Source organism: Esox lucius, chromosome 9 (genome assembly GCF_011004845.1).
Source record: "Esox lucius isolate fEsoLuc1 chromosome 9, fEsoLuc1.pri, whole genome shotgun sequence".
NCBI classification, from domain to species: domain Eukaryota; kingdom Metazoa; phylum Chordata; class Actinopteri; order Esociformes; family Esocidae; genus Esox; species Esox lucius.
Window position 1 is genome coordinate 21,290,979 of NC_047577.1, and position 138,339 is coordinate 21,429,317.

General features: G+C 40.0%; 3 protein-coding genes across 4 annotated transcripts; all 3 read right to left on the bottom strand.

Moving 5' to 3' along the window:
* Positions 1-20,210: 20,210 nt before the first annotated feature.
* LOC105012314 (inactive tyrosine-protein kinase 7) lies at positions 20,211-66,778 on the bottom strand. Its single transcript, XM_010873052.4, has 20 exons — positions 65,874-66,778; positions 45,049-45,345; positions 41,509-41,611; positions 38,831-39,015; positions 38,251-38,398; positions 37,635-37,765; positions 37,181-37,447; positions 36,011-36,147; positions 35,191-35,326; positions 32,835-32,954; positions 31,902-32,051; positions 31,169-31,313; positions 27,240-27,367; positions 26,427-26,627; positions 25,627-25,788; positions 24,967-25,223; positions 23,388-23,468; positions 22,934-23,085; positions 22,391-22,569; positions 20,211-20,713 (listed from the first exon to the last, which is right to left on the bottom strand). The coding sequence occupies exons 1-20, from the start codon at positions 66,034-66,036 to the stop codon at positions 20,553-20,555; spliced, it is 3,303 nt and encodes a 1,100-aa protein (XP_010871354.1). The 5' UTR covers positions 66,037-66,778; the 3' UTR covers positions 20,211-20,552.
* Positions 66,779-67,007: 229 nt separating this feature from the next.
* On the bottom strand, positions 67,008-84,406 carry soul4 (heme-binding protein soul4). Its single transcript, XM_010873051.5, has 6 exons — positions 84,291-84,406; positions 80,870-81,058; positions 76,203-76,294; positions 75,640-75,781; positions 75,210-75,393; positions 67,008-69,003 (listed from the first exon to the last, which is right to left on the bottom strand). The coding sequence occupies exons 2-6, from the start codon at positions 81,027-81,029 to the stop codon at positions 68,829-68,831; spliced, it is 753 nt and encodes a 250-aa protein (XP_010871353.1). The 5' UTR covers positions 81,030-81,058; positions 84,291-84,406; the 3' UTR covers positions 67,008-68,828.
* Positions 84,407-85,385: 979 nt separating this feature from the next.
* Positions 85,386-121,278, bottom strand: klc4 (kinesin light chain 4). 2 transcript variants are annotated; one of them, XM_010873046.4, is made up of 16 exons: positions 120,925-121,278; positions 114,535-114,818; positions 110,960-111,190; positions 109,439-109,517; positions 108,890-109,118; positions 107,113-107,200; positions 105,291-105,392; positions 104,857-105,030; positions 104,370-104,469; positions 100,607-100,656; positions 100,231-100,289; positions 100,001-100,109; positions 99,666-99,782; positions 88,931-89,055; positions 87,662-87,725; positions 85,386-87,452 (listed from the first exon to the last, which is right to left on the bottom strand). In XM_010873046.4, the coding sequence occupies exons 2-16, from the start codon at positions 114,781-114,783 to the stop codon at positions 87,369-87,371; spliced, it is 1,860 nt and encodes a 619-aa protein (XP_010871348.2). In that variant the 5' UTR covers positions 114,784-114,818; positions 120,925-121,278; the 3' UTR covers positions 85,386-87,368. The 2 variants fall into 2 exon arrangements, with proteins under 2 accessions (XP_010871348.2, XP_010871352.2); XM_010873050.3 differs by lacking the exons at positions 85,386-87,452; positions 87,662-87,725; positions 88,931-89,055 and adding an exon at positions 95,044-97,633 and having other exon boundaries at positions 120,925-121,274.
* Positions 121,279-138,339: the final 17,061 nt, after the last annotated feature.

The window sequence follows — 138,339 nt, forward strand, 5'->3', positions numbered from 1 at the left end:
CTGAGATGGGATGCCTGCGAAAATACTTACTACCTTGTTAGGACATGTAAACTTCTTATTAGTCACCCACCAAAATGACTACTGACAGGCTGTTGCAGTAAACATTACATTGACTTTGTTATCACAACATTTAAATGACTTGATATGGGGTGTAATTCAGTTCCTTTGTGTGTCTTTAATCTGAAATGATATATGTCTCGGGGAATAACTTTTTTCCCATGACCTGGCAATGTAATGCCTTTTAGATTGAATTTTCTCATGCAGAACACTATCGTATTACTACTATGCACAGTTTCCAACCAACGTGCCACGGTCCATATCCTCACACAGAGCAAAACGTTAACTTCCTATTGTTGATGGATGGGACCACAGTTTCTCTTATAGAAGTTTTTCTTCATGTATTTCAGACACGAAAGTGGGAATAAAAGATCAGTCAAATGTGAAATCTCAGCAAATTTCCATTTCCTAATTTTCTCTGCAAAGCTTGCCGCATTTCAAGAGCCACCACCCAGTTGTTGATAGCACTCCAAGTAAGAGGTCTGTGTGGAGTCTTGCAGAAAATAGGAACAAATAAGTGAATGTGGGGGGAAACTATCCAATTGGCTTGGACTTGTCCCGATCAGTGACAACATGAGGAGAGGGTCTCTCCCAGACCCAGATCTTGTTGACATGACGCCTCAGGGATTTACAAGGCATCGTCATCCCTCGGCTACTGTCAACATTTTCCAACCCCAGCTCTCCATTGAACTCTTATGAAATCCACAGTGTTGAGTTGCTGTGTAACAAAAAAGGTGTCATATATAAAAAAATATATGTGCGTTTGAATCTGCATAACTATGTAAATGAAAACAGATGAGAATTTGTTGGCTGGATAATTTGGCATGTATGCTTAGTTATTGTCCGTTTTCAGTGGTCCCGACTTATTTAGGAAAAATCATGTTTTCTCCCGTTTTCACTTGGTCCCGTTTTTTTATTGGTCCGACCTACTTGCCCATGCGAATGTGACAGGTTGTCATGATTTGCCACCACTGTCAGTCTTAGTTCCTTATTTTGACAGACTATGATCCAATCATATTTTAGTTCTCACAAGCTGCCAAGCCCAACCATCTGTGCGCTCGAAATCCCACCTCGCTGTAACAAGCATCCATGAAGGCAATGTTATTTGTTGAAGTAAGTTTTGCATAGAAGTGCACAGCTTCCAATGACAAACTCGTTAAAGACGAGCGGACTCTGAGAAAGTTTGGCTCATGCGAAAGGTAAAGGGATTACTGGCCCATAGTTCACCCTATTGAATCTGGTCACTCTACGTATAGTTATCTTTTTAAACAGGCATTGCCCCTTTTGATAAACCCGATGTAAGCTAACGAAAATGGAATGTGCGGGTAGGTGATTGTATTATGCTTATATGTACGCGTTTTACACCAACATGTATGTTAATGTATAAAAACGAATAAATGACCAAATGAAGTTGTTCTAAGACAGCGCATATCTGGGCTGCTTTGGTTATATTGGTTCTTTACAGATAAGGGGACTATTCCCTTCCTGTTTTTTCATTGCTGGCAGCCAGTCATAATGGGCGGGATTCATCTGGGTAATTCCGCCGGGGCAGCTAATAACTTGGCTAGCACTCCCGAGTCCAAAGAAAGAATGTGACCTCACAATACACATCTTTCAACGTGACCCGGCCTGGACTGTAATGTAATGTAGGCCTGCATCTCCCAGACTCTCTTTCCGTCACCATCAGAATTCTGTCCTGTGCTTCATTCTTAAGCCAACCTAGCCACTAGTCCACAAAGTTGTGGAACCTTAATAAGAATATACATGATTTGGAAATATGTCTGTCACATCCAATCATGAAATTTCTATCTGCAGTATTCCACAATGTTTCAGGGCCATTTACAGTCAGTTTTATGGACAAAAGTCAAGAAACAATTGTCTCTACCTTTTTCACTCCTGTTTTCCTTGTTTTCTTCCTGCTCTTTCACTTTTCGAGGCTAACCTCATAAACATGTATACATGAAACATGGGAATACCCGTCCAAGCAGAACTGAGCATAAAAGACATTTGACTCCAGCCCTGTGTTTTGAGTAACCTCAAACGTTGTTTAGATATAGCCAAATGTGAAATCTAGGCCTGCTAAGCAAAGCCTTTTTACAAATATTTCCTTCAAGCCTCTCACACAAAGCACATGAATGGCTACATTACTCATTAATATACATATGTGTTTGTCTTATAGACATATTCACTTGTGTTTTTATTAGAGTGCATTTGTGCTATGTAATCACCTGGCACAACTGAGATCTCCCATTATTCTGTCAAACAAACCTGTAGTTATGCTTAAATCCCAGGATTACACGCCACGACCAACTGAAACTGCCTCAAGGGAAAGTTGAATCCTCCTCATCTTACCACCCATTCCGGAACTTTCACAATCCACACAACGTTTGCTTTTGGGATATATCATCTCAAAATGGAGGACAATGTCTGCCTGGGCCTGTAATGATGGCTTTTAGTCTCCATGAGAAAAGGTTTTAACACAGTATATTAAAGGTCTATAAGTATTTTTATAGAATGCCTCTTGTAGCCATAATTGTTTACAACCACTGTAAAGACGAGACAATCAAAACTCAAATTAAAAGGCTCAAGCCATTTTGTTTGTGAACTCAACACAGGAGTGTAAAAAATGGAGGGGGAATTTGTTGAAGGGTGCACACAAGAAAAAGCATTGAAACCGCAAACGGCTGCTTCCAAGTGGGAGAAGTCCCAGCCAAGGGCAGACTTTGTTGGGGGAATAAGCTGTTAGCTCAGTGTCTTAAAATAAGGAATGAGGCAGCTCATTAAGTGAGAGAGGAAAACTATGTCATCCTTTATGTCAAAAAAATCACTAGGCCAGTTCAATACAAATCTGACAAACTAAGCCATATTGAACGACGGTTGACATGGCGTGATTTAAAAATAGGAGAGGTTCAAGGCTGAAATTTCCCCTTTGGCATTCTCTCTGCAACTAACCCAAAATAAGGACCCCTTGCGATGACAGCAAGGCCATTTACTGAGTTTCTCACTTCCTGGTGGCAACTGTGTTTTGAATAAACGCCCATGATTGTTTTGTCTGAAATTCAGAAGAATCATATGACGGTAGACTGAGACATTGCAAAGGAATTGTAATCTGGATGTTGCAACTAAAAACAACTACAGATGAAAGAGAGTTGTCTGTTGTGGACTTGTGAATCCCATTAAATGCTTAGGTCTGTATCTGTATGTGAAATTAACTTAACACATACCAAAGCAGCCTATAACTGTTTTTTTTTTATGCATTGTAAATCATTTAAATGAATAGATGTGAGGGGTTTACTTTGGGATTATATTATTGGTTCCATTTTGGCATGCTCAATCAAATGTTGTTTAAGGCATTTTTTGTAAACAAAACATTCAAGTGAAACCCAGGTTTGTAGTACTCTTTTTCTTTCAGTGTTCCTAGTTTCTATAAGAAGCGAATGCATGATATTATTTTATATAGCAATGGAACTTGCTGCAATGGAACCTAATGTGGGACAGACATTTTGAGTTGAAAGATGATTGCGTTATGGTTGGGCTAATTTAAAGCTTCTTGTCATTCATAGTGCCTGTTTCTTTCATGTCAGATGATATTATATACAATAAAATCTATGCCAGAATCCTGTTTGTGGACTTCAAAACCATAATTCCCCTTTGCTCCAAGACAAGCTCTCCCAACTGGGAATGACAGAGTCCACATGCAGGTGGATCACAACCTTCCTGTCCAGGAGGCACCAGTCTGACCCCCTGACCATCAGCACCGCCCCCCCCCCCCCCCCCATCACCCTGGGTGGCTCCCCAGTCAACTCTGTGGAGTCCTTTCGCTTTCTGGGCACCACCATCACCCAGGACCTCAAGTGGGAGCTGAACATCACCTCGTTCACAAAGAAAGCACAGCAGAGGATGTACTTCCTGCGGCTGCTGAAAAAGTTCAACCTGCCAACGACTATGATGGTGTATTTCTACACTGCCATAAGAGTTCATCCTGACCTCCTCCATCACCGTCTGGTACGCTGCAGCCACTGCCAAAGTCAAGGGGCAGGCTGCAACGCATCATCCACTCTGCAGAGATGGTGATTGGCTGCAATCTGCCGTCTCTACACGACCTACACACCTCCAGGATGTGGAGGCGAGAGGAAATGATTGGGGCTGATCCCTCTCACCTTGGAAATTGACTATTCAGAACTCTCCCCTCTGACAGAAGGCTGAGGTCTAACAGGACCAAAACCTCTCGCCACAAGAACAGCTTCTTTCCTACAGCAGTAGGCCTCTTGAACCTGCCCCCAAAATCAAATTGACTATAGCCCACTCCCCACATACACACACAACCCTCAACTGGACAAATCTTTAACCCCTCCCCACAAATACACACACAACCCTCAACTGGACTAATCTATAACCCCTCCCCACATACATTAAAAAAAAAATCTTGCACCTTACATATTTAGTCATTTATTAATGCTCAGTCTACTATATTTATGCTCCGTCCACTGTTCTTATTTGTTTTTATTTCCCTTATTCCTTTTGCATTAATTGTTGCACCAACGCCCAGAACGGCCAATTCCTTGTTTGTTGTGAAACTTACTTGCCAATAAAACTCTTTCTGATTCTGATACATTCCACATTTTCCAGAATCCAAGTTTGCATTGCTCCTAATGCTGAGATTTTGACATTTATGTAATTTAGCTGACATCCTTATCCAGAGCACCTTACAGTACTATGCGACCTGGCCCTCTGTGGGAATCAAACACACAACGTCTGGCATTGCAGGCACCATGCTTTACCAACAGAGATACATGGGATGCGTGCTAGTCTTCCCTGCTCAGTGCTCACGCCGCTGCCACTTGTACTCAAAAGACTGCCTTGTCTTGTTGCGTTCTAGCGACTCCTTGTGTTAGGTTAGCAAAATAATTGGGGTGGCAGAATAGCCTAGTGGGTGAAGCATCTGACTAGTTAATGAAAGGTTGCTGGAATCCCAAGGCCAAAATAAATGTGTAGTTCTGTCTCTACTCCAGACAGTTGCGCTGAGTGATAAATGCTCAGAGGTTATTGCTGATAAAAATAAGGGTTTAAAAAATGTTTTGCGTTTCATTCACACGGCGTGTGTATACCGGCAAACAATTCCTGGTTGAGAAAAGACAGGTTGATATTTCATTAGGGCAAAGAAAAAGAACGGTGTCATAATCAGCTGACACCGTAATAACGACAGATCAATTGATAGGCTGGTTTATTTCTGTGGGTTATCAGTTGCAATCAAAACGGTTTTAACACACAGGTACAGTATACAATTTCTCTCTCTGATTCAGCAAAGGGGAAGCCATTGTTCATGGAATTAAGACTAGGAGTTGTTGTAAGCGGTGGCCCTAGCTTTTATCTACAGGGATATTAGTGACATATTAGCATGTGGACTGTGTGTTATTCAAAAGGGATTTGAATTCAATTTCACTTGGGTGATGATGACAACCATGCAAGTCTAATGGGGATTAAAAGAGAGCCCTAACATACGTTGATAACAATAGCACACTGTTGGTATTTAATCCATTCTGTGAGTACCTTATGGGCCTCTTTAACGCTGTTTGGGCCTTGGGGGCCCCATTGAAATTGCAACCAATTAATTGTAACACTGGACTGAATAGGCTGAGCTCATTGGTGGAACAATGGCCGACAAATAGAGCAATGAGTACACCAGGCTGCAGCAGGCCTCTCGCCAGATTATCAACAGCTGCTGCTGTCATGGCACGGCCGTCCTTTTCAATGCCCGATCCCTTCTCACGAGGACCCTGGGTGGGGTTGGGGGAGGGCCCATAGGCATGAGAGCGTGATCAATCTCTATTGTCTCCACCCCTTCCTAAAGAAAACAGTCACTAAATTCTCATTTGTCTCCCCTTTGCCATGGTGGGTGGGGTTATGGGTGTGAGCCACGGCGAGGCAGTGTTTTTCTATAAGGGGATTATTAAGGCGTAATTGAGTGTAGTAAATGGTCGGTTGCCCAGTGGGGATCAATAGGTGGAGGCGGCAAAGGTGGCAGATGTGGTGGAAAATGATGAGGAGCCACTCGGCTTCTAAAGAATATAAATCAGGGCTCTATTCTGGACTCTATCTAAGACTTAATTATCCTATTCACGACGGGTGCAAGGGAGGGCCTGGAAGGCCCTGAAGCACACAGATGGTTTCCGTGCTAAAGAACTCTGGGGGAAGCATAACTATTTTCTGGGCACCTTTTCTTCAGGTTAAATTTACCATGGAGCGATGGGCTTTTTATTGGGTATTCATGATGCGCTGGGTCTTGTGAACTGGTCGTCAAGATTGAAGGGATCTGAAAAGAACAATGGAATAATGGAAGGCCATGAATCCGAATGAGAGGGTAAGGATGCAGCTTTGCCCCAGCCATTTTCTGAAGCGAAAACATTATGTTGAAAAAAGAAAACCTCCAATAAAAGGGAGGACGATGTGAATGGGCGTGTTCACCTGGGGGCCGCCTGCCTGGCACGTCGTCTGTTGTTCGCCATCTCAAGTCGATGGAACAATAATCTCCTTTATTGTCCTTCAAAAACTAGCCCTGGTCCCCCAAAACAACATGGCTTGAACAGGCCTGAGAACCCTGGAGGACAGTGCAGACAAAGGGGATGAGGAGCTCAGGAAGGTCATGAATATAGGAGGCCTGTGTTAAGGCTGCCATGTGTTCACTTCGCCGCTGGCTGATGTTGTCGTTTGAGGCATACGATTTTCAGACGACCGGACTCTGCCTCTACTTACTCAAGCCAAATGAATGGAACTTGTCATGTGGCTAATTATCCTTTTAGTGTATATGAGCAATGACTTTCAGTGACTTAAAAAACAAAAACAATGGCATAGAACATAATCAAAAAGCATAATATAAAGACATATTATTGCATTGAATCCTCCAAACTGTCTACATGTTTCGTCATTGGGGAAGACATTTAACCCTGATTGGTCCTGTATATTGCTCTGGATTAGAGCATCTGCTAAATGTAAACTATGTCATTTTCAGTGTAATGAATTTCAATGATGTGATACTAAAAGTAAAGTAATACTTTGACGTGGTTTTCCATGTTTCTCCACAGATATCAATTTCCTTTATCCAAGTCAAACCTGAAGAAATATCTCTTCAATATCTTTTGAATGCCACATTGTTTGTCTGATGCTCAACAAGTGTATTGGAAAGTTTTGCACAGCAACTACGTGCCTATAACTTGTACACAAAAATTCCTCAATGATTCCTATAAAATGTACCCTATTTCTCAATCTTCACCCTTGCTTTCTCCCACATTCACAAAATGTCCTTCCTGAAGTGTTTGTGGTCATAGAAGAGGACAATTAATATTGGATCTAATCACTGTTCAAGGTCCCTCATCCATGCTTGGCCTCGCCCCCGACCCGATGGTTGAAAAGCTGCAAGTATCAGCCAGGAAAGAACAATGGACAAAGCAAAGCACTTGAATCACAATGAAGGAGAAGGAGTTGCCCTGCCAACAACACAAACTCCAAGGACCCACCCAACCCAACACATTTGTTTGCCAATATGCCCAGCACTATGTCACAGGATTAGGGAAAGGAAACACAGAATATAACTCAAACATACATTTACTACAGGCGCATTTTTATCAAAATTCTGTCAGTAAAATAGTCATCAAAGAACACACAAACTATTTTTATCTTGATTGGATTGTCAAATTGTAGGACCCATAATACAACAGTAGTTTCCTGCATTAAAATAAATCATGAATAGGCTTTCAAAGAGCTAAAGCAAAGGAGTCTCTATTTTTGTACTATTTTTGCTTAAGATTAGAATTGTGACCCAGACAATACAAGCACTGCTTGCTATTTATGGAACTTCATTGTCTGAGGAATGTTTTTTTTTATTTCATTGTATCCAGTCTTTTTCTCACTTTCTCCCCTTAATCAGAAACTAAATGCCCAGATCTGCACTATGGGGCAATCAGGGAAAGGTTATGTAATGCTATTCGTTGCATTAGGAGACTGTGGGTACATTCTTGTGGTCATTTTTGTAAGCTTGCGGCAAAGCTGTTGCACTACATTCACCCTGTCCAGGTCAACTGGTGGGAATGGGCTGATGCCTTCTCTGTTTTTACTGTCCAGGTCAACTGGTGGGAATGGGCTGATGCCTTCTCTGTTTTTACTGTCCAGGTCAACTGGTGGGAATGGGCTGATGCCTTCTCTGTTTTTACTGTCCAGGTCAACTGGTGGGAATGGGCTGATGCCTTCTCTGTTTTTACTGTCCAGGTCAACTGGTGGGAATGGGCTGATGCCTTCTCTGTTTTTACTGTCCAGGTCAACTGGTGGGAATGGGCTGATGCCTTCTCTGTTTTTACTGTCCAGGTCAACTGGTGGGAATGGGCTGATGCCTTCTCTGTTTTTACTGTCCAGGTCAACTGGTGGGAATGGGCTGATGCCTTCTCTGTTTTTACTGTCCAGGTCAACTGGTGGGAATGGGCTGATGCCTACTCTGTTTTTACTGTCCAGGTCAACTGGTGGGAATGGGCTGATGCCTTCTCTGTTTTTACTGTCCAGGTCAACTGGTGGGAATGGGCTGATGCCTTCTCTGTTTTTACTGTCCAGGTCAACTGGTGGGAATGGGCTGATGCCTTCTCTGTTTTTACTGTCCAGGTCAACTGGTGGGAATGGGCTGATGCCTTCTCTGTTTTTACTGTTCATTGCTTTGAAAATGCATGTTCAAAGGTGTACCTAATTCTAAGGGTCCACTATTAGCCACAATAAATATCTTATCATTTGTTTTCATTGTGTAACATTTGTGTCATGTTAATAGTTACAGACATCAAAAGACTTTCCTAAGTGTGACTGAACATGACATTGAATGGCATCAACTGAAACAGCCACAACACAATGGATGAGAAATATCCTATATCCACACTTTCACAAAAAATACCCTCAGGTACCTCTACAGAAACCAACAAACAGAAAATGACATACCGGACTCTAACCTCCATGGTGAATCAGTGTAGTTGATGTCTACTCAGAAACAGCTTATTTTCCCCTGCCCCTGGTCTCTATCTATTGGCCCTTGTGTACATCTGAAATGACTGGATCAAAAAATATATCCTAAACTCCAAAATAATACAAAGATATGACAGAGACTATTGGAGGGAAAGATGGAGCTAACACCAAATTTCTTTATACCTCTGTCCAGTTCATTCAAATCTACATGAAACCCTAAGACAATAACGGGGGTTGTCCTGAAAGGTCTGGACATTTTATGGTAAAGGGTCATGGTTAGACAAGTTGGTCAAGATTTCATTTCAACTAAACTACTCCAGAATAGGAAGTCAAATTACAGTTCAATCTGTTTAGGCAAAAGATCACGGAATATGTTTAGCTACGGTTCAACATGTCCTGTTACTAATGTGGTGGAGCTGAGCAGATCCACACTGGAATGGAATGAGAATGTTCACCCTAATAGATTTGTACATCTGGGATGTTATGTTGGGAAAGCGCTCCCTCTAGATATCCTCACCATCAGAAATTGGATGTGGAACCACTGGTAGAAACTGGGTGGTTTTGTTTGTGAGACCCCATCTTTTATTTGGGGTCTCACAAAGGCCAATATATGGAAACCAATTCTAAATCCAGGAGGAATCTATCAGAAAATATATCCCCTGTTCAATGGGTGCTGGTAAGAAATGTGTGGGGAACCACCACTGACTACTCTTATACTTTCTATTTTCCCATAAATGTTTGTAATGTTATTTGATGTTACTTGAATTTTTGGAAGTTAAATTGTTGCAAATGGTTTGACCACCACCTGGTGGTGTTTTGTAGTAGTACTTTTTAGTTTATTTTCACACAGATCAACTGCTGACCTCGAAGCAGTTCAGAATCACATTTTGATGTGTGCCAGCAATGGCGTCAGGGTCAATGGAGCCCAGTATTTTCACTCTTTTCCAGGAGGGTCACATCGACCTGTCTGTAATATTGGGGGGGGGGGAGGTCATGACCGCCCCCCCCCTAATTCTACACCTGTGCCCGCCAGTGTACAAAGCCAGGATTCTGCTCTCCGTGCTTACATGCTCATTCCAAAACTGCTCAGTGTGTTTTTAGCTACAAACCCAATTCCAAAACACTGTACAAATTGTGAGTAAAAAAGGAATGGAATAATTTACAAATCTCAAAATTATATTTAATTAGAATTTAATTTAATAGAATATAGATAACATATCGAATATTGAAAGTGAGACATTTTGTAATGCCATGCCAAATATTGGCTCATTTTGGATTTCATGAGAGCTACACATTCCAAAAAAGTTGGGACAGGTAGCAATAAGAGGCCGGAAAAGTGAAATGTACAGATAAGGAACAGCTGGAGGACCAATTTGCAACTTATTATGTCAATTGGTAACATGATTGGGTATAAAAAGAGCCTCTCAGAGTGGCAGTGTCTCTTAGAAGTCAAGATGGGCAGAGGATCACCAATTCCCCCAATGCTGCGGCGAGAAATTGTGGAGCAATATCAGAAAAGAGTTTCTCAGAGAAAAATTGCAAAGAGTTTGAAGTTATCATCATCTACAGTGCATAATATCATCCAAAGAGTGGAAAACTGGGACGCAATGTCATCCGGACTAAAGAGGACAAGGACAACCCAAGTTGTTATCTGCGCTCAGTTCAGAAGCCTGCATCTCTGATGGTATGGGGTTGCATGAGTGCGTGTGGCACCTCCTCAGAGAAGTGTATATGCTCCATCATCTCCTCAGAGAGGTTTAAATGCTCCATCACCTCCTCAGAGACGTTTAGATGCTCCATCAACTCCCCAGATACGTTGATATGCTCCATTACCTCCTCAGAGAAGTTGATATGCTCCATCAACTCCTCAGAGAGTTTTATATGCTCCATCATCTCCTCAGAGAAGTTGATATGCTCCATCATCTCCTCAGAGAGGTTTATATGCTCCATCATCTCCTCAGGGAGGTTTAAATGCTCCATCATCTCCTCAGGGAGGTTTAAATGCTCCATCATCTCCTCAGAGAAGTTGATATGCTCCATCAACTCCTCAGAGAGTTTTATATGCTCCATCATCTCCTCAGAGAAGTTTATATGCTCCGCCTTATTATATAGGTACCCGGATTAGGCTTATATTAAACATGACAGAACATATTTTCTACAATGGACAAAGGGGTCTATCTCTATCTCTCTCAGTCCATGTGTTCAACTGTCCTCACCATCACTTCTAATCTGCAACGTGAACATTGTAGTTTATCTACTTGACTAAAACTGTACTACCTTATTGTCATTACACTTAGTTTCTTTTAACTCTGTTAACATCGTTATTTCACTTTGCGGTCTCTTTTTTACGCACATGCAGTTAAAAACGGGGACAGTCCAGGTCACCCTACTATGTTTGCGAATCAAATATGCGACAAATGGACTGCTGATCCAGCCTGAACTCAAATCGCGTACTTGCATACTATATAGTATGCCAGAATAGTATGCGGGAACATTAGTATCTCAAACCATAGAATGCTGAAAATAGTATGCCAAAAGCTCCCAAATGGTCTATTATTTCCACATTCTGCATGTATTCCAACAGCATGGCTCCATAGTAAAAGAGTCTGGGTGCTAAACTGGCCTGCCTGCAGGGCCAACCTGTCTCCAATTGAAAACATTTGTCACATTATGAAACAAACATTATGACAAAGGATACCCCAAACTGATGAGTAGCTGAAACCCCATTTATGATTAATCCACAGATAACTGGGGAAACCAATATAGTTTAGAGTAAACATATTTGAATAATTCATCTGATCATCTTTCAGTGACCCACGTGAGGTAGAATGTTTCTGTCAACCAATGAAACTGGGACTTGCAGCGAGTCGTGCATCTCAAATAAAACATCTAGGTTTACATGTAGGTCTATGCGATCCCTCACGCTTTTCCACCTGATAGTATCTGAAAATGATGGTTCCATGTCATCATGGTGACACAATGTTTTAAGCGTCTGTTTTAAACGACTTGATGTTGTAGAATGAGATGAGACTGCACGTCTCTCTCGCTCGGCTGTTGCAATAGAAGAACACATTTTGTTGTAATGTTGAATTTCGCGTACTGCGCAGCCCTCATCAGATTCCCTATTTGAATATCTAATTTCATTAAGTTGACTCTTAATGCAATGCTGTTTGGTAATCAGTGATAGGGTTTAAGCATGCCCATGCAGGCACAGCACTACGGATGTGGTAGTAAAAGCTATGAGCAGAGAAATAATCCCACAGTGGTACCCGCTCTGTCAACCAGGGTATAACTTCAATGTCAGAAGCCTTACAGATTAATTAGTGAACACACTGTAGATACGACCACCCTCAGTTAGGAGGGGCAATAGGGTACACCAATAGCATGTTGAAATCAAGATTGGCGAAATTGCAGGCTGACATGGGTAACCTGGAAACAGGTGCTACCATTGGTTCTGATGGGCATGGGTGGTAGAAAATATTTAGCGTCTACGAAGTGTGCCATGAAAACAAAAGTTCAGATTGTAGCCCACCCTCCCCTGAGTCAGAATATACCACTTTTGTTGTCATTTCTAAGGCTAAACCCCATACGGAAAAGAAATGTATTTTAAATATATTTTTGCAATGCAAAATGTATGTAGAATGTATGCTGAATATTTGTCAAATACATTTCAGGTATCAAAATGTATTTCACCTTTTATTCTGAAATGTATTTAAAAATGTATAAATACATTTAACTATATCTAAAATACATTTCAGCTATTATTCCGAAATGTATTTGAAAATGTATAAATACATTTTGTCCAAATGTATTTCACCATCAACAATGCTCTCATTACAAAATTTATTTTGAAGCCCATATTAAAATGCATATTCCAGGTCCTGTGTAAGTAAAATGATGAAATATAATTACCGACGTATCTTTTATATCACATTTAGGTGTTGATACACATTTTATAGATGTGTACATTTCCAAAATACATTTCATCTTAGTCATACATATAGTCTAACGTACTAAAGTAAACTTTGTAATAACACTACTTAACTCCCCTCACAACCCAATCCTGTTTGGTGTAGTGTTTAGCCCTCCTGACTTTGGAAAATAAGGTCGCCAGGTTCAAAACACCACCTTGCCGATTGTCCAATATGTTCTAAAAATGCATTAAATAAATGTTTTACAAATATATTTAAGCGGCCAATTTCAAACATTTTGACATATATATTTACCAAATATATTCAGGAATATATTTTCCAAATGTGTTCGGAAATAGTAAAAGGGTGGCTTGCCCACTTCAGGTTGGTGGAGAGTGCCGGCCTCAAGTGGAGGAGTTTAATTATCTATTCGCCTTATTTACCTACGGCACTTCCTTTATACCAAAACGAGGCTGTGGGGTACGGAAGTAACGTTGGCCCGCCCATCTGTAGACTTCTGTCATAACGTTACCTACAATGCCGCCGCATTGTTGTGTTCCCAAATGTACTTCTTCAAAGAGAAAGAAATCCTATATACAGGTCAAACCTTCCATCGTTTCCCCAAAGATCCTGTACTGTGCCGTGAATGGATTCATAAAATAAGAAGAGATCCCGGTAACCATTTCAAGGTAAGATATTAACATTAGTTTACAATGCTAACGTTAGCCATATTTATGTTAACTGTCATAGAGATAGCTAGCTAAACCTTCCGGCTAAATAGACATGACTTGATTAGCCACGCACATGTCCTTTTTAAGTTATAACAAGCCAAGGGCTGATTCGGGGGTAACGTTAAGCAAGTTGTTGCTCTTTTTACTAGCCTGGTCAGCTAACATCCTGCCGTGGGTAGCCGTGTCTTACAGCAAAATATAAACGACGTGATCTGTGCCTTATGATAATAACCATTGCTAATCTATACCATGTTAAGCACACAACTACATATAAACAGTAACATCCATTTTACTGGGTTTGTGCATCCCAGTAGACGACATTACTGATTCACTTAACATCTGTGTTACCTGTAAGATCTGAATAGTACCTTCCCCAACCCTACGTAACATCGCTGTGAACTGAGCAACCCACGCTTGTAAACACATTAACTTATACTTAATATTTAATCATTTTAATAACCAACAGTAGCACCCTGCCTTGCTTTGTAGTGACACTTTGGAAACAAGCTATTTTGACTGATGGTTCCAATACACTTTTAGCTAAAGATCACATCAACTGCACATAACATGTTATTTTTAGTCTAGCAGGGAAAGATGAACTGTTGATATGAACAATCAAGATGAACTGTTGATATGAACGATCAAGATGAACATTTGAACGTTTAGCAAGCATATTTGTTCTAGCAGTGGCACCACTCCTCAAACTGAGCAGTTTATCCACAGTCATGATACGTGAATGTTGTAAGGTGCCTTGTTTTTTCGCATTGAGCGAAAAGACTTAGCTCTCACACTGACTGTCTCGCTCCTCTTGACTGTCGGTAAAATCATTTATTGTTAACACTCAAAATAACAGTCAGTCTGGTGTGGTTAATATAGCTTAACAATGCTTAGCATCAGCTTGTAATGTTGTCACGTCCTGTTGTTTTATCTAGCTAACAAGCTAACTTTAAAAGTATAACGTTAACTAATGTTGATTTCAGAAAAAAAGCAGTGATCGTCCGTGCATTACCTTCCACGTCGTGCACATATCCCTCGATCCAGTTGCTGTATCCTTTCAGCAAAACAGCCCGGGGAATCATGCAGTCCTTATTGGCCCATTTCTCGACATAGTCCACTGTTATTTCGGGAACACAATGAAAGATTTGATGTCCACACAGGTATCGCCATGATGACAGACGCCCGCTGCTGCGCTCTGTCAATGAACTTCCAATTTAGAGTGTACCCCCTAGCCTCGTTTTGGATTTCAAGATGGAGGCGCGGTGAATAAGGTCAATGGGTCTTGTTCACAAATGAGGGAAGGATGGAACGGGAGATTGACAGACGGATCGGTGCAGCTTCTGCAGTAATGCGGTTGATGTATCGGTCTGTCGTGGTGAAGAAAGAGCTGAGCCGCAAGACGAAGCACTCGATTTACCGGTCAATCTACGTTCCTACTCTCACCTATGGTCATGAGCTTTGGGTCCCGGATACAGGCGGCCAAAATGAGCTTTCTCCGCAGGGTGGCTGGGCGATCCCTTTGAGATAGGGTGAGAAGCTCGGTCACCCAGGAGGAGCTCAGAGTAGAGCCGCTGCTCCTCCACTTCAAGAGGGATCAGCTGAGGTGGCTTGGTCATCTGTTCCGGATGCCTCCTGAACGCCTTCCCGGGAAGGTGTTCCGGGCCCGTCCCACCGGGAGGAGACCCCGGGGAAGACCTAGGACACGCTGGAGGGACTATGTTTCCCGGCTGGCCTGGGAACGCCTCCTGTGTCCCCCCGGAAGAGCTGGAGGAAGTGTCTGGGGAGAGGGAAGTCTGGGCATCCCTGCTTAGACTGCTGCCCCCGCGACCCGGCCCCGGATAAGCGGAAGATGGATGGATGTTCGGAAATATATTTTCCAAATGTATTCAAAAATATTTTTAAGTAATGTATTTTCCGTATGGGACTTGAAAAACTAAATGGCGTAGATTGTAGCCCATCCTCCCCCATGTCAGAATATAGCACGTGTGTTGTTATGGCACACTTTTTGTAGATGCTATTGCATTTTTAAGGTACTAATCACAATAAAAAATGATTATTTGAAAAAACAAACAAATCTACCAAATCTTTGCTTTATACATTGAAAAGTGTGGATTGTAGTCCATCTTCACCTGATCGAGAACCCATAGTTTTTGTAGTCCTGAATCAGTTGATTTTGTCGGGCGAATATGAATGTCCATTATAAAACCTACCTCGCTCATGCAGACAAGCTGTACAAGAAGCGCAGACCTGTGGTCATCAGGATGTTTAGGGAACCGGCAACAGCAGAGAGGAGGTCATTGACAACTTTGAGGAGCGCAGTTTCTGTGCTATTGATTGGCCTGGAAACCAGTCTGAAGAGGCTCATGTAGATTGTTTTTGAGGAGGTAGGTTGGGAGCTGTGAGGCAACAATTATTTTTTGTCTAGTTCAGGTTTCTTTAGGATGGGGGTGACAGGAGCAAGTTTGTAGCAGGACGGGACAATTCCGTTGGAGGTGGAGTGGCTGTAACCGGTGGAGCCGATTGCAACGGAGAGACGCAAGTGCGGAGGCCATGGTTACGCAAACCCACGAGACACTGCACTGCACTCGAATGGGTAAGAAGAAACTAGTACCAGAGGCAGAAGAGACTGCTCACACAGTCCCAGAACCTGTGGGACAGAATGTCTTTGAACTTTCAAAAGCAGATTTGAAATTCGGTATAATGACAAAAAAAAGGTTTCTAGTGTGGTCTGTATCAGCCAGCTGTAGTCCTGAAAGTGTCTCGTCTTTGAATAATTATTAGTCCATACCCACCATTTGTCCAGCTCAATCCTGTAGTTGCCTGTGTGTTGTTGATAAAATATCAGTAACTCTGGGGGAAAAAACTTCAACTCCTTATTAAGACATTTACCATACACACACGTCCTCATTCATTCCCTGGTACGTCAACCTGGTCCAAGAAAAAGGTGTGTAGGTATTCTCAAAAGGTTGTCCAGTGACAACTTCATGAGAGGGACAGAGAAACAACAACGGTTAAATATTGTCTACCACCCATGCACACCAGAACCAATGGTAACACCTGCATCCAGGTTATCCATGTCAGCCTGCAATTTCGTCTATCTTGTTTCCAACATGCTATTAGTGTACCTAGCCAATCAATAAAGGTGACGACAACTTACTTTTTCGTCCAGTGAAATGACGAGTGAACCCCCTCCTTTTATACTCAGCGCAAGGGGTTGTGGTCTATATTACCCCAAAAAGCATGCACAGACGCATACTTAGAAAATCCACCAGAAATAGTGGACACTCCGGGAACTTTTGGCATACTATTTTCAGCGAACTATGGGTTGAGACATATGAAACATGCACATTGAAGGCATCTAGTAAATGGTTTTAAGATAGATTGGCCCCATCTAGTGGCCAGAATGAATTCATGACAAATTGTTTCAGATCTCCCTGAAGGTTGGTTGCAATAAATCCTCGAAAAAAGCTGAATGCATTTATCAAACAACAAATGAAGAAGACGGTTCAGTGAGTCATATCATCAGATTCATTACTTAACAACAGCAACCCATTTCAATAAAACATATTTCCATGCTCTGTCTAGCAACCTTATCAGGTACCAAGCAAAGACAGTTGAGTCAGAGTAGTATTTATTTTGTTTCATAACACAAATGTTTGGGTAGAAGATTTCACACACTGGCTTCAGTAACAGTTTATGAAAGTGCAGGGGGTTTGGCTAGCAACACCTCCCTCGGAGGGAGATGTCAAGATAATGGCAATTTGATGCACTAGGTTCAAACTGAAAGGGAGTTTTTGTCAGTTTGCACACCAAATCCAACCGAGATTTGGCTTCCACATTTACCCAAATGAAGTGAAGAGTTGCCAGGACTTGCCACAGCGAGTACCTGAGATCCAACTAAGGTTACTTTATCTCAGGGACAAAACTGTATTTTACTTTGTCTGCCAGGGGTTTGATCTAGCTAACATTCAGTTACTTGTCAGATGCTATGACAGCTAGGCTCCATGCCACCTGAACAGCTAGCGTGATGGCTAAAATGACATGTTAAATATACAAATGCAGATGATGGGCGGATGTACAGACGATCCATTTGTATCCCTTGCTAGAAAACAATGCTGGTTTCTGACAAGAAACTACATGCCTCAATATTTCATGATGCCACCAGGAAATGAGTCTATAAGCTGTACATACAAATATGTCCCTGTTGATCTAGAAACAATGAGAATAGGTATATTTACAAAAAGAAATGTCTTTATTGGACCAGAGGCCTGTATATGCCATGGCTATTATATATGTTGTATAAACATACTTAAAATAGAACCAATAAACACATTCCTAAAGTACCAATGAGAGAGAGATGGATTTTGTACAGAAAAACAAAGGAAAAAAATGCAATGTATAAAAATGTTCAAGTAAAAATAATTGACTAAAACAATAGCAAAACAGAATATGTATGCTAAGTCCTTCATAAGCCAGGCACTTACACATTATCAACATTCCCAATTCCCCTCCCCTCTTAATGAATGACACCAATAAACCATTCCAGGCGAAATGCCTTGCACATTAAAAAAAAAAAAAAAGTATATGAAAAGAAACGTAGTACATTTTTTCAAAACGGGTCTTTGAACATGGGCTAACAGTTATCAGAAACAATCCTTTTAGAATTACAAAAGGCATATTTGTTGTCAGTGCATGTTTTAAACATGTATACAAAAAGTTATTAGATGACAAAGAAAGGTTTCTCCCACTCTGAACAACCTCAATTCGACAAAGATGATGAAATTATTGGATAATTGATAGTTAAATGGAGCAGTGAACATTTGTGTATCTTTGATAAGCATCCAAAATTTTACAAGACAGGGGGTTATAAAATAGCTAGTCTAATAATGCTACATTTACTGAACAGGTACCGTCATTTGAAAACAGCAAGTTAAAGCAAATTAATTGTCACTATACACTCACCTAAAGGATTATTAGGAACACCTGTTCAATTTCTCATTAATGCAATTATCTAATCAACCAATCACATGGCAGTTGCTTCAATGCATTTAGGGGTGTGGTCCTGGTCAAGACAATCTCCTGAACTCCAAACTGAATGTCAGAATGGGAAAGAAAGGTGATTTAAGCAATTTTGAGCGTGGCATGGTGGTTGGTGCCAGACGGGCCGGTCTGAGTATTTCACAATCTGCTCAGTTACTGGGATTTTCACGCACAACCATTTCTAGGGTTTCCAAAGAATGGTGTGAAAAGGGGAAAAACTTCCAGTATGCAGCAGTCCTGTGGGCGAAAATGCCTTGTTGATGCTAGAGGTCAGAGGAGAATGGGCCGACTGATTCAAGCTGATAGAAGAGCAACTTTGACTGAAATAACCACTCGTTACAACCGAGGTAAGCAGCAAAGCATTTGTGAAGCCACAACATGCACAACCTTGAGGCGGATGGGCTACAACAGCAGAAGACCCCACCAGGTACCACTCATCTCCACTACAAATAGGAAAAAGAGGCTACAATTTGCACGAGCTCACCAAAATTGGACAGTTGAAGACTGGAAGAATGTTGCCTGGTCTGATGAGTCTCGATTTCTGTTGAGACATTCAGATGGTAGAGTCAGAATTTGAATTTGTTTAAATGCCACGGCCTACCTGAGCATTGTTTCTGACCATGTCCATCCCTTTATGACCACCATGTACCCATCCTCTGATGGCTACTTCCAGCAGGATAATGCACCATGTCACAAAGCTCGAATCATTTCAAATTGGTTTCTTGAACATGACAATGAGTTCACTGTACTGAAATGGCCCCCACAGTCACCAGATCTCAACCCAATAGAGCATCTTTGGGATGTGGTGGAACGGGAGCTTCGTGCCCTGGATGTGCATCCCACAAATCTCCATCAACTGCAAGATCCTATCCTATCAATATGGGCCAACATTTCTAAAGAATGCTTTCAGCACCTTGTTGAATCAATGCCACATAGAATTAAGGCAGTTCTGAAGGCGAAAGGGGGTCAAACAGTATTAGTATGGTGTTCCTAATAATCCTTTAGGTGAGTGTAGTTTCCATTAACAAAACATTTAATATCAAAGCAACAAAAAAGAAATGGCAAGTGCCCTTGAGTGATCCATCTGTGTAACACTGACACCTGATAACAGTCAGCCCTCTGCCATTTTCACTGCTGCATGCTTGTGTTTCAACTGTTGATGCTGCCATTGCTGGTCCTTGTTCATGTTTTGAGAATTACTTCCACGATTAAAAACGTTTTTAACTCCTGGAAAAGGTAGTACCTTACTGTCCTGTTTGGCTCTGTGTAGAAAATGTCTCTCGTGTGTTATCCATTATCAAACTTGAGTAAACTTGGGTTCAATGTACCTATTTGGGGAGCCAATGTTAACGGTTATTTTCTACATAAAACATCATAGACGTCGTTTTAACCTACCAAGGCACAAAAACAAGTTCTTATTGTAAAGAAAGTCAGCAGATGTTGATCTTTTCTTGGCTGGGTCCTCAATCGGGAAGAAGTGAAAAAAAAAAAAGAGAAAAGTTCTCTCTCTCCGCTCCTGCTGAAGCTACCAACAAGGCCTTGTATGATGGTCCTTGAGTGTGAGACATACTCAAAAGGCCAATACATGCGCACATACACACGCACGCACAACAAAATGCATGTGTCCTTTACATGCACACTGATTGAATCGACTTAAATCACACAATATGCTCCTATAGCACGTTACAACCTTCCATACAGACACAAACAGATTTTCTGAAGAAAAAAACCACAACATTTGCACATTTGTTACATCTAACTATTCCTTAACCCATTCACACCCTTGCAAACACACAGACTGTCTACCATGGCAGTGGGTGGGCTACACCTTGCTCTCGGAGGGTAACTCGCTAAGGGCGGACACGATGTCACTGAAGCAGGAGCGGTCCTTGGGGCTGGAGGCCCAGCAGCGCGTCATCAGCTTGTATACCCGGGAGGGACAGCCCTGTGGCAGCGATAGCTTCCCTTTGCCCTCCATCAGCTCTGGAAGACAGGGAGGAGAGAGACAGACACACGGGAGATGAAGAGTCTGGGCATTAGTGAAACTTAGAAACGAGAGAACAATAAAACAGTAATAAAGTTGTGCTCAAAAGTTTGCATACCTTTACAAATGGTACGCATTATTACCAATTCTCTAAAGAAAACATGAATGAGCAGGCAAAACACGTCTTTTATTTCTAACGGGATTCACATTCGACTGTAGGTCATAACAGAATGGCACTATCATAAAACAAAACATGGCAACAAAGAAACAAATGAACTGACCCCTGTTCAAAAGTCTGCATACCCTTAGTTCTTAATACTGTGTAGTGCCCCCTTTAGCATCAATGACAGTGTGCAGTCTTTTGTAATAGTCGTGTATGAGGCACCAGGTGTTGTAGCTGCCCATTCGTTTGGCAAAATGCCTCCAGGTCATGCAGAATTTGGTTGTCTTGCATGAACTGCAAGTTTCAGATCTCCCCAGAGTGGCTCAATGATATTAATGTCAGGGGACAGCGATGGCCACACCAGAACCTAAACCTTTTTCTGCTGTAACCACTGGAGGGTCAACTTGGCCTTGTGCTTAGGGTCATTATCGTGCTGGAAAGTCCAAGAGCGTCCCATGCGCAGCTTTGGTGCAGAAGAATGCAAATTGTCTTTTCTGATAACATGCTGCATTCATCTTGCCATAAATTTTCACAAGATTCCCTGTGCATTTAGAGCTCACACACCCCCAAAACATCAGTGAGCCACCACCATGCTTCACAGTGGGGATGATATTCTGTTCACTAAAGGCCTTGTTGAGCCCTCTCCAAACATAGCGCTTATGTTTGAGACCATAAAGCTCTATTTTGGTCTCAACACTCCAAATTAGTGTGCCAGAAGCTGTGAGGCGTGTCAAGGTGTTATCAGGCATATTTTAACTGGGCTTTTTTTGTGGCATTTGCGCAGTAAAGGCATCCTTTTAGCTTTTACCTGTGGGTTTTCCTTGCATTTGCAACGCTTTGGATATCTTTTTATATCCTTTTCCATCTTTATTAAGTTCCTTTACATTGTTACACAGGTCTTTTGACAGTAATTTTCTGCTCCCCATGGCACATGCATCCACATGAGAGCTAAAGTCATTGACTATTTATACACAGACACTAATTACAATTTAAAAAGACAAGTGTGGGAAATAAACATTTAATTGCCATTTTCACCTGTGTGTGTCACCTTGTGTGTCTGTAACAAGGCCAAACATTCAAGGGTATGTAAACTTTTGATCAGGACCATTTGGGTGATTTCTGTTATAATTATATTTAAAAAGGAGCCAAACAACTGTGTGATAATAAATGGCTTCATATGATCACTATCCTTAAATAAAATAGTTTCCATGATCAGTCATTTTTAAAATCAATGCCAAAACTTCACAATTTATGCCTGGGTATGCAAACATATGAGCACAACTGTATATTTTAGAAGGCAAGTTGCACCACTTTTGTTACAAATGGTTGATTGAGATAAAAAAAATGCTTGATATTTTATTCTAATACACTTACATCAAAAAGCTATTATTAAAATGTAAATTCTGCTTTTCAACCCAACCACTCTGAAATTGAAGAGGAGCCAGGGGAGGAGCAGGGGGCTGCCAAAAAGTGACAAAGTAGTGTCCCAAACAGCAACACCATCTGGCCTTACCTTCGAGGACCTGGTCGTGGTCAAGCGAGGCGTGAGGCAGCTCGCCAAGGCTGAACACCTCCCACATGAGCACGCCAAAGGACCAAACGTCCGTTTTGGTGGAGTAGTCGTCCTCGAGCACTGCCTCGCTGGGCAGCCAGCGCAGGGGGATCCAGGCCTGCCGGTAGTGGTAGTACTCCCTGGAGGGGGAAAGAAGACGCCACCCGGACCGTAAGCCTAGTGTGTTGTTTCGTGGTCTGACCACTGGGTGGTGCCACAGTTCCTCTGGTGATAACAACATGGGTTTGTCCTTTCCACAGAGACAGTTTTGAAAGACAAATTTCATATAAAACCGTGGACCTCAAAGCCAGTTCTACTGCTTTATTCTCCTCAATCATCCATTCTATTCAGGGACTGAGTTAGACATGGGATGCCAAGTTGGTGAAGTGACCTCATAAGGTAAGCCTTGAAATACCCCTGATACATTCTGTTGTGACTGGGTTGATTAAATAGCTTAAAAAACATTCCTGGTTAAATCAATGTTTTATCAAAAGGAAAACATACTCGTTGTAGACGTCTTTGCTGAGCCCCAAGGCGGAGACCTTGACGTGTCTCTTGGCGCTGATCAGACAGTTGCGAGTGGCCAAGTCCTTGTGGACAAATCGCTGATTAGACAAATGCTCCATACCTCGGGCAACCTGAAGACACACCCCGACCTGATGGAGAACGAGGGAGGCATTAAGATTACCATGGGTCACAGGCGTGCATGGTTTAAACACGACTTCATGGAAATGTGTGTGCAATTCATTTTTTATCAATGCATTACATCTTGGGTTTAATATGTTTCTTCTCCCGACGGGTCAAACAAGCACAGTGCGAGACGACATGCAAAACGGCAGGAGAGACTTAATTTAAGCACCAGCTACCAAATCATGGCCTACTGCACCGAGGCCAAGACCTGTTTAAGATGCTAATGTGTTTATTTTAGCCATGTATAAATGTGTCTGTGCACACCCACCTTCTGCTTTGTGCTGAGGTGATGGGACTTGGGTTTCTCCTCCTTATTCTTGGACATCTTGAGATATTGTTTCAAGTCCTCCTAGGCACAGAGAAACAGACCTAGGTGTCAACTCGACACAAATAACGGCTGCATATTTTTAATACTGTCCTTTCACACGGCTTCTTGCCTTCTTCACCCATAAAGGACAGCACAAATTCAGGGCTGACGAGTAGAGAATTTGACCAATGTGCATTGAATACACAGGTAGCTTGTTTTACCACCTAATGTATTTAGATGCATCTTATCTTTACACATTCAACAATATTTTGTGTAATAAAGTAAATGTGTTGTTGTGTGCATTCTGTCAAGACTTAGAAACAGGCATGTTATCTTATCTAGAGCAACGGAGGCCTACATCAGTACAACAGCTTTATTTGGATAAACGACACTCGTATCAAGATTTGCGTTGGCTATACAATATTTATAACGTAAATGGGTTCAGGCGTGGGACACTTTCAGTACAGGTGACATGAGAGTGCTTCTTTTTGACCAAATTAGGAAACCCGCTAATTTCAGGGACCTCTACCTGACAAGCAGCTTGCTTCAGGAAGTAAAAAATACCGATCCCAAATTTTCCAATAGAAGACTGGCTGCCCGTCAGCATGTCTCACTTTTGAAGATTGTAGCCTGCTTTGTGGAAGGAGGTAACTGCCAATGAAGGCAGGCTGGTGTCATCAGTGACACAGGGGTCATTGTTAACCTTACTGACCACACGAATGGTTAAGAAAGCTTCAGAATGTTGGAAAACCCATTCACCTCCATGTGTTTTGCTTGAAACTAATATGCTATTTCAGGGTTTTAAAAAGTATTGAATCTATTTAACTCGTGGCAAAATCTAAAGCAGATTTTTTCGCATTACACTATTCATTTAATTTCAAATACGTTTATTTAGGCTTATCCCAAGCTCTGTGTTTTGATAACCTTGTACATATTGTTAGGACAAGGTTCTGTTTATTTCCATATTTTTTGCATGGATTCCCTTCATAAATAAATATAGACAAAATATAGGGGAAGAAAATGACTAGTCACCTTTTTATAGCTATTTACAGTTATCAAAATGCTAAGGTGGTTTAAGAAACGACAAAACATTTTAAAAGTACGCAACGGAAAAATGCAAAGAACCAGGTTTCACGTTTTGTTAGGTTTATGAGTATTGACTCATACTATTTCAATTACTAGTCACTTTTTGTTTTATTGAAATCAAACTTCAGTTCATGAAAATAAGTAAATAGACAAACTAAACAAGCTAGCTAGTCAACAGATATTTAGACAGGGAAGGTGATGCACTTGCACGTTGTCTGACTTAGCCAGTGCAACTTTTCCGTTGCAAGTGCAAATAGAATACTTTATTTACATATTATGTAAATACCATTTAAAGTGAAATGTAATCAACATGAACGTTGTTATAGGCCCATATACTAGATGGTAAACGAAACGTAGATCCTTTACTGATTTATCTGTTGACTGTTTTCATCAGCCCATTGAACAGGTGAACATGTTAAGTCTTGGCCGATGTGCTCTCAGGTAACCCACTTACCATTTCGGCGTACTCCAGTATGAGATAGTGGGGCTCCGCCTCTCTGCACATGCCCAATAGGCGCACTAGGTTGGGGTGGCTGAGCTTGCCAAACATTTCCGCCTCACGGCGGAACTCTAGCTGCAATGTCTCATCCCGAGTTTGCAGACTCTTCACCAGCACCAATGTCTCCTCCTCGTCCTCACTGCCACCTCTTCCGCCGGGCGACACCAAGCCCTTAGCTTTGGCCAGGAACACTTCACCAAACTCACCTCTCCCTGTGTAGCAGAGGAGAAGAAATCAGGGTGATCGAAGACAAATTAATCAAGGGACTTTTTGGAGCCTGTCGGCATTCGATAACATTAGGAAAAACATTGGGAGCAACTTCAAATCAGCTGAATCTGGGATGGCCACCAGGTGCATTGAGGCAGGTTGGGAGCAGGTTTTTTATTTCTGGTTGTCTTGTCAACACTCTGCTTGACGAATTTATTTAATCAAAAAGCATAGGCTGTATGAATGTATGAGGAAGAAATGGGAAGCTTTACATCTTCACTAGTAGGTTAGTCGAAAGAGCAGTCAAATCTCAGTAGACAAAAAAGTGTGTATGTTTGCCTCTGTTTTGCTCCGTGCAAACATAGGTAGGAGAAATGCAGTAAGTCAAGGCTGAGCGCGTGCCCTTACCCAGGGCAGTGATGGTGGTCAAGTTGGCACGGGGGTACAGCCCTCTGTCCAGGCTGCTGTTGCGCTTGCTGTGGGCACTGCTGGCCGTGGTGCCCATATTGGTGAGTGCCACCTCCTCCGGGATCTCAGCCGTGGCCTGTCCATTAGGCTGCGCCGTGCCCCCTGTGGTGACACAAGACACATTGTTATATCTGCCCAGACTCAGGTTTTAACCGCGCCCATTCTTCCACATCTAACAACTTCACAATTATCTCTTGGTTAACCAAATAATTCTTGATCCTTTATATTGAATTCATGTTTATTTGGATTTATTTTTAATACATAAGTGTTTAATGAGCAAATAATGCCATTTCTGGTAAAAGCCAGAATACTGCACTTTTGGGCATGGGTATTGAACCCCGGTCTACGGTGAGGTTCGGGCTAGACGGGACTGGGACTAACACCACAGGCTTGGTACTCCTAACATTACAGCACTCTTGCGCATGGCATTTTAATGAATGCTACTTTTCCCATCATCATCCCTTCAAGATGACTGTCAAGACCTGATGGTGCTAGTTTTGTAAAGAAGGTCAAACAAATACTTTCAGTACTTCGACTACTCAATTACTTGACATGCTGGTTAATGGAAGTTAGCGATTTGCAAGTTGTCCGCAACTTCAACATAAATCATAGTGGGGCAATACCTACAGTAGCAACAACAGCAAAATACAACACAGAACACTGTTTATAAGGCCAAATATGCATCAGTGTTCACGCTCAAAGTAAATGTCTCGATCTAATCATGTCAACAAAAAACTGACCGTTGAGGCGCTCAGTTTCGGCCTCCTCCCCCTCAGGTCCTTTGTTGAGTCTCTTGGCATTGCGTCTCTTCTTGCAGTAAAACATCAGGCCCAGGACGATGATGATATAGGCCACGGCGGCGCCCACGGACAGGCCAATGGTCTGGATCATCTTATAGGGTGCCTTTTCCTCCTCCTCCAATGGGTGATGAGCAGGTTTCTCTGTTAGCACAGACACAGATGAAGACACAGGCGTGAGCATACAAAAGCACACGGACACGTACCAGGGAGTCAAGTGAGGTGCTTGTATTGAATTGAATTCTTTCACTGACATCTTCCAACCACCTCCGCTGCACGCACTCTAATTGAGTCACAGCGGTCCGATGTGTTTCGTTAGCCATTGTGTTTTGACAGTGTTACTGTCGATACACATCCAAGCACCTAGGTATTATGACTAGTACTGCTTCATTCCCTTAACCTACGAGAACCATAAAACACAGCTGCAGAATCCACACATTTCTACAGAAGTTACTTTTTAAAGATTCCCATCGCATTTTACCTGGTCAGGGGTCATGTTTTCTTTAGGGATCACGGACCAGCGCTGACCTATCCATTACCACCTATATGTGTGCAGTTATACTGAATTAAGGAAAATGTCTTTACCCCTGGTGCACTTAGCAAAGCTAAATATATAGGTGTATATGTGATCAAAATAGGTTGGACAATAAAGCTCTGCTCTAAGGGCAGGTCTAGTTTAAGCTCTAACTATTGGTGGGGAAATCCAAGAGGGGTGTCGTGCTGTGAAACTCCGCCCAGTGTGGCCCCATGTCGTACCCACGACGTAGAGCTCCGCGGACGTGTGGCCAATGTTGCAGCTGTTGCCAGCGATACACGTGTAGCTTCCTGTGTCCTCCGTGCTCACGTCATGGATGATGAGGGAACCGTTGGGCATCTTCTGAAACCTGGGGGGGGGGGGGCAAAAGAGGGTTGAGGCTGTGGCTGCATTCCTTTTCCCTCGATGTAGCTCTTCACTTTCTAACCCACTCCTCTTGGCTAGAACCCATCTATGTACATACATCTGGCCAGGTATACAGTACGTACTGTAGTTCTTCCATCATGGGCATACTTTACACAACTGCGAACAATGTAGGGTTCAAGTAACTGTGGTCCTATGAAAAATATGACTATAATAGCACTCCTATTTTTCTATTTAATATTTAAAACAGAATATTAACTTTCAAAAGTGACATCTGTCACTAAATGCATTCATGGCCATAGAAGGATTCTTGTGCAGAGTTTAATCTCACTGTTTAATTTTCTTTCATTTTCTTTTCTTTCCCATCATCAAACAGAAAACCAGTAAATATAACAAAAGGGCCAACAAAGAAACACAGGAAGACTGTAAACAGGCTTGGCAGACTAGGACCATAAACACAGAACAGAAATGCTTCCACGAGAACTGAAAGGAACACACTGACTTATAAAGGGTAGGACTGAATAAGAACAGGTGCAAACACTCAGGACCAATACAAACAGGTGGGACTAATAATGAACTAGACACCAGCTGTATTCAAGACACAAAATAGACAAAGGATGAGACAAAAGGCGGGACCTGGAACATGGAGGTGGTTAGGAGTGAACAAAAAACAAACCGGCAGGACTCAGAAAGGTCAGAAATCTAAAGGTGAAGACCTAGCTGGGAGATTCTGATAGGAAATGGCAATATGACAAAGGCTGAACAGTTTCTTATCAGGACGGGGGTTTTGCCAGCAGAATGCACCAAACATTGTTGAAAGAAGATTAACACTGTTACATATCATATTTTCTTTTACACTATATTTTAACGACAATAATGCAACATCTTTGGATATGTTTTATACATTAAAACCTATTTTCGTTTTACTCATTAAAACCTTTAAATTGGGAAGCAGTTTCATTTACTTTCACGACAGACCAAAACATAGTTCATGGGTTTCTTGTTTCCTGCAGAATATAATTTGAGCAATGTTTGGAACATCGAATCACATAGTTACATCGATTCATGTATTGAATCGAACTACATATACAATTGTGGGAATTGTGAATTGCAATACATAACACATGAGTTTACAAACCCAACTATAGTAACAAGCCCCAGCTGTAGTGTGTGTTGTAGGTAAACAGGACTCTATTCCTTATGGGGAGAGCTGAGTTTACAAAACCACCTGCAGTAACAAGCCCCAGCTGTAGTGTGTGAGCTTTCACCAAGTTGTCTAGGCAACTGACATTCTGTGATTTCCTGTCTCCTGCATCTATGTCTGTGTGCAACCTCACATTCTCTGGGTTACATCATGGTGGCATCTATTCCTTGTATGTGCATTTAGTAAGGACTAGTGGTGTCATCTATTCAGTTGGGAAGGAGTATAGGTTCCAAGCTTGGCGATGTAAAATCAGAACAACTGTCATGACCAGTATACCAGGGGTAACACATTACTAATTAATGTGTTACAGTAATGTAATTTCTTTATGTAGTAACAAGCAATGTAATGCGGTATTGTTCCAGAAAAGATATAATGTTACAGTTACTGATTAAAGTGGTTTGTTGTTACTGCATTACATATGTTATAGTCGCTTTCCTTGAAGTTTACAAAATTTAAACGTATACATCAGACTGGCACATCTGGGAACTTTGGCTCGTAACACATTCCTGCCCCTTTTTGGGGCACAACAAATGACACCCGCCATAGTGATTAATGAAAAATAACAGTACAAAAGAACACTAATAGAGAACCACCAGAATTAAACTAGTTTATAAATGACACCTTCATATATTCTAGAATCATTACACAAAGTGATACATACATTTCAAGCCTATTTTTCAATCTTGATGATTATGGCTTAAAGCTCATGGAAATAAAAAAAATCCAGTATCTCAAAATATTTGAATATAACATTTACAATACAGAAATGTCAACCCGAGAAGAGCTCTAATCAGCTAATTAACTTCCTGAGCCTTCAGTTCACAACCGCAATCACGGGGAAGACTGCTGACTTGACAGTTGTCCAGAAGACACTCATTGACACCCTCCATCAGGAGGGTAAGACACAGAAGGTCATTGTTGAAAGGGCTGGCTGTTCACAGAGTGCTGTATCAAAGCATATTCATGGAATGTTGACTGGAAGGGAAAAGTGTGGTAGGAAAAGTTGCACAAGCAACAGGGATGACCGCAGCCTTGAGAGGATTGTCAAGGAAACCCGATTCAAGAACTTGGGGGAGCTTCACAAGGAGTGGACTGATGTTGGAGTCAGTGCATCAAGAGCCACCACACACAGACGTGTCCAGGAAGTGTCACATTCCTAGTGTCAAGCCACTCCTGAACCAGAGACAACATCAGAAGCGTCTTACCTGGGCGAAGGAGAAAAAGAAGTGGACCATATCTCAGTGGTCCAAAGTCCTCTCTTCAGATGAAAGTCAATTTTGTATTTCATTTGGAAATCAAGGTTCCAGAGTCTGGGGGAAGAGTGGAGAGACACAGAATCCAAATTGCTTGAAGTCCAGTGTGAAGTTTCCACAGTCAGTGATGATTTGAGGTGCCATGTCATCTGCTGGTGTTGGTCCAACGTGTTTTATCAAGTCCAGAGTCAATGCAGCCGTCTAACCAGGGGATTTTAGAGAACTTCATGCTTCCATCTGCTGACAAGCTTTATGGAGATGCTGATTTCCTTTTCCAGCAGGACAAGGCACCTGCCCACAATGTCAAAACAACTGGTAACTGGTTTGCGGCCCATGGTATTACTGTGTATGATTGGCCAGCCAACTCGCCTGACCTAAACCCCATGTAGAATCTATGGGTATTGTCAAGAGGAAAGTGAGATGCACCAGACCCAACAACACAGATGAGTTGAAGGATGCTATCAAAGCAACCAGGGCTTCCATAACACCTCAGCAGTGCCACAGACTGATTGCCTCCATGCCACGCCACATTGATGCAGTAATTTGTGCAAAAGGAGCCCAGACCAAGTATTGAGTGCATAAATTAACATACTTAGGAAACCGTTAACATACTTAGGAAACCCACTGATACGTTGAGTGGGTGACACTGACAGCATAACAACAAAGGTAATAGGTGCAAAACGGAACGGCGAGAGGGAATCACCAATAACAACACTGTAACATATGCCTATGTGAAATAACTTGTGATAATCGGAATCATATAGGAATTTCAAAGCAGAAGCACTTGGCTCACAAAGCAGGAGGTGGAAATGTGGCTCTTGACTCACTGAGGTTTCTCCATCCTTAGTTGGACTTGTTCTGGTCCTTGCTTGATGCCAATGTTCAAAGAGAAAAGTAGCAATACGACTTTCCTGGTGCGCTTTATTAAAACAACATAAGATTCGACTGCTTGTGTTGGTGTAAGTTTGTAATTTTTTGGTGAGGTCACGCAACGTTTGAAGTGTAATGCAAAGTAGTCAAAGTAAATGAATTACTTTCCCCAGGGAGTAATAAGTATTTAGTCAAGATATTTTTGTGCATAATGACCCCAACACTGGTCATGACACTGCTCTGCGTCGGTCTGTGTACTTGTACTCTGTCATGATGCCTGTTCCCATATATGCAATAAAACCTGAAACAATCAACTGTTATGATGACAAGAGTTTCTACTTGATAAATTGCGAGCACTTCCACACAAGCATGCAGTTTAGGCACCTGCAAGAACACACCAGAAATCAGAAACCAAATAGTAGAACATCCTTTTGCACCCCAGAAATGTGCAGTTCTCTACCTGCTCTTGCGAGGCTCCAGGAACTTGTCTTTCTTCTTCCACTGGATAAAGGGCTCGGGGTCACCGGTGGCCTGGCAGTGTAGGATGGCGGTGTGGCCCTGGTACACGGTGGTGTGCTCCGGTTCCAGGTTAAAGGTTATATAAACTACAAGGAGGAGGTAGGACAGAAGGTTAAAAGAAAAAGAAGAGGTTTTTAAAAACTTATTTATAGACTGACATTAATCTACTGGCCATCATTTTCATTTTATTTTCCAGGTGTTTTTAAGAGTTACTGCTCAGGACGTTTGGGAAAGAAAGTGGCCCATTTTATTTTTGCTGAAATACCAGGATTTAAACCCATGATGTGGCTGTTCATGTGTACCAGAAGCAAATGAACTGCATCAGCACCATAGGCCACACCAAAAATGGTTTGAAGTGCATTTCGTCTTTGGCTGGTAGCACATAGCATCTTGGGGCGGTGTCACTGTCCATTGACCCTCGCTGGTGTACTGTGTCAAGTGCTTATATCTACTGCAGAGGTTCGAAAACGTCTTAGAGACACCCAGCCGTTCCCATGCATTCACACACTTCCAGTGTTAAAATACCTGGTTCAACTTGAAAACAAATCATCAGCAGAGTGGTTGTAAAACATCTGGTGGTCGGAGGGGAAATATCTGAGTGCCTTCGATGAGAACTGCTGATGTAGTGCAAGCTACGCCGGCATCTTTATCCACCGGTGGCATTGTTTGGATACCTGCTACGGTGAGCTGCACAGGGGCTGTGATTCGGCCCTGTAGGCTGTTGGAGGCCACACAGGTGTAGTTGCCAGCATCGTCCCTCGTCACCCTGGAGAAGTGGAGCAAACCTGCAGTCTGGTTTACATGCTCAGGGAGGTCGCCGCCATCTGCGTGAAGGGAATACTTGTCATTTGGTCATCTGGAAGGCGCTATTATCCAGGGAAACTTACAGGAGCAGACAGGGTTACACGCTCCGCCTGAGGGCACATCGATTGATTTGAACTAGTTATATTACAGGTACAGGCTCATTGTCTATTGTCTCATTGTCTATTGCTTGTATTGTCTGTTACAGATCTATTGTAAAAATAAATATATATAATAATAGTTAAAAAAATCTTAGCAGAGTTAACAGATCTACTCTACATCCAGGGAAAATAACAGTAACAATGCAAAGGGAGCCAGACACGGCATTCCATTTGTATGCGAGTCGTGTTGTGCCCCTGAGTGGATAGTACCACAAAGATGTGTGATAGATGTGGAAGAATTTTTATATTAAATTAGGCTTGAACTTGGAAAAGACTGAGTATTTCAATTTTATTTTTTAAACAAAAGTTGTACTGTGGAAGCTGCCTAACCCTGCCCAAGCTCAACACAATACAATTTCAGTCCCACATGGAATGGTTTTTGGTTTTGTTGCTACTTGGTAATTGTACATGCAATGATTAATTGAACTCTCGGTTTGTCTCCACCCCTAAAACTAGGCATTTGAAATTAAAAACTGAAAATCAGCCAATAAGCAAAGCAGAGTTACAATTTAGCTTGCATCAAATTCCATCTTTTGAGATCTAGATATGCATAGGTGTAAAGGGGTAAGGGCTAAGAGATGATTTTGGAATTAGATTGAGCAACATAACGCTCAGGTGTGCACGCACACATCCCCTAACACCTACCAGCTTTAGCCCACTGAATGTTGGGGGGCTCGCGGCCCTTGGCCGAGCACTGCACAGTACTCTCCTTGTCCAACTCCAGACACTGGGAGGGCTGGGGGGTTGGGGTGAACTTCAGCTTCTCTGGAAGAAGGAGAAAACCATGTTGGAAACGTTAAAACATCAAGAGGCAGAGGAAAGACACAGACACGCACTAGGGTGTGACGTTAACGGTATGGCATTACTTAAATATATTTGAAATCCGGAAAAGCCCCATATAATCTCTTGTAAGGGTGAACAAAAACAAAAAATACAATGAATAGGTGAACACTGCAGCACAATTATTTTATTACATCTATTTTATCTCCCTAGTTTTGTGATTTCCAGTTACTGGTTAGGACCATGCTTCATAGCAGAAACCCCCAGCAGACATCAGAGTGTCAAGACATGCAACTTCCAATTCACATGTGAATCCATTCTGGTTTTTATCACTGTGCCATCTCAACCAGGAAGTCTACACCAGATTCCTAATGCGCCAGAAGGAAGAACACTCCCTGGCCTTCTACCTTGATTCATAGGTGCCTGAGGTGCCACAATAAGTCTAAATAGCACGATGAAGCAATGTAACATTATTGGATTAGTAACTGCCCCAAACTCGGACATTGCTGGCTAATTGCACCCCCACCCACGGGTCCCCAGAGCTAATCCACAAGCACTGACCTAGGGTGTAGGGGCGCCAAAGACCTTAAATCGCTGCACCACCCCGGTAGCCCTAGACGTTATTCACTTCAAACATACACCCAGAGTGGGGAGTAAAGGATTACAAAAAAACTAACTGTAATCCGTTACATTACTAACAAAAATATTGTAATTGGATTACAGATACTTTTATGATATCTTTTGGATTACTTCAATTGAAAAAGATTAGGTACACAAAATAATTATGACACGTTGTATGTTCGAGTTTATTATTTAATGTTATAAAAGATTGTTATTTGAACCAAAATATGAATTGCACGCCTCAGTTGGACGCGCATAACCAGTTTAGAGACGGATGAAGCGCTAGTTTAATTTTCTCTGGTTTTGGATGGCTGGTAAAAACAGAGTATATCTTTGATAATATTAGCCGAGTCATGTAAAAGGTTATTTAGTTATCTACTCAACGCATAATTCTCAGAACAATGATAGTCAATAGGTCTACTTGGTGTTATATATTTCAAGGTTCAAGTTTCAAGGTTTATTTTTCAAATGCACCGAACAACCCGGCCAGGACGAATTGCACCGAATAACTTTTACTCTAATTGTTTAATAGATTAGGCAACTATTTGTAACATAGCTGTTACACAGCGCTGCATTCAAGATAAAACATTATATGGAATTTACGACGACATTTGAGGAGAAATGGTGTGTTGGGAAGCACTCTGCCAAAGGATGATTATTTGCATTTGACACAGCCACATCAACTCCATCCATACAGATAGGCCATGTGATTCTGCTTTGCATCTCTGAAAATTGTGTTTATTGGTTATCATTGGCTGCTGACGTCATTTATTTTAGACTAAGAGTGCAGGTTTATAATCCTAATTTCTTTCATTTGCGTTTTGAAAATCCATCACTGGTGGCCATAATAATCGCAGGTTGTGCGGGTAAATCGTATTTCTATAAAGGTGTTCACGATTGCAAACGTACAATCGTGTGCCAGGGGTTACCGCAACATTTTGACAATGTTGGTTGTGGAGCAAATCATCAGACTACTGCAGATTTAGTTTATGTGCGAAAAGCTACGGAGATCTTAATTTTTATATACAACAATGTCAATACCCTTTGAGTAATTGCCATTTATTTTGAAACAATGTTTTGAAAACATGAATATAACACAAATAACAAAACAGGCTTAAGCATCATTAGATTTTGGATTATGTCCAGATAAAAAGTCAGATTCTGCAAGATCAAGGTTTACTGGATTAATTGGAATGACTGAATATCTGACAGACCTTTAGAGTGTAATGTAGAGATGTAGCCCAATCATATTGAAGTAGAAAGCAATGGTTTAGAAACCCATTTCCAAAGGCACTGTAGCCTACACAACCCATAAGTTAAAATGCTAATTCCGTTTTTGGCCAGCTATGTAAACTCTAACATTGATCCCGCAAAAAGGTGTTCCGTTGGTTATAGGCTATTCCTATTTGTTTTCCAAAGCCTCTTAATATAAAAGTAATCTAAAAGTTATTCCAAGTAATCAGATTACGTTACTGAGTTCGAGTAATCAAAAAGTTACTTTACTGATTACAAATGTGGACAAGTAACTTGTAACTGTAACGGATTACATTTAAAAAGTGGCTGCTTACACCAACCAAGACAGATACTCAGACACACTCACCCAGTACGGACACCTTGGCGCGGGCTTCCACCCTTCCGGCCTGTGTCTGGCTATGACAACTGTAGAAGTGGCTATCATACACCTCCACATTGTTGATCCTCAGGGTCCCATTAGGGAACAGCTTGAAGCGGATGTCCTGCAGTAGGTTGTAACAATGGGTTCAAGTGTATTGCTATGCATATTGCAGATTCAGGCTAGCATTAGCCTGTTAGCATTGCAGCACAACTAATACAAAAATATATAAAAACTTAAAAGTGAATGTAAGTTAAAGTTATACACACCTAGGAAATGTATCTCATTACACAGATGATTGTTAGATTATTGCTAATGAATTTGGCTCTAGCGTTAACCCCAATGGCGATTACTGAGCTAGTAACGATTGTATTTTGTTTTTTTACTTTTCAGAACTATATGGCCACATAATATAGTATACAGTGGGTATAGAAAGTCACCACTCCCTTTCAAAATTTTCACCTTTTGTCGCTTTAAATCCTGAAATTAAAAAAACTAATATTTTTCTACCATCACTGAAACACAATATCACAATAACCCACAATATAAATGTTATTTAGTGAAAATAACATTTCAGAAGAACTCTGAAAATGATTTGAATTGAAAAAAGTTAAATACTCTATTTGATTTAATGAACAACGCCTTTACAATTGCAATTGCAAACTTGCTGAGTTATAACCAATATATCCAGGTTGGGTTAAATTCCATTTCACTTTTTGTTAATCCCTTTGAAAAGCATTGAAGAAAATGTGAAAGGGAATTGAGCCTGAAAAGTGTATTCAGACACAGGTTCAACGACAAAACTGACCTCAGCAGTGATGGGGATGGAGTTGCGGAACCAAGTAACTTCGGGCTGGGGTGTGGCATGGGTGTGGCAGTGGAGATAGCCAGGAAGGCCTTCTTCCAGGTAGCTGTCCTCTGGCTTTGTCACCCACTTTGGAGTGGCTAGAGGGGTACAATCACATTGAGAATCTGTTCAAAAGGAGTGCATGGGTTCACTCAATGCATTTCAGAGGAAGCAGTGGAAAATAAATGCAGCAATCTAGTGCCTCATTTCCACTGGTGTTTTACCCAGAAGGCCGTTTCATAAACGGAAAACCAAATCGCGTTGTAGTTTACTCCTCCCTCCCCACCTGAGCCCCTCCTTAAATCCTTGGTACCAAATGTACAGTTTGAACAGGAAAGTCTGGAGCCAACATTAGCATAAATTGCCGGTGTAGCCCTGGTACCACGGTAAAGCACCAGCGGAAATGCGGCTTAGGAGAAGCTATTTATTTATTTTTCATACTTCTGTTTAATTTCTGCCAAGCGGGTCTGAATCTCAATGCCAAGCCGATCTGGATCTCAATGCCAAGCCGGTCTGGATCTCAATGCCAAGCCGGTATGAATCACATGCGAAGCTGGTCTCAATCTTTTCCCACTTCTTGCTCAATGCTTTTGGCAAGTACACGTGACTGATGTAACACATTCCCAACTACACAACCACAATTGTGTTTGCAGACACCCCAACTTAACACAAGTGTTTGCATTTGCAAAAGAAAACACTTGGATAGTTGATCTTTATATGCTTCACAGACTATCAACAGAATTCAATGAACTACATACTAAACCTAACCCTGTCCTCTGACACTTATTCTAAGTCTAACCCTGTCCTCTGACACTTATTCTAAGTCTAACCCTGTCCTCTGACACTTATTCTAAGTCTAACCATGTCCTCTGACACTTATTCTAAACCTTACCCCATCCTTAAACTCAGCCACCATAAGATTTTATGATAGTTTGTCCATAGCGTGAATATCTGCACAGTATGTACAGATGGCGATCTTAATTATCCAAATAAAGTGAATAACACTTCATTTAGCAGATGGTGCCAACATATCTATATTGGTCCTCTGTGGGAATCAAACCCACAACTGTGGTATGGCAAGCGCCATGCACTGCCAACAGCCACCCAAGACATAATGAGGTTCATACTCACTGGCAACGGTGATGGTCAGGTCCTGTCTCCTTTTACCCGCCTTGTTCTGTGCCACACAGGTATAAAGTCCTGAGTCCTCCCCCTGGGTGGGCATAAATACTAGGTCCAGTTGGTCCTGGTATACCCTGCCCTCAGAGGGAAAGCGCTGTCCAGCCCGCTCCCACCACACCTCAGGCATAGGATGGCCACGAGGAGGGCTACAGGACACCCGCTCCAGGGAGTTAGCCGGGAACACCCGGGTCAGGCTGGGGCCCATCTCATCGATTTCTGCGGGGGGGGTTCAATTAATGATTTAATGGCGTTACAGGGTACAAGTGAGTTGCATTCGTACCATAGGTTTCAAACACTTGTCTCAGAGAGTCTGTGCTCTTCTTTAGGATTACCTGATAATAACCGCTTGGCAGTTGAAACTTTGGCTAGAAATAAATGATTTAGATGGACTTCACACTCCTACCTGCTAAGTACACTGTGGCTTCCAGAGTGACAGAGGATCCACGGAGCGATTTGCCCACACATTTATAGGTTCCAGTGTTTCTGGGCTTCACCTGGGTGATGAGCAGGGAGCCGTTGGCTAACAGAACAGTCCTGTAGAGGAAAAGAAGGGGCAGAGGGGGGAGGTTCCAGCAGAATAGAGACCCATTTCAGGCAGGTTGTCAATTTGGGAAAGATGGCTAAATCGATGTGTGTGTTTAAGAAATCTTTTGACAGGGTTGATTTTGTGTTTTCTATGTTGTATTTTTGACAATTACATGTTGGTAATTTCACAGAACAAGACAAGCTAGGGAAGGCATTTATCAGTAAAGTCAGCATTTTGATGCTAAAACATCTTATTCAAATGTTCGCGCATTTTGTTAGATTTTTAAGAGGACTCTTGGACGACGTCCTACTAAACAAAATACATTCGCTTGTTTACAGAATTCACCTCAAAATGGTTGACATGCAATCAAGATCCCTAATATACCCACAAGCACATACAGTCTTGAAAATGTATTTATATCTCAAACTACAATTCACATGTAAGAGACGGTGCTTAGTTGTCCTGCAGTTGGAAGACATCAGTCCAGTCTTACCGGGACTTGTTGGAGATGAGCTCCTCCTGGTGGTACCACTCCTGGGTGGGTTGGGGCTCGCCAGTGAACATGCAGTGTAGGAGGGCCTCCTCGTTCCTCATCACCACTAGGTCTTCTGGAACCACCAAGGGACGGGGATAGCTCTTATCTGTGTGTGTGTGTGTGTGGTTGGGGAGTAGATAAGAGTGAGGATACACAAATAGTTACTGTTGATTGTGTGGTGGTTGTAAACCCTTGACTAGTTTTCTAATGGATTGTCTCGTTGACAAGCTTCATTATTATGTTAGGAATGTTATAATGTAAAGGTAGAGCTGCACTTCAAATGTCTGCTTATTGTAAATGAGAGCTCAAGAGGGACAGTGAGAGAGACAAACAGCAAGACAACAGCAGAAAGAATGAAAAACGAGATGCACAAAAAGAAAGAGAGATGCAGGAATATGAAGAGTGAGTGAAAGATAGCAAAATCACTGTGTCTCTGGCCTCCATACAACTCTGGTGTCAATGGGACACGGGAGTTACTTTGTCCAACCTTGGCAATCTCTCCTCATCACCAAATGACTGAACCTCCTTCCATACGCACCTGTGATGTTAAGGGTGAAGTTCGCATTGCTGCACACGTGCCCGGCAGCGTTTTTGGCACAGCAGTAGTAGTTGCCATTGTTGTCGGGGCTGACACTGGGCAAGGTCAGAGTTCGTTCCTTGTTGTTGATCTGGTGGCTCTTTTCTGGCAGGCGCACCCCGTCTCTGTACCAGTGGCATGTTGGACTGGGGGGAAAGGACATGAGTTGAGCGAAGAGTGTAATGTGAAGAAGACTGGTTCTAGGGGGACCTTTTTATGTCTACCGATCATGTTGAATAAAGACATCAGTGGTGTATGTATTTGCTTAAGTATAAATGACAAATAGGAAGAATATTAATTTAGAAAATAATAATCATGGTTGTGGTATATCGACAATGCCTGGGGGTCCAGCATGGGTTGGCGGACATGACATTCTTGACTCCTTGTGGTAGGTGGGCAGCATGTGAGTTCAACATTGTTTGTTTGGATTGGGGTTGTTCTCCTCAGCACGTATGAACAACTAGAAATGTCCTTGTTGAGTGAGTGGTGTAATAAGGATTTTGGGAAGAAGTGCTTTGAATGAAATACATTTGCAACTTCAGCGGTCCTACAATATGCAGAGGCGTTGCAATGAGGCAAGGCTATAGCCTGAGGTGTATAGCATAGACAGGGTCCAACTAGGGCTTTCACAATATCACGTTTTCACTACACGATTATCAAAACGGAAATTAAGAGAACACTGCAAATTGAACCCTTCTGTTCCTCACTCAAAACTTTCCTTTTCAACTTTTTTGGAAAGGAAAGAAAAAGGTGCAGTGGTCTCTTAATTTTTTCCAGAGCTGTATGTACCATTTGTAAAGAAAACATGAGTGAGCAGGCAAAACACATCTTCTATTTCATATGGGATTCGCATTCAACTGTAGGACATAAAAGAATGGCACAATCGTAAAAACAAAAAATTAACTGACACCTGTTCAGTTTGCATGCCCTTAGTTCTTAATACAGTGTATCGCCCCCTTTTGCATCAATGACAGCGTGCAGTCTTTTGTAATAGTTGAATATGAGACCCCGGATTCTTGCAGGTTGTATAGCTGTCCATTCGTCTTGGCAAAATGCTCTAGGTCATGCAAAGTCTTTGGTCGTCTTGCATGAACCGCACATTTGAGATCTCCCCAGAGTGGCTCGATGATATTAATGTCAGGGGACTGTGATGGCCACTCCAGAACCTAAACCTATTTCTGCTGTAACCACTGGAGGGTCAACTTGGCCTTTCCACTGGAAAGTCAAAGAGCGTCCCATGCGCAGCTTTCGTGCAGATAAATGCAAGTTGTCTGCCAGTATTTTCTGATAACATGCTGCATTCATCTTACCATCAATTTTCACAAGATTCCCTGTGCCGTTTGAGCTCACACACCCCCAAAACATCAGTGAGCCACCACCATGCTTCACGGGATGGTTTTCTGTTCACTATAGGCCTTGTTGACCCCTCTCCAAACATAGTGCTTATGGTTGTGACCATAAAGCTCTATTTTGGTCTCGTCACTCCAAATAACAGTGTGCCAGAGGCTATGAGGCGTGTCAAGGTGTTGTTGGGCATATTGTAACTGGGCTTTTTTCTGGCAGCTCGACCATGCAGCTCATTTTTGTTCAAGTATCGTCGTTTGAAACAACCACTGTCTTTTTCCAGAGCAGCCTGTTTTTCTCCTGAGGTTACCTGTGGTTTTTCCTTGTATCCTGAACAATTCTGGCAGTTTTGGCTGAAATCTTTCTTGGTCTACCTGACCTTGGCTTGGTATCCACTTCTTAATAAGTGATTGACCAGTACTGACTGGCATTTGCAGGGCTTTGGATATCCTTTTATCTCTCACGTGGATGCACTGAGCAGGCTAGATACTGAGCCATGGGGAGCAGAAAAGAACTGTCAAAAGACTGGCGCAACATGGTAATGGAACCAAAAACATCCAGGGACGTTTCAGTCAGCCATGAGGAAGCAGGTGGATATTTCAGGACAAGAGGTGAGAAGACACTACTACTACTTCATGGCTAAAGAAGAGGCTAGTCAGTTAAAACTCAACTACTTATCCGTGTGCACCTACATAGTCTTTGTGTGACCCTATATTTTTTGTGAGCTCCTACATTTTGAAACTTAGGAGCAAATGTGCTCCTAGCAAAGAATTCCAGCTTAGAGCCCTGAGAAGGCAAACAATTAGTAGCCAAATGGGATGAGGGGAGCATCATTTGAACACTTGTTGAATTGCCAGCATGACTGGTTAAGTTATAGAACACCATCTTCTAGTTTTAGGTTTTCACAATGCAATTCCGTGAGGTTGTAATTTGTGTTCAAAAAGAGAAAAGGTGCAAAAAAAGAAGTGCAATTAGATGTTCATTTCCTAACAATAGATACAAATAGGCACATTCTGATTATGACAACCCATGATATGATAAAGTGTCATATTGAAAATGTTCTCTTCATGTACGAATGAGAGGTATATGGTTAAAACAAAAAAGATTGTGCCTGCTAAGGACTTCAGGAAGCAATGCTAGTCCAGTGAAGGCACACAAGGACCAGCGGAAGCTGAATTGGGTGAGGCAAACTAGGTAAAGTGAGGACCGGGAAAATGCAAGCACAAAAGGTAGCGGGTTAAGTGGCGATTAGGATCCACGGCAAGGTGGTTGTTGGTGTTGGTTCCGTTTCTCACCGTGGGTGTCCGTCGATGTTGCACCTGAGCGTCACCGGAGATGAGCTCTCAATGTTCTGCACTGATGCAGGAGCCTTCAGGGTCACCCCACCACTCTCCAGCCCTGTTACATGGAGACGGACAGAGGGGAAATACAAGTTACAAAAGTCATTAGTGCAGAAAGGAGGCTGGGTGTGTCAGGTTTGAAAAGCATCAAATCAAATGGATAGAAAGCAAGTGGGAGGCTTTTAAAGGAAAATGAGCAATGAACATGGTCAACCAACCTCCCTCCCCATGCTCATCAACAGAAAACAAACGGATCTATTCACACAGTCTGGATGGCTAACTTAGCGCCGGCTACCAAAACAACCTTGTCCCTTTTGAGCTGACCCTCCTCGTTCTGTGACACAGCCAGCCAGACGGGCCGGACTCGGCAGCATCACAGGGCAAAGCATCTTGGCAGAGCATACAAAGGGTAGCTTTGTCTGCCCTCTTCCCGGCCCACACTTAAAATAACTCCCTCTCACACAGGCGTGATTTAGTTTTTAGGTCCAGCGGAAATTAGAGTTAAAATAAATACAAAAGAAAGGCACTGATGGGCTACTGTCGCAGTCTTCTTATTTAACTTTGCTAATATCAATTTAGTAACAAAACAATTGCACCTCTATTTCCAGTATTTTCGTTGCAAACTAAATAAGCGCAAACACTTTATTAGGTACATCTGCTTTTTAACGAAAACTTTTGTAAGATTGTTACTGCCATGTGTGGTGGTTACAGTGTCTAAGAACCAGCTGACCTCCTGGACTTTTTACCCTCTACAGTCTTTAGAGTTTACAGACAAACATGCAACAAATTAGAAACATCTTAATCCAACAGAGCACCTTTCGAGATTAAGTGAAACGAGAGGTCCATTGCATGAATGTGTTAGGGTTAGGCTCAGTCAATGGAGTGGATGGCCGGTACAATACACTTTCAAAAGTAACACTCGTAGCTCTGGCCCAGGATATTTTATTAACCACCATTGACTGAGCAGCAGCTCTACCGAGCTAGTTAACATTTGCATTCTAATATGTACTAGCTAGCTACAACTACATTACCATTCAAATGTTTGGGGTCACTTAAAAATCTGATCAATCAGAAATACAGTGTAGTATGGAATCCCAGGAATGACAAATGTCAGCAGAAATATATTTAATGAGTAAATTATTTAAAAGGATAGTTAAATGTGTTCAATCATTTCCTAGTAAATTCAAACAATACATTTTACTCTTCCATTTATCATTTACTCAACCTTTATATTTTTCAACAACTCACTTTTCTCAGGCTTAGAACAGTTGAATAATTTATTTCCCACTATCCTCATGTCATATTGTAATTTAAAGGGTGTGTGTAAAGCCATGCAGGGGATAGATTGGTTGTATAACCCTCAGTGCGGAATACAGACTAGAGCAATCGAAACAAGTTATCTAGTCATATTCCAGTCTCCAGCCATTGCACAATGAACATTAGTCAGACTTGTCTTAGAAAGCCACGTCATAAAGTTAGCTATGTGTGTTCAAGTTAGCTACTGTACTTGTGCCCATGTTTTGACACATAGCACACAAAGTACCGGTTTCTTTGATAAACTATATTGATAACAGTTGTACTCAACCACGGTAGCAGAATTGTGCACAATGTTGTGTAGCCAGCCCAATGAAAGTGGAACGTTAAAGAATTCAAGCGCAAGATATATTTTACCTGAAAATCACAGCGTGTTAACTCAATATTGACCTTGTTTAATTCACATGCATGGGGTTTTTAAACGGTGGTATTAAACGTTTCAGTTTAAACAACAACTGCAGGTCTGCTTCAAGTAATGAGTTGCAGCACTGCAGAAGAAATTCTCGCACCGACTCAAGTGTTGTTGTCTTCGTTACCACAGTAACACCGTGCCCTGGAAGGAGCAGCTAACAATGTTCCGATCAGTGTTTTGGTATTGGCTTTAGATTCGCTCTATTTCCTTGCCTAAAACATGTATGTCTGTCACAATTTGAGTGTATGACCCCATTGTGGCTACCAAACAATCACAATAAGACAACGGTTAAGTCAAATTATACAGCTAGCCAGCTAATCTATAGCCAGATCTAAAAGTAATCTCACAGTAATCTGGCAGATTTTGGTAGTATTATGTAGTAGTCAAGTGTTATACACAATGATTAGCCAATGGTGTATCAGATACTGCCCAGGTAGTTTAGACACACCCTTTTAATTATAATATGACATGAGGAAAATGGGACATGTCACATGAGGAAAAATAAAGTGAAGTGTTGAAAAAAAGTAAAAAAAAAAAAATGTTACCTATACTTTACAATTTACTCATCAAATCACCTTTTACTGATTTTCTTTCCTGGGATTTCTTAGTGCAGACATTGTTAATGTTATAAATGTCTATTGTAGCTGAAAACGGCTGATATTCAATGGAGTATCTAAATAGACATAGAGGCTATTTATCAGCAGCCATCACCCCTGTGTTCCAATGGCAAGTTGTGCTTGCTAATCCAAGTGAATCACTTTAAAGGGCTAATTGATCATTTGAAAACCCTTGTGCTGATTAAAGAAGCAATAAAACTGGCCTTAAATCTTCTGAAACTCGTCAGTCTATTATTGTTTTGAGAACTGAAGGCTATTCCATGTGAGAAATGGCCAAGAAACCCAAGATCTCGTAGAACGATGTGTAGAACTCCCTTCACACAAGGCCAGCGTACCCCAGTCGCCTTTTCACTGCTGATGTTGAGACTGGTACTCTTTAATGAAGCTGCCAATTTAAGACTGCTTCTCAAACTAGACATTCATGTATTTGTCCCCCAGTTCAGTTGTGCATCGGGCCTCCCACACCATTTTCTGTTCTGGTTAGAGCCAGTTTGTGTTGTTCTGTGTAGGGAGTAGAACACAACGCTGAACAAGATCTTCAGATTCTTGAATGGAGTTGCCTTCATTTCCCAGAACAAGAGTAGACTGATAAGTTTCAGAGGAAAGTTATTTGTTTCTGGCCATTCTGAGCCTGTAATTGAAGCCACAATTGCTGATGCTTCAGATACTCAACTATTCTAAACAAGGTCAGTTTTATTGCTTCTTTTAACAAGCACAACAGATTTCAACTGTGCGAACATAATTACAAAAGGGTTTCCTAATGATCACATAGCCTTTTACAATATAAACCTGGATTAGCAAACTCAAAATGCAATCGGTTGCTGATCATAGGCCTCTGTACGCCTCTGATATTCTCTAAAAATATCCAGCTACAATAGTAATTTGAAACATTAACAATGTCTACACTGTATTTCTGATCAATTTAATGTGATTTTTATGGACAAAAAAATGCTTTTCTTTCGAAAACAAGGAAACTTCCATGTGACCCTAAACTTTGGAACGGTAGCCCAAACAATAGCGTTAAACAATGCTACCGTGCAAAGTGTGATGTCCCAACAATCAGCTGCTTGCTTTACACAAGCAAACAAAACGAAAAACAATACAACATTTTCACGAAGGCCTTCAACTGTGACAGACCTACAATAAACTCACATTTGATGTTGAAGGACGCTTCCGTGGAGCGCTCCACATGGCCGGCGGCATCGTCGGTAGCTAGGCACTGGAACGTCCCACTGTCGAGCATCCTGTCCACAGCTGTAAACTTCAGGTTCCCGCCCTCCCGAAAGCGCCGCTCGGTGTCATTCACCGTGGCGCCGTCCTGCAGCCAGCTGTAGCTCACACCCTCCGCCTCGCTGACCTCGCAGCGTAGCATGGCACTCCGGCCGTGCGAGGCGTCTTGGGACTTGGGCTCCTTGGTGAAGTGGAAGGAGGCGGCATGCACGGCCAAAACTGGAGGGATAGAGACAAACAGAGATAGGGTGAGTTCTTCAGCTCCTGTTACCCTGAAACAATAACAAAACCTGTTCAACACAGAGCTTCCCCCTTGATCCGTGTGTTCCATCAGAAATACATCTTACAGATAAACAAGCTAAAAAGGCTTTTCATCTTTTCGAACATTGTTTATACACTCACAGAAGTACACAGTAAGTTGACAGGTGACAACTAGGGCAGCACAAAAAAAATCATACTGATTTTATTATGACTTGATTTTAGAATCTGTTTGCCTCCTTCAAAATAATAATTAAAATGCTTGCGGAAGTCATTTTCCGGCACCAAATCATCCCTACTCTCATTCGCATTGACATCTGGGTTCACTTTCTTAATCGATCCTCTTCCTCTCCCTAACAGCAAGCCCTATTCTGCACTACTCTTTCACAGTACACACAGTACACTGGTTAGCATGTGTGGTTCAGAGTGCCGGCACAGCCAATCTAGAGTCTCCCCGACACACGTGTGTTATTTTATAGGGTTGTCGATCTTTCGTTAGCTACAAGGCAAGTGTGTGCAAGTGTTTTGCTCGAGGGCCACATTGAGTTTTTGAAACCATGTGAAGGGCTACATACTTATGTACTATAGTTTGTGAAAAAACTTGACGCCTTAGATTATTTTCCTGAAAATTGTTTATTCTATTGATGTCATTTCATTAAATAATGAACCGCACCCCAATTATTGGCAGAACACACATTTCTACATCAAACTCACAGCCACAAAAAGTACAAACGTTTGTAAAAAATCTGTACATGACTGGAGACCAAATAATATGCATATATGACATACTGTATATGACAACAGATGACTGATACAATGATTACAATCTGAAATAAATAGAAAGTGCATTTGATTAACTTGCTAGTTATGAGAGCATATTAAAACAGTTCTCATTTCACATCCATTGTGAGGCATATTTACAGTTCTTAAATCTTTAGTCTTAATGTGAGTAATGGGTCTGGTCACTTCTCTTGGCAAGTGCATCAAAGTCTGGAATTGTTTTTGATGTGGAGATCCTCAGAACAGCTAACAAGTGTTCATTAGATGAATTTGATCTGTGACGGGATTTGTTGTAGTTCATTAACCAGAACGTTTGATCACACACACGTGGACTCAAATAAAACTAGCATCCTTTGCGTATGCTTTTTCATGTTTGGAAACCAGCGAGCCATACAACATGTGGCTGGGCTGTTGTGTACTTTTCTTTCATAGCACATTGGATGTCGATTAGCTCCATTAGTGTGTCTGGTGGTGCTTTCTCGCTGTCGAAAGACAGGGGGCATGATACAAGCTCCAGCACAGTCTCAATCTTGCTAAAGTCTAAGAAACGGCGGGAGAACTCAGCATGCAAGACGATCAAAGTGCTGCTGTATGTCTCATTGCTACACTGCAAATGGGGCGCGTTCAGCGCTGCCAGTGTTGGGAAATGAACGTGACCGGCTGCTCATTTGTATGGAGAACAACATTAGATTGGCCTTAAATGCTTTCACGTTGGAATGCAGTTCATGTATGAAGACAACCTTTCCCTGCAGTTTCACATTTACATCATTCAGACGCCCCAGAATGTCCTCACCGAAGGCTAAGTCAGCCAGCCAGGCTGTGTCTTGTAACTCTGGGAAGTTGTCAGCATAACCAACAGTATCCAAAAACACCAATCTCTCCTCTCAGCTCCCATACACAGCAAAAAACGTTACCCGTGCGTACATTTGAGTGGTACACCATGTCCTGGTGTTTTGCCTCTGTGTCACTGAGCAGCCGAATACACGGACGATGATTAAGCCCCCTTGCCCGTATAAAGTTAACAAGTCTCACGACTACTTTGACAACATGTTCGAGCTTTAACACACTTTTACACAGGGCTTCCTGACTAATAATACAGTGAAGAAAAAAATATTTCCTCAGAGTTTAGGCTTTCTTCTTTTTAGTAGGCCAACGTTCTTACTGGTTAGATTTGGTGATCCATCTGTTATGGTAAATTTATTTTTTCCAAGCAGCCAGACACCCTGTTATACAAGTCCGAACCCCTGGAAGTTCCCATCATCGAGAAGTTCCCAAGACGTTCCTCTGTTGAGCGGTGTCCCTGATGTCAGCACTCTCGTCCAGTACAATAGAGAAAGGATTGAAGCCCTGTGCCTTTTTCTTTCCAACTCGGAGGTTAGCTCCTCTCTTATGACTTCCGCACACCTGGTGATGGTTCGACTGGATAAGCGTATATTCTAAAATTCACGTTTACTCTCAGGACATACTATGCCAGCAGTCTCCACCATACAATCTTTCACAAACTCAGCTTATGCAAAAGGCTTGCTTTGCAATTTTATGTGCCACTATGAGGCTTGCATTAGTCACAGATTTGTGAGTAGACCACGGTTTAGTAAAAGTATTGTTGAGCTTTTAAGTTAGTTTCATGTTTTGTGGCCTTGCTTGCCTTTTCCTGGGAGGACAGATTGCTAGGATAGTTAGCATGCCTGCTTGAAGAATGACGACAGACACGGTATTCCTTCAAAACTGCAATGATTTCTTGGTATGAGACATACTGCTTTCTGTCCAACCTTAGTGAAAAAGCATTTCGGTGTCCATAAATTTTTTCGTACTGGAGAGAATTTTAAATTAAAAAAAATTCGGTTGTCAGTTTAACTCAGTTTAAATAAATTGGGACGAGTGAGAGGTGTGATCAGAACAATAATACTGTTTGACTGACCGATTTGAGACATAAAGCCGGGCATTCAAATTGTAAAGATTTATTTTCTTAAAAAGAGCAAAACACGTGAAGACGTGTTGTAAGAGTGTGTAGACATGTTTTGACTGACACAATTGTGCCGTTTGCTCGCCAGGCTCCAACCGTTTTAATAATCATTTTAATTATTATTTTGAAGGAGGCAAACAGATTCTAAAATCAAGTCATAATAAAATGTACACAAATACGAATATGATTATAGCAAGGAGGGTACACTAAAAATAATTATTTTGATTTAGTGTAAAAACAAAAAAGCCAAAATCGCTGTGGTTTAGAAATCGCACGTTCTAATCCCGATTTATTATGATTTTGATTAATCGTGCAGCCCTGTCCTCAACACTCAAACCTCTATCAACACTCCCTCGAAGCCCGTAGCTCTTTCATCCACTGGCAGATGGAAGTAGAGACAAGACCGACACCCAGGTGCATTGCAATAAGGCCAACTATTGGCAGACAGACAGACACCCAGGTGTTCTGCAGACACACCACAGACCCTGGATTTTTTTGGACAAGGTTCATACTAATTGGAAAAACTCTTGGCCTCCAACCACTTGCTGAGTGACGTGCCAGGTATGCACTCTGTCATCCCAGAGTATATCCATGTCTCCTGCAAGACCATCAGTTTCCACTAGCATTGCTTGATGCTCCAAAAATGCTTGGGAGATTCTGAATGTTACAACCGGCCAATAGACAAAGTGATTTGATTGAGACACACATTGCCAGTCACTAAAACAATAGGGGACTGCAATTCAGTTCCAAAGAACTGATAAACATCTGGTAGCCATCCTCTCTGACCTGGGACACCAGGTGAGCGCAGTTAACTAGCATATAGAAAGGCCTGTGGCTTTCCAGGACTGGGGTCCCTCTGTATGTCCCTCCAGTTTGTTTAAAGGTGATTTAAAAGACATCAAGGACAAGCACATGACTTCATCAATTTGTATTTGGAATATAGTCAGTGTCTTTTGTTGGCTTTCTAATGAAAAGCATTAATTCTCTTTATCTTCCTGCATGACTGACCAAACGGCCGCACAAAATATATTTCCAGCAAAATGCAAAGGGCAAACAAATCGGAATTTCAAGCAAATTATTCATTGCCAATGGAGGACGTGAGCAGAAATTCGAATTAATCACGTGGATCTGAAGTTGTAGTGCAAGAATAATAAGTGTGTAGCATCAAATGAATAAACGCTAGTAACACTATGAATTTCAATTAAGGATTTGCTGTGTTCTTCCTATGTCCCAGGCATTGACTGGAGCGCCACTGATCCTCAGTGATTGGCAGGACTTGTCTGGAGCGCCAAGCAGCCCATTCATCCAGACAGACGGCTGCCTGTGCCTGAGACGGCAGTGTGTCTCGCTCCAGTGACTGGGGCCCGGACTGAGCCAAGGCCCATGCTGGGAGCGGAACAGTCTGCGCTGGAGAGAGTGGGAAATGAAGCCTCTGCTTTCCCATGGAGATGAAGGGGGAGAAAATGCCTACACTTTTAATGAGTGGGGAGGAAGAATCACTAGCAGCCTCCATCAACTGGGCCGATAGCAGTGTTTTTCCCTAATGTTGTGGTTAAAGGGGCGGGCACTGTGATGTTAATCCAGTGACACCCACCCCCCCCCAGCCCCAATCCATAGCATTTGTTGGAAATGTTTTACAAAAGAGTATGAGCAACAAATATATGAACTCAAGAGAATGGTGAAAAACTTTTCTTTTACATTTCCAAAATGTTAAAATTAAACCTGAACTGTTCAACCAAACCAGTGAAACTGTGCTCCATCTGTTTGCATCTGGTTCTGTGTCCAAGATGGTCTCTTTTTAATACACCCAAACACAATTTCAACACATTGCATGTCGAGTGTGCATACCAGCAAATGAGATGGAATGCAGAGTGGCCTCTGCACCTAGTGCATCTGCCAGGGTTTAATAGCATGAGGTATTCATTCATAACAGCCTTGGAAGAATAGAACTGCTAGGTAACACAGCAAATGCAAGCTAACTTCTGTTTAACCTCACTAACTACTCAAATCAAATCACATTTGTACACCTCACTACATCATTCTGGTGGGCAATCAAGTTGCCCTTATTTACATCAAATATCAAAAGCCTTGTGGTGTAGTACTTGACAAGCCTCAAAACATTTAACAATGAAAAATTGGAAGTACATAAAACTCTGCCCTTATTGCTTCAAAATTACAGGCTGCTGTTTGTTGAAGTCCGCAAGAAGGAGAGTAACCTTTAATTACAATGACACCTTAATTCAGCCCACCCCACACACACACACACACACACACACACACGGCTACATTCCAAACAGCTCAGCCAGCTGGACCGGCCATTATCTGTAGTGTTGCTGCTATGGAGACAAGGTCCTCTTGGGGATATCACGTGACTGAGAGGGTAGCCCATAACCAGAGGAATTAAATTAGGGAATCTTATGGGGAGTCATTGAGAGGGTAGCCCATACCCAGAGGAACTGAACTAGGGAATCTTATGGGGAGTCATTGAGAGGGTAGCCCATACCCAGAGGAACTGAACTAGGGAATCTTATGGGGAGTCATTGAGAGGGTAGCCCATACCCAGAGGAACTGAACTAGGGAATCTTATGGGGAGTCATTGAGAGGGTAGCCCATACCCAGAGGAACTGAACTAGAGAGTCTTATGGGGAGCCACTGCTGCAGTGTAGGCAGGACGTAGCTAATCTGGACACCCATACAAACTAAATTATTCCAAAGAAAGTACAAACCACTTTAGGGTAAACACAGCCAGTTGTCATTCAGGAGCCCTTGGAAACCGTAAAACATACCACATTGTACGCTATTCAATAATGTCTCAAGCCTAAATTCATCAGCCTCGGGAAGGGAAAATAAAAGTGAAAGATACAAGGTCATACCGGTTTTGACTATACATCATAAGCGGTGGTGAACAAAATGCCTTAGATCCAGCCAACATTTCCCAGCATGACCCCACCACAATGATGTCAACTGAACATAGTCTTATCTGTGAGACCAATCACAGATGAGAAAGAACAAAGTCAAACCATAAACATGGTCCATAAATAAATCTGGGCCATTTTCGCTTCCTCGTTTCCTTTCATGACAGTCCAGGGGACAGTTTCATTTGGAAGTTGTAACTGCACTTCCCCCTTCAGAAAAATAAGCTGTGTAAATGTTTTTCTGTCTTCTTGCATGCAGTGTCTGTCTTTACAGCGCCATTGCTGTCCCTTCTGGGTCAACTCTGGGAGCAACGTACTCGCCATACAAAATCAGATGAAATTTGTCATCTCCCCCATGTTCCATGCAATTCATTGTGCTGGGTGTGGCTAAACTAGATCATGAGGTGATTATGCCTAGAAGATTAAAACGAAAAAGAGACTTCAAATCCTGGCTACGACATTCCAACACATCCCAGAGGCTTCATTTCTTGGGGTGCAAATAAGTACCTACAAGCTAAATTGTGGTTGTTGGCTAAGGAATGTAGTCTGTACCAAGCAAAATATTTGACAAAATATTTTAGACTCTTCTAAACTCACCGAAAAGTTGATGTAAGGCAACAATCCCTGTTAAAATTAACAACATTACAAAACAACAACACTGGACCATTGGAGTCCAGTTTTGGTAAGGCCCAATCTTCTGCAGAAATACCTGGTCCTGAAAAGAAACCCAAAGCTCATTTCTTGTATTTCAGTGGAGAAATGTTGAGTTTAGAGTGACAAAGGTGGTATTCATGGTTGGCGAAGCAGTAGCTCTATATTGACACAGTGTAAGCAAACCTAATTGGCTGAAACGTGAACCACAAATGGGACCTGTTGCTGCATAAACCACTGCAAATTAACAGTCCAAATCAATCTTCATGTGAACCTTAGGGCGCAAATCTTGCACCAGTTATGCGTACGCTTGGTTCATATTACGAAGTAGAGAAACAGGAAGTGTTCTTTATGGTGTTTGGTTTAATTATTTGTAAACAAATCTAAATAACATTTTATTTCTAAATGGGGTCTTAAATAACAGAAAACAAACAATGACCAAACATACTTTTTGCTGTTTATTCCATTCTGAAGGAGGTCCTGTTTCTCCAAATCCTAATATAAATTAAACCAATGAACGAACGATACACGGACACAAATATCAGAAATAAGCAGGGATAGCAATCCTCAAACAGTGTGTTGAAATTGGAATTTTGATCAAGTTTTAAACTTGCCTATTCGGTATACTGTGGACTTTCTGCAGTAAACCTCAATTCAGCTCGGTGCCAAAAAGCTCCTGTAGTTTCTCCCTTAAACGCATACCCAGCTCTCTTACAAAGGAGGGCTTTGATGCTCAGCAGTCAGTGACTCTTTGGGGTAAAGATACTGACAATGCAACTTGTTTGGTCCTGGTTCTATTTGTGTTGTCTAAAACAAGGATGTAAGGACCACCTTCCAAGTGCCATATAAATATTAAAGAATGGTTTAATTCACAAGAAGCAAGTTCAGATACATTGTGTTACATGAAAACAGAGGGCAACAGCAAGTGTTCGCTTACTGTGGCTTTCCTCTGTTGAAACTTAAAACTGACCCACTTCATTGCTATACAGCATAATGGCAGGAGTACAGATGATTCCAAGGATGCAGAGGACAGAAGTTGATTCGGACCACCTGTCAACTGAAGGGGCCAAGCATTAAATTGCTCTGAGCCGTGGTTAAAACGAAATCCACCCTGTGAAATATGACAATAGTGGGTTGATTCACTGGACTCAGAGTTGGGGGGCAGGGGGTCCAGTCCTTAATTGACACACAACAGCCTGGTAGGGAAATTTGAGCTTCACACAAATTTTATTGAAGTATGTCTTACCAATACCCTGTGGTTCCAGGGCAAAAGAGCACCGTTTTACACATACACCTAACAGTAAAAACTAAATCCTCCATTGTCACCATCACCCAACCACACCACAGGAGCATGGGAAAAATCCAAACTAATTAAGTAATCCAGCTCTTTGGCAGGCAAAAGGCGAGAAGGTGACATATCACAGCATTTATCACTTTCAGCTGCTGATTTCCCCAGGGCAACCTAATAGTCCAGAATGGCCTAATAGTAAGCCCAGTTGGGTCTGCAGTATCACACTAGGACTGGACCCCTCAAAGAGCCTGCCATTTGGGTAGGGGTGGTGGCAGGCATTGGGGGTAGGCGGGGGTTCACAAGGCCGAGCGGAAAGGCCCAGGGAGAGCGGGAAGTTGGGTGTTTGTGCAGCTGCTCCCATGGCGAGGGACACCGTGTCAGGGCGGACATGGCTGAACAGGTGCCCCCTCTGAAATGCCTACAGACATGGAGGGCTAGTTTACGTTACGAGAGAGAATAAATTGCTAGATAGACTTATCTTAGTTTGCATGTTCGAAACAACCCATGCAGAATTTTGGCCGTCAATCGCTGGGGGTGCGATAGGTGCGCGCACTGAACTGGAACTTCATATAGCTCAGACAAAATTGTCCTCACAAATGCAAAACTCAGGATGGGCTCTAATGAAAAGTGTGGCACGTTACCTTGGATGGTGGCATCTCAAGCTATTGGTATCTGCATGTATATACAACAAAATAATGTAGAGAGTTACTGGTCTTCTTTGATACGTCTTGGAAAATGTAGCGTAATGTAAACAAGCCCTGAGATTAACCAGTGGAGGAACAGCAGTCCATTGGGACAGATCCCAGAGGAGGAGCAAAACATTGTTCATTAAAAACACAGTCCGGAAACACACAGACCGAAAACAGGCGAAAATGGACACCCAGAGGGGGCAAGAAGTAAATCCGCTACAATTAGGGGTTGACCATGATGCAGACGTGCCGACGCCAGCGATTTGGTTACAGGGAGTATAGTTGGTAACGCCGAATAGGACGCTGCTGGAGGGATTTAATATACATGGTTGGTGTTTACGGCTTTGGAAAATGTAAGTTTCCCATATTCAAATAAACATAGCCAAATGAGATTAAGTACATTTGGTAATGAGTAGTTAGTGTTGCCACAGTAACCAAAAGGTTACCGGTTCAAATTAGTGAGTCAACAAACATTTTGATGTATCTCTGAGTAAGGAAGTTTAACCAAATTTCTCTGGATAAGAGCATCTGCAAAATTACTAAAATGTAACCGCAAAACATTTCCAGGCTTGTTTTGAGTGCAGCAAACAACAGAAATTGACTTTTATTTGCTAAAGCGCATTCTGAGAATGTAACTTGGTGTAATGCCACTGCTAGTGTTCCACTGGATACAAGTGACTGCCTTTGACGGAAAGATGGAACTTTTGGTTAAGATTTCATTGCAACTGTTCTTCACTATCCGGTCACCACTGAAATCACAACACGAGATTGAAGCAGTGAACCGTTGATTTTAACCATCCATGCAGGGACACAGATGGGAGGGTGATACAAAATAAGAAGAACACCCTGCCCCTTCATTGTACATACAAAAGACAAAGCAGGATTGAGGGGGCCGGCAAAGAGATATGTGGGAGGGTTCTATGGCCATATATGGTTGTTTTATGACAGTGAACATGAAGGTAAACCTAAAAATGAACCTTGCCAAACGCCCCCCTCCCCCTAATTGCTCCTGGGTGAAACTTGCTGAGAGTGGTTGGTTTCCTCCCCCTTAGCATGGCTCCATCCATTCACAAGCAAAAATTGGTAAGACAAAGAATTTCAACATGGTTTAGCAATCAATAAAAAGTATGGTACCAGGTACCAATGTGTGCCTCAATGAGTGAGGGGGAGCATTTTGAGAGGTAACTACCGCTGGGGTCGAGTCCAGAGTCACATTTACAGGCCTGGCGGAGTAGACAAAGTGGTTACCTGATGACTCAAACTAAACTGTACCACTGCACTGCCTGCATCTCAATATATTATAGCCTCTGTCACCTTCTATAGCAGTTGTTTAGATTACTTCAAACAAGTCGTCAGCAATCGGTTATTGTCCACCCAATCTGAGTATCAAAGCTGATAAGTTTGTAAGGGCTCTGGCCAAACCCATCCAACTCTATCAGACAGAACCCTTTGATATTTGGGACCAATCAGATGGCTACGAGAATATTTACAAAACAATTGGCAAGAGTCGCATCAGCGATGTTTCTTTTTTAAATAACGTAAATGGGTGTAGATGGAAATTGATGACGATCACATTCCGAGGCAACGTGGGACACTTCCCACATATAACACCATCAGGCCACTGCAGGGTAACCACACGTGGAGAAGTGGGAGGTCGAAGGATGCTGCCGGCTGATTTAAATCACTTCAGAAATGTTTAGAACGGTACAGCCTAAAAAGCTGTACTCAACAAGGAAAAAAGTCTGTGCTTACTAGTAAAAACACATGTTAGCTAAACAAGCTAGTTATTTGGAAACTGCTTTGGCTTGATACCAGCCTGAAAACAATGACTGGAAACTGCAATGCACCGAAATGTGTTACATCAGTTACATGTTGTATGATTAAAATCTAACTTCAGTTCATGAATATAATGGAATAAATTATTAACTAAACAACCAAGCTAACTATTTTGTACTGCCTAACCCATCGCTAATAGTAGCATAAATCCGACTCCCAGTGGAGAAAAAAGTCTGTCTGTGTGATTAAGCATTATTCTGCAACTGCAGGCGGTTTTTGTAGGCAGGCAATAAAATGAGTCAGACATATCGTCAACCTGAGACGCCTGCAGACTCTGTAATTTCGGTAAATTGTTACAATTGAAAGCACAATTTGTTTAACCCGAACATTACACTAAGCTGTCTCACCCAGACGCAGGCCAAATATGCTTATTAGAGGGTGTCACTAAGATTACAATTGTCACAGGTCACATACTTTTATTCCTTATGCGATAATGTCAGTGACAAGTGCTACTTAGCTAAGTAAGTAATTTGTGACTAAAATCTGTGGTGTCACCACTCTCCTCACATGGTCAGCCATTGGCATGGTATTTGCTGTTGAAATATGGTATTGTAGCCTATTCACCAGTTGTGTCATCACAATACTGTTAAGAACAAAGCGCTCTGCATTTCAATGCATCCTTAATGGACACTGATATTGATGTCACCAGGTTGATTTTAAATGCAGTTTAATGTTAGCTAGCTAGCTAAGCAGACCACCAAATTAGATTTTTCTATGGTGAGCATTTTCAGCAGATTTTGCTTCACTTTGCTAGCACTGACATCTGCATGAAGTACATTTTATGACATGAGGATAATGGCAGTGTTCTACTGAATGTGCCTACTACAGCAATATCATGGTATTTCCAAGCCCCCATAGTGTCATTTAAGGACATTTATTTAAATTGTATTCCCTTTTTTTATTCAAATTCAGGCCATTCTATTCTCTCTAGGATGTTGATAAACAACAAAACTGTGTGATGGAGGTGCAATCCCTTAATTTAATAAAACAAATAACAATACAAAGTACAACTTGTTTCAGTATGAAACATATCAATCTGCTTAACAATATAAGTATATGGTAAATACTTATGAGTAAAATGGGAAATGTATTATTGACATTATCATATTATACATTCAAACTCATACAGTGTATATAGCTGCTGGACATCGGGACCCTCAAAATCAAGTATAACCTTATAAAATGTACAGACCTTTAAGTTGTTTTTCAGCTGAAGGGTATTTCACATTTTACTTTGTGAACAATGTTAACTGAACAAAAAAAAAAACTATTGTATTTAGTTATTTTCCATTACCTGTTTGGTGATATTTTACACTCTTAACAATTGAAAATGTTACATTTGTTGAATAACAAACGCAAAGCCCACCGTATTGCCCTATTGTAGCAGGACTGACATGAGGCCCCTTTGAAATCCATAGTCCCCTCCATGGCATGGTATCTTAAGCAGGCAGCCCAGACATTGAACTCCATCCAGGGCTTGTTTTTGTTGTGTGAGATTTGGAATGTGATGCAATTAGCTGTCCCCCATAGGGGGGATTTGCCCCCCTCTCCACACCCTCCCCATTACCCCCTCCATGCCTGCCTGTTGGCAGTGTCGAACTCATGCTGCGAGAAGTGCAAGAGACTGATGTTAACCGCAGACAGTGTGGAGCCCCTGACAAACAAACAAGACCCCTACGGCACACAGTGAGGGACAAAATTTAATAAATATTGAGGGAGGCCAAGTGCAGAGATAATTGAAAGTCCAGGAATTTTTGGGGAGTTGAGGCAACCAGCACCGGAAACTCTGCAGTTCCTCAGACCTCATATGTTGATAGTCTTGGCATATTAACCAAGTAACTTTTGATTCTTTAACTAAATTGGAAGGAAGGGGAAATGTGTAATACTGAAGTTCAGGCTAACCTTCACAGTAAATTCCACAAGCTTCTCTTTATATTACATCAGATCTAAGTAGCTTTTGGTGCTCAGAGAATGTTGTGGGATTTCTAAATTCAGCTCTGTGAAGAGGGAGAATTTAATCAATAGCATATGGACTTCAATTTAATTACACTCAAATTCTGATCTCATAACAAGAACCACTTGATCTCTGCAGGGCTCTCTGGAGTTTCACCATACAGCTTCACAAGGCAGACAAACTGACTTAAACTCTCCCTAAAACAACCCAGCAAATGGCAATTTGTTCTGTGAACGTTCCAAAAATAAAAAACGTTCCTCTTTGACATAACTGTCCAGTCAAGAGGGTGATCATACAATGTATATATTAGGATGCAAAATACATTCTCCTGATATTACAAGAATGCTCCAAGAACACATTTAGTCCCTTTCAAAGATTATCAGTACAGCAAGAACATTCACAAAACAGCATTTGAACAAAAATCAAAAGCATGATGAGAAATTATGGAAATGTGCTAATTACTGTAAATCACACTGGCTTAAGAGTCTAAGAGCTAATTACAAATACTTGTAAATGTATGGGGATATAAACAATATTGCACACTAAAATTGTCAATGCTAGCAGTTATGAGAATCATATTACTGTTCATTCAGATATTTGAACAGAATTCACCCCCACAAACACAATCCTTTTTGTTTTATACTTAATTCTTTGTAATGTCTCTACAATGTGTAAACCTCACTCCTCATGTTTAACACTTTTGTGTGCCTTATAAAAGTGTGTAACAAGAACATTGGCCGAAAACCTAAAGGATGTGTTACAATTGTAGACATTGCAACCACTTGGTGCTCGTTTTACCTCTGATCATTAGCTCACTTCATGTGTTTTGCTGACCATCTATGGCTAGTATCTAGTGCTTAGAGTTTCATTTTGTTAGAATACACCATTACCAAAATAGTCATTAGTAACAGCCATTAAGAATTTAAAAAAATAACACTAATATATCACAATATTAAATCTCAAAATTAGGTGAATCATAAGGCATGTTAAATTGAATTGTAATCTAAACTGCTTCCACGATTACAGCTTCAAAAAAAGGTGATTGAGTCCTTCTTGACTGTTTCTTACCGGCGGTCCATCGAAACAGCAGTACATCAGTGGTGGTAAGGGCTGTTTTTAGTGGTTTTTATAAGTATATTTATAGTTCACTTTAATACCTGGACAAATCCCTTAACTGTATGCAACAACGCACATAAGTGGCAGCCACAGAGTACGCAATAAGAAAAATGCCTATTGTGGGTTTCCCTTGTAGGTTTACAGCAGCATTGGGGTTCCCTAACAGTGTTCAATAAAGATATTGCCTAGTTGTGATTATCTCAGTCAGAAATGACGCTGTTCATTTTGGAGGGTTTGCTTCCTGTTTCTCATAACGTGAGTAAAATTAAGGGAGGGTACATAAAAACTGCAGACCACTAATATTTAGACCCTTTGCCAAGATACCCTAAATATACAGTGGGGAGAACAAGTATTTGATAACCTGCAAAATCAGCAGTGTTTCCCACTTACAAAGGATGTAGAAGTCTGTAATTTTTATCATAGCTACTCAACTGTGGGTGACGGAATCTAAAACAAAAATCCAAAAAATCTCATTGTATGATTTTTAAGTAATTAATTTGCATTTTATTGCATGACATAAGTATTTGATACATCAGAAAAGCAGAACTTTATATTTGGTACAGAAACCTTTGTTTGCAATTACAGAGATCATTCATTTCCCGTAGTTCTTGTCCAGGTTTGCACACACTGCAGCAGGGATTTTGTCCCACTCCTCCATACAGACCTTCTCCAGATCCTTCAGATTTCATGGCTGGCGCTGGGCAATACAGACTTTCAGCTCTCTCCAAAGATTTTCTATTGGGTTCAGGTCTGGAGACTGGCTAGGCCACACCAGGACCTTGAGATGCTTCTAACAGAGCCACTCCTTAGTTGCCCTGGCTGTGTGTTTCGGGTTGTTGTCATGCTGAAAGACCCAGCCACGACCCATCTTCAATGCTCTTACTGAGGGAAGGAGGTTGTTGGCCAAGATCTTGCGATAAACGGCCCCATCCATCCTCAATACGGTGCTGTCGTCCTGTCCCCTTTGCAGAAAAGCATCCCCAAAGAATGATGTTTCCACCTCCATGCTTCACGGTTGGGATGGTGTTCTTGGGGTTGTACTCATCCTTCTTCTTCCTCCAAACACGACGAGTGGAATTTAGGCCAAAAAGCTCTATTTTTGTCTCATCATGACCTTCACCCATTCCTCCTGTGGATCATCCAGATGGTCATTGGCAAACTTCAGACAGGCCTGGACAAGGGCTGGCTTGAGCAAGGGGACCTTGCGTGCACTGCAGGATTGAGTGTGCCATGACGGCGTAGTGTGTTACTAACAGTTTTCTTTGAGACTGTGGTCCCAGCTCTCTTCAGGTCATTGAACAGGTCCTGCCGTGTAGTTCTGGGCTGATCCCTCACCTTCCTCATGATCATTGATGCCCCACTAGGTGAGATCTTGCATGGAGCTCCAGACCGAGGGAGATTGACCGTCATCTTGAACCTCTTTCATTTTCTAATAATTGTGCCAACAGTTGTTGCCTTCTCATCAAGCTGCTTGCCTATTGTCCTGTAGCCCATCCCAGCCTTGTGCAGGGCTAAAATTGTATCCCTGATGTCCTTACACAGCTCTCAGGTCTTGGCCATTGTGGAGAGGTGGGAGTCTGTTAGATTGTGTGTGGACAGGTGTCTTTTATACAGGTAACGAGTTCAAACAGGTGCAGTTAATACAGGTAATGAGTGGAGAACAGGAGGGTTTCTTAAAGAAAAACTAACAGGTCTGTGAGAGACGGAATTCTTACTGGTTGGTAGGTGATCAAATACTTGCAATAAAATGCAAATTAATTATTTAAAAATCATACAACGTGATTTTCTGGATTTTATTGTTTTAGATTCCATCTCTCACAGCTGAAGTGTACCCATGATAAAAATTACAGACCCCTACATGCTTTGTAAGTAGGAAAACCTGCAAAATCGGCAGTGAATCAAATACTTGTTCTCCCTACTGTAGCTCAGGTGAATCCCATGTGCTTTGATCATCCTTGACATACATCTAGAACTCAGTGCTAGTTTACATTACACAACATTTTCCAAGACATACTGATGAAGGCAGGAAACATGCAGATTTCAATATCTTGAAATGGCACTTTCTAAGGTAGCGCGCTCCAAATTTCTGATCAGAGTTTTGTAAGTGCAAAAACAATTCGGTCAGAACTTTACCAAGTTTCTGTGCAGTGGTACATCAAGAACAAGGTGGTTTAAATTCAAATGCTATGGAAATTATTATTCAAACCAAGACTTACATTTTATTCTCTCGTACTGTAAACAAAACCGTAATTCAATTGATTGGACATGATTCGAAAAGGCACACTACTGTCTTTATAAGGACCCACATTTCACAGTGAATGTCAGAGATAGAGAAAAACAAGCTGTAAACTCTAAGAAACTGTCCATAGTCCTCTAAGACAGAATTGTGTTGAGGCACTGCTAAAGCATTGAAAGTTCCTAGGAGTAGAATTGGCTCCATCATTTTGAAAAGGAACAAGTATGGAACCACCAACTCTTCCTAGAGCTGGTTTTTCAGCCAAACCATGTCGGAAATGTCATGGTGCACCCCGTCAAACAAGTCCTGTTGCTGGTGATGGTACAATTTGTTCAGTGCCATTGGGAGATGTTTTAGTCGCTTCCCAAAACAATTAGATTTTCTGTTTCTGCACATGGAGCAGGACCAGGGTTCATAGGTCATTGCTTATTCCGCTGCAATACACGTTGAGCGAGAAATCATTTTTAAACCTCAGTAGTAGCAGGAACTAGCAGAAGGACAAAATATAATTTACAAATCATGTGATGGGAGATTTGAGATATTTAAAAGGAATATCACAATACATAACTATAAATTTTTCCACAAATAACACTAATGTATGGTCCATGACAGATATAGAGCCAGTGGGTCATCTTTTGCTGAAAGCATACCAGATTTAGCAGACGTGCTAAGAAGCATGACATTTTACCAATGCAACTCTTTTTTCATGTTTGTGATGACCTAATGCTCAAAAGACCATACAAAAGAAGTATGGACGTGAATGTCGCATTGTTATATTAACATCATCTTTGGGATTTAAGTCCAGACAAACAAGGAATTAAAATACTTATTGCAATCAGAGACAGGGCTGCTGCTTTCATTCAAACATTTATTGGCCACACGCATGGAAATTTGAGCCAGAAACAGAACCTCCAAAGAATTCCTCATTAAGCATACTTGAAGTTCAAGCAATAGCTTCTTCTCAACTCAGTTGTTTCTATCAAAGAGTGAAGAGATCCAAGAGGCCCAATTATGTCACAGTAACAGACCCACACATTGTAGTGTCCAAAATGCTAAGTGGGATGTTTCTGTAGAACATCAACACAAAGACGCATTTCCCACCATTGTGTACAGGCAATTGCAGGCTGACACACCATATCAGGTGACATTTTATGAGCAGAAACTTTTCCTCCTCGCCAAGGCCTTGAAATGTTTCTGCCCATGAGCCATCTCACATCAGGTGGCGAGGTATAAGCAGGCACACATCTTCAACATCTGCAAGGCTGTCACTTAGCTCATTAAGAGCTAGGAGATCAAACACCGGCTGTGTCAGCTGCTGGCTTTGTATTCCTGTACAGCATCGAGCACCAAATATGGAGGGTATTGTGAGCTCTTACGCTGAGCGCCTTGGTTACAACATGCTTTGGCATGACCCGGTCCGAGTTTACAGAGGGTAGAATTTATGAACAGGGCAAAAAGGTGGTATCAATCATTGTACATCTGGGCATATAGGAGCATCTACTATTTCAGAGGATCTAATGCTACATGTCCCTTATGCCATTTTGAAACTACGCACAGAATGCAGTTCTGGTTATTGTTTAACACACCTATTGCTCATCTTCAGAGTTACATTTAATTGATACATACTGCATCTGTGGGGGATGTTGTGTAATTATAGGTGCAGAGGTCTTATACACACACACACACACACACACACGTTGCGTCAACAAGAAGCACTCAAGTTCAAATTATAGTACCACAAATCTTTAATAACCAACTCCGTCTCAACTGAATGCGCTACATCATACCTGCCCATTGCTTATGTTCATGAGGGGACTATCTAGCCTGTATATATTTCTTCTTGTGTAATTCCAAGATTGTACAATTCAGCCGTACCAAAGGCGTGTGTGTTTGAACAAACTGCAGCTGCCAGAGCTGTGCCAAAAGAGAACCATAGTTGTTTCCACCAACAAACGCTCCCAAAGCCCTGTGAGACCTCAGAGGAGTTTGACCAGGTGGGAAAAACGTGCCGTATTTCCTAATCCAGAATGTGTTCCAAGACAAGATTCAAGCTGCTTCTCCTCCATTACATACACTCAATTTATTAGGTACACAAACTACCGTGAACCGAGAGGTGTATCTAATAAATTGACCACTGAGCGTATGCTCTATGCCAAAGGGGCTCTAACTGTCTACAAATAGTTGCCATTGTTTAAACAAACACAAAGCTGGGATGTAAAGGTTTTAAATACAACCAGACAATTTGCACAGGCTCTGAACATAGAGTATGTTGACTAAATTATGAAAATGCAAGAAATACAGGCTTACTATGGACAAAAATCTCTGTTTCAGCATGCAAAGCAGCTACATCACAGCAAATGATCATTTTTGAACAACCAAAGCTCAATCTATTTAGTATTTGGTGTCATAATGGTTCTGTCAATCCTATACATTCACCAGCACACACACCCATACAGACACCAACAAACAAACACACAACTACAGCTACCCCTCTCTTGTTCACTATTGCAGGACTGAAACACATTCCATCCATTCTAATACATGTGTAAATATTGTACTCACAATTTTAATTATGTTCAAATTATTGATTTGCAATCCAAGAGGACTATTCCGTTAATTAAAAAAAAAAAAAAAAAACACAAACCCACATTGTGGATGATTAGATCCCCAGGTGCACAAAATGCTCTCGAAATAAGAATGAGTAACATTTGGAATCAATGTGGACTATTTCTTTAACTGGAACACACACTGACACAGACCATATTCCAGTACTTCCAGGCATAACATGTTTCACATTAGGTCTTAATCACAAATCAGGACCACCTTGACAGGGGAAAAAGGCTCAATATGGTTTTGATTTTTTTTTTACTCCAAGACAAGACATTTTTATTTCCCTCTACGAAGCCCCAGAAAGTATTATTTCAAAGAATCCATGGAACGTTGCATGTAAAAGTCCTTTATTAGACATTTCAACTTAGTTATATTACCAAAACCACACCACATAATATGCTACGCAGTCATTTTAACTCACAATAAACTAATGTGAGCCAAATTCTGAGCAAAGGGATATTTCAAGCAAAATGAAAACCCTCTTTGAATTTACAGTGAACTCTTCTAAAGTATTTGCCAGACCAATCCCTGATTTCCATGACAATGGAAGGAGATGGTCCCCCTAGAGTTCTGAAGATCAAGCAGGCCCCTCAACTACCTGTGAAGTGTCTCTGACCAGGCTCCTTTTATCTCTTAGCTTCGATGCAAATGAAGTGCCGTTTCCTCCCGAGACCCTGAGGCCAACGGCAACCCCCTACTCTCACACACACATAACCAAACCCCCCACCTCAGACAAAATGTTTCGACATGTCTCCAAATCTATTCTGTGGCCGTTTCTAAAAAATATTATTTTCCGACCATGTATGTTTTTTTTTTATTTTATTTACTATGTAGCCAGAACGTCCAGAGCAGCTTACAATTAGTGCATTCAGCTTAAGATAGCTAGGCGGGATGACCAAGTCATACTAAGTAAACCTTACTCATTGAAGTACCTATGGGCAAAGACATTGTTACCATTTCTTCTAGCTTTGATTTAAGACCATTCTGCAACCCATGCTAAAGTACACTCAACATTTATAATTAAGATCTATATAAACATTCTTCTAAAAAACAAGCTCTAACAATAACCAACAAAGACTGTGCAGGTCCAATTGATTGGTTGAAAAAAGGTCAGAGATAGAAATGATCTGGACATAAGCCATTCACCTCCCCCACTCTCTTCAAGCTTAACAGTGGGGAATCTTCTAAAGTCGGGTCTTTGTAACATGAATATTACAGACAACCAACACAGATTCAACATTTTATTCGGTCATGTACAGATTGTAGATGATGGTGTGCTGCAAATTATTAGCGTTTATGCCCTTTAAGAATGCAGCCAATAAAAGTACTCCATCTACACAGGCGTACAATTACAATATGTACAAAAACAACCAAACGGATTCACTATGGAAAATAAACAAGGTAACACTATGGAAAATAAAAAAGAGGATCTAAAAGTGGCCAGTGTTCACAAAGAACGTTAGCATGGACTGCATGGACATTAGCATGGAGCGTTTGCTCATGTGTGAATGTGTATGTTGATGTGTCATTCCCCCATACAAAACTTTTTAGTCAAATGGTTTCTTGGACATTTTCTGACTAAATATTAAGCAACTAAAACGTTTTGTTTGGCAGATTTAAAACACCCTGGTTTGAGTGTCCCAAGGGTTTGAAATCAGTGGTTCACAAATCCAGGCCCTGGGTCCCAGACTGCTCCAGGTTTTCATTTTAGTCCTCCAATCAGGGGCTGTTATAGACCCAGGACATCAGGTGAATGCCATTAACGACCATAAAACCAACAGTATATCTGGATCCCCAGACAGGTAGAACATGTCCCCTCGAGTCTACCATGGTTGTAATAGAAATGGTTCTGCCTTGGTGGCTTGCTCAAAAGCTTTTCAGTCATGGATCTCTACTAAGATCAAATGGGATTTGAGCATACTATAAAACGCACATTGTTATGGAAATATTATGGAAATTGAAGCATTACTGTGCGGCATTGGAAGGCAAATGTCCGGCAATGCTGTCAATTCATAACCACGGCTCAAGGGAGCAGCATAATGGATCAAGAAAAAAATTTAAATCAACATGTATTACAATATTTGACACAACTGAGTGTGGTTAGGGTTAGTACCGTTATATGTTTCCATCTTCGTTTTGTAAAACACACGACCGTCGTAATGTTAAAGACAAGTGTACGTTCATTTTAAACTCTTTAAAACGAACGCACACTTGTCTATTCTTTTTTGTACCTACAAGACTACATTTAGAAATTCAACCACGTTGTTTCAACTTTGTCAGAGAGCACGGCTATACCAACTCACAGGCAACCAACGATGTGTTCCTCATTAAAGTAAGCAATAGGTTGCAGTAAAGAAACTACAGAAATATGTAGAGTAATAAGCACAGTAAGCGCAGACATTTCTAACAAGTGAGAGTGAAGATGGGTTTGTGGTTATTTTGTCTTACCCTTGGTGAAGATAAGCAACAGAGTGACGGTGATGTGTATTGTCGGCTTAACTCCTTGTCTACGCCTATTCCCTGAGTTCAGGTTACTCTCCGTGAAACATTTTTCTTTGGACGGTAACTCCATGATAGTACTCCAATAAAGTAAGCCACAACTTTTTCGCATGAGAAAACGAGACACCAAACCAAGGGCATTCAGCGCGAAAACCTAAACTTTAAGTTCTTCTCAATAATAAAACGTAGTCTATTCAGTCAGACAAGAGAAAAGACTGCTTTGTTTAGTGGTCGTCTGGTTACGATAAGACTGTTGCACGAGCAATTCGTGTACGTAAATTGTGCCCGATTCCAGTATTTCATATGACTTGAAAATGCAAAGAAAAAAGGTCTTTACATGCCATTCCTTCGATACTATTGTAACATACCACTGTACAACTGAACTATTGAATGAAAGTTGCGTTTCCCTCTTTCTCCCTCTCTCCTACGCTCCTACTTTGGATGAGAAGCTTCCGGTGTTTGGAGAAGAGAGGGAGGGGATAGGGGTGTGGGGGTGCATTAAAGGTAAAAAGAAAAGGCCCCTTTACTCACGTAGGTAAAACGTGCCAATTTTTCACTTTTAGTATGCAAACATTGCAAGTGCAGATTTTTCTGTAGGCCTAAGTACACACAACTTATTTGATAAGCCTGATTCGGTTTTAAGGCTAAAAAAAAATGTCTTCAGAAAATCTTTCAGATCATACACAATTATTTAAGGTTTCAAAAAGGTACATCAGAATCACAGTTTAAATCACTGTCATAGATACTGATACTTTTTGTGAGATGGTGCAACTAGACAAAAATGGATGTCGAGATACTACACTAATCAAACAACAGTGTCAGAAAATAACAGTTTAGTTATTTGAGTTAAGATATTTGGACTGGTGAGAGGCATTATACTGATAACAAATGTGACCAAAAGTACCCAGTCAATTCATTAAACATTTATCTAAAACAGTAAATGGAACCATCTTATTCAAACCAAACCACAAAACCTCTTTAATATTATCTTCAGATTTTACATAAAAATAGAAATGATACAAGTGCAAACATGATAAAAACTGTCCATTAAATTTTTCAAGTATTCCTTCATTTACATTTCCAAACATTTAAGTATTTTTTAATTGAAGCAACCCACTAAAATTCACACTGCCATTTTGAAATAAATGCTTTCAAACATTAGAAAAACAGTATAGAAATACAGAAACAACATTGAGGCCTAGGAGCAATTTCAAATATACGTAAAGTACACAGTACTAATTATTGACAAGCAAATACATCTAACTTATTCTAGGAAAATTGCAAATGTGGTATATAGAGGCAAGCAACAGTAGAGCACATCATTTGGCCATTCTGAACATAAGCCACTTTAGTTAAACTACAATCCATTCCCCCACCAACATCAACTGTAGTGATGAATCTTCAAAAAGCTTAGACCTTTATCTACATTGCCTGGTCCCAGCCTCAGAAAGCTCTATTCACAACTAACCTCATCAAAGAAAATCTATTCCTTGCTATTCACAAACAATATAGAAACACTGAAAAATAACTCACTGCTCATTTGCCACCCAGTGGATTTGTTATCTAGAGGAGTTATCTATCATTTTGAGTCTGGGTGAAGGGGCACTGTCATTTAAGATATCTGCCATTTACTTGTTTGCATAACTATACCTAAAATCCCCTCACCAGCCATATCGTAATGGAAAAATACTGTGGGCTAAATTCATAGGCAGGACAACTAAATGAGTGTGCAGATGACAACCAAATATAAAATACATTTTGAATGATGAATTTGTCACAATTATCTATATGTAACATTAGTTTAAACCTGCACTGCAAAAAATTTAGCCATTGGAACAAGATTATTTAACTATTTTAGACGGGATATTTGCTTGAAATAAAGTGAAATAATCTGCCAAGGGAACAAGACAAATTACATGATATTCAAGGCATATTTTCTATCTTGTTAAGAAAAATTGACCTTATTTTAAGGATGGTTAGTTTTTTAACCTGAAAACAAGTTAAGAATACTCGATAAGACAGATTTTTTTCCGTGTGGATGACTGCACTACTTAACTGTAACCACAACATTGTAGTAGTATGTTAAAGGATGCATTCATTTTAATCTTGGCACAAACATGTATGCACATTACTCTATGTTGTCATTTAATAGACTGCTCTGCACCTTGAATCAAGCTGAATCTTTCATAAATCAGTACTAGCAGCTGATTTGAGAGTCCCTCCTGGCTGCAGTGCACTACTAGTTTGTTTAATTAGAGGTACAATTCCTAACCTAGGACCAAAAATGTCAACAATTACAGCTTATTTCTGAGTATTCATAGAAACTGTTATGGGATATATTGTTTCTTCTGTGTCCAAAGATGGACAATCAAAAGTAATATTACCACTTTTCCCCCTATGTTTTTGTTGTGTAGCCCAGTGCCAACCCACTGCTGCATCATGGGTTAGATTCTGGCCTATTCCGTAGCACTCAGTAATCTGTCTTTAACTCTTTCTACTGTCAACAAATCCCTACAAAGAGCATACACATTAAATGCAAAGAGAGTCCTCACCTAAATAAAATATATTTGTATTTTAAATACCATATTTGGTTGAATATACAGTATGAATGCCACTGAAATTATTTAGATTTATGCTCCCCTAGTGTATAAACAACATACAGTCTTAGTGAATTATAAAGATTTTCCTTCCATACTCCTTCACCCTTTCAGGAATAATCTGGGTTGTGTTCATAAGGGCATGCAATGGCGAGAAAAAAAATGAGTCCAGGTAGTCCCTCCCTGTTTCAGTCCTGTTTATTCCATTCAGCACCTAATGAACGCGACCCTCATGCCAACGAAGTGGGGTGAAATGGGGGTGGTGTCGGGATGATTTGGGAAGGGGTAGATGTGTGTGCTATGAGCTTTATGGGTCACGTCGGATGAACCAAATCTCGTTTTTGCGGCAGGAAACCCCTGGGTTCTCATAGACAGCCACCATGTAAGAGTTGCGGTGCATCTCCTCACTGGGTCCAAGCATTTCCCAGAGAAGGTTGATCTGAGGCATGATTGTCTCCTCCGTGGTGGTGCCAAAGAACGTCCTAAGGAGACAGCATTTGGGTATTTAAATACTGTTTGTGGGTGTAGCACTTACTGAAGTTAGCATTGTTAACACTGATTTCTTACACACATTGTCTACATCTCCTGAATGACAATGCCTTTGATTATGTAAAGGCTGAACAAATGATGTCAGACCTGTTTTCACCTTTAATACAATTTTTTTACCAACATGAAAAAAAAAAAAAGGATAATTTCTTTCTTATCAATGAATAAATGCCTTTGTTGTAGAAGCGTGCACACCCTTTATATTCTTGGTTGAAACTGTTCAGATTTAAATTCCACATCCTGTACAAAGGTAATTTAATTTCACCTGACATCAGTTGAAGTGAGTCCAATGGGCATAAATTAGCCTCTTAAACCAGGCCTAGAATGTCACTAGGCCTGGGGAATACCTATAGGATTTTTGTTGCAAAGGGGTGGGAAAGATCCTTTTGTCAGTTACGTCTCAAAACACGTTAACCCAATCAAAGTAATTGCTTAGGCCAGGGTTTACGTTAGCCGGCAAATGCCAGCTTTTCGCCAGTATCAGGTGTAGAGTTGTCTAGCAAATTTAGATTCCAACGGCCAAAATATCCAGTGGAAAATATGCCAAATGAATAAGATTAATAGCATATTAAATAGGCTAATAATGTGTGACCTTTATGATCTGTTGCCAAGAAAACAGCGAGCCTCCACTCGCTCTTACAGTAAGACATTACTGAGTGTTTGGTCATGTGACTAAGCGTGAGGCGAGATTCAAAAGGCAGCAACTCCAGCATATGAAATGTCAAAGGCAAAGCAGATATCCCTGGGTCAGTTTAAAAAGAATGCAAGGAATTCAATTGTGCAACTGTGGCCAGCAAGACCACAGAAAGCGTATTATTTGAAATAGCCTTCCTTACATAGCAAAACGTGTTTCAACGTTTAATATGCAATGGGACAACATATATTTATGTCAATGCATTTTAATTCACATTATCTAATTAGGAAATATGGTAGGAAATGACAAAATTCAACTTAAAATATTTGCCAAAACATTGTACACATGCTTGAGTGTTTTTTCCTTTGTTTGATCTGAAACGCATTTGTCTATTAAATAATAATGCTGCAAAATTAGGCTACATTATGTTGCATTGCAAAACAATTCTAAACTAGATTTACACATACTGAAATTTAGAAGCAAAGGAGTTTTAGTAACCGACCTGAACTAATAACTTTCCACAGAGCTGTCACGCACTCCGACATCCTATAGAAACTGACATTATTTGCATGGTATTTGTTGAGACATTTCTAACATTAGCCTCAAAATCCCTTATCAAAGATTGGAAACATGATTTTGGAATCAAAATATTGTGCAAAAAGATCGTTGCCTATAAAAATAATCAAATTACACTGAACAAAATTATAAACGCAACACTTTTGTTTTTGCCCCCATTTATCATGAGCTGAACTCAAAGATCTAAGACTTTCTCTATGTACACAAAAGGCCTATTTCACAAATATGTCTAAATCTGTGTTAGTGAGCACTTCTCCTTTGCCAAGGTAATCCAACCACATCACAGGTGTGGCATATCAAGATGCTGATTAGACAGCATGATTATTGCACAGGTGTGCCTTAGGCTGGCCACAATAAAAGGCAGAAAAACAAAACAACTGTTCAATTGAATGATAAAACTGACCAAGTTGTTCACAAGTCTTTTTACTAAGGCAAAGGCAGTGGCTGCATGCTTGTTTTCATCTTTTTTCCATGGCATCAGTAATCAACTAACTATATTAATTATTATAGTCTGCGTTCAATTATCAGTTATAAATATGTCTTTATGATGTTCCTGCATTGATCTATTTTTCTCTGCGAATGCACATAGAAGTTGATTGGATAACTGAGCTGGAGGACTGGGTAGGGAGCAAGTGATCATGTTGTAGAAATCCCCTGTCAAACGTTCAAATGAACGATACAATTGAACGAGTCACTAGAAAAAAGTCCCACAGGTCACTAAAAGGATTTGTTCAAAATCAATGAATCAATTGCGAACTGCACATCACTGTGTTTGAGTAAAATGAAATTATAACATTACTCCCAAATTCCAAATAAAGATGTTGTCATTTAGAGTATTTTTTTGTAGAAAACAACAACTGGTCAAAATAACCAAAAAAATATGCATTGTTTTCAAATCTTAAATAATGCAAAGAAAACTAATTCATATTCATTTTGCAACAACAAAATATTAATGTTTTGACATAGGAAGAGTTCAGAAAGATGTGGAGGCAAAATGGCACCTCCAGGACATTGCAGAGATCAGGAAGTCCCTCAAATTAATTATAGGGCAAAAAGAAAACTCATCAGGGGGGCTACATTAGCCCCTCTGAAAAAGAGCCTAAAATGCAGCCATTTTGACATTGCCATGATTTATTTGGTGTCTTATATTTAGATATGAAAGATAAGCAAAAGGAAAACAATCTACTAAGCCAATACATGTCTTTCCTGAAACTGAGGTGGTCTATTTTACAATTGATTTAGTGTGAATGGTCCAGCATAGTACTGGTGGCTTTTTTACCGACTATGCTTTTTCATTCTTTGAATTTAGGCCCCACTCTCACTCAAATGGTCTGACCCATAAGGTTCTCACCAAAGCAGCCCAAAAGATGTTAGGTAGCTTACACAGTCAGCCTGAGCCTGCTACACAATACAAGAGATGGACTGAAAGGTTTTCCAAATACAAAATGCTCATATGTGAGTGGCTGCGGGTACTACTTGCGTCAAAACGTGAATAGCTTAGCGGCTAAAGCTATTTCTTACTGAATATGACTGTTTGACAGTCACATAAGAAATGCTATCTGACCTGGACCAGGTTAAGAAGACATTGATTCCATTCCATTATGTCGTTCTTCTAACATCACGCACATTGATTATAATGACGCAAATGTTGATTATGATGTACTACTGAACACAAATTAGCGATGTTGCCATCTTGGCTCCCCAAGAAAGCTCTGACGGTGTAGTGATACAGAATATAATGTCCGTTCCAGATATATGTGGCCCCCCTACTGACAGATAAGGAAAGGTACAGGATAGTTGTAGCTTATAAGGCAGTATGTACCCTTCAGATAATAAGTTTTAAACTAATTGAGTTACTCTACTGAAATGAGCAGCAATGCAAGTGTCTTTGGAAGTGGCAGTTCCATTCATCAATAAAGAAAGGAGGTATGTTCAAATTCTTGTCGGTATTGCTTTGATAAGGACAATAAGGTAAAAATATAGATGATGTTGGGGCCTCAACCAACACTGCAATATTACAAACTGTAAAACTATTTTAAGAAACAACATTTTTTTATAAGGGTTTGAGTGTTTCTCCAAATCAGCTCCTACTTCATTTAGCTAGGTGAAGTTCACTTGGTGAAAAGTGAGCAATTAAGCAAGAACTTTTTTCATAATCATAAAGTTTTGTGGATTATCTTACTACTACTTCAGAAGTAGTACTGTACAAGCCTTGATTTGAGAACTTAAAGCAACTTGAAAATAATCTGACACAAGATAGTCTGATCAATCAATCAATCAATGAAATGTATTTATAAAGCACTTTTTACAACAGCAGCTGTCACAAAGTGCTTCAACAAAAACACCCGGCTTTAAACCCAAGAAGCAAACAACAGTAGTGTTGAATTTCAGTGGCTAGGAAAAACTCCCTAAGAAGGCCGAAATTTAGGAAGAAACCTAGAGAGGACCCAGGCTCAGAGGGTGACCAGTCCTCTTCTGGCTGTGCCGGGTGAAATATTAAGAGTCCAATTGGAATTATTAATAAATGCATGTGGGCTAAATCCAGAGTCGATTTAAATTTAGACCAGGTCAGAAGCATGACCAGATGGACATGGACAGGGACAACAAGGGGGAGGGAGGAGGTGTCAGCACAGTGGCCCGGGGGAAATCAATCCATAATACTAGCTAATGTTATGTGCTGCCATCTAAGAGAGCCCAAACACTGTATAGCTTACTGACTTTTTAGCAAACTATGTAAAGGTCAGAACACACTGTAGTTCTTAACAATTCCTGACGTTATTTGGATGAAATTACATATCCATTTATTTTACCTTTTGTCTAGTAGGTAGCCACCGAATCATGGCGACATTGGGAAGAGCTACTCTCGGAGACAAAATACTGGTTAACTGATTGTCACTGACAAAAATTAGGAAGATATGCCCTCCTCCAAGCAGGCAGTGTGCACGCTAGCGAAGGCTCAGCAACAGCTCACCAGAGATCAGACAGTGTGCACGTAGCATTAGAGGGATGGTTTTAATCTTCAAATAAGCACTATGAAGATGGCAATGTAAAAGCAAATGAGATGGCAGTGTAAAATCTGTGGATTCAGAGCAACAAGGGGAGATTTTCTGCAGCTTTACAGACTACAGCACAGGACATTTGAGGTCGGAAATTCAGTACATTGTTTCGATTACGACTGTCCATGCTCTTTTAAAATACTTTTAAAATACTTTTCAACATATCATGTCCTCAACAAGTTAGCCCTGTCAGTTATGTTTACAGTTGTAAGTGGCCAGCTAACAGTTAGCCATAATCACAACACATACATTTTCCACTTTGAAGCTGTGCCTTGTGGTCTGACAAAGCTCTATAGCGAAACAAGCTAGTAAAATGCCATCAGAATCGATAGGCATGATGACCAAAACCACAAAGAAAAGCTGTACAAAAACAGAATGTTCCTGTAAGACCTTTCCTATAATTTGTTTACATTCCTAAATTAGAAAAGCATCAACAGTGATTGTTACATTCCTCTCCAGGAGGGCTCTTCTGTTGTGAGTACCAGGGAGGTTGTCCTTCAGTGTCTTAGGGAATACCTTGGAGAACATGGGGAACATCTCATCAAAGAATTCAACGTAGGTTAAGTTAATTTGCATCAACTTAATTGAAGGACCGTAATTCCTTGATGAGATGCTGTTAATTAGCTAGCTAGCTACTTAATGTAACTGCAAAATAGTGAGTGGCTGGAGTTACCGAGGAGAAATCTGTTTTGTATTCGAGATTCAACAGACATTCAAATTCATTCCCCCAGAAACTTTTAACTGGACGCATATTATTCTATAAATAGCTGGCCGACTTGTTTAACCTTTGTTTTGGTGAAAAAAGTATTTATTCATTTATTGATAATTTAAAAAAAACATTGAAATCTGTATATCTTCAATATATTTTTTCAATAACGGTCATAGAAACTTTGAACCTGATGCATATTATTCTACAAATAGCTGGCCTATTTGGTCAACCTCTGTTTTGGTCAAAAATGTATTTATTGATTATTAATAACCAATAGAACAATTAAGAGGTTTAATTCTATATACGGTACTTTCCATATATTTTGCAATAATGGTCAGAGAAACTTCAAAACTGATGTATATTATTCTAAAAATAGCTGACCTATTTGTTCAAGTATGTGTAATGTTATGAAAATGCTGTGACTATATCCACTGACTAGTACTGTTTGATTAAACAGACCAGCATTAAGCAGTATAGAAATATTATAACATTTATTTTATTTTAGGCCTGTAACAAATTAATTTAGCCAGCTATAGGCTCTGAATAAAACTGTAGTATTATTTTTGAAGGAAATTATTTTCGTAGGAAATAATGCTAAGTCTACCATATCATGAATGTATGATTTTTGTGACAGTTGTTTATAATTATCACATGCATAATGTGTACAGTTGCATCTACTCAATTCTTAACAGACAAACAAAATTGTAGGGATTTAATAGTGAAAAGTTTAATCACATATTCTCTTTTTTCATGTGTTCCACTCTGATTGTATATGTACTTATGGATTATTTTTTTTTTGATTAAGTAATTATGCAGCACACACATGAACAAAGCACATCACCATTTTGTATACATAGATGCATGCATGCATGTATACATACATACATACACATAGGGAAGAGTGGGGAAAGTGGAGAACCTTTTTTTACTTCAATTGTCCCATAGATGAGGGTAGAGGTTTCGTTAGGCCTGGGCTATAGCCCCGGATCTCAAATTATACATTTTAATATTGTTGGTTACCAGATCTTATTAAAGGTAAAAGAAAAAGAAAGTTTTTTATTTCAGCCTTTACATAAACAAATACTGCATTTTAAACGGGGTGGAATTGGCCTCAAATGTTGCATAGGGCTTGGTAATGGAGTCAGCCAAAGGTGGAAGTGTACTTACCGGGTAATGACGCGTAATGCCTCCCTTTGAAGTATGATGATGTCTGGGTCGGTTGGCTGCGGCGGGTTGACCTGGAACTCCGCAGGCAGGTAATATGCTGTCAGGATTTCCTTTTCGAAGCCACTGCCGTCCTCAAGCATTTTGATTATATTCATAATGGGTACAGTCATTCCCAAATAGCGTCCTTCAAGAAAGTAAGATTAAAATTACTTTTACATAATTGTTTTATATTTTACACTATCCTTACATACACCTTAGGTTAGGGCTATGGTCAGGTTTATAAGGCATTTGTTAAATACAACAGAGGCGCTATAGCCATATAGCCCCCTTATTGCTTACATACAATTGTAACAATAGGTGACTACAATAGTTGTTGCATTGCCCACTTAATATCATTAATTACATAGTAACAAGAAAACTAAGCCTTTACCTAAAGAGTTCTCCTTGCAGATGAATTTCATGAGTTTCATGAAGCCCAGTGAGATGCTCTGCTCGTACAGCTTTTCCGCTTTAGTGACACATGCCCACTTCCCTGCCGGATACATCCTCTCTTCAAACATCACTTCGCCCAGCTACAGAAATAGACACAGAAACACACCCACCAGCGGTTTATCATTATCTTTGTAATTATCCAGAGCGACTAAATGGAGAAATAAGGGTTAAATGTCTTACATGAGGAAAGACCTAAAGTTTTATGACTTTGGAATTCGATCCACTAACCTTACGCATTCTATTCAGATGTTCTTACCATTAGGCTACCAGCTACTCCATACTGGCAACATACGCAACACATTGCCCTTAGGCTTTTAAATAAACCTGTATAGGCAAGTGTGTGCCATACACTCAAGAAAATAGCTACCATATGTGGCCTCACACTACAGACCTTATCGTCCTGCGATTATATGATGGATAGGTGACCCACGAAACAGCAAGAAAATAGCCAAGATGCCATCCTGACCTTACATTGGTAAGAGGAATGGAGACATGCTGTACCTTCTCATGCCGGGAGATGGAGGTAAAAGGGACCGGTTCTCTCTCTTGGGTTTGATTCCGCCTAGTCATCTCTTGAATTGGTCCTGTCATGTCTATCCAAAAAAATACAGCAAATTACAGATGACAGTCAGCAGCCTGAGAGCAAACTGACCTGGAAAAACCAAGTGAAGTGGAGAACATTAGTCACTGGCATATGACTTATAAATACAACCAAGGGCTAATGTCAAGCAAATTAAGTCTCAAGGAAAATGGGCCTGGTTTAATATATAAAGTGGCTTTCAAAAGTATTCCACCCCTTGGACTTCTCTGCATTTCATTGTGTTACAACATTAAATCAAAATTGATTTCATTAGGAGTTTTAATCAATGAACAACACAAAAATGTCTGTAATGTCAATGTGAAAAATAAAATCTAAAAAAAATTATAAATGAATTACAAATACAAAACAAAATGATTGATTACATAGGTATTCACCCCTTTTATTCAATATTTGGTAAAGGCAACTTTGGCAGAAATTCAGTCATGGGTCTGTTTGAATAAGTCTCTACCAGCTTTGCAAATTTATTTTCCCCAAGATTCCATTTTGCCCTCATTTTCACAAGCCTTCCAGGCCCTGACACAGAGAAGAATCCCCATAGCATGATTCTGCCACCACTATGCTTCATGGTAGGCTCCTGCCAAACATAACACTGAGCATTGAGCTAAAAAGCTCTATTTTGTATCTTCTTCCACTTGCGTCTCAGTCTCCCACATGCATTTTTCCTATTCTCCCATAACAGCCACTATTGTGAAGCACCCGGCAATTGTTGCAGTATTTACAGTGTCTCCCAGCTCAGCCCAGCTGTTCTAGAAAGATTCACTGTTATGACATATTCCCTCAATTTTTAAATAATGGGCTTTACTGTGCTCCTGGGAATATTCAATGTGGGAAATGTTCTTATACTTTATGCCTGACTGGTGCTTTTGAAGAACCTTATCACAGATTTGCTTTGAATGTTCCATGATGCTGTTCTTGTTAGGAATTGTTCTAACCAACTGTGGGACCTCTCAGAGACAGGTGTATTGAACCTGGAATCATCTGAAACCCCTTGATGGCAAACAGGCAGACTCAACACAACTAATTACATTAATTTTAAAGACAATTACTTGGATAGGTAGGAAGTGGAGGTGCCAGAATCATTGAGAAGTGTGTCTAGTTAATCATAGGCAACATCATATTAAGTAATATTAATGTGTTTCCAATTCTTCACCCTTTTCCAAAACACTTGTATGGACCATTACGCCGAATGTACCATTTGCATGTTGTAACCTTTCAAAATTGAAATAAAAAACGATTAAGGAATGAACATTGGGTAACAGGAATGAGCAATGTGTAACAGGAATGAGTGCTTGTGTGTGTGTGACATTAACTGGATGTCATAACTTCCAATAAACAGGTAAATTATATTTGGCAAAAGACCTTAGTCTAAATAGCAACATAAAAGCTGTTACAATTTTGTGTCCATGCTTTTGCAAGAGAGTGTGTATGGAGTGTGTCCTTGTGTGACATCATCTTCCCTAAACAGTTCTTGCATAGTTTGCTTTGGGTCATTGTCCTGTTGTAGGAGGAAATTGTCTCCAATCCAGCACTGTCCACAGGGTATGGTATGGCGTTGCAAAATGGAGTGACTTTCTTCTACCAGATCCCTTTAAGCCTGTACAAAACTCACTTTACCACCACCAAAGCACAGCCAGACTATCACATTGCCTCCACCATGCTTGACATATGGCTTTGAGCGCTCCTCCAGCATCTTTTCATTTGGCTTGCATCTCATGAATGCTATTCCTTGTCACTTCTAATCAATATATTTCAATGGTGAAGTGTAGTGTTAGAGTGTGGGGGTGGGCGAAAATCTTTTTTTTCCTGTGTTCTAGGTAGTTTTTATAAATTTTTACTTGATGTATCATCAAATTGCAATTAGGACAAAGTGCAGGACAGATGTGAGTGGGACACAGGCTCAGCGCCACAAGGGGGCTTAAGTTGCATTTTCTGCCCCCCTAGTTTTAACTTTTCACGCATACGTTTCAAATATCACTTAACAGCCCCTTGAGCGTGAGCTTTTTTTGCGCTTGACTTCAGTACTCAGAGTTCCAGAATGTGCTTATGCATTCACAATACATTTCATCCACCGCTACCCAAAAACACAAGGCTGCTTACTAGTTATGCATCACATTTTTTATTTCAATAATATTAGCAAACTACTACCAGTAGTAATAGGGTACTGTTAAAAAGGTATACTGAATAATCATTGACCAACCGGGAAAAATGCTGTCCTTTTTCAAAAAATTGTGGCGCAAAAGATTCTGACACGCTTCACTTATATCAATAAAACATACGCTATCACGCAATAGATGGTGTGTGAATCATTTATTTATGTAATTATTCAGAAGCTCTCAATAGTTTATTACAAATTATGAATTCCGATTCTTGGATATTTAGCAATGGACAAATACGATCAGTGAAATATTTTATTTTTGAAGGTTACGTTGAGCTTTTTTCTAAAGAGCAATTCCTAAGGGGGACATGAAAACTAGTGCTGGCATACTATTTTAGTTTGCTGCATTGGTTTGCTCACTACTGCAGCTCTGCAAATTTAACTAGTGTGTGTGTGTGAACCGTACCAACATAAAATAAACTAGCTGGATTAGCTACGTTTACAATCAGCGTGCTATAATCAAGTGCTTTCATGACATGTTATAAATATTATTGAAATGACATACAAATGTCCAAATTGGGCCCAATTAGCCATTTTTTTCCCTCCCCGGTGTCATGTGACTCGTTAGTGTTACAAGGTCTCAGGTGTGAATGGGTAGCAGGTGTTTTAAATTTGGTGTTATCGCTCTCACACTCTGGAAATTCAACATTGCACCTCATGGCAAAGAACTCTAAGAGGATCTGGAAAAAATTATTGCAGAATTATAGACGTATGAGTGCTGCCAGCAATTGCTACAAAGGTTGTAGGGGTGGGGGGTCAGCCTGTCAGTGCTCAGACCATACGCCGCACACTGCATCAAATTGTTCTGCATGGCTGTTGTCCCAGAAGGAAGCCTAAATATGATGCACAAGAAAGCCCGCAAACAGTTTGCTGAAGACAAGCAGACTAAGGACATGGATTACTGGAACCATGTACGGGGCCTCCAGATCTGATCAACGGGGATCTGATCAATGGGTTGGAACGGCGTGTCGCACCGGGCCTCCAGAACCAAAGCCAAATCCCACTGCGGCAACGTCCGCCGAGTCACCGGCCTGAGACGGCGGGACCCGGCCAGAAAACGTTTCACCAAGAGATTACCAAAGACAGACACCCCATTTCATGGCAAAACAACATACTTTTTTTCTTTCATTCATGAATGACATTTATACAATAACTATCAATAAAGGCGACTATAACTTTTTCATCAAGTGAAAGACGAGATAATCATGGAATAAATGTTGTTGCTCTCAATAGATTCGAACTTAGGTCTTCCACATGAGAGGCACTGTCTTTAACCACCACGCCATAGAATTACATGTTTCAGCAGTCGTTTCTTATTAAGTTCACCTCCACTATTGCATCTATGAACTGTATTGCTTTTGCCACTTGCCGTTTTAACAGCTTATTAGCCAGCAATAGGCTTACTAGTATCTACTAACTTCCTAGGAATAATCATAAGAATTGAACAATTTCTAGCGAGACTGAAGATTTCCATACTAGAAGCAGTCGCGATATAACCTTAAAGTGTTTTATTTCAGGCTTACTATAATGTAGATACAAACAATTTTAATCAGCCAAGTTTTCGTCTAAACAGAATAATTAATAATGCGTATATCACTTTACCTGTGAGGAGAAACGAACTCGGGACCTATAGGTCACGAGTACGCTTCTCTAACCACTACGCTATTTAACCAGGGGTAGTCAGTCAGTCAGTGATTCAGTCACTCACTCACTCAGTAAGAGACATTCCCTCTTCTTAGTCCAGCAAAAAGCTGTAACACCCTATCTACTGTCTAGCCCTGCTGCCTACTGCACATCTGGGTAATTACCGGCTACTACTAGCTGTGATTGTTTTCTCTTCCCAAATGAGTTCAGTGGCTAGTTCAATCAATTCACTTCTGTTTGCAAACAACAGCCAATATATTTCTGTTAGCTTTGTCAATAATGTGTTCACAAATATTATGAAAATATAGTAACTATGTAGAGAAGAAAAGTTGGCTTAAAATGTAATTCCACCTTTGAGAGATTGTTTTTATATGTTCGCTAAATTGGGAGATTCTGAACCTAACTTCAAAGGTCAGGTACTCGGCCCCATTAGAGCAATTGGCTATCCTTCACACTTAAATATTACACCTACTTAAGCTTGGTCTGTAGCAGCTCCAAGTTGCTTGTTTTGGGCTTCTTTTAACAGTCCCGATGGCTTTTTTGTCTTGCGACATTTGGCAACACTGTTTTTTGGCTGTATGCAACTTCCCTTCAGAATAGCCTCCATCATCTCAGCCTTCAAACTATTTTTATTTTTTTATTTTTCTGCATCTCGTGTAGACCCAACTAATCAATAATGACATTCGTTGTCAACAACTTTGATTATCGACATTATACATTTTTAGCGATTAGTTGTTGCAGCCCTACTCCATTGCTCATCTTCCTTACCTCGGGGGACGGACACCTGGTGTGTGCTGGCCACAGCTTGCCAATGGGCATACAGTCTCTGCTGCTCGTCATCCTCCATTGGCTCAGGATTGTCAGAGATGTCATCGTCAAGCAGCTCGTTGTCTAATCCCTCAAGATCCTCGAGGGAAATAAGTGCCATTGTTGTCAACCAAACACCAAGCAGTGAATCTGTAAATTCAAGTGCAACACATATTTCTTTATGTGCCTTAAAATCAGAAGGTCAGATTAAGGGCAGTATTGGTTTAAGTGCAAATTACTTGGTGTTCAGGCCTACATTTAAAAAAAATATAATTTGGTATTTAGGCCGACTAAACAAATGGAAATTACTTGGTGTTTAAACCTATTAAAGAAATGGAAATTACTTTGTGTTTAGGCCTACTAAAAAATGACACTGAGTCTAGTGTTAACTCTGCAGCTTCCAGCACACAACCTCTATCTATCATTCCTCATAGTCAATGAAAGATAATTAACTATTGTCCCTTCTATGTTCAGTGAACCTGGTGATGTCCTACATCAAGCTGACAGATGATCTGGGTCTTTATGTCAAGTAGACAAGTATAGATACTGAGAAAGTGGCTCAGTGTTAAACATGACTTTTGTGTTAAAACACTCCCTAGCTACCAAATACTGAATAAAAATGACAAACTTATCATCAGAAAAGCCAGAACTCTCATCAGAACAAGACATATGACCATAGAATCAGATTACAATTATGTTTATGTCTGGATTAGAGTACCGGCTATTTCTGGAATCTTTAACAAGGGGGGCTATAATTCCGGAGGGCACTGTATATCTTAATGTACATTTGAAATCTACAAAAAGCATTACTATTTTGATTTCAGTAGGCTGGAGAATAGAACAGCCACAACCCAAACATATTTAGTTATGAAACGGAGACTGTCCTGATTAAAATGGTGCGCAACTTGAAATATATATATTTTTTTTCAGATAGGGTATGAATTACACAGGCAGGTCCGCACAACAAGACTTTTTCCCATTGGAGAACAATAGGGCAGCAAGTTAAGAAAAACGTATTAGTATTTCTGAAATGTCAAAGGCTAACTGTAGATGACAAGTGTAAATAGCAGTTCAGGAAAGATAAATACATATGACCTGTATGATTTCTTGTATGACTTCTTTTTCCTCCTTATACTAGTGGGACTGTATACAAAGCAGTAGTGGGCTTTTTGATTTAGAACACGTTCTGAAGACAAGTTGGTGCCACAGGGCTCAATACAATTGATAGGAAGACCCAGGGTAAAAAAAATGAAACACCTGAAATATGCCTGTTTTTCTCAAATCTCTCTAAAACTACAACCCTTAGCCTGGATATAAGGTCATATTAATATACAGGCCTGCATGATGAATACAATGAACTAAATGTTCAAACTATCCAGCCTAATTTCAGACTTTACAAAAGTCTTAAGTTGAACTTCATATTGTCCTATGTTTATCCTAAGATATGTACATTGGAGTTGGGAGAAAAAGAATAGTTCTTATAAAGAACTTACAATAATATATATCTATTAATATCATCGTCATTATTATTATTAATATACAATACTTAGCCATTATCACTGTATTACATTTTAGGAATTTCTGGCAGATGCAACTATGCCAATGATCATTTACAGTAAACTAAAACCCAGTGCTTCCTTTAACTTTCAATATAAATTGTAAGGCTCCGGTGCATGATGTCATATGTCATGAAGAAGGCTCTTACATGTGTGTAACAATTAGTAAAACATTGTATCTATCAGCTGTTAATGTTAGCTTGACAACTTTCCTTTCCTTGCCCTGTTTAACTTGTAGGTCTACCCTACACCATTCAGGTCCTGATGTGCCATCATGGGTACCATAGCATGAGAATGTGCAGTAGAGAAACTAATTGCAAACATGAATATAGGAAGTAGTTAAACTGGGATTTGGCAGGGCCCAACTTTAACCAAATGTTCAAGACATTGAGTTGTGGAAAACATATTAGATAGGAAGAAGCTCTCGTCATCCATCCAATAGACTAGTCACAGACCAAAAAAGGTGCGAGACCTTTTGACGTATCACAGTAAGCCCACAAAGAAAAAAGCTAGAAAAATGTTTTTATTAGATCTTCCAAAATTCCCTCACTGCACACCCCCCAAAACAAACTAAAGTTGCACAATCCATTCACAAATGATGAATCCATCCACATGCCTTCACCAGGAAGTATAAGTTAATGTGATAGTTCAACTCACAGTTTTAATTCATGAATTTAGACAATGCTAATAATGCTAATTATAAGCAGGGACAGAAGTGAATAATGGCTTGTAGCAAAAAATTATTCCATAAGCCTTCAAGAGCAGCTCAGGGTAAACAGAATTGCACCCAAATAAGATTGTAAGTTGAACTCTCTCTTTAAGCTTAAGTTAAAACTAAACTATAGCTATCAATGTAAAAGCCATTATACTTCCCATTTTCAGGTCAATTCGCAAATTTTTTATTTTTATTTTTGTAGTCCTGTGATTGTGATTCTGTATATTGTGGTGCTCTTTCAATCTGGTATTGCAACTCAATATTTCTGATTTCATTTTTCAAGAATGATGAATAATATCTGTTTATTTACTTATTTGATTTTCATCAGATATTTTAGCTTAATTTTAATCACCTAGGGTGCTGGGCCTCGGACCCACCTGGCTCGTGTTTATATCAAAGGTCGGGCCCCAGGCCAATTTAACCCCTGGCTACAGTAGGCCTAAATAAACACAATCTACCAGTCAGCGAATATAGACAAAACGCTAAAAATAATCTAAGCACGTCAGACATCATTAATACATTTACAATTAAATCCGATTAATCATTACTGGTGAGCTGGCAAGACAAATCACTGGGCATAAACTCAGTTTATGACAAAGTAGGTCAACCCTAGAGAACCAGAAGAACCAATAATACAGCAGGAATTTTAGGGGACCGAGGTTGCTAGAATTGGAGCTTAAGACAGCTGGGAACTCTGGGCAAATACTGAAAATGACAACTGTTTACGTCCGCGATTTCCTGGGTCGGAATGTCGAAGCTCTAGGTAAGATGATGTTTACCCATTCGGAGCTCGTTTTTCCTACCGAGTTCCCAGTGGTCATGAACGAACTTGTACGAAGTCGGACGTCATTAATTCTGTGTTGTTGTTTTGAAGCCGAAAATGAATACCATGCATTTGACACGATATCGATTAATAACCCAACGGTTATTTAAATAATGTATGAAATGGTTAACCTACAATCGGTTATAAATTGTGTACGTTAGGCCTAGGCTATGTGAACAATTCGGACATTGAGATATTAATGCTACGCTTCATAAACAGTATTTCAGAATGCACCATTTACAGTCTTCAATCGAATGTATCGTTTATTAATAAAGTCGATATTCTTACCTGGTCAACAAAGTACCTACTGTATCGAAGTAAAGCACTTCTTCTGACCCACTGCAAATACAGTGTGTTCAAGTGCAATGCCGCAGCACGATAGGAAGCGGGGGCGTCACGTGGTGCGCATGTCCTCGGGAAAAAAAGTTATTCCGATGACTGCTTTCTTATGGTAATTCTTACATACGTTTTATTTAAAAATAAATGTGTAATTGTGTCATTTTACACGGAATAACACCTTCCGTCACTGAGACATTGTATTATTAATTTTTAGTCCATAAAGGGCATAAACAAATACATTTCTAATGTTTAACATTGATCCTTTAGATTGAAATATATATGAAATGAAATAATACAGTTAGAAATAATTTATGGAAAAACTGTGGCAAATGATTGTGTTTTAGCGTTTCCAACGATATTAATTTGGATGCATATTGGTAATGTAATTACGGGAAAATTGTAAAACCCTATAAAAAACTAAGAAAAAACGTATATTGTATAAATGTCATAGTTCTCAGATGCACCATGGTTTTATAACTCAATTTTCTAGAATCAAGTTAAAACCGTAATTGTTGTGAGATTCACCCCGTAATATGAATCCCTCCTATTGAATAAAACATACTATTTAGATTTGCCAGCGTTATAGAGGCATAACATTGACTACTATTAATTCATAAAACTATACATAGTTTATCCTTAGTGCCCACTTCCTCCTCCTCTGAGTCTGTTTTGGTCTATTATATCTAAGCAAAAATGCACCATTAAATGTGGTATATGGCTAATATACCACTGCTAAGTGCTGTTCTTAGGCACAACACAAGTCATAGTGCCTGGATAAAGCCCCTAACCATGGTGTATTGGCTATTCAACTCCAATCCTGAGATATTTATTGCTATTATAATGTGTAATTAGGACTGTAAAAAGTATTTCTTACTTGTCATACCTGTACAGACTTATATACCACAGTTTTAAGCCAATCACCATTCAGCATTTCAATAACCAAGTTTATAAACATGGTAAAATCAATGAGTGAATACCATAGCAGACATTTTATTAAGAAATTACTGGAAATTACTGAATGAGATGAATTTCATAACCTGGGAGTCAATCATAAAAAAGTTTAATAACACAAGATATCCACAAATATAAAACTGGAATGAATAATGTATAAATTTCACAAACAGGATTATTTATATGTACAAAATATGTTTTTAAGACAAATTGCACTTGATTCCAGCTTAAATTCTCAGTGAAGTATGTTAATTACAGTTTTAAATGACTGTATGTCACATTAATTGCTGTGTGCTTATTGACATTTTTATTTACCTGTGCCTCCTTTAGCCCTAGAAATGCTCAGTCTGAACATGTGGGTTTTAGGAAACTTATTTGAGTATATTTACGGAAAGTATGCAGAGACATTAATTTTGTCATGTAATTATTTTAAAATTATTAAATTATGTTTTTTTACAATCAATCTACAAACTACTCCGCAATGGCAAATACCTATTTTTTTTACATTAGTTAATAACAAAAAACTTAAATGTTATGTGCACAAATTATTTCCTGGTATGACACCATAAATTGACCTTAGATTAATTCTGTGTACTTTTATCATCCGTGAGATGTCTCTAAAACCTGATTGGATTCCACCTGTGGCAAATTAAATTGAATAGACTGGATATAGAAAGGGCACACACATGTCTACATAAGATCTCACACTTCACAGTGCATGTAAGAGCAAAAACCAAGCCTTTGTAGACCTCCGAGATGGATGTTTGTCAAGGTGTCTGGGGAAGGTAATAAAAACAATAGCTACACATTGAAAGCTCCCAGGAGCAGGATGGGCTACATGTAAAATGGAAGTTGAAATGGAAGAAGTTTTGAAGTTTGAAACCACCAAGACTCTTCCTAGAGTAAAGGGCCTTGGTCAAAAAGGGCTTTGGTCAAGGAGCTTCTCAGTAGAGATGGGAGAAACTGCCAAAAGGAGAAACATCTCTGCAACATTTCATCAGTAGAACAGGACAATGACAAAAACAGACAGCCAAAAAACACAGCCAAGGAGTTCAGTGTAAAAAAGTGTAAAATCAGTGTAAAAAAGTATACAGAGAATGTCCTGATTTAAATCAGATTGAATATGCATTTCACTTGTTGAAAAGGAGACTGAAGTCAAAAACTCCCCAAAACAAGCAACACATCAAAATGGCTACAATTAAGGCTTGGCAAAGGATGATACCAAGAGTTTGGGGATGTCAATAGGTCGCAGAGTCTTCTGTTATTTCATGCAAGGGATTTGCAACTAAATACTACCTTTAATACTTTGCTTTGGGGGATGGAATTCTGAGTGCTATTATACTTTGTTGGTAAAACATATTTCTGTTGAAACAACCAGAAATAAAAGGTGACAATTTGTATTGTCGCTTGACATTGATCTTTTAATCGTAATTCAATATGCCTCAGCAATATTGATTTTACTGTTCCAATACTTATGGACGGCACTATATATTTCTTCAGCAGTAATCTAGGGGATGAAAGCTGTAGAGAAATGTAGTATCCACTTTTCAACATTGGCATATTAACTTTTGACATCCATACAAAGTATGGAAATAACTTCGCATTAACCCTGTGCTAGTCTGTTTGTGCTCCAAACATGAAAATAGTGCTTTTAGGCTAGACCTGAAATTGGGATTTATATGCAAATAGTTAAAACCGACGAAATACATTGTGTGATTTTGAAGTAAGATACAACATTGTAAAGTACAGCTCTGGGAAACATTAGCTCTCTGACCATGGGAGAAGTGTGTCAAACAACCTTAATCAGGTTCATAGGTATTTAACACAAACTAGAATGATAATTATATCATGACACTTGGCCTTTACTGTGTAAGTACTTAAATGTAGGTTCATTTCTGTAGCTTTCCACTAGTTTTCCACTGCAGCCCAATCAAATCAAGGCATAGTTAGGATGACTAATTGAAATATAATATAATGTAATTTATGAACATAAATGTGACTTCATTTAGGTTTGGAATGACAACAGTGAAAAATTAAACAAGATATAATTTGCAAAACTGCAGGAAATATGTGTGTTCAGTTTCCGGTATCACTGTAGAGCTCAACAGTACTGGAACTCAGAATCCTGCTCTGCCTTAGCCTCCTGCCACTTACTGGACTCTGTAAAGAGACAAATACAGAAGGTGGGAGACACAGATTATGTAAAAAAGTGCTTTATCACCTAACTTGTTCCAGAAAACAGAACAGACATGTTTCCTGGGTGGACTGAGGTAAACTCTGGCAAGCAGCCAGCTATTACAATGCTTGAAAGGCCATAATGCAAACTAAGCAGAAGTATAAATGGAATTTCCACTAGGGGGGGGTGTTACCTGAAAGGAGTCATCATCGTCACTGCTCTTGTTCAAGTAGTTCAGAGAGGCAGCCCGTTTCATACTGCAGAAAAGAAAAACAGCAATTACCGACTGGGTTAAAGGTAGACTGAGCAAAGTCATTGAGAGGCTTAGCTTAATGATTCAACGCTCTTAGTTTACAATTTACTTTTTGCATGGGTCACATTGCTGAGTGTGTAGTTGGGCAGTGTCATTGTTTGTGTTAGAGGCCACTTAAAATATACTGGACCTAAGAACAGACAAGTGTGTATCACGTTTTAATTTTGACATTATCATTCCTTTATTTTGTCAAGTACATACTTCTAAATATATGATTTAGTTACTCGACTACTAAAAAAAAGTTTACTGAAATATTAGTGGGCAGAAATCTATCATATGCTGCAGCACTCTTTGTGCACCAAATGCAGCAGCTTAGAATGCAGGACATCCCTATACCACAAGATGAAAAACAAGTTAAAGTTAAATCTTTTAAATTTACGTGGATACAAATGGCTGCGGATTGTACATTTCCCTAACCTTGATGGGTAGATTTTCTGAACAACTTGTAGAGAACAGGCTACTCTGGTGAATCCCACTCATTATATCAATCTGATATTTTTTGCAAGGATTCACAATTATATTTCTCTACATATTAGAACTGAATAGCATAGCATTACGTTACAGTATAGTAAAAACCTTTTCTATAATGTGGCAAAAACACAATAGGTTTGAGTTTGTCCATAATCAGTCAATCATATAACATTTAAACTACTGCATTAAGAGTATACTGCATTAAGGAGTTAAGTGTATATAAAAACAATATACAATAAAAACAACAATACAATAAATAAACAAAATAATTTTAATACATAATAACATTAATGGTAAAAACTATGCAACTTTTGCTGCTGTGTCAAATTGCAGAATGTAATCAAATCATCCAGGTCTCATATCCTTGGCTTTTCAAAAGCCAATTGAGTCTGAACTACAGTTTTCATAAGGATATAGATATTTGCTTTATTTATATTTTTTACCACAGGAAAAACCTATTTTGGTCCATATAATCAAACATTTTAATGGCTTTATCTGCAAAAAAGGAGTAGCAGTACTGAAATCTGAAAGCCAAATTAGCAGGTATTTGAATGATGTGGTTCAGTTCTTAATTTAATTAGATGGTATAAATTTCTACAACGGTTGCTTTACTCAAACTGAATCCTTACATTTAGGACAGCAAATTTTGATCACTGTGTGTTTGTTTCTCTCTCTTACTTGGGGTTGCGTGGCTCAGGGGGTCCGTTTCCCTGTAGTTTCTTCACTAGCAACTCACTGCTTCGACGTATGACGTCCCTGATTCTACCCATCGATCCTGCTCTCCTCAGAGCCCCACTGCCATCCTGAAACAATACCAGGGTCAGACAGTTCACTCAGTCTCCCAATCCATTCCTGAGAAAACCCTGCTCTGACAATACAGATTAGTTTTTTTGCTGGCATAAAAAACGACAGGCAATACTATGGTGTTTCAGGGGTGTATCCCACAAGCAATTAAAATGGCTAACTCAGGTGTCTCCTTTCCTTCATCTGTACAGATTGAAAAGTACTAGACGAGAAAAAGTTGATACCATTTTATACTGGTTACTATTTTTCACTGTCCACATTCAAATCGGTAGTGTCAAAATGGTGGTCTGGCAGCTATTTTAAGTGTACCCATTAACATGAGTAATTTGTTTAATCAAATCAGTCAATTTAAATAAATTCACTAGGCCATAATCTATATTTCACATGACTGAGATAACATATGCATCTGTTGGTTACAGGTACACAAAAATGGTAGAAGTGTGCATCAGAAAAACAGCCTGTATCTGGTGTGACCAACATTTGCCTCATGCCGCTCAACACATCTTCGCATAGAGTTGATCCGACAATTGATTGTGGCCTGTGGAAGATTGTTCCACTCTGCTTCAATTGCCGTGTGAAGTAGCTGGATTTGTATGATTGGTATGTATGATTTCTATGACACGTATGATTATTAGGTCATTAGTGGGTCACTCAAATTGCCACCAATGAAGTGAAAAGGTAGTGTTTGTTGTCCGTAGCTTATGCATGGCCATGTCATAACGCACCACGACCTTTGGGTACTCTGTTAACACCATTGACATCAGCAAACCACTCATACACAAACCTTTCCTGAGGTGGATTCTGATAGTTTGCACAGAAATTATTCCGGTTGCGTGAACGCAGTATCATCGCTGACCTGACTGATGGTCTCAGATGATCCTTTAGGTGAAGAATCCAAGTTTGGAAGTCCTGGGCTGGCATGGTCGGTGGATTTCAGGCCAGTTGGACAGACTGGCCTGAAATCTATAAACAACAACGAAGGCAACTTATGGTAAAATAGGTCACGCATCCTTGGAGGTCTGGAAACAATTGTATATAAAATAAGGTTGGAAATGTGGGGCTTCTAGCGCTGGTGTGGTTGGTTTGGTTCAAAACTGTTCTCCCTTTACGTTCTAAAATATATTCTAGAGAGTAGTTAGTTCCATATGCTAGTCTGCAACCTTGCCGTAAATAGAAGAAAACTTGGAGGAAATTGTTAATGTTATTCTGATCTGGGACTAACGTGCTGTATTTACCAAATTCAATAAATGTATTCATTGTCACTCCTCTGTTTAAACATGGTACTAAAGAAAATAGGTTTTGGCATTAATTTGACTATACAAAATAGTATCAGCATTTTGTCCAGTGAACCAGCGGCCCTCTGAAAATACTGACTCACAAAATGAAGTTACCTTTTGTAACTCTGTCCAATGGGTTTGAATGGGTTGATGGCGTAACTCATTTAAATTGGGTTTCACTTGTTTCATCCAAATTTGTTCAGGCCAGGCCTTGCATATTGCATAGCTAATGGTAGGGAAATTAACATTAAATTGGCTGCCAAGTGGTCTCGTGGACATGTACTCAGAATGCCAACTAAACATTCATTCAAAACTCTGTGGCATTGTGACAGTACTGTACATTTTAACTCTTCAGTGACATTTTATGTCCCTAGCAAAAGGTGTACCCATATACTTATTTTGCAGTTCAATCAGCAATGTTCAGTGATCTGTTTAGACAACACAGCACGCCAGTTTAGGCAGAGGGACTCAAGAAAACAGCAGTAGCCAAGCTGTGGAGTAAAAGGTGAGGGATGAAACAGCAACCAGGGTGCTACTGCCCTACTTCATACGGCTATACACCCAAGCCTATTCTATTCTTGCCGGACCACGTAAGTGGAGCCGGCTAGGAAGAGTGAAGGTCTCTTACTGAGGGAGTGACTGACTGCCTACCCCTTGTTAAATAGCGTAGTGGTTAGAGACGCGGACCGCCATGCATGGGGACCCGTGTTTGAGCCTCGTCATAGTCAAAACTGATTATGCGTTAGGATTTGTTCAGGACAGACAAAAACGTTGCTGGCTACAACCTTCAGCAGCTCCATTATAGAAAGCCAAAAATTAAACTGTTTATGGTTATATTGTGACTTTTTCTGGTGGATTTGCATGTATGTATCCGCCGTGCATGCTTTTAGGGGTAATGTCGGCAAGATCACAAGCCCTTGGTCAATAAAAAAGGAGGGGTTTCCACGAGTCTCTCGTTTTCACTTGACGAAAAAGTCAGTTATCGTCACCTACACTCACCTAAAGGATTATTAGGAACACCTGTTTAATTTCTCATTAATGCAATTATCTAATCAACCAATCACATGGCAGGTGCTTCAATGCATTTAGGGGTGTGGTCCTGGTCAAGACAATCTCCTGAACTCCAAACTGAATGTCAGAATGGGAAAGAAAGGTGATTTAAGCAATTTTGAGCGTGGCATGGTTGTTGGTGCCAGACGGGCCGGTCTGAGTATTTCACAATCTGCTCAGTTACTGGGATTTTCACGCACAACCATTTCTAGGGTTTCCAAAGAATGGTGTGAAAAGGGAAAAACATCCAGTATGCGGCAGTCCTGTGGGCGACAATGCCTTGTTGATGCTAGAGGTCAGAGAAGAATGGGCCGACTGATTCAAGCTGATAGAAGAATAACCACTCGTTACAACCGAGGAATGCACCAAAGCATTTGTGAAGCCACAACACGCACAACCTTGAGGCGGATGTGCTACAACAGCAGAAGACCCCACCGGGTACCACTCATCTCCACTACAAATAGGAAAAAGAGGCTACAATTTGCATGAGCTCTCCAAAATTGGACTATTGAAGACTGGAAGAATGTTGTCTGGTCTGATGAGTCTCGATTTCTGTTGAGACATTCAGATGGTAGAGTCAGAATTTGGCGTAACCATAATGAGAACATGGATCCATCATGCCTTGTTACCACTGTGCAGGCTGCTGGTGGTGGTGTAATGTTGTGGGGGATGTTTTCTTGGTACACTTTAGGCCCCTTAGTGCCAATTGGGCATTGTTTAAATGCCACAGCCTACCTGAGCATTGTTTCTGACCATGTCCATCCCTTTATGACCACCATGTACCCATCCTCTGATGGCTACTTCCAGCAGGATAATGCACCATGTCAAAAAGCTCAAATCATTTCAAATTGGTTTCTTGAACATGACAATGATTTCACTGTACTGAAATGGCCCCCACAGTCACCAGATCTCAACCCAATAGAGCATCTTTGGGATGTGGTGGAATGGGAACTTCGTGCCCTGGATGTGCATCCCACAAATCTCCATCAACTGCAAGATGCTATCCTATCAATATGGGCCAACATTTCTAAAGAATGCTTTCAGCACCTTGTTGAATCAATGCCACGTAGAATTAAGGCAGTTCTGAAGGCGAAAGGGGGTCAAACACAGTATTAGTATGGTGTTCCTAAAATGTATAGAGAGGTATTGTATCAACGTCCTTCACGAATGAAAGAAAAACAAGCTTTGTTGTGCAATGAAATAAAATAGCTCTGGCAGTGTAGAATTCCTCTTCAGTCTCGCCAGAAATTGCTAAATTCTTTTGACTATTCCAAGTAGTAAGTTAGTATATACTAGTAGGCCTATTACTAGCTTATAAGCTGTTAAAACAGCCAGTGGCAAAAGCCATACAGTTCATAGATGCCAATTGTGGTCTGAAACGTTAATCAGTTTAACACAATGCTTAATGATATCTAGTGAAATCTTCAAACTTGGCGTGATGTTAATGCATTACAAAATGATCTAATGTCGAGACGCTATAACCGACATTCAGCACGAGTACAGCTTTGTGGTGCAGTGGTTTAAGACAGCCTCTCACATGAGATCCGGATTTAAATCCTGATGAGGGCAACAACATTAATCTGATCGCGGGCTGGACAAATTAGCCTTGTCTGGTTCCTTTTCTCATTTTAGTATTTGTTTGTTGTGTGTTGGTGTGATTACTGTGGCTTATGTGAAACATGGATGAAGACACTGTCAATCTTTCCTTTATGTTGCTTGCTACCTTTAGGGTACTTATTTCAACAGCTACAGTGTAGTTGATATAGCATGGTCATGGTGCTTGCAATGCCACAGTTCTGGAATGCTTGTTATATGCATGTTTTTTACATTTAATCCAACGCCAGCATTCATCATAAAAAAAATTGGCTCATGGATTGGAGCTGTGAGGCATAGTCAGTGAGGGCATTATAAAGATTACAATAAAATGTACATTTCCAGTTGGAGACAGAAAAGATAACTGGAAATCACAATGTCACTAAAACATTTTACATTTTGTGGTTACAGTACAGGATATGCATTTCTGCAAACTGGAAAACATGTTTCTTTTTGGTAACTAAACAACAACAAAAACTACATAAAAACAAGAAATGGAAGCAGGCAAGCCTAGTTCAGCTGGCCCGCAATTAGAAGTGATGAATGTTGTTGCCCTCTATGCATTCAAACCAAGGTGTCCAATGTGAGAGGCTGTGTCTTTAACCACTACACCACTAAGCTATACGTGTCAAGTGTCGGTATAGCGTTTCATCATGTTGTCACGCATTAACCAACACACCTAGTTTATATTTCACAAGACACCATGAAGCATTGTGTTAAACTGACTAACATTTCTTATTAAGTTTACTTCCACCACAAATAGCATCTATGAACTGTATGGCTTCTGCCACCTTATTAGCCAGTAACAGTTTTACTAGTATCTACTAACTTACCGCTTGTAATAGTCATAAGAATTGAAAAATTGCTAGTGAGACTGAAGAACTTTACACTGCCAAATCCATTCACTTTCATGGCACAACATTGTTTGTTTTTCTTTCATTCATAAAGGACACTGATACAATAACTATCAATATAGGCGATGATTACTGACTTTTACATCAAGTGCAAAGATAAGAGAATCGTGGAAACCCCTCTTTTACTGCACAAAGGGTTGTGATCTACTGTATATTACCCCAAAAAGCATGCACTGATGTGTACTTGTCGCAATATAACCATAAACAATTTAATTTTAAGTTTACTATAACGTAGCTACTGAAGGTTGTAGTCAGCTAAGTTTTTGTTTATCCTGAAAAATGTCTAATGCTCGAACACCGGTCCCCTGCATGGCAGTCTGTGTCTAACCATTATGCATTTAATAAGGGTTGGTAGGTCGGTTGGTCACTCACTCAGTAAGAGACATTTGCTCTTCTTGGCCGGCTCCGCTTACACGATCTGGCAAAAATCCATTACAAATCCTCTAAAACATGTACGATTTGAATGGTTCCGAAATGGAAAGTAGATGCTGTACCACCAATGCAAAAACCCACTTCTTTGGGAAAAGATTACAGATTAAAATATGAAATGGCTCTTACCAAGCCATTGCTCAAACATACTCTCTGACCAGTTGTCTGTACCTAACCAAGTGTGCAGATACAAGCTCAGTTTTGTCTTAAATAATAATGAATATGATAATATAAACAAGGTGAAGATCAATTCCTAGATAAACATGTTCTAAGATGATTATGAATGTGCCCTGATCTCAAATTGATGCTTTAATCGAATTTTCATGTCTCCCCTTTTCTATGCAGAATGCACTCATTCACTTTCTTCAAGCTTGTAAAAACATTGGATTGGTGTAGGCCAGAGCTGGAGCAAGTGGAAATTTCCACCATAGTCTTTACATAAGTGTTCCATTTAGAGGGAAGTATGAATACAAGGTAGGATCAGTCCATGAAAGGGAGTGGGGGTTTGAGTGTAAAATTCAGGTAGGAGGTAAAATCTAATTGAATCTGATGCTTCTGAATATGGAAGTGTCTTTTAGTGTGGCAGTGAAGCCAACATGTTCCAGAGCTTCCGGGTAGAAAACTAGGTCAATCAGGAGGGGCATGTGTGGGTGAGGTAAAGCGCCTCTTGAATGTGTGGTATTCCCTGACGTTGCTATACACAAGCATCCAGCCAAAGAAAAGCGGGTGCTCAAAATGAGTCTTTATTTTCAGTCAGTGTCAAACAAGGTTAAGAGACACATCCATAACACTGGAACAAAGCGAAGTTGGTGTGCATACACAACACCGGGACAGGATTAGCACTAATGTGACACAGTTCAATCCTCCACTACGTAGGCCTAACTAGCTGGAAAACCCAGTGTGTCTCCGAATTGGCAAGCTCCACCATTACTGCTTTGGCTCTACTACTGCTGCTGCTGCTTTTCCAGAAGGTTAGCAACATTGGTGAAGCTTCTTTACAAGGACAGAAATGTCACATAGACATGGCAATTGCATTTTCACGTGGTTACAATACTGTGGTTACTTCTACCTATACAACAACTATACTTTAACTATTTCAAAGTATAATCTCAAGGTAGTGCATATGTTTTGATATCGCACATGCACTTTCTTTTAAACCAATATCTGCAAATGCACAATATGTAATCAAGTATATACCTGCACTGATTATAAAGGAGTTACACAAGGTCAAAGTGTCTTCAAGAGTCGAGGCATACGTTGAATACAGGTCATTTCCATTTGGTGGTGTTGGCTAATACTGAGAAGACTGACTAGCTAGAGGGTTTGTCACTACTAGATATGTTCACGCTAAAATACATTGCTCCCTTCTTCTGACTGAAATATGGGAAATCAGTGAGCACAGTTTAAACTAGTGTTGAAAACATTTAATACTCAGTTAACATAACGTTGTTCAGCATGGCCTCACAATATGATTGCATCTAAAATATAACCCTTATCGAAAGCTGGCAAAGTTATCCCTAAAATTTGGTGTCAATGTATAACATGTAGCTAATGAACAGCTAGGTTACAAGGTAGCTAGGTTGTTGGCTGACAAGATAGCTGACCTTTGTTTCATGTGCCATGGCTGTTAATAGAGGTGTCACAAACTGACATAAGTTTATTTCTGTTTTTCCTGGGAGAGTAAAGCAAGCTTTTAAGAGATAAGGATTTAAGAAAACTGGAACTACAAAGGGAGAGCTGTGGGAGGAACAACACACAGACCAATGACCTTTAAAGAAATAACAGACCTTTCACTCAGAAGCTTAAACAACACAATGTCAAATAAAAACAGTTTGTGCTGCAGAGTCCATTAACAGTTGCGTTTCTGGTGTGTGAACATTTTCAATGGGTAGTTCAATATATTAAATGGTTATCTTTTGTTTCCAGAGAAAATCCATTTAAATAAGCTGTAGCTTTTGAGAAGCAAGTTGCAAAATACCATTAAAATTCAAAATCCAAATATCTGACACCACAACTACCAAGTGGTTTCTCTTTAAAGTCAATGTGATAGGCACTGACACCACCATCATTCCTGAACCTGTGGCTACATGACTATCATAGTAGCTTAAAATATTCAACAACTTCTTACAGCCACATGGCCATGGAAAAAAACATTAGAAATATGACCTATATTTTTTTTTTACAAATGTAAACATAAAATGAGAGGAATAAAAAATACATAGATCTCCGTTGTCAATAAAACAAATCAGAAAATCAATAAGTAAACTCAGAAGGTGCTTGTAAGTAGTAACATGACCAAGAATCATTATAATAATGTCACAATATTTCTTTTCTTTTCTTACATTTCCTATTTAGGTTCCCATGTAACATAAAAGTATGCAAAGATATTTTACAAGGGTAATGGTCACGCTGAAAACATGTTGCAAGTTAACAAAATAATTGAAAATAAAAAAAGGCACCTAGGCAGTAAAATCCTGGTCAGATATCAGAAAAATAAAACACTGTTGTAGCTAGTTGCTCTGCACTGTTGAATACTTCTATAGCAGGATTACAATAAAATTCAAACAGGATACAAATTCAGCCTCATTTGCTAGCTGAATAATCATTAATGCCATTACAAATATCATATAATAGTTGCATACAAGCAAGAGAGAGGGAAAAGCAAATAGACAAATTCAAAGCTTTGATACTTGTTTCCATTGTTCCATAGACCAAATGACAAACTAATAAGAGTGGAATATGGATGTAGTGGTACATGCTTTTCTACCAGACCATGTCACTGGGTGGCTCAGTCTGCACTGTGACCATTTAAACATAAAAATATATATTCATTACAAATAAAAGTAGTTCCCTCCCATTTTGTTTTTGTTCGCATTTTTAAAGAAATGTTTTGCCAATGTTTTCACAGAGCAGACTGAACCGAGCTGTCCCCTTCTGAGGTTTGGTTAGAATATGTACCGTTAGATCCCTAAAATGTACCATAGAAGTGATTGAGAAAAAGAGGGGGAGGGATGGTGAAACAAAGGCAGATGATGCATCACGATGAGATATGAGGATGTGAGCGAGATATCTAGAGAGAGGGAGAAAGAAAATGCCAGATAAGAGCGGGGGAAGAAGCAGAGACAGAGAGACTGAGTACGGGTAAATTAGTTTTGAGATGGAATTGGAAGTGGGCAGGAAGGAGGTGTCCTGCATAAGAGATAAGAAGAGATTTCCATGGAGGAATCGACAAGGGGCATCCATTTTGAATCGACTGCAGTGACTTGATTGGTTGAGGAGAGTGGTGTCAAGAAGGTTATCCTGCTGATTTAGGCCTAATAAAGAAGAGAAAAGGAGTGAGAAGAGGGAAAGAGAACAATAAAAGATAGAGAGGAGAAGAGTAAAAAGAAGAGTGGGAAATGTGGGAAGAATAGAGAAATCAGAGGTTAACTCACCCTCCTAAAGAGAAAAAGTTCCAGATTAAAAAGTCAGAACTACACCGATCAGCCATAATATTATGACCACTGACAGGTGAATTGAATAACACTGATAATCTCGTTATTATGGCACCTGTCAGTGGACGGGATATATTAGGCAGCAAGTGAACATTCTGTCCTCAAAGTTGATGTGTTAGAAGCAGGGAAAATGGCCAAGCATAAGGATCTGAGTGACTTTGACAAGGGCCAAATTGTGATGGCTAGAAGACTGGGTCAGAGCATCTCCAAAATTGCAGAGCTTGTAGGGTTTTCCCAGTCTGCAGTGGTCAGTACCTATCAAAAGTGGTCCAAAGAAGGAAAAGCGGTGAACTGGCGACAGGGTCATGGGTTGGCCAAGGCTCATTGATGCACGTGGGGAGCGAAGGCTGGCCTGTGTGGTCCGATCCAACAGACGAGCTACTGTAGCTGAAATTGCTGAAAAAGTGAATGCTGGTACTGATAGAAAGGTGTCAGAACACACAGTGCATCGCAGTTTGTTGCGTGTGGGGCTGCATAGCCACAGACCAGTCAGGGTGCCCATGCTGACCCCTGTCCACTGCTGAAAGCGCCTACAATGGGCATGTGAGCATCAGAACTGGACCACAGAGCAATGGAAGAAGGTGGCCTGGTTTGATAAATCATTATTCCTTTTACATCACGTGGATGGCCGGGGGCATGTGCATCGCTTACCTGGAGAACACATGGCACCAGGATGCACTATGGGAAGGTGGCAAGCCAGCGGAGGCAGTGTGATGCTTTGGGCAATGTCCTGATGGAAATCCTTGGGTCCTGCCATTCAGGTGGATGTTACTTTGGCATGAACCACCTACCTACACATTGATGCAGACCATGTGCACCCTTTCATGGCAACGGTATTCCCCGATGGCATTGGTCTCTTTCAGCAGGATAATCGCCGCAAAAATGGTTCAGGAATGGTTTGAGGAACACAATGAGTTCAAGGTGTTGACCTGTAAAGTCCCCAGATCTCAATCCAATCGAGCATCTGTGGGATGTGCTGGCCAAAAGTCTGATCCATGGAGGCCCCACCTCGCAACTTACAGGACTTAAAGGATCTGCTGCTAACGTCTTGGTGCCAGATACCACAGCACACCTTCAAAGGTCTGGTGGAGTCCATGTCTTGACTGTCAGGGCTGTTTTGGCAGTAAAAGGGGAGCTACACAATATTAGGCAGGTGATCATAATGTCATGGCTGATCGGTGTATGTGTTGATTACAATATTATTTTTGCAATGAACAGAAATGAGTAAATCACACCAATATCCAACATGACTGTACATATACATTTCATATGTAATTACATGTAATAGATAACTTTTTAGAATCTGGTCATGCTATACTAAACTTAAGTTCCGCTACCATGACAGCAGCGATTCAATTGTGCTGTAATGCAGAACTTCAGTGATAGCGATTGAATGGAGTATAAGGTCACAAAAGATTGACAATTAGATCAAGGTAATTATTAGAAAAGGTTTAGAAAACACAGAACATATTTTCAGTATTCGCTACTCAGCAGTCTGCATTATTAGTGAGCCAGCTAATGACTACAGAATTACAGGGAGCCACAGTAAAGATCGAGGCCCATCAGGGCAGTCTAGCTCACCCCTAAACGCAGTGTGCAACCATCACATTTAGGGCCTAGGCCTTGAGAAATCGGCTTGAACCCTGCTTATAAACGCTTCCATATTAATCGAATTACACACTAAGATGGATACAGAATATAAGGTTTGTGGTTTAAAAAAGGCCTTTGGAATAACAAGTTGATGACAAAGAACCAAGTCTTTCTAAATAAAAAAACAAGAAGTTAAGGGGTGTGTGTCAACGTGAGTGTGTCAACGTGAGTGTGTCAACGTGAGTGTGTAGTGCCTACGTACCCCGTTCCAGTCCACACTGCCATCCTCCCCAGCCTCAGAGGCACTCTCATATTTGACACTGCTCAGACTCTCCCTGCTCCTTCTCCTGTCTCCATCCTTCTGGACCTCCACCACACCCTGAACACACGAACACACACTTCATTTAGGAGTTTGCACCGTCTTTTTTATTTAGGCATGTTTTTTCTAAATCAAAATAGTTGTTTCTAAAAGGTTCTGTACTGTTCTGTGTTTTGTTCAATAGATATTTCTTTTGTCATGGAATGTGGGTGTATAACTCAGGGATTCAGATCGTGGCTGCATAAGTGGAAGGTTTTAAGAGTGTGACAGAAACTGACCTGTTTTCGGGACCTTAACGCACACTCCTCCAGGGTCTCCGCGGCTTCAATTTTGCCTTGCCGACGGTACAGAGCTCCCAGATTACGCAGCGTGGTGTTGACAGTGGGGCTGAGCGACACACAAGCACCAAAGTCAATTCAAAAATCACCCAAAGTGCATAAAAAGATATGCAAATCAGCATCAATCCCTTGCTTTGGAAGCCATTTCCAGTCTGAGCGTAATTACTTACCTGTTCACCTTGCAGTTTTTATACCAGCCGCCATAATCTCCGTAGCCCTCTTTGCTTTGCTGAAATGGGAACAGAGAAGGATACATGTCACAACAGAATAAAAATCTAGGGGAAACCTTATGTTTAAATCAGCCCATTATTGACTATTCGCGATGCACACCTTGCCTTGAGGCTTCACACTGGGAAGAGCTTATAGTTGTAATGGCTCAATGTACATAATATGGTGTCATAGCACTGAGTCCGCCCATGACAAAGCACATGCTTAACAACCAGGACTGAGAATTATACAATTAACCACTTCTGATCTAAATGGGCACCACTGCCACCTGCCTGATCATGCCCTGCTATCCAACACCAAAACAAAGTTGACAGTCACCTTGCTTTCCTCACGCTCCTCGGCATGCATCCATATTGGCTTGTTCTCAGCTGCAGGGACACAGAGGAGAAAAAGAAAGATGTGCTGTGTGCCGGCAATAACATCCCCAATGAGTTACAGATGTTAAACCAATGGCAGGATACAGACCTAGACACCTGTAAAATGCAGACTTTGTTCCGGCTTTTGTGTAACAAGATCCCATTGAAAACTCTCAGTTTTAATGGTTTGAGATGTTGAAACAACGTTAAAACAGAGCCGAGGAGTGAATTCTACCAGCCAAACAAAACACGTAATTTATAAGAAGTTGTCAGAGTGTTTTATTTAAATTCAAATTCAGGCAGGTCCTTCAGTGGCTGTCATATAGAAATGGTATTTGTACAATTGTAACTTGGACTAAACTTTCATTCACACCCCTAACTTATTATTTCTCCTCCTACTTTATCTCTTCAAAATAATCTCCTCCCCTTCAATTAGTTGATGCCAATTTTTCTATTAAACTGTGCATTATATCAGCATGGAAAGAAGAGACAAGTTCAAAATTATGTCTCAAATTTATTCAGAATATGGAAAAGGAAATAAAGTAAGCATGGAAGGCACAGGGTGAACAAATTATAAACATGAAATGAAAAATGTATATAAAAGTTTACATTCTTGAGATGTATTATGAATAAAAATTACATACAATGAAGTGCATTTAATCAACTGATTCCATTAAAAAGATAAATCATTCAAATCAAAATCAACAGAGTATTGTGTAAAAAGCAAAACAGCAAAATCATAATGTAATTGCAAAAAGACAATGGAAAGACAGAAAAATAAAAGATACAATGTGGTAGTTTCCTTAAAAAATGATGGCATGGAAATAACACTGTTCATCAAGACGAACTACTTACTAAATAAAAGCTTTGTGGATGTAGAACCCCCAAACACTGGGCCAAAAGATCTGGAGTTTCATGAAGCTCCTGTGCATGAGCAAATCACCCTTCTATATGCACAACCTACACTTCACTTGTTGAGTTTCAGGCAACTCTAGTACGTGGTGCTGACCGAATAAAGTTAGATGAAATTTGAAGGAATGTCTGCAAGATCACAATGATTTAAGTTTTCTAGCCTATTTAATACTATGTTGTTGTATTCTGTAGTAAGACAAGAGCCAATTCTTCAGGTTTTACCAGTGTAACATCCATTCATTCGGTATAGTATTCATTATTTAATCTCAGTTTTACGTGGATATGTTTCTGATCTTCTTGAGTTATACAGTGTTGTTTTGAATGATTTACGGCTGATGAATGTTAGAGCTGAACTGGTTAAACTGAAGCACACCCATGTATTTTTCCCAATGGTTCAAGTCATTGAGATTTGGCCAAATAACAGAATAATCTAGTTGTGAACAATGATCCGCACATGCTCAGGTTAGGGAAGATCCGGATCTTTAGGCCCGGTGGACAAAAGATCCAGAAAAAGATCCTGGGGTCATATATCCTACGGGATTTCTTTGTCAGCATTACAAAAGCTCATGTCATGCATCTTCATGCAGGGATTACCAAAGAAAGGTAATGAAATAAGGTGGTTTCATAACAGGAGAAGAAACAGAAGAACCAAATTATAGAGTGAAACCTAAATGTACCAATATTACTATATAGTAACAATAAAACACAGAACAAAAAGTATGTATTATTACATAAGATTGTTGAACACAAAACTAACATTATATTTAGAAAAATCCCAGCCCTCATGCACAAACAAAACATAAATATCTTTGTTCACATTCTACACCGTATTTGGGAATTAGAAAATGATGGGAAATAAAATTAGCAGCACCTATGTAAATCAAGCAGCATTGTGTTTTGGTTTCAGATATTTGCATATTTTAATCTGGGGAATAAAACTACTAAAACCTGAATTGTTGTGTATCATATACACAAGCCCTTGAACTATCATACAACTTGACACTGCATTTACAGCCCATTGTCTGTGAGTTCATGGCACTTCAATCATTCACACCACCTCAAATTAAAACAATTCATTAGTCAGTAACAGCTTGCACAATGCTATCAAATAGAAAAATGGTAAAGTTCCTAATATGCTCAATATAGGAAGTTACGTTTTTACTGGTTTCAATTTGGGTTCCAACAAGGGAACCCAACGTAAGAGAAACAATGAGTTAGCTAGCTAACATTATACTGCTTTCAAATATAAATAGGGGGTTTGTTTCAATATTGTTTCTGACAATTTGGAAATGTTCACACAGAAATGTTTACTCTAATGTGGTAGACAGGAAATCTGAGAGGCATTTACCATTGTGCATTCAGTGACTTTGCCCAGCAGTTGAGGCCTGTGTTGAATAACAGTCAAAGAATGTATTACCATATGGGTTGGTCTTAACTATTGACTAGCTAGCCAGTATTACAAGAATGAGGAACACTGATCGGCTTTTTTCCTAGTTCATAAACTTTTAATGTTACGTTTAGAGCCTTGTAGCTTTTGGCGAATGTTCCACTGTACAGTGGCTAATAAAGCACTGGTTTTAATCACTTGTAAATATTCAACAAGTGGCTTATGGAGCACTGGCTTAACAAGTATAGTAATATTGTCTAGGCATGAATAAACATGTATTATTACAAACTGTTGTAGTTACGCTTTTTGAAAGTAAAAAATTAATATCTAATGTTATTGTCCCAGAAGTGTGTCAGTGCATTTTTATACTGTTTGGTATTAACCATCTAGCCAGCTATTCAAGAACGAGTAACAATGGCATTTGCATGAATGCTTTCAACTTGGAAGCAAGCACAAGCAACAATGAGTAATGCAGGAAAACAGCCTTTTCATACAGCTAATAAGGTCAACTGTTGATTTTCCCTGTCTAACAATGTCAACTAGTTAGACTAAGAAACTTTGATTGTTTCCCACAAGTGAGCGGCCATCGCCAGGACCTCAAAGTCAAAGCACATTGAACATAATGCGTATGAAAGGCTGCTACTACCTGCAGATTACTAGAACCATTCATACTAAGCAGGGGCTGACAGAATGTGGTAACGATCATTACGGCCACTGAAGAAAATAAGTCTGTCAGCTTTGTTTCTGCGATTCCCTGTGCTCAAATTTCATGCATAAAAAAGACTGCATTATATTTCACAGCATTGTCAAATTGTCTGTGTTCAGACTGTGCGTTAATGGGATTTTACAAATATCGAAAAACCTACAAGTTTACAAAACTTACAACTACAAGTTTAACGTCAATCAATAATTTCATTGTCACCAATACTACCAACGGCTTTCAAACATGTTAATGTATTTCTTGAACAGCTCTTGATTCAATCTGATGTAGCTTGCACTACTCTTTAACTGGCTGAACCAAATTCAACTAGAAATTAACCCTAAACTTCAGAATTGCCTTGCAAACTGTTGTCATTAATAACAATAATCAATGTCATAAGCTACATTGAAGTTTGACACATCATAGCTAGTTGGCCAGCAGACAAAAACAACGTAGTTGAACAACATCATTATCACAGATCTAATGAACTGCTATGGTCAGTACAGTCAAGTGTTCTATTACCTCTAGAAACTAAACACTCACAAACGGGTTTATGGTCCCCATTGATATTGACTGAGTTGTCTTTTGTTTTTTGAAAGCAACCTAACATGTATCTTGGAGTAGACTTGGGATACATTTAAAAAGATCTGCAAATAAGCATGGAGAGTTACATTTATCCCCAAGTGTTTGTTGTGGCTCTTTCGAGTTTTGGACTAGTTTGCTCACCATCCACGGATCCAAACTCCTTCTCATGAGCACGGGTGAGGATCTCTTTGTAAAGAATCTCTGCCTCCTTGTACTTCCCCTGCTTCAAGTAACACGAAGCCTGGGAGACAAAAAAAAGACATTTCACCTTTGAAATTCAAATAGACCTATGCAGAGAGCATATCATTGGAAGCAGGACAATCTACACAAAGCAGGCTCCATCACAGCAATTTATCTTAAAAAAAAAAACAAATCCATTCTCATCCTTGAGTCATCTTGCTTAGTCTATCACCAATACAAATAAAGACAGAACAACAGGATCAAAGAACTCTGGTTTATCTGCTGGTTTTAGTCCTTAATATGATTGTGCCATCTGATTTAAACCTGGAACACCAGTTGGTGTCACATGAATGAGAAAACCCACCAGACACAGTGGCTCATCCGGGAGTAGTCCAATTATTGCAGTTGTATGGTAAAAGCAGGAAGTCAGGTCAGACAGTCCCCTTACCAGGTTGTTTTTGGTCTTGGCCACGTTGGGGTCATCAGGGCCCAGCCTGCGCTCATAGATCTCCAGTGCACGGCAGTAGTAGTACTCTACTTCTTCGTACTTGCCCTGGTTCTGGCAAAGCAAGGCTAGGTTGTTCAGCTGCTTTGCCACATCAGGGTGGTCCTTGCCCAGCACCTATATGGGAGGTGAAGAGAGAGAAGCATCAACAAATATAAGTAAAGGTTCATCCAAAATAATCTTAAATGTGTACATTTTGTAGTAAATTATTTATGTAATTATCTAAAGTCACGCTTCTTTGAGAGAAAAAATCTTTCCCTTCGTTATTCAAACTCAAGCTCACTATATGGGTTCTCCTCTTAAAATAGTTTTTCACTCATCGTTATCAACAGTCTCAGAAGTGATGGACCTGATTGTATGTAATGCTCTGGGCCTACCTTTTCTCTTATCTCCAGAGCTCTCTTGCAAAGTGGCTCAGCTTCCTTATACTTCCCCCTCTTGCCAAACAACACTGCCAGATTGTTCAGTGTCGCAGCAACCTGAGGACAAAGAAGGATTAGTGAGCAAGTTTTATCATATTCTGTATCATTTCTGTGAGCACGGTGTGATGAGCGTAACAGTGCAAGCACTCCGAAAAACTGCATCAACAAAGTACATACTTAAATAATATATAACTGACAATTGATCTGGTAAAGAGGTAAATGGATCTGGACCAAAATAATAAGAATGCCAAGGAAACCAATTGATGAAAGATGCCATAGCGGAAATCTCTTCATTGCCCCAGAAAAAGTAGCCTAAATTTTGTCTATTGTTTAAATGTCCATGTCATATGGTTAAAATAGTTTTATTTTTCACAGATAAAGCCCAATAAGTTCATATTATCATCAACAATCAACTGCATAATAGCAAAAATGACTTCCTTCCACCACCCAATTTGTTTGCAAACTATGCTGCAGTAGCTATGCTAATTCACTTACATAAGCCTATTTTCCTGCCAAATATCTGATGGAACTAGGTTCTTATTGAAAGGTAATGGTATGGCCCTGCAATGTATTAATGGGCCAAATGCTTTTGGATTATACAGCCATGGAGGCTCTTATAGCAGTTCCAACTTGACCTGCTCCAATTTACAGTACCAGTCAAAAGCTACTACTCAATTTAGGATGTTTCTTACATTTTTACTATATTCCACATAGAATAATAGTGAAGACATCAAAACACATTTATATTTTAGATTATTCAAGTAGCCACCCCTTGCCTTGACTAAAGCTTTGCACACTTGGTATTCTCTCAACCAGCTTCATGCTGTAGTCACCTGGAATGCTTTTCCAACAGTCTTGAAGGAGTTCACAAATATATTGAGCCCTTGCTGGCTGCTTTGCCTTCACTCTTCTGTCCAACTCATCCCAAACCATCTCAACTGGTTTGAGGTCGGGTGATTGTGGAGACAATCATTCTCCTTGGTCAAATAGTCTTTACACAGCCAGTTTTTTAGTTGAAGCAAGTCTCTTCTTATTGGTATCCTTATGTTTGCATCAATTCAACCACTCCTCTGAGCAGTTGATGTTGAGATGTCAGTTTCTTGAAATCTGTGAAGCATTTATATGGGCTGCAATCTGATGTGTAGTTAATTTCTAAGGCTGGTAATTCTGACAAACACATCCCTTGCAGCAGAGGTTACTCGGGGACTTTTTCTCCTGTGGTGGTCCTCATGAGAGACCATTTCATCATAGTGCAGGATGGTTTTTGCTACTGCACTTTCTTGAAATTATTGAAATTATTCAGATTTAAGACAAATGTCAGTCAAAGTAATGATGGTCTGTCATTTCATTGTTTGAGCTGTTTATCCCCATAATATGAACTACTACAGTTCAGACAAAATAAAGGTCTTCGGTATAAAAACCCTACCTTAACACAACTGATTGGCTCAAACACATTAAGGAAAGAAACCTGTTAACTGAAATGCTTTCCAGGTGATTAACTCATGAAGACGGTGAGAGAATGCAAAGATGTAATTAAGGTAAAAGGTGGGTACTTTGAAGAATCTAAAATATGAAATGTATTTTTGATCGGTTTAACACTTTTTTGGTTACATGATTCCATACATTATTTCAAAAACTTAGAGTAGGTGTGTCCAAACTATTGACTGGTGCAGTATATCACTGCAAACCCCAAAATCTGAATAAAGATGAACTGACAAACAGAAAAGTAGTTATCTAATGATAGAAGAGAATGCTCCAACCCAGTAGACTAGCTCACCGCCGGGTGGTCTTTCCCAAGAGTTTTCTCACGGATAGACAATGCGTCATTGAGCAAATGAGCCGCCTCCTTGTATTTGTTCTGGTCCCTGAAGAAAAAAAGTTGAAAACATATATTAAAGTCTCAATGAACAAAACCTTCAATGAACTCAGTACAATTGAGAGAAACAATTTGTAAATACATTATTGGTGATGGCAATGGTTGTTACAGCATAATGATCAAAGCATAGCAACCATTTCTCTCTTTTAGGATTTCACCCCATCCTTCCTGAAGCACCTCCCACAAGTTGGATTGTCTTGATGGGCACTTCTTACATACCATACGGTCAAGCTGCTCCCACAACAGCACGATAGGGTTGAGATCTGGTGTCTGTGCTGGCACTCCATTATAGACAGAATACCAGCTGACTGCTTTTTCCCTAAACAGTACCTGGATATTTTGGAGCTATGCTTTGGGTCATTGTCCTGTTGTAGGAGGAAATTGGATCTAATAAAGCGCTGTCCACAGAGTATGGCAGGGCATTGCAAAATGGAGTGATAGCCTTCCTTCTTCAACATCCCTTTTGTTTACAAATCTCCCACTCTACCACCACCAAACCATGCTTGCCTTCACCATCCTTGACAGATGGGGTCAAGCACTCATCCAGCATCTTTTAATTTGGTCTGCGTCTCATTAATATTCTTCTTTGTGATCCGAACACCTCAAAAGTCTATCAATATCACTTTTTCCCCAATCTTCCTCAGGCCAGTGTGTTCTTTTGCCCATCTTCAGCTTTTCTTTTTATTGGCCAGTCTGACATATGGCTTTTTCTTTGCGACTCCGCCAGCATCCCGTAGTCGCCTCTTCACTGTTGATGTTGAGACTGGGGTTTTGTAGCGGGTACTTTTTAATAAGGCTGCCAGTTTAGGAACTGTGCGGCACCTTATTCTCAAACTAGACACACTAATGCATTTGTCCTCTTGCTCAGTGGTGCACTGGGACCGCTCACTCCTTTTTCCATTCTGATTAGAGACAGTTTGTGTTGTTCTGTGAAGGTAGTACACAAAGTGGTACGAGACCTTCAGTTTCTTGGCAATTTCTGGAATAGCCTTCCCTTCTCAGAATAAGAATAGACTGACGAGTTTCAGAAGACATTTCTTTGTTTCAGGTCATTTTGAGTCCGTAATCGAACACACAATTGCTGATGGTCCAGATACTCAACTAGTCTAAAGGAGGACAGTGTCATTGCTTCTTCAATTGACACAACAGTTTTCAGCTATGCTTACAAAATTGCAAAATGGTTTTCTAATAATTAATTAGCCTTTTAAAATGATAAACTTGTATAAACAAACAATGTGCCATTGGAACACAGGGGTAATGGTTGCTGATCATGGGCCTCTTTAAATCTTTGTAGATATTCCATAAAAATAGTCATTTACAACATGAAAATGACATAAAATTTATCAGAAATACAATGTGGACATTGTTAAAGGACAAAAAGTGGTTCTCTTAAAAAACAAGGACACGTCTGAGTGACCCCAAACCATTGAACAGAAGTGTATTTGGGGAATTTTATGTTTTTTTTGAAAGAGGAGACAGTGGGAACACGAGAGAAGAGGGAATGCTTAAATAGTTGCGGGCCAGATAACGACCAATGTTGTAGCAGTATATGTGGACCTGAGGCAGTGACTTAGGAAGCCAGACCACCCTAGGCCACATAGCAGTACATAAGTACAATACCATGGCTTCAGCAGGAGGAGTAATACAGTGGTTACAGCCCAAAGACAAAATCAAACACCTGTAGACCAGGGCCAGAATGTTGAGCATGGTGGCAACGTCAGGGTGGTCGTGTCCGGATGTCTTCTCCAGGTCCTCCAGAGCCTGCTTGCAGAGGGGAACTGCCACCTCGTACCTGCCCTGGGAAGCATACTGGATCACCAGGTTGTGGAGTGTCCTCAGGCGGGCTGGGATCTCGTAACCACCCTGCTGGGCTGCAGCCACTGCTGCACTGTTATGCTGGTGTGGCACTTAAAAAGGGGGACCGCAAAGAGACATGCTGGTTAATTCTCCTGACATTTTGGCAGAAGCTGATCAGAATGAGGATTTGGAATTCTTTCATGTCTGTAAACCCAGGGGAAGATTAACCGGTTGCTGTAGCAGGTGACTTGCTGGGCAAATTATGGGATGTGAGGACTCTGCTCAATATTTATTTTTAAATAAGATGACCCAGTCAGGTGATGTTACGACCCACATTACATTAACATAACAATTAGCAATGAACATTAAAATAATATACAATAATCAGATAACGAAGCAAGATCTGGTGGGACGTCGGCGGAAGCCTTACTTCCTTGACTGCTGTCCTCCTCCTCATTGGGAAAGAGGTCGTCCAGAGTGTCTTTAGGAGGTTCTCCATCTTTCTCCTCCTGTAAGAAAAACAAATGATTGGTTTCCCAGTCCACCTTGGGGATTAAACTTTTCTAATGTCCAGATAAATGTGCTGGTATTGTGCCTGTGGTAAAAGGAGCAAAAATCAAATTCTTACATTTTGTGCACTTCATTATGAGATAGCCAAGAGAGATTTCTATTGAACTGAGTGTCAATGACTGACAAGATAGCATGAGCAAGCCCATGCCCCAGGGCACTCCGACTCAATTTCTTCACCATTTTTGCATTTGTCCATCTGGCTTGAATATACAAATCTCAACACACCTATCATATTCACACCTCCTGTCTGGTCCAGACACATACAAGGTGAAGAACATTCAATAAATTACATAAATACTAGAGTGCAAAACTCCAGCCTGCACTACATTTCTTCTTCACTGCATTAATGTGTTTCATTCAAAAAGAATTACCGCAAGAACTGCACTATCAACAATAAAGGTTGAAGACGACTTTCCTCCGGCATGAACTTAAATCGGTTAAGAAATGTCAGGGCAAGCAAGGCCTTTTAAAGAAAGAGGAAGACCAAATCAATCATCTTGACAGCCTACATTGCTAATGAAAAGGAAAAATTAGCAAGGGTGGTTTAAAGACAATTGCAAGAGAAAAATGGCTCTTCTGAATGAAGAATGCAAATGGATCATTTGGGTCTAGGTAGAGGCTGCTTTTTTACTTGGAGGTACTCTCAGCATGCCTTTCATCTTGTTGGAAGAATTCCCTAGCCATCCAACCACTTTGAAAAAGCTACCCTGCACATTGCCTACGTGGAGAGATTCCAACCCGGGCAGAAAAAAAGAAAATGAAGACAATTGGAAGGAAACCGAGCTGAGCCTTATGCAATCCCTATTTACTTGTGTGAGACACAGGGTTGAGAAAATGCTATCCCACCCCCCTTGAGTTGGTTCACTCAGGGTATTTGTTTTTTATTCAAGGGTTGCCTGATTGATCAACCTGGATTATTAATCCAGGCCAAGTACAGGTTTTGAAATCTGTAATCTGTGTAATGAATGCTGATTATGGCCCATACAGTTTTGTTGGGAGGCAGGTCCTCTGGAGTGAATATTAAATAGCATTATGAGACAAATCAATTGTCACATAACTGCTAATGACCATGCTCACATGGTTCATATTACAAGCTGGTTAGAATTCCAGCAAGTCAGTATTAGCAATAGCCTACACATAAATACAGTGGCAGCGTTATCAAGTCACCAGTATATTATAGCCCAGATTTCTGTTGTTGTTATTACTATACAAATTATTATAAATGAATCAGACATCAGATATTTTGATCACCTAATAATTAGCGTCAGCCTTAAAAAAATATATCAGTTAAGTCGTTTATATTCTCATTAACTTGTTGAACTGATTGGCAAGCAGTGTGTGTGAGCGTTCATGCTGTGCCTACACGTGAATGACAACTCACAGCTGGAGACACATCCTCATCGTATTTCTTCAGCTGGTTCATAAACTCCAGGTGCTTCTTCTCCTCCTCCAGCTGGGCCACGCTCTGCTCGCTCTTCTGCAGTTTCTGCTGGGTGCCCGCCAGCTCATCCCGCAGCCACTGGTTCTCCTGGCAGAGACGGCGAACCTGAGCGCGCAGCTTCTGCTTCTCAGACTCCACCGTGTTCAGGTGGGCAGAAAGGGCCATCATCACCTGAAAGCAAGGTGAATACATACTGCCTAAAAAGGTCTGTATCAGAGAGTATCCATACAAGTTGAATCTCTATAAAGACAAAAAATAGAAACTGTTGATATAAACACACACTAACCAGTCATTAAAATTCAGCTCTGGCCTTTGCACAAACAAATGATCACTTTACCAAAACTTCTTCATTGTCCTCATTCTCATTTCAAGTTCCAGTAGTCTATAATGATGGATCTAAATGTAAAAGACTCATCACATCATTAACTAAATATACAATGTCAAAGTAAAATTAACAAATGAAAGTGCACTTCAAAGTGTTAATGGGGGCCATCGTGTGTTATCTTTAAATAAAATATACATGCATGCTGTGCATTCTGGGTAAGCACTGCAATTTCAAACCATCCAATTTAAGATATTACGGAACATGTTGCACTTGTGAGCTTAATACATTTTTGTACAATCAACATTTTAATAGTAATAGCTTATTTTCAAAGTAAATTCAACAAAGGTATTGGCGGTTTAACTGAAATTGTGATACAATAGTTCAGGATTTCATGTTGATTGTCAAGCTTATCATAAAAGAAACAACTAATTGGAGATTAAATGACATGCTTTCTGGGAAACAGTAATCTGGCTAAACATGACATTACCCATGAAAAACAGAGGAATCCAGGGTAATTAAAAACTATAATGTGTTACTTCTAAAACCAAACAAAGATGTATTGAAAACAAAGAAATCTAGTTACATAGCTACATAATGTGACACTACATCAATCTTTGAAGCTGTGCAGTTCAGTTAGCCAAGATAGCAAGCTAGATAACATTAAATTACATATTTACTCATACATTGTGGAAGTTGAATTACAGCAACAGTGCATTACAACTAACTCTTCCATCCACTGAGCAGGTTTTATTTTAAGTTTAGGTCCACCATCTGACAGCTGTATAAACTATTTTTTTTAAATAAAAAAGGAAATTACAAGTTACAATAAAACCTTAATTTATGTTTGAGTAAAAAAGCAGTAAATAATAAGTGAACGGTCTATAATTTTAATGAGGAGAGCCGGACAAGATCGTAGAAGGGCAACAACCCGCCAGCAAGACCAGAATCTGCTCCTTTGTGTGAGGAGGAACAGGAGGAGCACTGCCAGAGTCCTACAAAATGACCTCCAGCAGGCAACTGGTGTGCTTGTTTCTGACCAAACTGTCAGAAACAGACACCATGTGGGTGGCATGAGAGAGAGGCAAGACTTAAGTCTTTCCAGCATGACTGGTTTGGTGGTAAGTTAGTGATGGTCCAGAAACGCATATCCTCAGAGAGTCACACAGACCTCCACGTGCTAGCCAACAGGACCCTGACAGCTATTAGGTACCAGGATGAAAACCTCAGACACATCGTCAGACCTCACGCTGTTGCAGTGGGCCCTGGTTTCCTCCTGGTGCAGGACAATGCCAGGCTTCATGCGGCCAGAGTGGGTAGGCCGTTCCTGGATGATGAAGACAGTGATGCCATTGACTGGCCCTCACCTTCCCCAGACCTGAATCCAATTGAGAATGTCGGGGGTGTTATGTATCGGTGCATCTGACGCCGCCAAGTAGCGCCACAGACTGCCCAGGAGCTCACTGATGCCCTGATCCATAAGGAGATCCCCCAGGACACCATCCGCCATCTCATCAGGAGCATGCCCAGACGTTGTCGAGAGTGCATACAGGCACATGGGAGACATACACACCGAGTAACAGTATAATGAAATTCACACAAGTTGGAACAGCATGTGATTTCAATTGTTTACTTCGATTTTCAGTGAGTTTGAATCCAGCCCTCAATCGATTGATGATTCTGATTTCCATTGACCGTTATGTCATTTTGTTCTCAATGACTTACAATGTACAGTAAAGATTTTGATCTTTAATGCATTTTGTTCATCAAGACACGTGATTTAAGTGTTCCCGTAATTTTTTTGAGCAGTGTAGTACAATGACAACATCTCAAATGTTATTGTTTCTGGAAAAAACACATGCCCATTTAGAATTTGATGCCAGCAACATGTTTCAAAAAAGTTAGGACACGGGCATGTTTACCGCCATGCTGGGTGGTAATTGCTGTAATTTTGAACGTGAAATGTATTCCCCCTGTTGCTTGATATAGGATTTCAGCTGCTCAACAGTTTGAGGTTTCCTTGGTCATATTTTTCGTTTCATGTGGTTCGGCATAGTCTTGCTGAAATAAGCAAGGCCTTCCCTGAAAAATACATTGTCTGTATGGCAGCATATGTTGCTCCAAAACCTGTATTTATTGTTCAGCATTAATGGTCACAGATGTGCAAGTCACCCATACCATGTGCACTAATGTACCCCCATACCATCACGGATGCTGGCTTTTGAATTGTGCACTGATAAGAAGCTGGATGTACCCTCTCCTCTTTAGTCTGAAGGACACAGTGTCCATGATTCCCAAAAATAAATTTCACATTTTTATTGATCAGACCACAGGACAGTTTTCCACATCGCTTCAGTCCATGGAGGAAGAAAGTATATTAATTTGATGGCGCTGGGTGCAATTACAGGACATTTTGTCATGATGAATGCACAAGACAAAGGAAAGAAAAACACAACATAAATTGTCTCAGTAAGCATCAGCTTCAATACACAATATTCACAATTTCACCATTGGCCCAATTACAAGTTAAATCACAGGTTTTTAAAAACAAGAAACCAAGCAAGCCTAGTTCAGCCGGCCCTCAATAGAAAGTGTTGCCATAACGAGATTCGAACCCGGATCACCCTACCAGTATCTACTAACTTCCTAGGAATAATCATAAGAATTTAGCAATTGCTAGCGAGACTGAAGATGAACTTTTCCATGCCAGAAACAGTCGCAATATAACCGTATACAGTTTCAGTTAAAACTTACTATAATGTAACTACTGTATGATAAGCCAGCAATCCTGACCCAAAACACATGCACAGACTTTGAAAATCCACCAGAAACTGTCGCAACACAACCGTAAACTGTTTTATTTCAGGCTCACTATAACGTAGATACTAACGGTTTTAGCCAGCAAAGTTTTGGTCTATACGGAATAATTCATAATGCGTACATCGCTTTGCCTGCGAGGAGATATGAACTCAGGACCTATAGTTCACAAGTCCGCTTCTCTAACCACAACGCTATTTAACAAGGGGTAGTCAGTCAATCGCTTACTCAGTAAAATACATTCGCTGTTCTTAGCCAGCTCCGCTTATGCTGTCCGGCAAGAAAAGTGTTAAGTGAATGTACTAACAAAATGTGCTATGACATTTAACTGAGCACTTAGACTGTAAGGTGTCTATCTATATTTCCAAAGTCTAACCTGCGCCTCGCCCAATCCAAGCTCAATCATCTCCACCGATTTTCGCAGCAAACTGGATTTCTCATGCACCAGGTTGGCCTCTTCATCCTTCTTCAGGCAGCGGATGGTCTCCAACAGGCTATGCAGGATGGAGTTGTGCTCGCTTTTCAGCGCCTCCAGGCCTTGGATAACCAGCTTGGTGCTGGAGATGATCTCCTCCTGGGACAACTTCTCCAGACGGTCCTCCCTGGGATACACCATGGTGGACATTGCCTGGTGGACCTTTGACCAGATACGCTAAGAAGCTGATGGAAGAAAAAACTATTAGGTCACATGATTACTTAGTCTTTTACAGGTTCTTTTAGACACATCATAAGAAACACTTTTTTAACAAGCTGTTAAAACAGTCTTTGGCAACACAGGAAGGACCATAAAACTGTCTCTTTATGAGCCACACAGAAGTGGTAAATGGCAAGCATATCAATGCTCAATCAACCAAGGGTGAAGATTTTGTAAATATATATTTTTAAGGCAAACATTTTTTGCACAGGTGAAGTGGTATAATTAGTTGATCTATTGAATTCCTCCTACCAATAATCAAAGATGAAGATTCCCAACACAGCTGGATAGAGATCTATGCAGAAATACAAACCATGAAATCAAAAGTGACAGGGTAGGAGTTCAATCCAGCACAGAAACTCTAATCTCCATGAAATCAACAAAGCCAGAGGAAGAAAAGCAATTGTCTCTCTCTGACCTGACAAGACTGTCATTATTATGCTTGGCACAGGCATAGCCAGGAGAAAATAATGCCAACTCTTGAGTATTTAGCCTAGAGTTTACCCATTCAAGTGCTTGTTTAAAATAAGGAAGCTGACGTGGCAGGCATAGAGAGTACAAAGAGCAAATAAGAAAATTCTGAGAACTAGTCCTAGACTGGGTCTACATACAACTTCTACCGGATGCGCATTGCACTCTTACACGAACACACAACCCCACGCAAACACACAACCCCACGCAAACACAAACACACAACCCCATGCAACCCCCCAACCCCACCCACCCACACACACGCAAACACCCCTCCCACACAAACACACACTTACTATTGAAAGATGTTCACTGGATAGATGCACTAAGAAGACTACACTGAACACATGGTAGTTAAAAGAAGTGGCAGCATCTAACAGTGTCAATGTTTATTTAACCTACATACAGAACAGTCAGAAGTGTTGGGGCAATCAATTACACAAACAGTGGCAGATAGAATGTGACCAATGTAGATTGCAAGGCATGACAAACTACAGACATCCATTTTCAAACTATAATTAAGCTTTTAAAAGGAGTTAATGACAGGATCCTAACCCACTATTGCATTCCCCAATGAACAAAGTGGTAAATTACTGATAGAAATCAAACAGTTAACTGAGTGCTATGAAAAATTCTTAAAAACTATTCATGTATAGCCTCTATCCAACTTAAGTTATTGCAGACTTTTTTCTTAGAGAACATGATTTGACATTTTCTAAGTCTCAGCAGTGAAATTCTTTAAATTATTCACAGCGGTTAGTTAGCCGAGCTGTGAGATTTCTCTTAATAAATTCAGACAATATCAAAAGGATCAGAAAAATGACAACTAAGCCAGGGTTATATTATACTAGACTAGTGTACATGTCACTGCCCTTCAGTGAAGAAATGGGAATGTATTAAAAGGCTAATTAGCTTCCTGAAATGGTATTTTACCCAAAACCAGCTTCTAGCAAGTTAGACAGTAAGTGCAAAACCTGACTTTAAATTGTGACCAGTGGTAGACCACCTTATAAAAACAGAGAGGAAATAATGCATAGACCACTACCACGAGCCGTGACATTAAAATTGCATGAGAACACTGTACCTAATGCAGCTGTGGTCTCTCCAAGCCCTGTCTAGCCTCACACTGTCTCTTTAGTAGCATGAAGCCATTCGTCTGTAGTCGCATCACATCTAGAGGGAATTATAGGGTTTGTTGTTATCGGTTAGCTGCTGAGGGCTACAGGAGTGCTTTATCTTTCCATGCCCGTTACCAGGAGGGACAGCAAACTGATTAAGGGAGGTGTGGGAAGAAGGCACAGGTGGGTGTGTTTGTAGAGACTGGAAACCTACGGAGCATACAATTACTGTCCGAAAGTGCAATCAAATTTCATATTCAAGAAGTCATCTACATGTAGCCTATATTGAAATAATATGACTCAGATATACCATAAGCAGCTGTTTATGTATACATTTTATGACTGGGTTTGCAGAGAAATTAGATATTGTTGCAGCGTATTCTATTGCCCACAAACAAAAGGGATAACGGGAACTCAACTTAATGAACTTAATGAAAGGTTGATCAGTGAAGAAGCAGTAATGAAAATAATGACTTTCTCACAAGGAATGTAATTAGAGAAGCACTGAAATGATACCCATTGCCAATTTTGATACCTATTGCCAAATTTCATAACAAATAGGCCAATGTTGATGTTTTATCATTTCTGTAACTGTGTAACCTTTGCATAAATTAAAAATAGTTTCTGATGATCCTTCTAATTTCAACAAATTCATACTTCTGTATTTTAATAAGACTCACAAAAATTTAAAAGTCTGTTAACGAATGTAAATTTATATAAATCTTTTTGTATTCATTCAAAATAAAACACCAAATGTCTTTTTTCTACATAAAATGTTATTGCTGGAGCATATTGCATACCTATTCAAGGACAATCTGAAATAATTAGGCCAAAATATCACAGTATACATAAATATTGTTATTATGTTTTCTCACTTAACAGACCATAGTTCTTTACTACTATTAGGTTAGGCCTATAGTCATTTCAGCATTTGTTGCAACAAGAGACATCAATCAAGTGCATAACCATTTGAACATAAAAAATCAACATAAAGGCCTTTCCTAAGTTGACTGCAAGCATCAAATTAAGCAAAGCTTGGAAAACTGCACATCCTTTAACATAAGCTACCTAACCCAACAAGCTAACAAGCCTGGGTTGTGCAATCAGGCCAGAAATTCTTGCTCTCAAGAGTTCTTCCTCTGGATATTGGTTAAAGTTTGTCTAAATAATGGAATTAGGCTATCAATTATATGAATTTAGCTGGCCTATTTATATTAATAAAAAATAAAAAAAGAATGCATTGATGCTCACAGATCTTGTTAAGAAACATTGAGGGATTTTACACTATTAAACATGTATCCTGACCTATGATCCATGTACATAACTTTAAAATGAGTTGGAAAAGACTATGTATCCTTTTGGAATTAAAGACCAATACAAACACACACACAGACAGTCAGGGCCCTTACAGATTCATACAACCAATGGGCTTCAAAGACCAGAAAAGGAACCAGGCAAGCCTAGTTCAGCCGGCCCACACTTAAGTGATAAACGTTGTTGCCACCACTGGATTCGAACCCGGGCCACCCATGTGAGTGGCTGTCTTTCACCACTACACCGCAGTGATATACATATGCTCAGTATCAGTATAGCATCTCTACATTAGATCATTTTTTGGTGCATTCACATCACGCCAAGTTTGAATATTTCACTAGATACAATTGTGTTAAACTGACTAAGGTTTCTTACTATGTTTATCTCCACCACAATTAGCATCTATGAAGTGTATGGCTTTTAAAACTGGCCGTTTTACAAGCATATTAGCCAGTAATAGGCATACTAGTATCTTACTTACTACTTGAACTTAACACAACCAAAGCTATTTCACAGCGTTCATTTATCTTTCATTGGTGAATGACATTGATACAATATAGGTGACGATAGCTGACCTATTCATCAAGTGAAAAGATGAGAGAATCGTGGAAACCCCTACTCTTTTACTGCCCAAGCGTTTTTTATCTAGCCTATATAACCCCAAAAGGTATGCATGGATGCGTACTTTGAAAATCCACCAGAAATAATTGTGAACAATTTCCTTTTAGGCTTACTATAACGCAGCTACTGAAGGTTGTAGCCAGCAAAGTTTCTGAAACAAAGCCTAATGGTCAGTTAGTCAGTGACATACACTCTTTCTTGGCCGGCTCCACTTATGCGGTCCATCAAAAGTAAAGCTCTTTCAATGTATCAATGCTCAAAAACAATGGCATCCGGAACATCCTGGAAACAAGTTACAGTACCTAGATCGAGTCAAAATCCCTGCGTACAAACCTTTCCTCTGCCCATAGCCTAAAGCTAAATATACTTTTATAAACAGGCTTTTATAAACTCGCATAAACAGTTGGTCTGGTATAATGGCTCTTCAAGCTCAAATTTTCCAAACTATCTGAAAATGGTGAGTCATAATGTAGAAACTCTGAGGATGGTCAATATACCACAAGTAAGAGAATAAAGGAGTTGCTGAGAATATTAGGAAGAAATAAAAAAATAAAATAAATAAACTAACCCAAAAAGAAATAATCTAATATAATTCTCTCATGTTTTGGCATTTCTGGCAGCTCTTGTCTTGTTGGCACTCCAAATCTGCATGTGGCATTTCAAATTCAGAAACATCTGTTAATGTAAAGATGGAGTTTCACTGAAAGATAGAATGGATTTCTTGGATTAGTAGAATGTCAATGGAAATACCAGCATGTCTAGTTTGAGAGCATTAATCAGAAAGTGTTATCAGGAGGACAGCGGCAACAATTGTTTGAGTAGTATAATCCTTTGACTTTAGTGCAGCCATCAGTCACTTGAAAGTGAATCATACCATAATGGAACACATATTTCAGATCTTTTCCCCTTCTATAAGGTAAAATACAAATTTTACATGTTCAGAGATTATTGACCAATCGTAATCGAAAAATGACCACACATCATTTAATTTAATGAGTAAATATTTTAACATACAAATCCACTTGATTCACTATGATGTTAAATTATGTTTAGGTCCCAGCAGCTGTATGGAAAAGTAGACACTGTCTTAGTTCCTCAGGCTCTGGGATTGTTGTATGAAAAAGAGATAATGAGCTGATGGATACAAACGATGAGCTAACAACGCAGTTTTTTGTTTTGACTATTTCAATAATCAAGCATGTTATAAATAGAATAATCAATTATAAACATAACCAATATCAGCAGCTGAAAGTTACAGCATTCTTTCCGATACAATACACAAGCTAGCTATATTAACTTGACAAAATAGGTATAAGAACAACCAAATAACTCAACCCTGAGGCATATGATTCCCCATGTGTGGAGGGCCATACATGGGCTATGGGAAGTTTTATTACTGATACTCTGTATTTTAGTCATATTCATGTTCCTTTACAGAAATTGTTTCATATCTTTTCTGATATTTGTATGCTTTCTTGGACAGACAAGAGCGATACGATGGAGCAGTTTTTGCTGTAAGAGCAGTGGGCCCCATGCTGCAGCCACAGGAAAGAATATGAACATTGGATCACTAAGCAACCTCATGTTAATTTCTGACTGACATTAAAAAGTAACATCAACAAAGAAAATCTCTTTTTTTAAACACCATGAACAATAGAAACATCCAGAGATAAACATGTCATGGCAGCATTAACAAAACCTATTTCCATTTTCCAGAATTTTAAAACCTCTCAGTTGACTAACATTTTCCTTCAGTTTTCAGAATGTTTTGAAAGTGTTCAGGTTTACCAGTAAGGAAATGTCGACGTATGTCGTCATTCTCCCACAACTAATGTAAAACCTAAAACATACATGCACAACAACCCCAAAATCAAAGGTGCTGTACTGGGCATAGTCAGAGTAATTTCTACAGCATCACATTGACACTTACAGGCCTATTAGTGCTAAATGCGTCCTGCAGGTTTACAACCAGACCAAAACAGGTGTTTAATTACAAGACAAAACCAAGCAAATTCTAATCTCTTTTCAAAATACCATGAAAACAATAACAGAGGAAAAAAGCTTACATACAGCACACAGTCATCTGGGTGTGTGCATTTGAGCCACTGTCTGGAAAAAACAATAACTCCAAGACAGAAATCTCCCTTTCAGGACAAACATTAAACTCAGTTACTGACTACGGATGTTATGATATGCCTGCAGTCCAAAGGGCACTTCTTTAGACGTATTTGCACTGTCCACGTCTTCAGTTAATAAAACGCAAAGTGGACTGGACAAGCATCCCTGCCCAAAAGGTTTGGTAGTGTCTTCGGAAAAACTAGGCGGAGGTCCTTACAATATACAAAATACAGAACAAACACAAACCAATCAGTGCCTCTTTCAATATTTTTGAAAATAGGCTTTTACAAGGACTATTCTCGGTAATTTACTGGACAGTAGGTTGTGCAGTCAAATGTGCAATAAAACAACAGTCCGGTGTATTCTTTCTACCTGTTAATTATTTGAACCAAGAGAAAGCAACTGAATCTGGCGGCATATTGTTACCTACCTAAACAGGATAATTCCTCGTAAGACAGGCAGGAACTATAGCTTTCTCGATGTGCACACAAACAATGCTGGACAGCAATAGCAGAAAACCTATCCCAACAACAAAATTCTGATATACCTGCGACGATATGGTTTGAGATAAATACGTGGGATTATTAAAAGAACGATTCCATTTCATCGCGTACGAATGACAAACAAACCCTTTGCCGGTACATTATAATTACGTTTATATTAGGGCGACCGCAATGGAAAATGGTGATTCCAATATAGATTCTTATTCCAGCAAACACAGTGAACTCCTTTTGATATCCAAAATGTCTTCCATGGATGTTGTTCTCCCAGCATTCACAGCGAAAATTTGGAATTACGTCGTCATGTGGTTTATTTGGGCGTGTATTCGTTCAAGGAATTAGCCTTCTGGGGACACGCCTGCTGCCTAATTTAACTGAAAGAAGGAACGTTCCCTTTTCGAAGTAATATTTTCAGTTTTTGGCATCTTTTGATAAAGACTACCTGGAGGAAGTTGGATCTCTTTGAAATGAAAATGGATGGCCCTCCTTTCAATTTTTTTTCTTTTTCTTATGACCATGCCTCATCACCTACACAAAAACCAGTGACCCACCTCTATTCCCAGAATCCTAATGACCATTAGTGCTTAATTTGTTGATAATGGAAAAAACTGTAAAAGCAAAATGGGTGAACTGGGGGACAGAGGTATGCATCAAATTTGCTGGGTCATAGGTACAACTCGTTCATATCCAAGTCGGAAACAAACAATATTTGGATACGGAGGCACTGGCCACACATGCCTTGTCAGTAGGATGTAAACAAGCTTAATACTATTTAAACCTCCTGTTGTGTTTGTTTCCTGTTAATGAATTCTGTGTTCCCGGTCCAGAATCACAGCCCCATTACAGCTAATTATTAAATAATCAAGCATGTTATAAATAGAATAATAAATTATAAATATAACCAATAGCAGCAGCTGAAAGTTACAGCATTTCTACATATACAATACACAAGCTAGCTACATTACCTTGACAAAATAGGCATAAGAACAACCAAATAACCCAAATAACTCAACCAACCAAATTACTCAACAACCAAATAACTAATTATTAATCAATATTAATACATATACTATCACCTAATGTTGTGTTAGATCTTTTCATCAACTTAAATTCTTGTGAACATCACGTGCGTTTTAAGCTTCTATTTGCTATTTAAGGCCTCTAGGCCTCATAAACCTGACCTCATACAACACTTCTAGAGTAAAAAAAGCTATAATGTATGGATTATTTTGACTAACAAATACTCAGATAAAACATTTGGATTCAGGGCCAGTCAATGGCATCAATGCCTTCGTCATCCAGGAAATGCTTACACACTCTGGCCACATGAGGCCAGACATTGTCCTGCACCAGGAGGAACCCACAGCCCACTGCACCAGCGTAAAGTCTTTCGATGTGTCTGAGGATTTCATTCCAGTACCTAACAGCAGTCAAAATACCGTTGGCCAGCACGTGGAGGTCTGTGCGACCCTCCAAGGATATGCCTCCCCAGACCATTAATGACCCACCGCCAAATCGGTCATGCTGGATGATGTTGCAGGCAGCATAACGTTCACCACGGCATCTCCAGACTCTTTCACGTCTGTCACGTGCGCTCATTGTGAACCTGCTCTCATCTGAGAAGAGAACCGTGTACCAATGGCGGCCAGTTGAGCTGCATTTTGCTGGACTGTGAGCATAAGTCCCACAAGAGGACTTTCTGACAGTTTGGTTAGAAACAAGCACACAAGTAGCCTGCTGGAGGTAATCTTTTAGGTTCTCCTCCAGTGCTCCTCCTGTTCCTCCTCGCACAAAGGAGCAGATACCGGTCCTGCTGCTGGATTGATGCCCTTCTACTGCCCTGTCCAGTTCTGGTCATGTAATGGCCCATCTCCTCCATGCTCTTGAGATTCTACTGGGAGACATAGCAAACCTTCTTATGACAGCATATATGGATGTGCCATCCTGGAGAAACTGGATTGCCTGTGCAACCTGAATGGGTTGCAGGTACCACCTCATATTACCAGTAGTGACAAAGACACTAGCAAAACGCAAAGCCAGAGAATAATTTGTCAGGAAGGATAAGGAGAGAGCAATTGTTTATGTCTGCCACCTGCAAAACCATTCCCTTTTTGGAGGTTGCACCTATTGTCACCTTCATTTGCACTAAAACAGGTGACATTGATTCACAATCACTTATGCTTCCTAAATGAACAGATTAATATCCCTGAAGTTTAATGGTCGGATCTTGTTGGCTCGTTTGCTAAAGTTCTGAACAGTGGAAGATAGTTAAAGGCCGAATTTTCAATTTAAATATCTGATAATAACCTTTACATACCATCAGTTAACATTAAAAAACAGTCTCTGGCAAAGTGTCAGGACTGACACTATCCCAAGCACCATGGTTGCAAGTAAAACATAGAAGGCCAGGACATTTGTAAGTGTGTACTTCCTTGAAGGTGTATGAGGTGGAGGCCAATGACAAGCTTTGTTTGAGTTCATGTAGACTACACTGAACACTCCACCAAAATATATGGATGCAACACGAGCATAAGACAAAGCACGGAGTAAAATTAGGATACATTTTGCATTTGATGGCGAGAGCTGAAGTTTGTGTGAACAGTGAGAGTTGGCTACTCTTCTACTTGACAAAAAGGTTACCTAATTTAGTTATTTGGCTAGATAGTCAAGGAAAGCTATGTGTAAGTTACTAGATTGATGATGACATAGAAACAATTACACTACATAGAAAATAATTCAATGTTCTTGTTTATTTTATATGTATGAGCACAGATACATTTTAGTAAGGTTTCTCCAAAGTCTTTGGTCGAGAAAATAAGCAAAATTTAGCTAGCTAATGTGTCCGAGCAGACACACTTTGATTCCATTTCTTGCTGGAAAATAGTGTTACAACCTGGTGTTCTCATCAAAATTTTAAGAAAAATGATCATGCATTGTGTGTTGTTTGACCAAACCTAATGCACGAGCGAATATTGCTTTGAAGAAGCAATTATATTGCCCTTTAGGTAGATTTAGCCAGTGCGCATATTATTGTACTAGCTAGCAATAGTTAGCACGATTATGGTTTCATTTTCGCTAGATAACCATCAACGAGGCTCTGAACTATGGCAATGCATCTAACGCAATATATAGCACAGATTACCTTTTGATTGGTTTAGCTATTTATTTAGTCTATTCTCTGTTCCGTAGTTATGGAAAGGGCCCAACAACTTTAACCACATTTGAATAAAAAGTCTGTGTTCATTGCTCCAGCATCGACTTTTGGAGGTGACACTGCTTCAGATCAGTCAGTATACTCGTAGTTAGTAATGATAATGTCAGATCCTAATGGGGTTATAGAACCAATATTGAACTCACTACCGATAGGTGGCGTTAAAGTTGTATAGTGCACCTTTAAATTTACAAAACATAAAAATGGAACATAGATATGTCTGCCAATCAGAGGAAAGAAAAGCAATTCATTATTAAAATGTAATATAATGAAATGTGCCTTTGGGGAACGTTTTTAATTAAGTTACTGAGCAGCGGAAGCAAGAGAAAATGGATGGATCTTACGTTAAAATGACAGGAGCAAAATTGCAGCTTATAGCGAAAGGGTATTACAGTAATGATCCAGGTCCAAAAGCAGCTACTTACAACGTTTTGTAACTGTAGGTACGTTTTGTTGTAGCCTATAAGCTTTTGTTCATTGTGGTACATGAAATGTACATAGTTTTTAGGGAGAATAATATTAGATATTTAAATTATCTGCCTTTATATGAGGTTGGGAAATCAGGTAGCAATTGTAAGTCTTTTGCAATGGGGGGTGGAGGTAGGCGGGGCCTCCACAGCTAAGGTTCGCACCCCTGGGAGAGAAAGCTGAGCTCCACTCTTGGCTTGGAGGCTTCACTCTGGTGACAGTCTGTATCTTGGCCTCATCAGGATGAATGCCATTCTCATCAGTGCTGGATCCTATATAGTGGAACTGTTTCTGACGCAGTAGAAACTGAGCTTTAATCTGCTATCTCTTATGTGTATAGGGTGCTGTGGAGTTGCACTTTGTGATCTTCTGTTGTCTCCAGGCTCCCTAATCTCTGTGATCACACTGCTTGTCACCCATGCGGTCTAGCTGCTTTATCACTTTGTGGAGCATAGGCACTGACAGACCTCTGTCTGTATTTATACTATTGGTTACAGAATCATCTTGTGAGACTTATTTTGAGTGGCTTTATCTTCAGCTTGCCCATATCTGTATGACAAACACTCCAAGGTTCCTCTGTGGTGCTGATCACTTTTCTCTTTACCAAGCCCATTGCTACAGCTATGTTACGGCCTAGTAGATGTCTACCATGTGTTCACATTTCAACCTAAACCGCTGATCTTTCCTAACTGTACAACCTGTAAAATGACAATTGCAGTTCTGTTTACCCTCACTGGTTTAATTACTGTGCTCCTCAGTCGTGGCAGGTTTTTTAATGTGCCATAAGTGTTTTCAGGTATGATACGTGTATCTGCCCCTTTGTCAATCTTAGTTTACTGCAATACCTTGTATTGGCAATTTTACTGTCCAATGCGAATCATCAACATCTGTGATCTCTCCAAGGAAATGGATCTCATTCTCTTCTCCCCCCTCGTGGGGTGCAGTTAGTTCACAGACTGCATGAGAGAGGCAAACAATGTCCCAGCTTCCTACATTACTGGCACTCTGTACTAGCATGCGCCTTACCTAGGCACTGACCTGGGGATAGTTATAAAAATAGAAAGTTCCCAGAGGCACAGTGGGCTCAATCATTGTAAAATGGAAGATGTTTTCTACCCCCAACACTCTTCCTAGAGCTGCAGATGTTTTGAACCCCCAACACTCTTCCTAGAGCTGCAGATGTTTTGAACCCCCAACACTCTTCCTAGAGCTGCAGACGTTTTGAACCCCCAACACTCTTCATAGAGCTGCAGATGTTTTGAACCCCCAACACTCTTTCTAGAGCTGCAGATGTTTTGAACCCTGAACACTCTTCCTAGAACTGCCTGTCCAGCCAAACTAATAACCTAACAAGAAGGGCCTTGTTCAGGGAGGTGACCAAGAACACAATGGCCATTCTTACAGAGCTTTAGAGTTTTTCTGCGGAGATGGCAGAACCTGCCAGAAAGACAACCATATCTGCAGGCACTCCATCAGTCAGGCATTTATGGTAGAGTGGCTAGATGGAAGCCACTTCTGAGTAAAAGTTATAAGACGATCTGCCTGAAGGACTGAGAGCATGAGGAAGAAAACGATCTAATGTGACCAAAGTTGAACTACTTGGCCTGAATGCAGAGCGTGGCATCTGGCAAAACAAATAAACACTCATCACCATTCCTACCAGGAAGCATAGTGGTTATAACATAACAAAATGTGGAGATAGTGAAGAGGTCTGAATACTTTCCAAAGGCAGGGTTAATTGTAAGTCTGTGTAAAAATTGCTGTAATGGTAAACATTTATAGTAATTGAAAGATTTCATAACTGAAAAATGACATTTTGATGGAAATGCACTAAAACAATAAATGTTATACACAAAGCATATTATTTAAAATGCTGCTGAATTTTTTTTTTATCTTTTGTGTAACACCCTTTCAGAAAAGTATCTCATGGGTACAGTATTATCTTGGTCATATTGGAAGACAATGTAGAGAAGTGAAATTGTATACGGTTATGGGAATATGTTCAAATGCCACATTAAATATCATAGAATGTTATGTAATGGGTTAGTTGTAATAAATGTTATTCATCGCTATTAAATATAATTCTTATGAAAACTATTCAATACTGCTGTGACATTCAGGAACCCATTGGAAACGTTTCACATGTCAGAAGCAATGATCATTCCTATAATTCAGCCTGTAAAACAAACACAGTGCTGCTTGAAAGTGTGTGAACTCCTTACGCAATTTAAATGTTTTTAGTGTTCACCATGAAATCTTTATTTATTTGGACACAGTCTTTGTTGATATTCTACATGTATAGTTATCAATTTCATATGTTAATTATGAGGAAATCATGCATGTACAGTAGTAGAAAAACACAACAGTAAAATAATTAGTCCAGGTGCAAGTGAACCCCAAGTTGCATTGGTTAGTTAAATCAAGAAGGTAAGTAGAATCAGGTGGTAAATAATTGGGTACCAAATGAACCAATCCAAAGATGGATCTTTAGTAAAGAGTTTTGGTGGGACTAAGAAATAGAGACAAGAAACCTGGTGAGTTTTAGTGTTCATATATGTGAATGCAAAACACACCATGCAGAGAGAAAAGGAGATCTAAGAGGACACCAGGAAGAGGATAATGAGCACACACCAGACTGTGGAAGGCTTTACAAAGATTTGAGATCCATTTGTTCACTGTGAGACAAATAATTTACCAACAAGGAGCATTTAACATGACAGCAACTTGGCTGAGAAGTGTATGCCCCTCAAAAATATCCTCAAGAGCCACAAGAAAAAGAATAAATCAGGTAAATGTCAACCCAAACATTACATCTGGAAATCTGCAGATCTCCTGTGCTGCATTTCAGGTTACTGTACATGCTTCAGCAATAAGAAGAACCCGGAATGGACATGACATTCATGGGAGGGTTGCTAGGATCAAGACTGGATGGACATGACATTCATGGGAGGGTTGCTAGGATCAAGACTGGATGGACATGACATTCATGGGAGGGTTGCTAGAAACCACTGCTGTCAGAAGAACTAAACTGCTCATCTTTACTTTGCCAGAGACCACCTGGAGAAAACTAGCCATTTCTGGATGTCCGTTCTCTGGACAGATGAATCCAAAAAGTACTTTTGGTCACAATCAAACCGCTATGTTTGTCGAAAACCCAACACCACCTACCACCAAAACAAACTTCTCCAAACTCCTCAAACCTCACTCAGTTGTCTGAGTTCTGTATGGAGGAGTAGGCAGCAATCACCCAAAAAAGATCTATTGGCTATTTAGTGGCAAACATTTACTCAAAGTTATCAATGTAAATAGAGGTGCAACAAGCTATTGAAAAGCTTCACATATTTTTGCACACATGAAATCTAATTTTTTTGTTAAATAAGCAATGAAAATAAATCATGTGTTTTTTTTTTTGCTGTCCTTTATTTGGAATGTGTCTTTATTAGAAATTGGGGTTTAGTGGAGTTTACTGATAATGTCGTTCCCCCTTTTACTTTGTGCCACAGTCTCCCCTACATCCTACACTGATGCCTACTATGAGCATTTCATCGTCAGAATGTCTTAAACATTTCTTAGCCTCGCAAAGACACCTGGTCCTGCAAGCACACATTTAAATGATACACAGACGTCTTTGTTGTTTTCTTTGCGAGGTTAAGATGTCTTGGAGATGTATTTGATTTTATTATAATATTATATATCAGATCTCTCAACGATTTCTTGTTAATGTGCAAATGTCCAAACTGCATGTTCTCTTCACATTTTGACATGTCAGCCATTCTGTAGGTGTGCATAGAACTTTGTATTCTGATATATACACTGAACAAAATTATAAACGCAACACATCTGTGGCATTGTGCTGTCTGATGGAACTGCACATTTTAGAGTGGCCTTTTATTGTGGCCAGCCTAAGGCACACCTGTGCAATAATCATGCTGTCTAATCAGCATCTTGATATGCCACACCTGTGAGGTGGATGGATTATCTCTGCAAATGAGAAGTGCTCACAAACACAGATTTTGACAGATTTGTGAACAATATTTGAGAGAAATAGGCCTTTTGTGTACATAGAGAAAGTCTTAGATCTTTGAGTTCAGCTCATGATAAATGGGGGCAAAAACAAGTGTTGTGTTTATAATTTTGTTCAGTGTACTTTGGTAGTTATCAACTGGATGTCACCATGATACCCTCAGTGGGGAGAGTTTGTACTGCAAGGTGTGCAACACAAAAACATGGGGTGCAATGTGTCCTTTCCAACAATGCTGTCCTAAAGTAAAGGCACTCACAGACAGCATGTACCATTCATTTTCAAGGAAGCCTAAGTTAACCCTAACCCTAGATATGGGAAATACTTTCAATTAAGGAGACCACTAAAATTCCTAAATTCAGTATTTGGGTCATGGATTACTGTTTTGCAGAGGCATTGACCTTCCTACTTAAGACATATATAAAACTTCTATCTGTGTAATGTAGTGATGGCCATTCGAGGCTTCATTACAGTTCTTCTAGCAGCAGGATATTATGCTAGCTGTGCTAACTCAGATTTTCTTTTTCAAAATAAAAGCCATCATTGAAATATACAAGATAATATAGTAAACAATCTAGTCTGTACAATTGATGTTTAATGTCCGCTCCAATGTTATTCTTGTCTGTTCTTTTTCACAGACTATATTTTTAACTATATTGCCTTTACATTTCAATGATGGCTTTTATTGTGATAAAGAAAATCTGAGTTCTGCCAGCATAAAATCCTGCTGCTAAAATAACGCTACAGAAGCCTTGAATGGCCATCAGTAGTGTAATGTCATGCTGCAAATGCAATTCTCTAACAATCCAACAGATGGCAGTTTTGAGTACCTGAGTTAACATGAGGTTGATATGTGAGCAACAGCAGATGATTCCATGGCCAGCCAACCACATCCAGTGACAGAATAAACAACCATAGACAAGATAACAGAGTTTGTACACTGATTTTTTTTCTCTAGATTATATAGTAAGAGGCAAAAGTTTTAAACCCTTGCATTAATTAGCCAACTAATTTTTACACAGAGGATCTGTAATTATTGAAGTAGCATTTAATATTTAGGATTTTAATTCAATTTCAACATTTTACAACTGAAATTAGTATTAGGTACTATCAGCTTTTATTGGTTTCACTATTTAGAAATAACAACAATTGTTAAACATAGATTTTCAGGCAAAGTATAAGTAGACTATAAGACCCTGGATCAATCCTGACCACACTTACTCACTCTAAACAGCACGGTTGAACAGCATTCTCCGACTATTCTCAAGAAAATACAAAAACATGTGCTCCCTGTAATGGCTGTGATTTAACTATCCCTTCGGGCATTGTCACTGTTAGTTTTCACAGCAAGGTTAATGTTTTTCCGTGTTGTCAGTGAACAGGGTAGGTTTGACCTCCGGCAAATATGACTAAAAACCTGAAAGCTACCACCCAGGGGGGATGAATAACAGTCTCACAAGCCGTCTGGAAAAACTGTATCATTACTTCCTTCTAACCTGTCCCACAATGCCTGACATGGGAGGAGCCGGAAGAAGGGGTGACGTTAAATCGGACCGTGTCACTTGTCTTGCCGGATGCACACTGTTGTGAGCGCGTTGTATGATAAAGAGTGTGGCATGTTACATATGACTCAGGTTTTTTATTTGTAATGCCTGCAGACACTTTGTTTCTCCCAAGATTAAGGGACGATATGTCGTTTTATACATGTGGTCCCCTAATGTCCTTTCGTGGCCTTGCATTTAAGTTAGTCATGTTCTGTCAACCACTTCGCTGCATAGCGTGGAATGCACACCCGGCATGAAGGCCTTTGTTGATTTGTCCTAGATTTTCACTCATATCTGCCACAGGGCAAACTGGGAACAAGGAAAAACACCAATTTCACCATGACAGCAAAGAGCAACAGAGCTCGGGGGGGACACAGCCCAAGGTGAACATCCATGATGAAATCTTCATGTTAGCAGGCACAAGAAGAGCACTGAAGACCTAAGATAAGCTAGGTAATTTCTTTAAGAGAAAAGAAAAAAGACATGAAAACACACTGCAACCCTAAAAGACATGACTGAAATTCTGTTTGGGTTTATGCATGTAGATGTTTGTGCTACTCTAAGTTTACACTATAGTCAAAAACTTGATTCATCTACCTTGAGACTGCTGTAGGTGCCTGTCAACAATAAGACCAAAAAGGCTACAGACTTCAGTTATTTCATGCATAAGATTTGGACATGATATGAATCTTTCCCCTATTCATAAATGTAAACAAATCCCCTGAAATATAAGCTGAGAGTCTATACTTAAACCCTAAAGTAACTTTTTTATTTTATATTTAAAATGTTGGAATAGAGCCCAAATAAGAAAAATACTTCACTGTCATTTTTCAAAAGCAAATTAGACTCAAAATAAGATGCATGTGTAACATAATTAATGAATTGACTTCATAACATTTATTTAGGAAAAATATGTTGTTCTAGCCATGGACATCTGTTAGTGACAAATGTTTTTTTTTGTAGCTTAATCTAGGATATTTGGCACATTTCAGCTTGCAAAGATATATTATGGGGTATTTACTAGAAAGAATTTGGAAAAGGTGGCAAGACAGAGTAGGTCAGTGGAAACGGTTGGTTGATGCAGGGATTGGATGCTGGGTATGTTAATGTGCTATTCACAAGTCTAGAAAAGTAGCATATTTGCCAAGTAGAAGACGCATGTGCATATTGTCCCCACGCAGGCTGAGGATGGTGATGAAGGAGGCCTAGAATTGATCACAGTCTAACGAAGTCTAACGAAATCTTCGGCCTATAAAATCACAAAATCTGAAAACTGTTTGATGCCACATCCATGTCAACAAGTTCTTTGGATGGTTTGCACAAGAAGCCCTAAACTTTGCCAAGCATTATTGGAACCACATTTGTAATCCTTTTGTTTGATTAAAGTGGACTGCGTACAGGTAAAGCCCCTGATACCCACAGGGAAGTGTGGTGGTGGATTATTGATACTTTGGGGCAGTTTGCTACTGTGGTCCAGTGGCTCTTGTTATGGTCGATATCGTAATGAATTCCAATAAGTACCAGGACATTCTAGCCCAAAACATTCTAGCCCAGAACCAGGACATTCTAGCCCAAAACTTGGCCCTGGATGGACCTTTCAACAAGACGATGACTCAAACATACATGAACATTTTCATTCCAACCAGAAGTCTGGTCAGAGACCAACTAAAAAGCATAGAATTTCAGAGCTGACGCCAATTTGTTTGGTTTTGATTTAGAATATTCTTTAAGGGTGCCAATACACCTGAAACCTGTTCTGCAGAAATAAATCATATTACTCAACAAAATGTTTTGTGTTTGAGAAGAGATTGTGTTGAAAGAAATGATATGGCTACCCCTTATGTTTGAGCACAAAATATGAGTCATTGTTTGTGTTGTATGTTCTTTGAATTCACTTTGCAGAATTTCATGAAGGAGGACAATACTTAACTGTATGTTTCAAATTGTCATGTACAATTATACACTGGTCAAAAAATTTAGGGAACATGTAATCATCACGGTATAACACCAAGTCAGTTAAACTTCAGGTATATCAATCTCTCAGGTTAGGAAGCATAAGCGATTGTAAATCAATATCACCTGTTTATGTGCAAATGAAAGTGACAACAGGGGTGCTGCAGAGGCAACACAAGACAACACCCAAAAAGGGAATTGTTTTGCAGGTGGCTGCCACAGACAATTGCTCTCTCCTTATCCTTCCTGGCTGATTCTTCTCTAGTTTAGTGTGTTGCTAGTGCTAGTTACGCGTCGCATGAGGGGGTACCTGCAGCCAAATTTGCACAGGTAGTCCAGCTCCTCCAGGATGGCACATCCATACACGCCGTTGCAAGGTTTGCTGTGTCTCCCAGTACAGTCTCAAGAGCATGGAGGAGATACCAGGAGACGCACCGTTACACGAAGAGAGCTGGACAGGGCTGTAGAAGGGCATCAACCCAGCAGCAGGACCGATATCTGCTCCTTTGTCCTTTCTGCCTTTAAAGTTCACGTAACAGATAAAGTACACATTCAAATATTTATGTAATGGTTGCTGTATATTTAAGCAATAATTACATGAGTGGATATGATGTGTTGCACACCTTAGTTAGCTAACTAACTACAAATACAATGAAACAGTAGATTAAGTTGAACTGGCAAACAAGGATTTAAAGCCCTTTAAAATGCTGTCCAACAGTATTAGCTCCCCAAAATAACAAAAGTAGCTGTGTCATTATTCATCTTGTTCCCAGACATTTCTACCTGAATTAGTTCTGGTGTAACAAGTCAAACTTGGCCTAAGGAAGTTTTGAGAAAATCCCAGCATGATAGGCACAAACCCACACATTTTTGCCACCAGTACTGAATTAGTATAAGATAGTACAGTTTCATTGTTAAAATGTGTTCATTGTGGTCACAAAATGTCACTGTAGCAGCTAACATATTGAAGTTTCATTGCATTTAATGTTTTATGCTATTAGCTGGTTGGCTGCACCTTTATAATATGAAGTGGCTGGCTTGGGCTAGCCTTTTAAGATAAAAGCCTCTAAAAAATTTCAGACTATATTTGTAGGGCCCAGATAAAATAAGCAATAGAGGGAGCCATGAATAATAGACTGGCAAACTTACACAACGCTTGGAAGGTGTGGAATACAATGCACTGGTCTATGGTTATGTAAAACCTTCCGAATTGCATGGCACATTTATGTCAGCATATTTTGTGCTTTTTTGTACAACATTTTTATATAAATGATGCATGTGAATGACCTAGTCTTCACTCCCTTTGCATCCTTTAGAAATTGTTCAACAACAATAGGCTTTCTGACATCAGATGAATAATTATTTGTCTAATACTATTAACATTTATTATAAAGATAAGACATTTTAAAACAAAATCTAACAAAATCGAATTTAGTGTTTGCCCACTTGGTTGGAAATGAAAAAACAATGGTACATTAGACGAACACACATATTTGTAAAACATTCCCTTGTATTTGAGTGGTTCATCATATTTGAAGTAGGCCTTTCATAGGGGAAACAGTATTGTTCTGTGGAAGTGACCTTACTGAGTAAAGAATTTGTCAGGTTCTGATTTAGTGAATTAAAATGTGTGAACCAAATAGAACAGTGATATTTCTGAAGTTTGATCATGTAACCAAACTCCTTTTGATTGCAGCCTGAGCCCTCCGCTGTACTAAATGCTATGTCTCTAGCTTGCTACTGTAGTAACATTATTCTATCCCTATTATGTTTTAAAGCAAGAAAGTGTGTGGGAGATTAAGCCCTACATGACAATGTTTTTGGATACCTTGGATATAATGATTAATGCAGTACATTGCAGTTCTGGCTTGCAAAGAACAGATGAACAATGGGAAGTTCATCAACCCGCTGTAAACAACAGATGCCATACTTCTGTCAGACAAATGTTTTTATTTTTCGGTTTTTGGTAAAACTGCCTTGAACCAATATGTGGTTATTTTGATTGTCTATCAGGTAAAGAGACTGAATAAGTGTCTGTTCACATTATCAAATGTCCCAAATTCCACTCCATTTGGAGCACCTCCTTACAGTATTTTGAATAGCTCAAATCAAAAGATGGCAGATACTTTACATGGTAATGTCACTCCCATATGTTCATACCCAGAAAGGCCAACAATGAATGCAGTTTACAACAGGTTTGCGAAATTTCATTGACAGTATACTGCCCAAAGGCCAGCAAACTCCTTAGAAACCCGCCCAGACGTTATGTTTACTATACAACCCTATCTGTAAATTACAGAAGGCCTGAAGCCCAAAAAAGTTTATCTTGTTTGAACGACTTAGTATCTCGTTTGAATTACTTAGTAAAACAAAAGATGACAAAAAAGAAAATTTTGAAAATGTTTTGTTTTTTACTAACAATAGTTTTTTTGATAAGTCGTTCAAATTGTCAGTTCCCTATACAAGAAGCGTCGGAAAGGGGTACATTTGTCCCAGAGGACCCAGACCAACTTACAGCAAGCTCCTTAAGGGAATACTCTTAGATATGCATGCTTAATTCCCCAGTATTTTTTAAGATGTAAACATAGCCACTGGAAAAGCGAATTTAAAGCTATTTTGCCCAAATTTTTGCCAGAAGTGATATTCACCATTTTTATTTAATTTCTTTCAGCTGTAAGTGTCCTACTCTGTCACCAGGTGGTGCAAAGAAATGGCTTATTTGCCACCAGATGACGCAACGTTTATGTAATATTGATTAGTCTGAATGCGTGTGTGTGTGTGTGTCAGGGTTTACATTAGCCAGCAATTGACAGCGGTATCACGTGTAGTTGTCCGGCAGAATATCAATGGCCAAAATGTCTGATGGGAAATATGCCAAATAAATAACTAAATTGATTAAAAGTATATTAAATAGCCTAATATTGTGTGACCTATATATGTTGCCAAGAAAAGTTGTATATATTTATGTCCATACATTTTAATGGCCATTATCTAATTAGGAAATATGGTTGGAAATGACTAAGTTCGACTTACACATGTGTAAAAGGTGTTTTTCTTTTGTCGATCAGAGCTGATGCAAACAATATAAGCAAATGGAATGTGTTTGTCTAATAATAATGTTGTGAAACAAGGCTACATTAAGGTGTATTGCAAAACAATTCTAAACTGTATTCAAACATACTGAAATTAAGAACCAAACGAGTTTCAGTAAATTATCTGAGCATAACTTGCCGCAGATTATGTCAAGCACGCTTCTGCAGGCATGGGCTGGAAACTGATTTAATTAGCGTTGTATTTGTTGAGACGTTTCTAACATTGACCCAAAATCCCTTATTCAAATTGTAAACATGATTTTGGAATACAAATATTGTGCAAGAAGATTGTTTTCTATAAAAAATAATTGCGATCTGGCTAAAATAATTGTGATCAGGCAGTTATGTTATAATATTGCTTACCCCACAAATTTTGTGACGAGTTCATTCTCCAGACCAATTTAAATAAAAACTTTATTTGTTGGATCATAGCGTTTTTGTTTTATTGCTGATTAAATGTGGGCTATTATACACTCACCTAAAGGATTATTAGGAACACCATACTAATACTGTGTTTGACCCCCTTTCGCCTTCAGAACTGCCTTAATTCTACATGGCATTGATTCAACAAGGTGCTTGAAAGCATTCTTTAGAAATGTTGGCCCATTTTGATAGGATAGCATCTTGCAGTTGATGGAGATTTGTGGGATGCACATCCAGGGCACGAAGCTCCCGTTCCACCACATCCCATAGATGCTCTATTGGGTTGAGATCTGGTGACTGTGGGGGCCATTTCAGTACAGTGAACTCATTGTCATGTTCAAGAAACCAATTTGAAATGATTCGAGCTTTGTGACATGGTGCATTATCCTGCTGGAAGTAGCCATCAGAGGATGGGTACATGGTGGTCATAAAGGGATGGACATGGTCAGAAACAATGCTCAGGTAGGCCGTGTGTTATGGAAATTTTGAACTAAGGTGCATTTGAGAAATGTCTGTCTTTCCATTGGCTGATATGTAAATCTGTACTTTGATTGTGACACACATATCTGTATAATATCAGAGGATTATTAGGTATTTGGGCCATGTCCTCCTGCCTAGAAGAAGGATGTATTCTTTGTTGTCCTATACATGTATGAATGAGTTACTAGTTAAAGATGCCGAGAGGGGTCTGGTGTTTGAATAAGAGACATCCTTGACCGGCACGGGTGGATTAGAGGGGTACTCGTAAATCTGTATAACCCTTTAGTGTCTCTGTTGACTATCCAGACATTGTGTCTCCTCAGGAGTTGAGAAGGATAAGGTGGGGGGACAGCCCGCCATTTGGGTAAATGTTACACAAGACAGATGGCAACAACTTACCACACCCCTTCTAACATTTGAAATAAATACGGATTGTTCATGTATGGAGTTAGAGACTCCTCGAATGATTATGTATGTAAGCGTTTGACGCGTCTCTCTCATTTGCAAATTATTTAATAAACATGTGAAATTGTGCCAAGAGAACTTTGTCTCTGTTTCTTACTCCTTTAAGAGTGTCGATACATGGAATTTTCATCACACGTGGCATTTAAATGATGCCCAATTGGCACTAAGGGGCCTAAAGTGTGCCAAGAAAACATCCCCCATGCCATTACACCACCACCACCAGCCTGCACAGTGGTAACAAGGCATGATGGATCCATGTTCTCATTCTGTTTACGCCAAATTCTGACTCTACCATCTGAATGTCTCAACAGAAATCGAGACTCATCAGACCAGGCAACATTCTTCCAGTCTTCAACTGTCCAATTTTGGTGAGCTTGTGCAAATTGTAGCCTCTTTTTCCTATTTGTAGTGGAGATGAGTGGTACCCGGTGGGGTCTTCTGCTGTTGTAGCCCATCCGCCTCAAGGTTGGGCATGTTGTGGCTTCACAAATGCTTTGCTGCTTACCTCGGTTGTAACGAGTGATTATTTCAGTCAAAGTTGCTCTTCTATCAGCTTGAATCAGTCGGCCCATTCTCCTCTGACCTCTAGCATCAACAAGGCATTTTCGCCCACAGGACTGCCGCTTACTGGATGTTTTTCCCTTTTCACACCATTCTTTGTAAACCCTAGAAATGGTTGTGCGTGAAAATCCCAGTAACTGAGCAGATTGTGAAATACTCAGACCGGCCTGTCTGGCACCAACAACCATGCCACGATCAAAATTGCTTAAATCACCTTTCTTTCCCATTCTGACATTCAGTTTGGAGTTCAGGAGATTGTCTTGACCAGGACCACACCCCTAAATGCATTGAAGCAACTGCCATGTGATTGGTTGATTAGATAATTGCATTAATGAGAAATTGAACAGATGTTCCTAATAATCCTTTAGGTGAGTGTATGGTGTTGTGGAAATTTCTTTATACAATGTATTCTCACTGATTAAAGGACTGAGTCCCACTGTTTAGATAGGTAGAGGAATGTGGGGGATCTGGTATTTGCATAGGGGGCATCATTGACTGGTATCAGCTGATGAAAGGGTTACTCTTTATCTCCTTATCTGTATAACTCATCAGGGCATCTATTGTCTGTTCGGGTTCGGTTGGAACTCTTAGAATTGAAGAAGTTACTTATGGCAGGAAGGATAAGGTGGGGGAAGATAGCATTTGACTTGTGTGATAGAACAAAGGGAATGTGTTTGATTGACATGAGACAAATGGCAGCATCTTACCACACCCTTTTTTCCTATGTGATATATACGGTTGAATGAGCTATATTGAGTTAGAGACTGTTACACTGTTACTTTGTAACCTGCGTACTCTCTCCTTGCAAGTTTATTAAAACCGTTTATTGTGCAATTGATTTCTCCTGTCTTACCTACCATTTTCATAGAACCATCACAATGGCTATTTAAAAAATATGTCCGGTAGGATATGGCAGAATCTCTGGAATTATAACGTCCATATTGGTGGTCAAAAATAGTATATCGTAAACTCGTAAACTATAGCTATACTATATAGCTATACTATATGTTCATCAGAATAGCCTATGCCAGGGGTCAACTTTGGCGGGGACCAAATAAGCCAGGGGTCTGGACCCCCCCGCCCACCAAGTAAAACATTAAAAAATCAATATTCACACAATCTGATAT

What these genes read in the sequence shown, in the direction of transcription:
- klc4 (XM_010873046.4), bottom strand. Translation starts at nt 114,783, where the DNA reads ATGTCCACCATGGTGTATCCCAGGGAGGACCGTCTGGAGAAGTTGTCC. An exon ending in AGGAGCGTGAGGAAAGCAAG is followed by an intron (nt 100,290 to 100,606) that starts GTGACTGTCAAC and finishes TTCCCATTTCAG; the next exon opens with CAAAGCAAAGAGGGCTACGG. An exon ending in CGTTAAGGTCCCGAAAACAG is followed by an intron (nt 99,783 to 100,000) that starts GTCAGTTTCTGT and finishes TCGTGTGTTCAG; the next exon opens with GGTGTGGTGGAGGTCCAGAA.
- LOC105012314 (XM_010873052.4), bottom strand. Translation starts at nt 66,036, where the DNA reads ATGCGAAAAAGTTGTGGCTTACTTTATTGGAGTACTATCATGGAGTTA. An exon ending in CTCATCTCCAACAAGTCCCG is followed by an intron (nt 37,766 to 38,250) that starts GTAAGACTGGAC and finishes TTTCCTCTACAG; the next exon opens with GACTGTTCTGTTAGCCAACG. An exon ending in CCTGACCATCACCGTTGCCA is followed by an intron (nt 36,148 to 37,180) that starts GTGAGTATGAAC and finishes GTACCCCTCTAG; the next exon opens with CCACTCCAAAGTGGGTGACA.
- soul4 (XM_010873051.5), bottom strand. Translation starts at nt 81,029, where the DNA reads ATGGCACTTATTTCCCTCGAGGATCTTGAGGGATTAGACAACGAGCTG. An exon ending in CTGCAAGGAGAACTCTTTAG is followed by an intron (nt 75,394 to 75,639) that starts GTAAAGGCTTAG and finishes ACTTTCTTGAAG; the next exon opens with GACGCTATTTGGGAATGACT. An exon ending in GCATTACGCGTCATTACCCG is followed by an intron (nt 69,004 to 75,209) that starts GTAAGTACACTT and finishes CTGTCTCCTTAG; the next exon opens with GACGTTCTTTGGCACCACCA.